A 144,179-nucleotide genomic window follows, 5' to 3' on the forward strand; every position below is an offset into this window, starting at 1 on the left:
GCGCACAACCCGCTCAGCGGGGGTGAAAATATTACTTGTACGTTTATATAGCGAGCCGCTTGCTCCAAGACGGACGCCCGCTTGCAGCCGCACCTAGAGGTGTACAGACGCTGCCGATGAGATCTCCCCCGGCTAGCCCTTAAACCGATTATGTCAGAGTGGCCTAGCCAGGTTGTCGCCTTCTCACATTAGCTCACCGCTAAACGGATATTTAGCGGCTACCCAGAGGATACTTTGCCGCAAGCGACCGGCAGTAGTGAGCTGCTTGAACCGCATGCAAAAGAATCGCTCTGGCCATTCCCAGGTGAATGGCGGTCAGAAGCTTTCCCCACTTTCGTGGACTTCTACACACGGCTCCACCCTCCAAATGTTTTTTGCTTCTGAAAATTTTTTAATTTGTTGGTTAGGGCCTGTGTGACTAAAACAAACGGTCGTCGTAGCGGTACTTTGTTGTGCTGGCGTCAATATAATGGTCGGCTTTTAGTGCGAGTTTAAACACTAGATAAAATTTAATAGAGTTTGGTTGTGTTCCAACCGCCAAATAATAACCGCAGTATTGTTGAAGTGCTACTTAGTTGATGAAATGTTTCTAATACTCAAGCTGATCAAATGCTGCAAAAGCGTAGTGAAAATAATACTATGAATGTTACACAAATTACAGGTAAGACTCTAGCGATCTTAAGTTTCTTACGGAGGGGAGGTTGAAATAACGTAAGAAGGTTTGACGTGGTCATATTGGGATTCAAGGGGTTGTGTAGCGCAATATATAGCTTCTCCAACCCAATTGTCAACCTCACCTTCGAGCGGCGAATCCCGTTTCACTAACAGACGATTCTCTGGCGACCCCAAGCTCTGGAGGGATTGCCTGAAGGTTTATTATGGCCATATAAATCGTTCCCGAGATGGTTGGGCCAGCACCTTAATAGTGCTGTGTTACCGGAGCGTATCGGATCTGTATCCGGCAAAGGACCATCACATCGATAACACCCCCCTCCCATCCCTTGCTGACAGTACTTGGGGAAAAGACAAAGAAACGCTCATTACCACTTACAAAGCAATTGGCCAGCCGATTGCATGCTACACGTCCCCTATATGGCCGCCAAGCCTAAAAACTACTCACTGGAAGAAGCTACAGGCCTGCAAGAATACTGCTCTCTGAACCGCCACGGGCTGTCTCCTTATGTCCCCAGAACACAATCTACATAATGAGGCGAGAATAATCCCCATCAGGGAGAGAAATGAAATGCTAACCAAACAGTTCCTGTTGAATACCCAGAAACCTGGGCATCCCAACAGACGTCTGATTAATGAGCCAACACCGCCTAGGGGCTTAAGGAGTCATCTCCGTAAGCATTATGAGGAAATACGGCAACTGAGAACTCAGCCGTATGAACCAAAAAAACACAGCAGGTCCTCAGTGAACTCCACAAACAGGCGTAAAACCTTTACGACAGGAATTGCCCGGTGAATCCAGTACTCAAAGAACAGTACCCAAAACTTGCTGAAGAGGCATGCTTACTCCCCAAGGAAACGCGAGTCACTCTAGCCCAACTTCGTTCTGGATACTGTAATAGGCTAAACTCTTACCTATCCAGAATCAGCCCCGATATACAAAATGTATGCCCCGCTAGCAATGTGTCCCCACATGACTAAGCCCATTTAATTTGTTGCGCCCCCCTCCCCCCCTCACCATCAAAAATTCCACACGAACCGTCTCTTTAATTGGTAATGTGGAACCAACGCCTCTAACACCCCTTTCCTTATGGTCCACCCCTGTTGAAACAGCAAGTTTCCTTGGACTCCCGTTAGAGGATATTGATGACAATTTATGATCGGTCGCACCTATTGGTGGGGCGAAGCACTGCTACAACAACCCTCCAAAACCTTCGGGGAGTACCCTTAGAAGAACAAGATCGCTACATGCAGTTCCTAGAGATAACTGCTGCTACAATTTTACTACTTTAAGCTTTTGTCTGAGCCTTTGTCAGCTGGTTTGTAGGAATCTTGCTCTCCTTACGTGGTTATTTCGTCGCAATGAGTGCAATCGTCTACCCTATTATTTATAATAGATAATTTTTATAATTTAATATATTATACAGTTTATGCAAAAACCTTCAGACACAACTTTTCTAAATTTAATAAATAAATAAAATTTCTATGACTTATTTTTCAACAAGTTTCTCCAACATACGATAAAAACAATAGCGACTATCAAACTCCATGTCGTACCAAAAGTTTACGGCTATACACTTGTGACTCTGTTGAACATGATGAAACCAAAAATTGGGTAAAAATAATATATCGCCTGCATTCACCCGCACATGTAACTGTTTCGTGAGTGCATATTGTGGGTATTTGTCGTAATCTGGCGCTAATGGATCGATACTGATCCATTCTGTAAATGCACCCTCCTTTGCTCCGCCTTCCACTGAGGCACTCTCTTTCAAAACGGGTTCAATAAAAAACTGGCCTACTGAATTACGTCGATATTGTCCAACAGGATATTTTTTCCTAGGTATATTTACCATTTGGTGCGGTGGTAATAATATAAAATCCTTTTGCCCAGAAATAACACAATATAAATTATCAAATGGATCCTTATGCATTGAAGTAACCGCGCGTTTATCACCCATCCAAAAATTTATCAATGGCGGTTCATTTAAACATTGCTCAGCAAAGTTTAAATCCTTTACATTAATATCATTTGCTAATTCGGGAAAATCGGTTGTGAAATTGGAATTTTGCTTTTGTATATAATGTATCGCTGCAGCAGGATCATCTAATCTCTGCAAGAAATTCTGCATTGTCATTTTTTCATCTAGTGGCACAACGAAATACTCGGTATCATCTTGTTTTGCCAAGCCATCTGCATAACCATTGGGTGTTGTAGTTACATCCAACAATTTATCGCCAAGTACTTGCTCTAGGTATGCCGGTGTCCACTTTTGTACGGCCGGCCAATGCTTTATGGCATTACGTATCACTAACGGTTGGCATTTGGCATAGAAATTGCGTGCAAAATCAAGGGCGTCGGGAACCTTTAGTAGCTCTACCACATGCGTTCCAATAAATAGCTCATTAGCTTCTTTTAGGAGTTCATCTAATGCTGCGGCTATTCGTTCCATTTCTCATTGCGTCGTGCACATGCCAGTGGAAGTTTATTTGTTGCCCTTAAAGTAAAACTCAGATTTGATAACAATGATGTCTGGAACATGTTTTTTTTTTTGGGGTTTGGTTGAATGGCACGGACGCTAGTCCATAACGCCAGGTGGTTGAGCTGCAAGGAATTTCAGCGAACCGTTCACTACGAGATTGAAAACGCGAATCGAATTTATGATAATTCGTAATTTTTAAGTATTTCGGAGCCAATAAATATATTTTCTTTTAACTTTGCAGTGGCTGCTGAACTGTTTCTCAATGGTGCTGCCCATGGTACAATAACCAGGGCCCGTATTACCAAAGAGGATAGATATTGTCACGGATATTACCACCCCTAAGTTATCCCATCACTAAGGCGATGCTAAGGCCATGCCAAGCAGTATTTACGTTAGTAATCAAATCAAGTATACACATATATAAGGCAGCCCAGAGAGATGTCACACACAGATGCATTTACTTATACGGCTATGTGCGCGCGAGAGACTGTAAACTACAAACATTCACATCAATAATTCAATCTTTATGTGTTTACATAAACGAATAAATAATTGCGTCTACACATATGTACGTATACGAGCAGCGGAACGGCAATGCACAAACACATGCATATATCTTATCTCAGTGGTCACAAGAGAGGGCAATAATTTGTGCTCGTAGTTGTGGCTGGCGATTTTGTAGCCGAAACAACTAGTAACTTCTGGAAATCGAGGAGCCTAGAAGTATGCAGCGTAAACTATAAAAGCGGTGCAGGCGAGTAAGAAGTAATTCAGTTTGAGTTGAGCTATTAATCAGTTTGATTAGGCACGAGATCTGGCGGCCAATATGTAGAGTTTCATTTGAGTTATCAATCAGTTTGGTTATTAAGCCAGCGAGTAGCAAAGTATAAGTGTTATTGTGAAGTACTTAATAAAGGCCATTTTTCCATCATTCAATATTGGAGTTATTTATTCAACAGTTTAGTGATTCGAACTTAGCAGAGGATTGCAAATAAAAGGATTTGCAGCAACTTCGTTACAATTGGTGTCAGAAGAGGAATTGTTGAATAAATTCCAAAGGACAACAAGGACATGACAAAGTTCAGTGAATTGAAGATCCAGCAACTAAAGAAGGAGTTGGAGACCCGTGGATTGAATACAAGCGGCGTTAAACTTGAACTTTAGGCACGGCTACGAGAGGCAATGGAAGCAGAAGGAATTGATGTGGAAGAGCATGTCTTTCATCTTGATGGCGAGGAGACAACAAAAATTGAAGAGAAAAACGAAACATCGCAAACGGTTACCAGCACAGACTTGAACGTGATATTGGCTGCAATATCTGCACAAACGTCGACAGTAACATCGAAAATTGAAGCACAAGAAACGCGAATGTCAGAAATGTCGACACAGATTACATCCAAGATGGAAACGCAATTGGAAGAACAGAAGACATATATGGCATCCCAACTGGAATCGCAGGAGACACGCATAACATCAAAGATGGAAGAACAGAAGATATATATGGCATCCCAACTGGAATCGCAGGAGACACGCATAACATCAAAGATGGAAGAACAAGAAGAGCGCTTATCATTACAGGTGGCACAAATGTCTTCACAGTTAGAAGCACAGGAAGCAAGGGTAACATCAAAGCTGGAAGCGCAGGATGCAAAAATCGCTCAATTTCAGGCAGAAGTCGATGATTTGAAGGGTCGTATGGAGCAGTTACAATTAAATCGTCCAGCAGTTTCAGCGAGTAATCCAAAGGTAAAAACACTATCCTTTGACGGTTCTGTTCCTTTCCAGGTCTTTAAGCTACAGTTTGAGAAGACCGCAGCAGTGAACAACTGGAATGTGGAAGATAAAGTTGCCGCGCTCTTCGTAGCATTGAAAGGACCAGCTGCCGAAATCTTACAGACTATTCCAGAGTACGAACGGAACAGTTATGACGCATTGATGGCTGCTGTAGAACGACGATACGGAAGCGAACACAGGAAACAGATATTTCAAATAGAATTGCAAAACCGCTACCAAAAAGCTAACGAGACTTTGCAGGAGTTTGCTTCTGACATTGAAAGATTGGCTCATCTTGCAAATGCGGATGCACCCGTGGAATACACGGAAAGAGTGAAGATTCAGAGCTTCATAAATGGCATACGGGACGTCGAAACGAAGCGAGCCACATACGCGAACCCAAAGCAAACATTTTCTGAAACGGTATCCCATGCATTGACTCAGGAAACGGTGTCATTATTGAGTAAACCAGCATACAAAGCTCATCGTGTGGAAGTAGAAAGGCCAGAGTGGGTAGATACAATTTTGGAAGCTCTGAAGGGATCACAACAGAAAAATGCCGGAGTTATGAAATGTTTCAAGTGCGGTAACCCAGGTCACATTGCACGTCATTGCAGTAGCAATTCCAATAGTTCCAACAATGTGGGTGGCCGTAAACGCAGAGCTGAAGGAGACGAGCAAATCTCCAAATCCACTCAATCGTTAAACTAAAGCGAGTCAGCAGCAAGGGGCGACAGCTGACTCCCTCAATTGAATGCCCCATAATCTCTATCTCACAAATTGGAAGAAGGTCGAGCAATCTTACTGTCGGAGGACATGTGGATGGAAAGGAACGTTTACTGACTGTAGATACGGGTGCATCTCATTCCATCATTCGAGCGGATTTAGTCAACAAGAAGATAAGACCATTGCATGGAGCAATATTGCGTACAGCCACTGGAGAAGACACCCAGGTAATTGGAGAAGTAGAATGTGAAGTAGCAATTGGGAACATCACGGTACTACACAATTTTATAGTGGCAGGTATTGTTGATGAAATCATAATTGGAGTGGACTTCTTAATCAACCAAGGCATCAAAATCGATATGCAAAGCAAGACGATGCGATATAAGAACATGGATGTGCCACTTAATTTCGGCTACGAGAGAGGCTACAGCAGTAAACGAGTGCTGGTGGAAGAGAGTCAGCGAATACCACCAAAATCCGAAGCAGTCATCTGGGCAAAGGTTGATGGAGATTGTGGGACAAACAAATTGTGGGTTGTCGAAGCAGCAAACAAATCAGCACTGAACATACTTGTAGGAAAAACCCTGGCTATGACAAAACAAGATGGACGTGTTCCAGTAAGAGTACTCAATGAGTTCAATTCACCACTCAAACTGACTAAAGGAGCTATTTTGGGAAGATGCCAAGAGGCTGAAGTAGTTATTAACTGTGAACAGCTACAGGAACACGTTTCAGCTAGTAATACTAATCTTTCAAATGACATCACGGCATGGACGCAGGGGCTAAAGGAAGCATATCAGAGTAAGGCAAAACAACTGCTCCTAAAGTACGCGAACATATTTGACCAGGATGGTTCTAAACCAGGCCGCACCAACGTTGTGAAACATCAAATTGACACTGGAGATGCGAGGCCGATCCGTCAAGCTCCACGTAGTGTTCCACTGGCGAAGCGGCAAGTTGTGAGTCAAATTATACAAGAAATGAGCGACAGCGGCGTCATCGAACCATCAGCTAGTCCCTGGAGCTCACCGGTAGTACTTGTAAAGAAGAAGGATGGAAAAATGAGGTTTTGCGTGGACTACCGGAAGTTGAATGACGTTACGAAAAAGGATAGCTACCCATTGCCAAAAATTGACGACACTCTGGACTCGCTCTCTGGTACGAAATGGTTTTCCACACTGGACTTGAAAAGCGGCTACTGGCAAGTGGAGGTAAAGGAGGAAGACAAAGAGAAAACAGCCTTCAGCGTCGGAGATAGTCTTTGGCAATTTACAGTAATGCCCTTTGGACTATGTAATGCACCAGCTACTTTCGAGAGACTCATGGATCAGGTATTGAAAGGACTACATTGGAAAACATGCTTGGTGTACCTGGACGACATAATCGTATTGGGCAAGAATTTCGATGAACATCTTAAGAACTTGGAGGAAGTTTTCCAAAGAATAGCTGGCGCTGGTCTGAAGTTAAGTCCCAAAAAGTGTGCGCTGTTTAAAAAGGAAGTAAATTATTTGGGTCACAAGGTAACGACAGAGGGCATCTGCACTGCGAACGAAAAGATAGAGGCTGTAAAGGATTGGCCAAGACCCCAGAACCTATATGAATTAAGAAGTTTCCTTGGGCTGTGCACATATTACCGCCGATTTGTACAAAATTTTTCCAGCGTAGCCCATAGCCTCCATGAGCTTACAAGAAAAAATAAAGCTTTTGAATGGAAGAAGGAGCAAGAAGTGGCTTTCCAAACATTGAAGGAGCGTTTGTGCACTGCCCCAATGTTAGCATATCCGATTCCAGGAGCAACATTTATTCTAGATACAGATGCGAGTGGATATGCTATAGGAGGCGTTTTATCACAACTGATGGATGGACAGGAGAAGGTAGTTGCATATTACAGCCGTTCGATTGGAAAACCAGAGAGGAACTACTGCGTTACGCGGAGAGAGCTGTTGGCATTGGTAGAGTGCGTTAAACATTTTCACAAATACCTCTACGGCCAGCGATTCCGTGTCAGGACAGATCACGCAGCTTTAAAATGGCTACTGCAGTTCCGTAATCCGGAAGGACAATTGGCACGGTGGATCGAGCGACTACAAAGCTATGACTTTTCCATTGAGCATCGAAAAGGTAGTACCCATGGAAATGCCGATGCAATGTCACGAAGACCATGTAGTTTGGGATGCAAGCACTGTTCAAAAGCCGAGGCTAAAGAAGACATTATAGATGTCCGGCTAATGACTATAACATGTACAGAGGAATGGGACAAGGAACAGCTAAGAAAGTGCCAGCTAGAAGACGCAGATCTGTCACGTGTTATGCAAGGGCTCGAACGAAATGAAAGACCAAACAGAGAAGAGATGTCAGCAGAGAGTCCCATTGCGAAGTCATATTGGGCACAGTGGAACAGTTTGGAATTGATATCCGGTTGCCTTCATCGAGTATGGGAGAGTGAGGATGGTAAATACAAAAATAAACTGATAGTTGTTCCCAGAAAGAGGATTCCTGATGTGCTCAGCGAGCTGCATAATGGTCCAAGCGGAGGTCATCTTGGAATCACGAAGACGCTCGAGAAGATTAAACAGAGATTCTATTGGGTTGGTTGCCGTCAGTCGGTCACTGAGTGGATTGCGAACTGCGAGGTTTGCAGCAGAGCGAAAGGGCCCAGAACACGAAGTCATGGCCAGATGAAGCAATATAACTCAGCTGCGCCATTTGAAAGGATCGCTATGGATGTCGCCGGTCCATTTCCTACTAGCAACGGCGGAAACAAATATGTACTGGTAGTTATGGATTACTTCAGCAAATGGCCAGAGGTATACCCAATCCCAAATCAAGAAGCGGAAACGGTAGCAGAAGTTTTTATAAACAATTGGGTTGCAAGGTATGGTGTACCAATGGAGTTACATTCTGACCAAGGCGGGAATTTCGAATCAGCTGTGTTCCAGGAAATGTGTAAGTCATTGGGCATTCGAAAAACACGGACAACTGCATTGCATCCTCAATCCGATGGTATGGTAGAACGATTCAAAGGACATTGGAGGAGCACTTAAGGAAAGTAGTGGACAAGTACCATAAAGAATGGGATAGCCGCATACCATTATTCTTGATGGCTTACCGATCAGCAGTGCATGAGACAACGGGCCAAACCCCTGCAAAAGTAATTTTTGGCAATGACCTTAGACTGCCAGCTGATTTGAAGTTTGGGATAGATGCCAATGCGGAGAGAAATGGCAGGAAATCCACTAGTGATTTGGAAAAAGAGCTAAGAGAAATACATGATCTGATAAGGCAACGAACAAAGATTATGAGTGACAAGATGAAAGCCAGATACGATAAAGCAATTAATTCAGAAGGTTTTCAGGAAGGAGATTTGGTGCTGTTATACAATCCACAACGTAAAAAAGGTTTGTCCCCGAAATTGCAGTGTAATTGGGAAGGCCCATACAAAGTTGTAAAACGGATCAACGATGTAGTGTACCGCATACAAACCATCGGTAAACCACGAACCAAAATGAAAGTGGTCCATTTGGAAAGGCTGGCAACGTTTAGATCGAGAGATTTGTCTGATCGGGACGATCAGACTTAGGTGGAGGGCAGTGTCACGGATATTACCACCCCTAAGTTATCCCATCACTAAGGCGATGCTAAGGCCATGCCAAGCAGTATTTACGTTAATAATCAAATCAAGTATACACATATATAAGGCAGCCCAGAGAGATGTCACACACAGATGCATTTACTTATACGGCTATGTGCGCGCGAGAGACTGTAAACTACAAACATTCACATCAATAATTCAATCTTTATGTGTTTACATCAACGAATAAATAATTGCGTCTACACATATGTACGTATACGAGCAGCGGAGCGGCAATGCACAAACACATGCATATATCTTATCTCAGTGGTCACAAGAGAGGGCAATAATTTGTGCACGTAGTTGTGGCTGGCGATTTTGTAGCCGAAACAACTAGTAACTTCTGGAAATCGAAGAGCCTAGAAGTATGCAGCGTAAACTATAAAAGCGGTGCAGGCGAGTAAGAAGTAATTCAGTTTGAGTTGAGCTATTAATCAGTTTGATTAGGCACGAGATCTGGCGGCCAATATGTAGAGTTTCATTTGAGTTATCAATCAGTTTGGTTATTAAGCCAGCGAGTAGCAAAGTATAAGTGTTATTGTGAAGTACTTAATAAAGGCCATTTTTCCATCATTCAATATTGGAGTTATTTATTCAACAGTTTAGTGATTCGAACTTAGCAGAGGATTGCAAATAAAAGGATTTGCAGCAACTTCGTTACAATATATAAGAGACGTCAGTTCGGAAAAAGTAGCGAAATGCTCGCTGCAAACCGACGAGATGTCAAACGTAATGTTTGGTCGGGGTATCGCTGATTCCTTTTCTCCCAAATTCTGACAATTTGCTACTCATTTTTATGGTAAATTCGCTCCGCGCCATGTTGAGCTCTTTGCAGAATTTGAGTTTTTTTAAGTTGCAGATATTTTCTTATTTCTGGAAAGAGTAATTCTGTACAAACGAAAACAAATGCAACTTAATAGAAAATTACTTTTAATGATACATCACATTGGTTTAAAATTACTATCAGACCGATTCTAAATATTCTCGCGGAATTTTGTTCTCGCGGATTTTTTTATTCCCGCGGAAAAATTCCTCCAATTCTTTTCTCCTAGGGAGAAGAATAATTGGGGAATAGGAATTTCGAATTTTCGAAGTCAGCTGTTTTGTCAATTGAAATTTCGTTGCGCATTTCTTATTTTGTTTAAAAAATTGTAAAGTTTAATTATTGTTGCCAATTTGTTTGAAATTAAGAAATAAGGAATAAACAATGCACATTATTGCATTTCATGTGGTATTCACTGAAATGAGTAATGAATTGGTGCCACAGCAACATCAACAGAGGAGCATAAGAAGAAGACCGGCGGGATAACACGAATCCGCCGGAGTTGCCTGCATTCATTCTGTAAAGCAATTTTCTGGCGGCCAAGTCGAGTTGAGTTCGCCTTTCGCCATATGCCAAAATCTATTTAAGCCTTCTTAAAAAATCCTTGCGCAATTTCTGTATGGCTGAATCAAATATGCGAAGAGCTCTTCCGATGCTTATGATATATTTTTCGACTTAAAATAAGGAATATTGTGTATTAATGTTGTTGTATTAACAGTGAGAATATTGTGGTAGAATGTAAATACATATTTTAGGACAAATTTGTACAAATATGTGTTCTTTCTTAAAATAACCAATTTCCTTTAACGATTTTGATGCATTCCCTTTAATTTAACTAGTGAAAAAACTCCTATGAAATGGCAGAGAAATCTCCCTCTCCCTCACATTCATAATACCTACTTTTCTCCCATAACCGGTTTCCGCTTTTTCGAACATTGTTCAGAATAGGAGGAAAGGGAGAAGTGAAAAAACTCGAGGAATTTTTATTTAGAATACGAGGAATGGGAGAAGGGAAAAAACTCGCTCGGAATTATCGTTTAGAATTGGGCTGTATGTAAATCATCTCAACAGATTTTAATAATGAAATATTTGCAAATTGAGAAAAATTTCTGTACCAAATAAAAACGAGTTTTGCCGTCGGAAAAACGCGACAATGTTTTAGGTATAATTCTGGCCTTAATGCTGCAGGAAAAATCTACTTACATATACATATGTGAAATATAATATATGATTAGAGTAGATCAGGGTAATTGTTTTCCACATTGACAAGAACTTCTAAGCGATTTGAGAAAAAATTCATGAATATGTATACAGATAAAAACGTTTTTCCCGACGGCAAATCACCAAAAATATATGGACATGCATCATGTTAGATAGCTTAAAAAGACAAATATAATCAAATAAAGCGAATAACAAATGTGTAGTGACATTTGACTAAATATTGAAGAACGTTCATTTGGAATTTGGGTGGTTGGCTCTGTATGTGTGTTGCATAAACATCGAAAAATTCAACCCTATAATATTTGTAGGTAGGTATGTAAGTAAATAAGTATTTGATAAGAGGCAGTTTTGATTACCAAAAAACATACCTACATACATATCTCCACCTGCCGCAATCAAAACCAACCTCAAATTATTTAACCTTGTACACATATGTGCTTATCGATCAGCTGTTGATCATTGGATATAGATATATGTATGAAAACACAAACTCAATGCTACATAATGATACGACGAAGGGCATATACATACGTATTTACATATATATACATGGCACGAGCCAACAAACGACAGAATGTAGTTGACTCGAGCTCAATTTATGTGTCTTCGGTGGTTGAAAAGTGTTGCCGCTAACCGCGTTTAGCATCGGGCTCAAAAAAAAGGGAATTTATAGTTAATACTAAAGAACACAATTTCATTATATCTCTAAGAGAATCATAAATATATTGGCAAAACTATTTCACATAAATTAGAACCAATCTTGTTTTACTTTTCAGCTATGAAAATCTGAAAAAATTCGAACAAGTTATTGCTAAAGGTTTAATAATTCAGAATTTTCAATACGAAGTGTCAGTGTACATTGGTGCCAGAAAAGGCTAAAACAGCAACTTTTGTGTAAGAACTGCAACACAGTTGCTAAATGATGGCTGGTCGACTGCGCAAACTATTTTTTCGGCAGAACTTAATGAGGCTTTTCATGATTGAAAAAAAAATGATGTCAATTTGCATGAACTGATCAAATCAGAATCCTTGAAAATTTTTTATGATAATTTTTATACAAATTAAAAAAAAACTTTTGAATTTTTTTGATAGAAGTTAAAAAAAAAAAAAAAAATTATTGTTACATAGTTTTGCTTAAATTACAACAAGTAGGTATTTATACATAACAACAACTACTACCTGAAATTAAAGAGAAAACCTGAAACGAAAAAATAAAAGTTAGGTAGGTACATAGGTACCTGTATTTAATTTGGTTTTAATTTTAATAGATTCATTTAAATTACAGCAAACATTTACATAGCAACAACTACTTTCTGAAATTAAAAAGAAAACTTGAAACGAAAAATAGAATAATGTAGTTAATTTTTGTTTGCATACTTTTACACTGAATATTTGCATTAGAATTGCGAAATTGACACTACACGTAGTGACAGTTTCTCTCACAATTTAACCGGTTAAGGTTAAATATATATGTTTCACCTGTATTTGGAAATATTATTTTATTTTGTAATATTTTATAACATATTAGGGTGCTTTTCGTTATGGTAACATTTAGAAAATGCCCTGAATGTTTCCAAATACTAGGCTCGGATGCAACTTTAAAGGGGTAATCGTGATTTAGTAGCAAACAACTAGCTACAGGCTGAAAAGAAAAGAACTGGAGAAAAATTATTAGCATATGCAAATTTGTGTTTGCTTATAAAGCTTAAACATTATCTATTACCTCTCGCATCACTTAGCCCCAGAGTCGCAGAAATGTAAGGTTTTGAGCCAACTTGCCAATTTGTTCAATAGGACCCATCTTTTTATTTGCTAGAACCACTTTCCCTTGGGTCCTATTCTCCTAGAGGAATCAACAAATTTCTTCCCTCCTTTCACTTTTTTAATTTCTTTAACTCTCCTGTCCTAGCAGAATGCACCGATTTCTTACCCCCTTTCCGTTTTTGAGTTTTTTTTAGGAGGTAGATGACAAGCCTTTTCCCTACTCTCGGCGGCCTTCGCTATTTTAAAATTTTTTTCTTTTTCCGCATTTAACTTTTGCAATTTCGCAATAAGTCGTCGACGCCTTTGCTCTTGTTCCTCTGCTCTTGCTACCCACTTAGCATTTTTGTACAGCAGGACAGTTACCATGAAGTCTCACAATTTTAAACGATGCTCCGTGCATTCACCGGTGAACCACTCCGGGTACGATTCGTCAGACTTCTGCTTAATATACTCGATGATCGTTTTCTTCGGTGAAGGCTCGTGTGCGCAGACACGGAATATATCAATGTACCACCTCATATGATCTGCACTTATTTGAAAGAAATAGTCGGAAGGCTTGTAATTCTTGGAACGTATCAGGGCTTCCGAGCTATTTCTTTCTTCCACCGTAGACCTGCGCATAATATCCTCGCATTTATCACATTTCACCTTCTTTTGTGATGTTTGATAAAGGGAGTAGCCGCTTTAATATCTCTGTACCTGTATCTCCGCTGCGCGTTGAGCAACCCATGCTACTTCTATTTCAGGTCGTATAACCCTCTTTGGATCAGCGCCGCCCAAGAGGGTCTCATCGGCACTACCCTCCTCTTGGACTTCCGCATTGGTTCCTTGTGGTCGGGCCTCCTCCATGAGTCCATTTCCGGCTTACTGCAGTACGTGTGGTCATGTTGAACGAATTTAAACTGCTCCTTAGAGGCGTTAATCGTTTGTGGAACCTCCTCCTCCACATTCTCCTTCGCTATTTCATGAAGAATGCCATCAAGGCTTTTTGCGAACGAACATTCTTTTGCGTCCACTTCCTCAGCGGGTGCAGCTATCTCAACATCTGTGGAATGGTTCCAGTCTAGGAAGATGTCGTCATCATCCGCACAGTTGCTGCCTTTAGCCTCGAAATGATGTCGCAAAATCTTCATCGACATCAATCGGGCAACGATGTACTGCATTTCGTTGGCTGATGGATGCACATTGATGCCTTGGCTTGCCCGTATTTTATAAAACAAGTTCTCCAAGGCATCTTGGTTCATCTTACCAATCATAACAAAGTCTAACTCTCGATATTCCATAAATAAGTCCTCTGACAAATTAATCATTGATGTAATGGTTAAGATTAATCCTTTGACGCATAAAACCTTGTTGTTATTTTTAAATTTAAGGGTCTTCAAATACTCAATATGATCTAGAAGTCGATCTCTTTTGTCATTGCATTCTCTTCTAAATGGGCTTTTCAAGGGATTTTTGTGTGATAAATTTTATCGAGTCAAGTTCATCGAATAAATCGTTCATTCTCTTTATAAAAATTTGAGTTGGCTTTACTGATCTCAAAATGAATGGATCGGACCCAAATAGATGTAAATCCTCCATCATTTTGAGCCCAGCATAAACTGAATAGCTCAACAGCTGCGTAGCACGCGAAACACTCATTTTTTCAAAATTATTCGGATCTATGTGGGTCTTAGTGAGCTTTGGGCATATTTTAAAATTTTCATTGTCCCTGTCTACCTCATACAATTTCCTAACTACCCCCTTATTTACAGGTCCATCTCGCGTCTCAATAGTAAATTTACCTATAAACTGATTCCTAACATTCTTAATAAGATGGCAGTAGTCAAACATAAAATGGATGTCCTTTTCATTGTATGTTATCGAAGTGTTGGAAGCGCTTATGTTAAGGATGTTGAAAGCTTTTACGTTTTGTGATCCTTGGTCGCACAAAGCTACCTTAACGTCGAGTCCTATTTCGTGCGCTACATCTACGTTCTTCCATAAGAGCCTTAAAATGTCCTCCGTTGATACTCCATTTCTCGCTATATAATAGGATAATACATACTTCCAACTGCTGCATATTCCCTTAATCATAAAAAACAGGCATTTATCACCAATCAGTTTATCACGACAGCCATCGCCACTGTCGACATAACCATCTATGACATCAATTGTATTGTTGTATGTCAAGTCCTTTTTGATGCTTACTTCATCCCACATGATTTGACATATGCGATTGGTGCTTGGCATTGAGGTAATCATGGCCTTTAAATTTTCGATTACCTTTTCGTCAATGCCTGCACGAATATATCTGATTGGCCGATCTCTTAAAAGGGTACTTTGACTAGGTAAGTGGAAGCCGAGATCATTCTTCATAAAGTTATATGCTCTAAGTCGACATATAACTGTATTTTGGGCTAATTTTTTTTCGTTGGAGGAGTACCAGCTATCTTTTTAGCCAATTATCATCTTGGCAAACAATATAGCATCCTCCGTAGCTCCTGGATGTGGCACTATAGCATTATTCCTACAAATCTTTTTTTCCTCCCGCAGCTGCTGTACTTCTTCTAAGAGGTCTAAATTTCTTCTGTTTAGCTTATTAATCTCACTGTTAAGCTTGTCGATATGTTTTCTCCTTCCTTGGTCTATACGTTGATAGTCCTGATCTTTCTTCGCGAATAAGTGTCGCTCCTTATTGAACGCATCCTCCAAAGTAGTATCTAACCCCTCCTCGCTAAGAGAAACATCTAGACGCTTGTGATTTTCAACTATATCTCGGAAGATCTGAAACTCTTCGAATGTTAGATCAAGTGCAGGTACATTTGCGCACTTCGCTTGTGCAGCTTTCGGCTTTAACGAAGGAGCACTAAAGGTTTCTATTTCTACTTCTTCCCCCCCCAACCTTTGAAGTTTCGAAAATTTTTGGGACACAGTCATTTTTAATTTTCCTACCGATTTTTGCTTCCGCCGCAAAGTGGTTGCCACAAATAAAAAGCAATTTCCCTTCTACTTCCTCAATTGACAAGTTGCAGGCCAAAACCCAAGCATTTCTATCTGCTTCTACTCTAGGGAACGCATGTAAAACGACACCCTCTGTTGGTGTGCAACCCGACACGCAGCATACGCGTGACATCTTTGGGCTCTCCGAAAACGTATGAACTGGCTCCCCCTCGTAGCCTTAAAAAAATACGTTTGAAAAATTTTAACCTCTTTGAATTTCACAATAACCAAACTAAACACACAATTGGCCATATGCATAAAACTAGTAAAAGCTGTTTTCAAAAAAACAAAACCACTAGAAATTTCACTATAATTTTCAAGTGAGTACTACCAAAAATAGACTTAAATACTTTTAAACATATGGCACAATATGAACATACATATTTGAAATTAAAAAATGTATCTACATATACATATCGTAAGGTTAATTCACAAAGGGCCTAACCAACATATTTAAATATATGTGTACTGTGGTTTTAACACTTTAGAATTTTTCCTGGAAGTGTAATTTGGTACATAATTTTAAAATTTTCGAAAAAGCCAGTTTCGAAAATTCGAATGGTTGAGGCCTTTGTGAATTAAGCTAACGATACATTTATGTATGTACATATATACAATCAATATAAAGTACACTACACAAAAAGAAACACATACATATGTTACCGACAAAAAAAAATTAATTCATTTGGGCCGCCCTAATTTCAGTTTTTACCATCACAGCAGATTAGAATATCACTAGCACTGAGTATATGCAAAGAAATGTGCATACCTACAAACACATAATGTAGATATGCAAACCACCCTCTATTGCACTATATAATAATCACGTCAGGAAAAACTGAAAATAATATTAAAGACTACCCAGGACCTTAAACTAATAAGCCACACCTCGTACAGTCACTCATCTTCACATACATATACATACATACAACTACATGGATTGAAAATCACCCCGCCGATACCTACAAATTGGGATGTAATTGGAGCTTCCCATCCCTAATACATACCCTAAAGCAAGCACACGTTTATTAACATTATACACAGGTGTGGTATACCTTAACAATTTTCTACAACACAGGTTCCCTAAGCAAACACACTGTGCTATGCAAAAGACATATCATACACACACACGCATACGCAAACATAATACACACTTATGTAAATACCCTACGGCAAGCCCACTTTACACCCTTATTTGAATTTTCCTAAATATCAACCAACAATGTTTTGCCGACGGGGTTTATCACATGCACACTAATTCTAAACTCATTTTAAATTTACACAAATTTCACTTAAAAAAATTTATACTTACCCAATCTCAACGTTGGCACGGCATTGTCCTTCAGGCTATTATATCCCACTGCATTGGGAAGAAAGTGCAGTGCGCACACGTAGCTTCGCGACTTTGTGAATTCCTGAATCCTGAGGTTCTCCTTCCATTTAGAGGAGAGCTCAGGATTCGATGGAATGGAGAAAAATGATAAATTAGTTTTCGAACGCGAGTTGTTACTGCACCCGATAACACCACACTTCCGGAAAGCAGGCATTATTTTAATTGATTATTTAATTTTATTTTTATTATTTATTGAATATGGTTTTGAAAAAAACCTGTTTTTTTGTTTTTATGCAAAGAATTTGGTAAATTAATCGCTGAATTATTTCGCAAAATATCAAAAAGCTTGCTATCACGCCAAAATCTTTTTGATATTGAAGTTTTTGCCCCATTTTGGCGCAATTGCACGAGAAGATTAACTGTAATTTTGTCTCCTTTTGGTGTAACAGTTAAATTCATTGGCGCAATCCTCTCACTCAAAAACTTTTTTCTTTATGATGTAAACAAAACACATATACATCTATACATAATTGGATTGATTTTATAAACACAAATCCAATATATGTTTAGCAAATATATCAGTTTTGTTAAATTCTTTATCACAACCAACACTTTTCCTTATCACAGAGCACACATAATTTCTTTAACAACTTTTCCAATTGGAGCAGACAACCCACATACTTTCTCGACAACACAATGTTGTGGTCTTCTTTGTAGCTTTCAAACTATTTGTAATCCCTACACTTTACCAGCTACACCAAAAAATTCTATTCTGTAACCATTTACCCACTTTACCCTTATATTTATTAAATTTTCACGTTTTTAAAAATATTTTTACTTGTCTGCAAACTTTTTTCCTTTTGCAGACATCCACACATACTGCACAGAACAATGTGTTGGCTTTACTTGTGGCTTTTGCACTTTTTTAAGCACTACATTTCACGTAATTCTGAACGCAATAAATATTTGTTGGCATTTGATTCACTTCAGAATTATATTTATTTTAATATTTTCACAACATTTTGATGTCTGCAAAATTTTCGTATCTTTGAGCAGACATACACACACACTTCACAACACAATGTTATGGTTTTCCTTATGTATTTAACCTTTTTTAAACACTCCAATTTATTATCTTCTGCACAAATTAAACATTTTTTACACTTCACACTAATATTAATTGATTTATCACAATTTTCACAAAAAATTTCACAATTTGCAAACTTTTGTTTGCTTATTCTTCACAATTTTGACACTTTTCTTCTTTTTGTCTTCTATTTCAGCTTGCTGCTTCACTCAACTGTCACTCAACTTATTAAATTGTGAAGAATAAGCAAACAAAAGTTTGCAAATTGTGAAATTTTTTGTGAAAATTGTGATAAATCAATTAATATTAGTGTGAAGTGTAAAAAATGTTTAATTTGTGCAGAAGATAATAAATTGGAGTGTTTAAAAAAGGTTAAATACATAAGGAAAACCATAACATTGTGTTGTGAAGTGTGTGTGTATGTCTGCTCAAAGATACGAAAATTTTGCAGACATCAAAATGTTGTGAAAATATTAAAATAAATATAATTCTGAAGTGAATCAAATGCCAACAAATATTTATTGCGTTCAGAATTACGTGAAATGTAGTGCTTAAAAAAGTGCAAAAGCCACAAGTAAAGCCAACACATTGTTCTGTGCAGTATGTGTGGATGTCTGCAAAAGGAAAAAAGTTTGCAGACAAGTAAAAATATTTTTAAAAACGTGAAAATTTAATAAATATAAGGGTAAAGTGGGTAAATGGTTACAGAATAGAATTTTTTGGTGTAGCTGGTAAAGTGTAGGGATTACAAATAGTTTGAAAGCTACAAAGAAGACCACAACATTGTGTTGTCGAGAAAGTATGTGGGTTGTCTGCTCCAATTGGAAAAGTTGTTAAAGAAATTATGTGTGCTCTGTGATAAGGAAAAGTGTTGGTTGTGATAAAGAATTTAACAAAACTGATATATTTGCTAAACATATATTGGATTTGTGTTTATAAAATCAATCCAATTATGTATAGATGTATATGTGTTTTGTTTACATCATAAAGAAAAAAGTTTTTGAGTGAGAGGATTGCGCCAATGAATTTAACTGTTACACCAAAAGGAGACAAAATTACAGTTAATCTTCTCGTGCAATTGCGCCAAAATGGGGCAAAAACTTCAATATCAAAAAGATTTTGGCGTGATAGCAAGCTTTTTGATATTTTGCGAAATAATTCAGCGATTAATTTACCAAATTCTTTGCATAAAAACAAAAAAACAGGTTTTTTTCAAAACCATATTCAATAAATAATAAAAATAAAATTAAATAATCAATTAAAATAATGCCTGCTTTCCGGAAGTGTGGTGTTATCGGGTGCGGTAACAACTCGCGTTCGAAAACTAATTTATCATTTTTCTCCATTCCATCGAATCCTGAGCTCTCCTCTAAATGGAAGGAGAACCTCAGGATTCAGGAATTCACTAAGTAGCGAAGCTACGTGTGCGCACTGCACTTTCTTCCCAATGCAGTGGGATATAATAGCCTGAAGGACAATGCCGTGCCAACGTTGAGATTGGGTAAGTATAAATTTTTTTAAGTGAAATTTGTGTAAATTTAAAATGAGTTTAGAATTAGTGTGCATGTGATAAGCCCCGTCGGCAAAACATTGTTGGTTGATATTTAGGAAAATTCAAATAAGGGTGTAAAGTGGGCTTGCCGAAGGGTATTTACATAAGTGTGTATTATGTTTGCGTATGCGTGTGTGTGTATGATATGTCTTTTGCATAGCACAGTGTGTTTGCTTAGGGAACCTGTGTTGTAGAAAATTGTTAAGGTATACCACACCTGTGTATAATGTTAATAAACGTGTGCTTGCTTTAGGGTATGTATTAGGGATGGGAAGCTCCAATTACATCCCAATTTGTAGGTATCGGCGGGGTGATTTTCAATCCATGTAGTTGTATGTATGTATATGTATGTGAAGATGAGTGACTGTACGAGGTGTGGCTTATTAGTTTAAGGTCCTGGGTAGTCTTTAATATTATTTTCAGTTCTTCCTGACGTGATTATTATATAGTGCAATAGAGGGTGGTTTGCATATCTACATCATGTGTTTGTAGGTATGCACATTTCTTTGCATATACTCAGTGCTAGTGATATTCTAATCTGCTGTGATGGTAAAAACTGAAATTAGGGCGGCCCAAATGAATTAATTTTATTTGTCGGTAACATATGTATGTGTTTCTTTTTGTGTAGTGTACTTTATATTGATTGTATATATTTACATACATAAATGTATCGTTAGCTTAATTCACAAAGGCCTCAACCATTCGAATTTTCGAAACTGGCTTTTTCGAAAATTTTAAAATTATATACCAAATTACACTTCCAGGAAAAATTTTAAAGTGTTAAAACCACAGTACACATATATTTAAATATGTTGGTTAGGCCCTTTGTGAATTAACCTTACGATATGTATATGTAGATACATTTTTTAATTTCAAATATGTATGTTCATATTGTGCCATATGTTTAAAAGTAGTTAAGTCTATTTTTGGTAGTACTCACTTGAAAATTATAGTGAAATTTCTAGTGGTTTTGTTTTTTTGAAAACAGCTTTTACTAGTTTTATGCATATGGCCAATTGTGTGTTTAGTTTGGTTATTGTGAAATTCAAAGAGGTTAAAATTTTTCAAACGTATTTTTTTAAGGCTACGAGGGGGAGCCAGTTCATACGTTTTCGGAGAGCCCAAAGATGTCACGCGTATGCTGCGTGTCGGGTTGCACACCAACAGAGGGTGTCGTTTTACATGCGTTCCCTAGAGTAGAAGCAGATAGAAATGCTTGGGTTTTGGCCTGCAACTTGTCAATTGAGGAAGTAGAAGGGAAATTGCTTTTTATTTGTGGCAACCACTTTGCGGCGGAAGCAAAAATCGGTAGGAAAATTAAAAATGACTGTGTCCCAAAAATTTTCGAAACTTCAAAGGTTGGGGGGGAAGAAGTAGAAATAGAAACCTTTAGTGCTCCTTCGTTAAAGCCGAAAGCTGCACAAGCGAAGTGCGCAAATGGACCTGCACTTGATCTAACATTCGAAGAGTTTCAGATCTTCGGAGATATAGTTGAAAATCGCAAGCGTCTAGATGTTTCTCTTAGCGAGGAGGGGTTAGATACTACTTTGGAGGATGCGTTCAATAAGGAACGACACTTATTCGCGAAGAAAGATCAGGACTATCAACGTATAGACCAAGGAAGGAGAAAACATATCGACAAGCTTAACAGTGAGATTAATAAGCTAAACAGAAGAAATTTAGACCTCTTAGAAGAAGTACAGCAGCTGCGGGAGGAAAAAAAGATTTGTAGGAATAATGCTATAGTGCCACATCCAGGAGCAACGGAGGATGCTATATTGTTTGCCAAGATGATAATTGGCAAAAAAGATAGCTGGTACTCCTCCAACGAAAAAAAATTAGCCCAAAATACAGTTATATGTCGACTTAGAGCATATAACTTTATGAAGAATGATCTCGGCTTCCACTTACCTAGTCAAAGTACCCTTTTAAGAGATCGGCCAATCAGATATATTCGTGCAGGCATTGACGAAAAGGTAATCGAAAATTTAAAGGCCATGATTACCTCAATGCCAAGCATCCATCGCATATGTCAAATCATGTGGGATGAAGTAAGCATCAAAAAGGACTTGACATACAACAATACAATTGATGTCATAGATGGTTATGTCGACAGTGGCGATGGCTGTCGTGATAAACTGATTGGTGATAAATGCCTGTTTTTTATGATTAAGGGAATATGCAGCAGTTGGAAGTATGTATTATCCTATTATATAGCGAGAAATGGAGTATCAACGGAGGACATTTTAAGGCTCTTATGGAAGAACGTAGATGTAGCGCACGAAATAGGACTCGACGTTAATGTAGCTTTGTGCGACCAAGGATCACAAAACGTAAAAGCTTTCAACATCCTTAACATAAGCGCTTCCAACACTTCAATAACATACAATGAAAAGGACATCCATTTTATGTTTGGCTACTGCCATCTTATTAAGAATGTTAGGAATCAGTTTATAGCTAAATTTACTATTGAGACGCGAGATGGACCTGTAAATAAGGGGGTAGTTAGGAAATTGTATGAGGTAGACAGGGACAATGAAAATTTTAAAATATGCCCAAAGCTCACTAAGACCCACATAGATCCGAATAATTTTGAAAAAATGAGTGTTTCGCGTGCTACGCAGCTGTTGAGCTATTCAGTTTATGCTGGGCTCAAAATGATGGAGGATTTACATCTATTTGGGTCCGATCCATTCATTTTGAGATCAGTAAAGCCAACTCAAATTTTTATAAAGAGAATGAACGATTTATTCGATGAACTTGACTCGAAAAATTTATCACACAAAAATCCCTTGAAAAGCCCATTTAGAAGAGAATGCAATGACAAAAGAGATCGACTTCTAGATCATATTGAGTATTTGAAGACCCTTAAATTTAAAAATAACAACAAGGTTTTATGCGTCAAAGGATTAATCTTAACCATTACATCAATGATTAATTTGTCAGAGGACTTATTTATGGAATATCGAGAGTTAGACTTTGTTATGCTTGGTAAGATGAACCAAGATGCCTTGGAGAACTTGTTTTATAAAATACGGGCAAGCCAAGGCATCAATGTGCATCCATCAGCCAACGAAATGCAGTACATCGTTGCCCGATTGATGTCGATGAAGATTTTGCGACATCATTTCGAGGCTAAAGGCAGCGACTGTGCGGATGATGACGACATCTTCCTAGACTGGAACCATTCCACAGATGTTGAGATAGCTGCACCCGCTGAAGAAGTGGACGCAAAAGAATGTTCGTTCGCAAAAAGCCTTGATGGCATTCTTCATGAAATAGCGAAGGAGAATGTGGAGGAGGAGGTTCCACAAACGATTAACGCCTCTAAGGAGCAGTTTAAATTCGTTCAACATGACCACACATACTGCAGTAAGCCGGAAATGGACTCAATCGAAGGCATTGACTTCATGGAGGAGGCCTGACCACATGGAACCAATGCGGAAGTCCAAGAGGAGGGTAGTGCCGATGAGACCCTCTTGGGCGGCGCTGATCCAAAGAGGGTTATACGACCTGAAATAGAAGTAGCACGGGTTGCTCAACGCGCAGCGGAGATACAGGTACAGAGGTATTATAGCGGCTACTCCCTTTATCAAACATCACAAAAGAAGGTGAAATGTGATAAATGCGAGGATATTATGCGCAAGTCTACGGTGGAAGAAAGAAATAGCTCGGAAGCCCTGATACGTTCCAAGAATTACAAGCCTTACGAAGATTTAAGACTTGTAAATCCTTCCGACTATTTCTTTCAAATAAGTGCAGATCATATGAGGTGGTACATTGATATATTCCGTGTCTGCGCACACGAGCCTTCACCGAAGAAAACGATCATGGAGTATATTAAGCAGAAGTCTGACGAATCGTACCCGGAGTGGTTCACCGGTGAATGCACGGAGCATCGTTTAAAATTTTTAGACTTCATGGTAACTGTCCTGCTGTACAAAAATGCTAAGTGGGTAGCAAGAGCAGAGGAACAAGAGCAAAGGCGTCGACGACTTATTGCGAAATTGCAAAAGTTAAATGCGGAAAAAGAAAAAATGTTTAAAATAGCAAAGGCCGCCGAGAGTAGGGAAAAGGCTTGTCATCTACCTCCTAAAAAAACTCAAAAACGGAAAGGGGGTCGGTGCATTCTGCTAGGACAGGAGAGTTAAAGAAATTAAAAAAGTGAAAGGAGGGAAGAAATTTGTTGATTCCTCTAGGAGAATAGGACCCAAGGGAAAGTGGTTCTAGCAAATAAAAAGATGAAAGTCCTATTGAACAAATTGGCAAGTTGGCTCAAAACCTTACATTTCTGCGACTCTGGGGCTAAGTGATGCGAGAGGTAATAGATAATGTTTAAGCTTTATAAGCAAACACAAATTTGCATATGCTAATAATTTTTCTCCAGTTCTTTTCTTTTCAGCCTGTAGCTAGTTGTTTGCTACTAAATCACGATTACCCCTTTAAAGTTGCATCCGAGCCTAGTATTTGGAAACATTCAGGGCCTTTTCTAAATGTTACCATAAGGAAAAGCACCCTAATATGTTATAAAATATTACAAAATAAAATAATATTTCCAAATACAGGTGAAACATATACATATATTTAACCTTAACCGGTTAAATTGTGAGAGAAACTGTCACTACGTGTAGTGTCAATTTCGTAATTCTAATGCAAATATTCAGTGCAAAAGTATGCAAACAAAAACCAAATTAAATATAGGTACCTATGTACCTACCTAACTTTTATTTTTTCGTTTCAGGTTTTCTCTTTAATTTCAGGTAGTAGTTGTTGTTATGTATAAATACCTACTTGTTGTAATTTAAGCAAAACTATGTAACCATAATACCTATTTCTTTTAATTTAATTATACTGATTTCAAAACTTTAAACCTACTGCTTGTTATTTATTTAGTTATATGTAAGTATCTACAACACATCCCTAAACAAACTAAAATGCATTCCTATCCTACTTGTCCAAATTGCATTGATACATCACCTTCCTTAGTTTAATCAAACAAATTTGAGTACATTCACACGCCCTATACATATAAATATGTGTGTGCATACGCGCAACATTCATAACAAAACCTAACTTCCATATTTTCACAAAAATTATTTGCTGAAGAGTTGTGATGAAATGTCACAACAACGCTTTGAATTTCTTACAACTTCCCATTCATATATTGCTTCCTCTTCATTTCCCATTCATAAAAATGCTTCTTCTTCACGTTGTCCAACTTTGTGGAAAAATTTGGCAACTTAGCATTTTTACAAAATCATCAAAATACACAATTTTGTGATTTTATAAATTCCAGCTTCGATTCATATTAAGGGTTTTAATGCTCTCGCGCATGCCGCTGAAACATATTTTTCATGCATAAATATCATAGTTATATCTCTTTACAGAATTGACAATTTCGATTTAAAAATTAAAAGAAAAATAAAGAGTTATTTCCGAATAAATACACAGTAACTTCTATCAAAAAAATTCAAAAGTTTTTTTTTAATTTGTATAAAAATTATCATAAAAAATTTTCAAGGATTCTGATTTGATCAGTTCATGCAAATTGACATAATTTTTTTTTCAATCATGAAAAGCCTCATTAAGTTCTGCCGAAAAAATAGTTTGCGCAGTCGACCAGCCATCATTTTAGCAACTGTGTTGCAGTTCTTACACAAAAGTTGCTGTTTTAGCCTTTTTTGGCATCAATGTACACTGACACTTCGTATTGAAAATTCTGAATTATTAAACCTTTAGCAATAACTTGTTCGAATTTTTCCAGATTTTCATAGCTGAAAAGTAAAAAAAGATTGGTTCTAATTTATGTGAAATAGTTTTGCTAATATATTTATGATTCTCTTAGAGATATAATGAAATTGTGTTCTTTAGTATTAACTATAAATTCCCTTTTTTTTGAGACCAATGCTAAACGCGGTCAGCGGCAACACTTTTCAACCACCGAAGACACATAAATTGAGCTCGAGTCAACTACATTCTGTCGTTTGTTGGCTCGTGCCATGTATATATATGTAAATACGTATGTATATGCCCTTCGTCGTATCATTATGTAGCATTGAGTTTGTGTTTATGTTTTCAACATATATCTATATCCAATGATCAACAGCTGATCGATAAGCACATATGTGTACAAGGTTAAATAATTTGAGGTTGGTTTTGATTGCGGCAGGTGGAGATATGTATGTAGGTATGTTTTTTTGGTAATCAAAACTGCCTCTTATCAAATACTTATTTACTTACATACCTACCTACAAATATTATAGGGTTGAATTTTTCGATGTTTATGCAACACACATACAGAGCCAACCACCCAAATTCCAAATGAACGTTCTTCAATATTTATTCAAATGTCACTACACATTTGTTATTCGCTTTATTTGATTATATTTGTCTTTTTAAGCTATCTAACATGATGCATGTCCATATATTTTTGGTGATATGCCGTCGGGAAAAACGTTTTTATCTGTATACATATTCATGAATTTTTTCTCAAATCGCTTAGAGGTTCTTGTCAATGTGGAAAACAATTACCCTGATCTACTCTAATCATATATTATATTACACATATGTATATGTAAGTAGATTTTTCCTGCAGCATTAAGGCCAGAATTATACCTAAAACATTGTCGCGTTTTTCCGACGGCAAAACGCGTTTTTATTTGGTACAGAAATTTTTCTCAATTTGCAAATATTTCATTATTAAAATCTGTTGAGATGATTTACATAGTAATTTTAAACCAATGTGATGTATCATCAAAAGTAATTTTCTATTAAGTTGCATTTGTTTTCGTTTGTACAGAATTACTCTTTCCAGAAATAAGAAAATATCTGCAACTTAAAAAAACTCAAATTCTGCAAAGAGCTCAACATGGCGCGGAGCGAATTTACCATAAAAATGAGTAGCAAATTGTCAGAATTTGGGAGAAAAGGAATCACCGATACCCCGACCAAACATTACGTTTGACATCTCGTCGGTTTGCAGCGAGCATTTCGCTACTTTTTCCGAACTGACGTCTCTTATACGAAGAAAAAAGCATATGCAATAGCCGTGTTTTTTAACACGCGTATATCCGTTTACGCTTAAACTTTATATTGACTGCTAAGAGACAAACTATAAATACACCTCTGAAATTGCTGCGCATAAATTTTGTCCTACTAAATTTCAATACGCATTATACTCAGATGTAACTGAAATATGTGTCTTTGTTTCACCCTGTACACTAATTCTATGTATTATATGTGTGTCCACAATTCATCGCAACTGATTCAGCTATATGTTATACCCTATGGCCATCAGAGCGTTGCGTCTCCGCTTTTCGGTACACCCTGTTGCTGTAGCTAGTTGTTTTACCACAGCCGCTAGATGGGTCTCCTAAGCATTATCTAAGCGAAGATAGGCGTTTTTTAACACGCGCAAACGAAACGTATACGCGCGTGTTAAAAAACACGGCTAATATTTGCAGACATGCGTAAATATCAAAATCGTTTTGATTTTAGCGCAGTTCTCTGCGCAAATCGCGCAACCAGTGCATACACCGGGCAAATCCCTGTGCAAATTGGTAATTGGCACAAGGATACTTGAACCGTGTAATTGACGTATTACTGATTACTCAAAACTTAACTTGACTTAGAAGTCTGTTGAATTTTGATTTTCTATGTAAGTTCTAAGTGACGTTTACATTTTGAGATGCCATTTGTTTGTTTCCATTTAATTTTGACATTTTGTCATACAAATTGACATTTATTTAAAAATAAATTTCAACACTGATTATGATGCCAGATTTTATGCGCCAAGTGGAGTATAATCGTGGGTAAGTTGCCAAGTTTACGCCAAGTCAAGTCAAGTCTATGCTAAGTATCAGTAATGGGGGCTTTAGGCAAGGTGCACACGAGGCTACGCGTCATAGATATTTCATATAGCTACAATTTCTCTACGCTTCAAGATCTGCACACGAAGCTACTTTCCAGCGTCGCTAAAAAAAACAAACAATTATTGAAAAAAATAAAAAATTAAATTTCTTCAGCTATATCCGTCCCCCAAACCAAAGGAAAATAGGTATTAAACGTTGTTTGCATCCCCGTGCCTTTGTAAATTGTGAAAGGCAATTTTAAACCACCGCGGACTAGAGAAAAGGGTGATTTCTAGTTTCCAACACTTTTTAGCCTTTTAAACGCTTCAACAATGTCTAACCAAGCTGTTGTGGTGTTTAATACTCTTTTTCGCATAAGTAATATACCTTTCACGCCCTTTTATTAACTAAAGTAACATTTTTTAACTAATTACACAAATTTGCATACAAAAAATGTAAACAAACATCTTGTTCTTCCTTTTTTTCAAGCGTACGTACGCTCAGCGACCAACCTAGCTGTACGCTTAGCTACACGAAAATATCATGCTTTGTCGCTTTCATGCAGCTGACGCCTCGTATGCAGCTCTCCATTCAAATACATGTATTCGGCATCAACGTGCACAAATTTCGCCTGCAGTGTCTATGACGCGTAGCCTCGTGTGCACCTTGCCTTAGCCTTGCCAAGAAGTCGATATCTGCATATATAACTTTTTTTAAACTATCGATAGTACAGATGGTCCATCGATATTTTTTTAAGCTCCACAGTTGGACTGTCCTTGCTAGCATAGATGAATGGACATTGTAAACCATTCTTTACTATATAGTTTGGCAGCTTAAGTAGAGGTTATGTTGCGAATAGAGTGGAAGGCAGTGGACTAGGCAGTCGAATGTCATATAATGAAGGAATGGTGTTCGGAGTTTTTTCAAAGTTAAAAAAAAAAATGATAAAAGCTTTAATATAAATAAAACTATTGTTTTAATAACAACAAAAGCACCATATATATTCTGGATACATAAATTTATATGGATTATCTCACTTTAAAATTTGAATTAAATAAACTAAAGTTTTTTTTTGAAAGTGAGTCGAGAACTGTGCGTGTGAATGTGCGAATTTTCACCGATCAGCTGTTAGTTGCGCTACTTGGTAAAATTTACAATGTTGTAAACTTTACCAAGTAGCGCAACTAACAGCTGATCGCTCAAAATTTGCACACACACACAAACATCACTAATGGCCATATTACGGAAATCTTAGGGAAATTGAAGTTAAATTTTTAAACAGACATAAAATGCTATAATTATAGAATATATCATCTAGGACACCTTACTTGCAGTAATTGATAGAAAATGTTTGCTTATACTCAAGTATTTAATTATTTTTTCGAAATTTATCTTTAATATTGATGCAATGATTGATCCAATGCAACTCTGGTCTTCCTACTGTTCTTCATTCCACTCCATTCGAGTGCCTATTTTCACGGCCTGCGTTCCACTCTATTCGCAACATAACTTCGAATTAAGCTGCCAAACTATATAGTAAACAATGTGAATGGATTTGCAACTCTTTGTTTCGAGCATGGTTCAACTATATACAGGTTGGCTCATCTGTAAAGCAACAAAATATGTCTGTTCAAATTGTCAAAATCTGTGTATTGGCGATGGTGCGAATGGTATGGAATGGAAACATAAAACTTAGCAGTTTTTGTATGTGTAAGTAAAATGTTGCCAATGTGTTGGTTTCATTTTGAGTTTGCCATCTCCTTTTGACAATCCCTTCGACCATGCAATGACATAAATAAAATCAGCTGCTGAGATGAGCCAACCTGTACATAATTGAACCATGGTTTCGAGAGAGCGCTGTCAAAATGCACATTTTTTATAACATTTATCAATGATGCCACTCCAAACAAAAATGAACAGATCTGAAAATGGGGTTTTTTGTCATACATTTCGGCGATTATAGTTTCAACCATTTAATTAAATGATAGTCGAAAAATATTTATTTCCTTAAAGTTATTTTACAATAATACGACTAGTTAGAGTTAAATATAAACAAATCTAAGTAAAACTAACATTTCGATTAAATTAATTAGTCAAATATTTTAACGCATTTAACTCGCAGTGAAAACCATATATTCTTTTGAAATTTCAGGAAGCCGGACCTATGATATAATAGTTAACATTATTTAATGGATAGGGCTTATCCTACATGTGGGCGTTCCAGGTTCAAAATGGACTGGTTGTATCGGGAGTTCATATTTACAAAACCTGTTTTTAGTGATAACTTTTCAATGGGAAATAATATTTACCCTCCGCCTTCGAACTAATAATACTTACACTAAAGCAAGTATTTTTATCATTTTTCCCATAATTTTTGAACGCTATTCTACAGTTGTAGGTCAAACTAAAGTTTACCAAATTTTTTGGCACGTTTTTCGTTATGGCTGGCACATTTTTTGTTCTGGCACCCGCTTCAGCTGGCGCGAGGGATTTATCTGATTGTTGCCAGCATCAACTAGAAGATAAATCTCTCGTGAGCGAAAATATGAGAGCGTAAACAAAAGATTCGTATCAATCTAATCTATGCTTGCTAGATTGATATTATTTAAAGGAAGAAAATAATTTTGCTGAATAACAATGGCAGAAGCTGAACCGCTTTGATCACAGATTAGATTGATACGAGTCTTTTGGGATTTATCTTCTAGTTGTTGCTGGCAACAATCACAGATAAATCCCTCGCGCCAGCTGAAGCGGGTGCCAGAACAAAAAATGTGCCAGTCAAAACGAAAAACGGGCCAAAATTTCGGTAAACTTTAGTTTGACCTACAACTGTAGAATAGCGTTCAAAAATTATGGGTAAAGGATAAAAATACTTATTTTAGTCTAAATATTATTAGTTCGAAGGCGGAGGGTAAATATTATTTCCCATTCAAAAGTTATCACTAAAAACAGGTTTTGTAAATATGAACTCCCGATGCAACCAGTCCATTTTGATCACAGAACCTGGGACACCAGACATGTAGGATAAGCCCTATCCATTAAATAATGTTAACTGTTATATCATAGGTCCGATTTACTGAAATTTCGAAATTTCACTGCGAGTTAAATGCGTTACAATATTTGACTAAGTAATTTAATTGAAATGTAAATTTTACTTAGATTTGTTTATATTTAACTCTTAAAGGAATAAAAAATTTACAATCATCATTTTATTAGATGATTGAAACTATAATCGCCGAAATTTATGTCAAAAATCCCCATTTTCAGATCTATTCATTTTTGTTTGGAGTGGCATCATTGATAAATGCTATAAAAAATGTGAATTTTGACAGCGCTCTCTCGAAACAAAGAGTTGCAAATCCATTCATCTATGGCTTTGATAAACAAGGCACCTCTAAAACATTCTGACGTTACGGGTGCTAGTGCCGAAGGAAGAAATAATTTGCTTGCAAATTTTGGCTGTATTTAACGTCATGTCGGATTGGCTACACAATAAAAAAAGGTAAAAGTCTAGTTGAGGGGCCGACTGCTAATACGCGTCAAAAAATATCGAGAGAACTGTCAAAAGACGTGTATTAATCTCGAGAACAATAATCCGAAGGCGGAAAAGAAAAATTTTATCTCTGTCCGGAGATGTTTGCAGTTGAAGTTGGCGATTTTCATGTTGTTGTTGTGTTGTATCCACAAAAAAAAAGTGTGCATCACCGTAGCGGTAGCCGCGGTTATACCACACGCCCGGACTTGGCATGGCTTAGCCCAGTGTTATTTTTTATAAGCGCGGCCGAAGGTCTCCAACGCAGAAAGGTGTTCTGCGCAAAAATACTATGGATCCCACCCCCGGTTTCGGAGGTAGCCGTGGGTCTTTTTTCGGTTTTTCGTTAATATCTTTTGAACGAGTTAAAATTTTTATTTTCCGCCTTCAGATTATTAATACTGATGTCAAGACGCATCGTTTGATACCTCTCTCGATATTTGGTATCGTATTAGCAGTCGACCCCGTAACTAGACTATTACCAAAAAAAAATTAACTAAAGAACTTTAGTGGATTGTACAGATACACTAATATACTACAAGAACACAACTGAACGGTATGGGGAATATGAATACAAATTGTACATGAGCTAAGTGTTCTTTCTGTAATCACAGACAATGAGTATTGCACCAGATGATAACACTACCAGTACTCCTGAGTTTGACAATAACGACGAAGAAGTAATCAACTGGGAAGAGGAAGCAGCTGCTATTATACGAGATGTTAATCCACATGTTGCACTAATTGAGATATCACGTCAATTGCCGAGCAATGAAAATAAAGTGTACCTTAATGTGCGAACCATTGAGCGAAATGACTATTGCGTTCAAGTATCAGGTATTGGCTTTCGTATAGTCTCTAATGTATTCGACACAATCAATGCCGATAAAGGCGAAGCCAATGAAAATGTGGATGACGAAGTTTATGAAACACCCTATGCATTACTAGATAAAATTAGTCCCAGTTATGTTGAATCATTTGGTAATCAGCTTTGCAGACAACTATTATCTGTCCAACAAATGCGAACACAATTCAATGAAGAAGATGAGGACGGTGTTGAGGGGGAGGACGAAATAGAATATAATGCTGCAGGTGCATCCACAGCATAGTAAGTATGCGAGACTTATAATATTAAATATGTGATGGATAAAGAAAAAAAAACATGATATGATCTTGATATTAGAATTTTATTAGTTATAAGTAATATCAATTTTAATTCATTTCTGTGGATTAGTCCATTTTATTGGATGTACGTATGCATGTTTTAACTAAATTAATACCATAATATGCATTATTTATAAGCAATAAAATGTTTTTTTTTCATGTTCCATTATTGAATCAAATGGCTTTTATGTATATGATTGCATTTCGAACAATTTTCAAACGTGTATGTTTTTAAAATTTCAAACGTTTCAAGAATAAGGATTGCGCTTGCAATTCAAGTTCAGTTAGTTTGCGCACAACTGGGCCCAACTGCTGTACATGATCCTTGTAGCCGGTTCCAGTATTCAAATTCTTTTGACCATATACAACTTTGCCGTCGAAATCGTTTTGTGGTACAACTAAAGATTTGTCAACTTGCTGTATGGTAATATTTAGATGCTCCTCAATTTCCCCTAGCAACTGTTGGAAGAATTATTGTCATTTATTTAATTCATTTGAAATTGTATGGCATATTTACATTCTTTTCGTTGTACCAAATGCAGCAACCGCGTACATCAGTCAAGTTTGTATTTTGGCAATTGCGACCACGAGTTGGACACCACTCACCATGATACCAAACCTATCAAATATTATATAGATACAAATATTGTAATAAAGCATTTCTGTGTGGTATTTATCATGCTCACAACACTTCATAGAAAATCTCTGGCCTACCGAAAGAGTTCAAAAATAGGGTGTAAACCCCCGTGAGCTCCCGAAAAGTTTAATATGTTTTATCGTGTGACCTTATTGACAGAACTCTGCTGTCATATAATCTGATGACTATCTTAAGTTTTCTCGACAAGGTCACTAGAGCGGCAGAATTTGGGGGGAACGCGTTGTAGTTGTTGTTGTTGTTGTTATAGCGATAAGGTTGCTCCCCGAAGGCTTTGGGGAGTGTTATCGATGTGATGGTCCTTTGCCGGATACAGATCTGGTACGCTCCGGTAATACAGCACCATTAAGGTGCTAGCCCGACCATCTCGGGAACGATTTATATGGCCACATTAAACCTTCAGGCCATCCCTTCCTCCCCACCCCCAAGTTCCATGAGAAAGGGTTGCGCTACACACCCATTGAATCTGGTATTTTAGTCGCCTCTTACGACAGGCATACCTACCGCGGGTATATTCTGACCCCCTAACCCGCTGGGGGGTGTTTTTTTGCTTCATACGGCTGAGTTCTCAGGTGCCGTATTTCCTTATAATGCTTAGGGAGATGACTCCTTAAGCCCCTGGGCGGTGTTGGCACATCAATCAGATTTCTGTAGGGATGCCCAGGCTTCTGGGTATTCAACAGGAACTGTTTGGTTAGCATCTCAATTCTCTCCCTGATGGAGAGTATTCTCGCCTCATTATGTAGATGGTGTTCTGGGGACATAAGAAGACAGCCCGTGGCAGTTCTGAGAGCAGTATTTTGGGAGGCCTGTAGCTTCTTTCAGTGAGTAGTTTTTAGGCTTGGCGACCATATAGGGGACGCGTAGCATGCAATCGGCTGGCCAATTGCTTTGTAAGTGGTAATGAGCGCTTCTTTGTCTTTTCCCCAAGTACTGCCAGCAAGAGATTTGAGGATTTTATTACGGCTCTGGATTATCGGTACAATTGCGGCTGCATGCTTACCAAAATGTAGATCCTGATCAAACGTCACACCCAAGATTTTTGGGTGTAGGACAGTCGGTAGCGTGGTGCCATCGACGTGGATGTTCAAAATGGTCGACATTTGGGACGTCCATGTTGTAAATAAGGTCGCGGAGGATTTATTCGGTGATAATGCTAGGTTTCGCGAGGCGAAAAACTGGAGAGATCAGGGAGGTAGCCGTTTATTCTGTTGCAAAGCTCATCGATCTGTGGGCCTGGGCCTGTGGCTATAATTGTACAGTCATCGGCGCAGGAAACGATAGTAAATCCTTCTGGTGGCGAAGGTAGCTTTGATATGTAGAAGTTACAACAAAAGTGGGAATAGGACACAGCCCTGTGGAACCCCTTGTTTAATTCTTCTTGGTTTTGATGTTTCCTTTCTAAGTTGCACCGATGCCTGCCGACCTCAGAGATAATTTGCGGTCCATCTTTCAAGACATGGGGGAAGGGTAGACCCTTCCAGGTCTTGCTGTAACGTTCCATGGTTGACCGTATCAAAAGCTTTTGATAGGTCTAGCGCAACGAGTACTGTTCTATGGTGGGGGGTTTTATTTAAACCGCAATTTATCTGGGTGATAATGGCATTTAGCGCGGTGGTTGTGCTATGGAGTGTTCTAAAGCCATGCTGATGACAGGCTAGATAAAAAATTTGCTTTGAAGTGGGAGAGATATCGAGCGATATGACTCTCCTATGTTAGCTGGTTTCCCAGGCTTTAGTAGCGGGACCACCTTGGCCATTTTCCATTTTCCCGGAATGACAAATGTGGAGAGACAGGTTGAAGACATGTGCTAAATATTTGAAACCCTCTTTTTCCTAGGTTTTTAAGCATCGGCATGGCTATGCCGTCTGGGCCCACTGCTTTGGATGGTTTAGCATGACCGACGCGTCCTCAACCTCTTTGGTACAATAACTAAGATGTTACTAACATACCTCTCGTTTTTTGCGCTTATCTTAGGAATAAGAAGCGCCTTATTTCTACAGTGCTGCACTTTTTGCATTTACAAACTCACCTTCGTTTATCTTCTACTTCTTGTTTCCTGGATACAACTTGGGAGTATGTGTATATTTTAAGCATTTATGCTTACCTTCTCTGGCACTGTTGATACTAAGCTAATGGCCAAACCCATACGTTCTGCGCGACCAACACGACCAATACGATGTACATAATTTGACTTCTCATCGGGTAATGTAACGTTAATCACTAAAAAATATTTGAAATTTTAAATAAAATAGTTTTAATTTAGGTAGTTAACTAACTAAACGGTAGACCAGTTATATCCAAGCCCCTTGCTGCAACATCAGTACAAATAAGAAATTTCACTTGTTCACGCTTGAATGCTTCCAAGTTTTGTTTACGCTCTTGTGGACGACGATCACCATGTAGGCAAACGCATGAATAACGTTGGCCACCACGCGATTTAAAATATTTTTCCAAATTGTCACAATCTAATTTGGTGCGACAAAAGATAATGGCACGGTCCATTTTATGTTGGTCAATTGCAGATATGCAATATTCGCCTTTAAGTATTTTAACACCTTCTGATAATGTTTCTGGTGTGGGATTTTGTGGTTGTACATTATCACGAGCATGTACACCATCGGTGCGTATATGTTGTCTTAGATTATGCCAAATGGTATCTTGTTGGGGGTCGACCATACAAACAACGTGGTGTACAGTTTCTGGCACAGCATCTTCGCCCTTAAGATCAACCCATGTAGGAAAATGCATTAAACGATCAGCCATCTTTTTCACTTCAAATGCATGAAGTGTAGCCGAGCAGACAACCATTTGTAAACGACGTCCATCGGATGTAATTTTTGGTATTTGCTTATGAAGACGATCGATTAAATCGGTATAACCTTGTTTTAGCAATGCATCAGCTTCATCTAGAACAAAGAATCTGCAAATGTGGTAAAAAACAAATCTAAATTCTACTCAATATGCAGTGCGCTTTGAGTCTAACCTGCAATGTGTCAACGACACAAACCCACTACTAATCATCTCTTCAAGCCGTCCAGGTGTACCGACTACAATATGGACACCTTGTTGTAGTGAACTTTTCTGCGTTTCTAACTTAACACCACCAATCAGTAACAGCGAACGCACATCCGGATTGCTTAAATGTACTCTAAATTTTTCAATTTGATTATAAGTTTGTTCAGCTAATTCACGACTCGGCTCGATAATAATGGCCTGTGGTGCATTAGGTGCTGGCTTATTGGCTGCTGCATTTGTTGCAGGACTAGCAAGCGGATTTGCTTTAGAACGTTCAGCACCTGCTAGGCAAACCGCCACGAAACCATTCTTTGGTGGATACTTAAATTCGCTTTTACCAAAATTAAACAACATTTCAGCATTTTTCAACACAACAGCTGGATAAAATGTTTCATTACGTTGATTTTCAGGTATATGAAAAGCTACACCAAGACTTTTGCCATTCTTGGCAAACGCAATTTCATTGGCCTGCAAATCGAGAAAACAGCCAATCACGTCATTTTTACCAAATGCTTCCCCATAATCATCAAATTGACGATTATTGGATTTTTTTCCTGTACCACCAAAGCCATAACCATTACGACATGTACCAAGATCTAGATTGGCTTGCTCAGTAGACCAACCCACACGACAAAGGCCTTCGTCAGTGACAGTAGCTTCATAATAGAATTTTCCTTTGCCACGGACGCCGGTTGTTGCACGGCAACCATGCCATTCTTTAAACTCACGCGATTGACAGCGCATTCCATCCGGTGTCACGGCAAGTGCTGCCCCACGATCAAAGAACGACATTGTCCATGGTGCAATAGCGCCACCGGCAGCAGCAGTTTTGCTAACCTTTCCCTCCTCTAAATCGCGTAATGTTTCCCAAACTATTTGCAAAATAGGTAAACAGAAAGCTCCTGTTTTACCAGAACCAGTTTCGGCGGCCATAAGTACATCGCCACCTCCGAGAATGAGTGGTATGGCTTCAGCCTGTACATCGGTCGGCAAGGTCCATTCCATTTCTTCGATTGCCTTGGCAATTTCCGGTAAAACACCAAATTCTATATGGGGAGTAATGGAAATAAAGCATTTGACCAATCATATTTTTCATTTCTTACCTTCAAAGGCAGTCATTTTCGGAGATACAAAAATTTTCACTATGGTGCTAAAGCCGCTCTAGCAAAATGTTAAATATGTATGCCAGTAGAGTTCGCACCGGCACCGATTTCATAATCGAATAATCGATAGTATTTTGGTATTTTCTTAGTACCCTAACAGTTTTGATTTGTCCGAACAATGTTTGTTGCGGCAATGGACCGAAAGATGCCGCGATTTCCCTTAGCTGAATTGCTTAATGACCAACTGTCAAATACCCGTACAAGTAGATAATGGTTGTTTCTTGCATAGATAATCTATGGTTTCTTGTTTCGGCCAGCAATAAGACAATTGACTGAATTCCAAGTTAATAGTAAAATGTTCCAAAATAGCGCTGCTCGTCTCTTGGTTCCAGCCATCCGCAATGGATTGCAACGACGTAGCCAATCTGTTGTTTCTGGACCTCCAGCTAATAAAATTTCTAAAGCCGTGAGTAGCAACATTTTATTTTACACTACTAGAAATGGGTTACGTAAACTCGTGTTTAGTGAGATATATTCAGTTGAAGACTTTAATTGATCTTTAATTTTAGGAAAAATTCATCCTAGGAGGAGCAATGTGCGCATCCATGTTAATTGTACCGGCCTGGGTTTTGGTTCATATGAAAGAATACAAAGGCGAAAAGTAAATTCATCAGACAAGTTGGAAGCATTTCTTGCAGTATGCAGTTATTTAGATTTTTGTGAAGCACTAAAGTTAAACAATATATAGAAAAAATACTTCTTAAATCATGTAAATTTCTTATTATCATATTATTTTGTGACCGAAAATGGTAATAGTCTAGTTGAGGGGTCGACTGCTAATACGCTACCAAAAATATCGAGAGAGGTGTCAAACGACGCGTATTAATCTCGAGAACAATAATCCGATGAAAAAGAAAAATTTTATCTATATCCGCAGATATTTGCAGTTGAAGTTGGCGATTTTCATGTTGTTGTTGTTGTGTTGTATCCACAAAAAAAATTGTGCATCACCGTGGCGGTAGCCGCGGTTATACCACACACCCGGACTTAGCATGGCGTAGCCCAGGGTTATTTTTTATAAGCGCGGCCAAAGGCCGCCATCGCAGAAAGGTGTTCTGCGCAAAAATACTATGGATCCCACCCCCGGTTTCGGAGGTAGCCGCGGGTCTTTTTTCGGTTTTTCGTTAATATCTTTTGACCGAGCTAATATTTTTATTTTCCGCCTTCGGATTATTAATACGGATGTCAAGACGCGTCGTTTGACACCTCTCTCGATATTTGGAATCGTATTAGCAGTCGACCCCGCTACTAGACTTTTACCCAAATGAACTTTCATTTTATTGCATGCGAAAATAATTTATATAATAGGGGCTGATAAGCACAATTCACAATTTCCGCAATTCAATTGTCAACCCAGCCTCACAACGCGAGGTGAGTGCTGTTACAAATATCAATGTATCATACACATATTTATCAAGCGAGGCTCTGCTGATTCCAAGTTCCTGTTGTTGTTGTTGTAGCAATGCTCGCCCCACCTAATAGCCGCGACCGATCACAGATTGGGATTCAAGGGGTTGTGTAGCGCAATATATAGCTTCTCCTAATTGTCAACCTCACCTTCGAGCGGCGAATCCCGTTTCACTAACAGACGAGGCTCTGGCGACCCCAAGCTCCTCATGGAACTTGGGGGTGGGGAGGGAGGGATGGCCTGAAGGTTTAATGTGGCCATATAAATCGTTCCCGAGATGGTCGGGCCAGCACCTTAATGGTGCTGTGTTACCGGAGCGTATCGGATCTGTATCCGACAAAGAACCATCACATCGATAACACTCCCCAAAGCCTTCGGGGAGTAACCTAATCGCTACAACAACAACAACAACAGATTGTCATCAATATCCTCTAACGGGAGTCCAAGGAAACTTGCCGTTTCAACAGGGGTGGACCATAAGGAAAGGGGTGTTAGAGGCGTTGGTTCCACATTACAATTAAAGAGATGGTTGGTGTCATGTGGGGACAAATTGCAAGCGGGGCATACATTTTGTATGTCGGGGTTGATTCTGGATAGGTAAGAGTTTAACCTGTTACAGTATCCAGAACGAAGTTGAGCAAGAGTGACACGCGTTTCCCTGGGGAGTATGCGTTCCTCTTCCGCGAGTTCTGGATATTTTTCTTCAAGTACTGGATTCACCGGGCAATTCCCGACATAAAGGTCCGACGCCTGTCTATGGAGTTCACCAAGGACCTGCTTGTGTTTTTTCGCTTCATACGGCTGGGTTCTCAGGTGCCGTATTTCCACAAAATGCTTACGGAGATGACTCCTTAGGCCCCTAGGCGGTGCTGGTTCATCAATCAGATGTCTGTTGGGATGCCCAGGTTTCTGGGTATTCAACAGAAACTGTTTGGTCAGCATCTCATTTCTCTCCCTGATGGGGAGTATTCTCGCCTCATTATGCAGATGGTGTTCTGGGGACATAAGAAGACAGCCCGTGGCGATTCTGAGAGCAGTATTTTGGCAGGCCTGTAGTTTCTTCCAGTGGGTAGTTTTTAGGCTTGGCGACCATATGGGTGACGCTAATTGCTTTGTATGTGGTCATGAGCGTTTCTTTATCTTTTCCCCAGGTACTGCCAGCAAGGGATTTGAGGATTTTATTACGGCTCTGAATTCTCGGAACAATTGCGGTTGCGTGCGCACCAAAATGTAGATCCTGATCAAACGTTACACCCAAGATTTTGGGGTGTAGGACAGTCGGTAGCGTAGTGCCATCGACGTGGATGTTCAATATGGTCGACGTTTGGGGCGTCACTGTTGTAAATAAGGTCGCGGAAGATTTAGTCGGTGACAATGCCAGGTTTCGCGAGGCGAAAAAACTGGAGAGATCAGGGAGATAGCCGTTTATTTTATTGCATAGCTCATCGATCTCTGGGCCTGGGCCTGTGGCCATTATTGTGCAGTCATCGGCGTAGGAAACGATTGTGACTCCTTCCGGTGGTGAAGGTAGCTTAGATATGTAGAAATTAAACAAAAGTGGGGATAGGACACCACCCTGTGGCACCCCTTGTTTAATTCTCCTTGGTTTTGATGTTTCGTTTCTGAATTGCACCGATGCCTGCCGACCACCCAGATAATTTGCGGTCCACCTTTTAATACATGGGGGAAGGGTAGACCCTTCCAGGTCTTGCAGTAACGAGCCATGGTTGACCGTATCAAAGGCGTTTGATAGGTCGAGCGCTACGAGTACTGTTCTATGGTGGGGGTATTGATTCAAACCGCAATTTATCTGGGTGCTAATGACATTTAGCGCGGAGGTAGTGCTATGGAGTTTTCTGAAGCCATGCTGATGAGGGGCTAGCTGCAAATGTGCTTGGAAATAAGGGAGCAAAATGGCTTCAAGCTTCTTTGCCACTGGCGATAGGGGAGATATCGGACGATATGACTCACCTACGTTAGCTGGTTTCCCAGGTGTTAGTAGCGGGACCACCTTGGCCATTTTGCATTTCTCGGGTATGACAAAGGTGGAAAGAGACAGGTTTAAGACATGCGCTAAATATTTGAAACCCTCTTTCCCAAGGTTTTTAAGCATCGGCATGGCTATGCCGTCTGGGCCCACTGCTTTGGATGGTTTAGCGCGACCAATGGCGTCCTCAACCTCTCTAGCGGTGATGGTGATTGGTGACGCGCTGAATTTGTGTTTATGTGCGTGTCTATTGGCTCTCCGTCGTATCTTTGTCGACCGTAGGATGCATTATATATTGTCGGCAGAAAGCGCTCGCGCATTTTTTCGCATCCGACAGCACCTTATCGCCAAAGGCGATGGAAACTTTGTCTTTGTGCTTAGACGGATTCGATAGGGACTTTACGGTGGACCAAAGTTTACCTACACCGGTAGAGAGGTTACAACCTTAGGTGCTCTTCCAATTTCGCCCGCTTGTGTTCGTCCACAAGCAATCTGATTCGTTGGTTTATATCCCTTATTTGGGGGTCGCCTGGATCAAGCTGTCTTATAAGGTCGCGTTCCCTCGCTAAGCTCGCGGCCTCCGCCGGGAAGTGGGGCCGGATTTCGGGAATTCTCCCGGCGGGAATGAAATGTGCCGAGGCGGATTCAATGACCTTACGGAAGGCACGCTCCCCTTGGCGGGCATCAGTCGGGATAGGGAGGGCAGCAAAGCTGCTGTCTGTTGCAGATTTATATTCTTCCCACTTTCCTTTTTTGAAGTTTATGAAAGTGCGTAAGTGGCAGGTGGTCGGATGCCAATGTTACCATCGGCTGCCAGTTGACGCAGTTTACGAGTTCTGCGCTCACGATTGAGATATCTGGCGAGCTATGACAGCTTCCTACCATACGTGTGGGGGCGTCTCCGTTTATTGTGCAGAACGTCGTTTCGTCTATTTGATCCGCCAACATCTCACCCCTACTGTCCGCCCGCAAGTTTGAATGCCATAGGTCGTGATGGGCATTGAAATCGCCTAAGATAATGCGATTGTTGCCAGTGAGTAAGGCCTCGATATTAGGGCGGTATCCACTGGGGCAACAGGTGACAGGAGGGATGTAGATGTTGATGATTTCTAGATTTGCATCGCCTGACCGGACAGATAGGCCTTGACGTTCTAAGACATTGTCCCTGCGGTCGATGCCAGGATCAAATATATAATATTGCACAGAGTGGTGTATAATAAACGCGAGGCCGCCTCCATTTCCGCTCTCGCGGTCTTTCCTGTGGACATTATACCCAGAGCAGGTCTGCAATGCAGATCTTGCTGTGAGTTTAGCCTCTTGAAGCGCAGCAATGCGGATGTTGTGCCGCTTCATGAAATCGACTATCTCCGTAATCTTCCCAGTTAGTCCATTACAGTTTAACTGCAGAATTCTGAAGTGCATGAGGGATGACGCTGCCACTCTAGGGGTAAGTGACGGGTGACTACGCCTAGGTTGTGGAAGGCCAGGACGCAATTGCTGTTGTGGCCTTGGGACTGGCCGCCCTTGGGCAAGCATTGGGGTACCCGGGTGATTTGGGTTTGCGACCCGGCAACATGGCGCGATGAAACCCGTCGAGGGGTTGCCGTCGCGGAGACCAGAACATCTAGGAAAGTGGCACCACCCAAGGCAGGAGCTGCATTGAGCGGATGTCGCAAACCTATATATTCTGTGCTGGCAGACGGTGCAAACGGAGGTAGGGACTAAGAGTCTGTTTCCCTTACCTGCACGATTGCTGCCAGAAAAGAGGGGGGGAGAAGAAGACGGGGGCAGGGGCTGATGCTCAGCATTGCTACCAGCTCTACTACGAAGGTAGTAGTTATGAGTGGTATCAGCTGTTTGAGTTGTTGGCGCCATGGGGCGCGAGCAGCAGCGGGTACTTGTTGTGGCTTGCTGAGCAGCGAGGCTGCTGGAAAGTATAGGGGGGAGGGGGGGGGGGGGGGGAGGGCGCTTAGGCGTAGACTACGGGACGCCCTTGGGCGTGAGCAGTAAGGAGCCACAAAAGATTTATAAAAGTTACGTGGACGTCGGGTTTTGGGATCAAGCCCAGAACAACCTGTCCGATGCAACCATCCCTTGCACGAGACACACTGAACAGAGTATGACCGTCCTAAAAAGATTCTTTTCTGGCAAATGCAGCAAAACCATTTCTCAGGACCGGGGTCAGGAGACGGACCCGGATTGGGTTCGATACCTTCCCGGAGTAAGAGAATATGTAGCAGTCCTGCTGCAAGGAGCTGCTGGGAGGATGACAATTTGTGGGAGGGACGAAACAAATTAAATGGGGTCACACTGAAATGACAGTCCTTGGTCGGGAAAAATCCCGAGTCGATCCGGTACATAGAACCGCCTGCCTTGGGAAGCGATTCCAATTTCCTCATGGAACTTGGTTGGGTAATTCTATACGACAGCATGACACTGCTAATACGCGTCCAAAAATGTCGAGGGGTCATTCTATACGACAGAATGGGGGGTGTGATCCATAATATTTTTGCGCAGAACACCTTTCTGCATTGGCTACCTTCGGCCACGCTTATAACATATTACCATGGGTGGGTCCAACACCGGTTTTTAGACCAAAACTATATCCGCGCAAAACACTTATGTTTACAATTTTTTGTGGGTACCATAGAATCATCAAAATTACAACATGAAAATTTTCAATTTTTTTTCGCAAATACCTCTTGCAAAATTTTGGGCCTCCGCTTTCGGATCCGAGATCCTGGATCCAAATCGCGTCTTTTGATACCTCTCTTGTTATTTTTGGAGGTATATTAAGAGTGTCATGCTGTCATATAGAAATACCCTTAAATGTTCCCGAAATTGTTGCGTTATTACCTCAATAGTGCTTGTTACCGGAACGGATCTATATCCGGCAAAAGATATTGATAACACTTCCCAAGACCTTCGGACAGTGTCTTCATAGCTACAGCAGCGTGTGCATTCCAAGCCCTGCCCCATTAACTAGCAAGTTTGTGATATGGGGGGTTCTGAGATAGAGCGCTGTTAAAACTTATTTTGAAATAGGGCGTTATTAAAACGTTTTCGAAACGACAGCCGAAATAGGGTGATACTCCACGCCTCAGTCGAAGTAAGATATCAAATTTAGAAATTCTAAAACAAGTGCAAAAAAGAACATGTCACAAGTTTGGGGATTTGGTACCGACGACTCTCGACAGTTCTTCAAAACATCGAACGCCCACTGCCTGGGTGATGTGCTTCCTAGCTTAGTCTTTCAAACGAACAGCAGTATAATAGAAAATTTCCAATTATCCAAATCAAAAAAATTTGTAAGTGATACACATATATTTAGACCAATTTATTATAATAAAATAATCAATATGAAGCTCACATTTTTTGCGTTTAGTTTAATTTAGCTGAAAAATGCGGGATCGATTCAAAAAGTAAACAATTAATAGAAATAATTTTACTGTGCCTGATCGCCATCATCATTCTTCTTCTCCTTCTCTTTATCTTTACTAAGTGATCCAACTGCATCACGAACAGCTTCCGATTGAGGATCTACACCAGGCAGATTTTCCAATACACTCTGTAAATTTGATATGTTTACAATTTAACTAAGATGATCTATCTCAAGACTTTTTTCCAAACCGTTAATATAGTCTATTTCAAAGTCAGTATGAAAATTGACTTTCGAACAAACAGCCTAATCAGGCTTTCGTCTTTGTGCGTCATATGCGTACCTGTAAGAATGCGGGATCACCAATTACTTCGGAGTAATCTTCATCAACATCCATTGGTTGATTCTCATCAGTTTTAGGGCGTTTAGCTTGTTGAGTTACATTATCATCAGCTATTTGGGAAAAACAAAACAGATACATACACTTATTAAGATCAATGGTAATATGTATATCTTAATAAAAATTTACCTGCATCTTGCATTGACATTTGCATTGCAAAAGCTATTTGTTCCTCTTCAGTCATATTAGCGAAATCAGGTAAATTGTCTTCGGGCTTTGTACGGATTAAAGTTTTTAAATAAATGAGTATAAAAAAAAATAAATATTAGGACAATTTATAAAAAAAAAGTTAGCCTTACAAGCATATAAAGATCGTAAACTTGAACAAATATTTATAAAGGTTTATTCATTTAGACTAAAACTCTTGACTAAAAATTATACCGTTTCGGTTGATAAGGCTAAGGCGCGCTGCAGCATTGCTTCTTCCGAATTGGGTTCATCAACAGCAGCAGCAGCAACCGGAGGTGCACTTGTTTTATCGCCTGCTGTGTTAGTACCAGCGCCAGTGCTTGTTTCAGCGGTGCCACCACCTGTGGTGGTTGTATTAGATTCATTAAGTGCGCGACGTTGCTCTTCTTCTTGACGTTGACGCTGTTCCTCCATAGATACACGCAAGGCAAGTGCTAGTTCGGGATCTTCATTTGGATCAACACCAAATTCGAAACCAGCACCACTTAATCCAGCGCCTCCCAAACCATCTTCGCCTTGTATAATTGGCGATGAAAGCAGAGCATCTGATAATCCCGAACCGCGTGGCACACTAACTAAATGTGAACCGGTGCCATCTTTTCCATTTAATGCGTTTACGAATGCAGTTAGTATTTCATTATTGTTGCCGTGATCTCCAAAGCTAACAATGTCAACATTGACTTTTTCTTTCTTTAAACGTTTTGCTTGTTTAACTAATTCAGCTTCATCATTATTGATTGGTGAACCAACAAAAACAACAATTCGCATTTTATGATTTTTCCCTTGACGATGCTTAAGCACCAACTGTAAAATATAACACAACTGTTGTAATGTACATTTCATATAGCTCCTTTATAGAAACTTGCATGTGCTATACGAATGCCGGTTAATAAGTTGATTTCACCTTTAGGCTGAACTAAATGCATCTTCGAGAATATACGACCTACATCACTGGTTAGTGTAGCAAGTACCTCAACAGTGCTGTAGTAAAAGAATTGTATATGCAGATAATAATTATGTATGTACATTAGTATAACCAACTTATATTACTTACTTGGATATTGTCATTAGTCCAACATTGTTTTCAGGATTCGAGCGTACCTTTGTTAGACACACAAGATTAATTCCATCCTTTTGCACATTCAAACGTGTCGGAAAGTAATCACCATTTCTTTGGTAATCGCTATTGTCAAAACTAACAAATAAATAAATAAGAAAGCTAAATAAATTTTGTTAAGCCTACAGCAAAAAAAAAACTAAACGGCGTTTAATAACTCAGATGTGTTCATTCAAGGACACTATTTTGTTAAGTTCTTATATCCTACTTTAAGGACTCCAAGTTTTATACAGGAAATCAGTAAATGTGAAGTTTTTTATGCAAAAAATCGTAAGAATTGCTCACCATATCATTGTACTTTCCAAGACCATTTTGATAATTTTGCTTGTCACTTTCCCACTGAACTGTAATTGAAACTCATCCAGCTGAAGTTTATTCACTGCGTATGTTCAATGAGCTCCAACATTTGGTAGGTCCGTTCTCTCAGTCAGCAAACAGTCAGAAGCATGGCGGAACGGTACAAGGTGGCAGCATGAGACAGCTGATTATAAACTTTTTTTATTTGAATTGATACATCAACTTTCGGCGCAGTACGATTTTGACATTTGTCCATCGAATTTATAAAAACAACGTACATGGAACTTTTATTTATGTTTGTACGTATGGCACTATGCTGCCACCTTGTATCTTCCGCCATGGTCAGAATCTACAGGAACTTAGATGGCAAACAATGGATGAAATAAAGGCATATTTACATAACCTCTTTGGCCGCTTAAAAGGCCAATTAATGGTGATTTATAACCATAAAACCATAACCCGATAAAACAGCTGATCGAAACTACCTTATGGAAATCAATGTAATCGATTAATGGTGCCATACCATAGCCAACCAATTGGTTTTTGGTTTCACGCCATATCCACAACCTAAAAATATTTGAGTTGGTGAATTTAATAACTTTTTGTAGATTTTATTCATTGTTTTGGATACGTTATGACTAAGAGACTTATTTTTTGTGGAATATGTTTGTAATTTTCTGCGTTTTCTTCATTTTTATGAAATTTTCACGATTTTTAGGTTAAGGCACTATTAATCGATCATATTGGAGATGGTTATGGGTATGGGTATCGTTACGACTATGGCGTTAAGATTAAAGAAGTTTAATTCGCCCTTGAAAGCGGAGATAGTGACAAGGAGTTACGTTGTTAATTTATGGCGTTGTCAATGCGTCAGTCTCTCAGTTAGTCAGAGACCTTTTTTGTCTCATAGTGTCGTACCGCGTAATTTTTTACTTTAGCTCACAACTGCTAAAACTCGACCAAAAATATCGGGAGGGGTGTCAAAAGACGCGTTTTGATCCCAGAACTACGAATCCGAAAGCGGAAATTCAAAATTTTATTTATGTCAAAAGATATTTCGAAAAAACCGAAAAATGCCCCCGGAGCGCTCCGAAACCGGGGGTGGGATCCATAGTATTTTTGCGCAGAACACCTTTCCGCATTGGCGGCCTTCGGTCGCGCTAATAAAAAATTACCCCTGGGTGGGTCCAACACCTCTTTGGAAAACAAACCTATATCCGCGCAAGACACTTTTACCCACAGTTTTTCTTGTGGGTACCCCAAATCATCAAAATTACAAAAACCACAACCAAATTTTAAATTTTGTTTGCAAATATCTCCGAAAGAAATAAAATTTCCAATTTCCGGGTCCTGGGTCCAAAGCACGTCCATTGACACCTCTCCCGATATTTTTGGACGAGGTTTAGCAGTTGTGAGCTAAAGTAAAGAAGTGTGTCCTTAGCTATAGTCAGAAAAAGTTCGGAAGACTTGCGGTGGAATTTTCTAAAAAGTTGATGGAAGTTTAACGAATATCAATAAAAACTGAATAATGGATCCCACAATCGTTGTAGTTATGGATTGACCAATATAGCTAAATCGTTAAAAAGGTAGTGAAGTCCACTATCGATATATTTTAGCCTTGTTTCGTCTGACAAAGCAGTCGCACCTTTGTGTCACTGGACTAAGTTTTTGGAAAGTAAAGCGAAGCGAAAAGTTAAGAGATCATAAGCTTATGACACTTCTAAAGAGTCAAAGCCTAGAAATGAGGCAAAATTCCTGTATGAAATGATTTGGAAGTGCCAAAAGTTCGCCCATATAGTGCACTCATCTGTAAAATTCAAGCACGAGAAATGCGTTCTATGTACATCCCGTATTACTTAAAATAGGGACGGTTCACATTTAGCATAAGGTGAATTTTGACGTTTTGATAGCACTATACGATAAAAATTAAACACATTTAAGCTGTCTTATGGCTTTTGTTGACTTTAAAAGTGCGTGCACACTAAGAGACGCGACACGTAGTGACAAAATATTCTTTGCATGTATTCGTATGGAACCATGCACACATAGCGACAGTCGGACGACACGACACGATCTCAAATTGATCAATTAGGCAAAAATGCTGGTAATATTTTGTGGAACGTTTCGCGTCGCTTAAAGCCAAATTAAACTTCCTTAACCCTAACGCCATAGTCGTAACCATACCCATATCCATAACAATCTCAATGTGATCGATTAATGGTGCCTTAACCTAAAAATCGTGAAAATTTCATAAAAATGATGAAAACGCAAAAAATTACAAACATATTCCAAAAAGTTATTAAATTCACCAACTCAAATATTTTTAGGTTATGGATACGGCGGGAAACCAAAAACCAATTGATTGGCTATGGCGTTAGCGTTATGGTATGGCACCATTAATCGATTACATTCCTTTCCATAAGGTAGGTTCGATCAGCTGATTTATCTGGTTATGGCTTTATGGTTATAAGTCACCATTAATTCGCCCTTTAGTGTGCACGCACTTTAAAGCTGCCATGTCGTTACCTGTTATTGGAGAGCGTCGCAATCAAGATGTGTGCTTGCGAACTTCGTAATTCTGGTTGTGCATCGACCTTTAAGGTACGCGCACATTACGCTGCGCGACACGTAGCGGCAGCGGCGCCTCACAGAGCGACATATTTTGGCAATTCACATTAAACGGCAATCGAGCGACACATTGCGGCAAAAGTTTATGTTTATTTTTGTTTGCAAAATGGACGACACAGTTTTTCAAACTGTAGTTATTTCGTTTTTGTGCGAAGAGGAAAGGAAAAGAAAAAGGTCGTGGCTATAGGTCCAAGACATCTCATCCTCAAGATATGAGGAAGGAGAGTTCCACACCCTTTTGCCCAGATTGAAAAAAGATGGTGCAAAATTCTTTGCATGTATTCTTATGAAGCAATTCACACCTAGCGGCAGCAGCACTGCGCGACACTTCCCAACGCGGCTTTTTTGCCTAGTTGATCAAATTTGCCGCGCTGTGCCAGGTCGCGCAGTGCTGCTGACGCTAGGTGTGAATTGCCTCATAAGAATATATGCAAAGAATATTTTGTAGTGCAGTGCAGTGCTGCGTAGTGCAGCCTAATGTGGCCTTACCTTTACGGTACTGTCTACCTACAACCCTACAAGACAGGTATCCGTTCCCTAATCGATTACTTAATCGTCACCAATAACTTGTTCACCAATTATCGTCTTAATGACTTTTACATTGCTGTCGTGAAAAAGGTAACGCATGCGCTCTCTCAAAATAGTGTACGTGTGACTCGCTTTCTCGCTCTTACCTATTGTGTTTTCGACATTCCTTCTCGCTCGATGTTATTTACATTTTTAAGTTACTTCATCAGTTATGTTTTCGTTATCGCTAACCAAAACATATGCAACAACAACAACACGGGTAACTGACCTATCGGTTACCCGTATCGGTTACCTTCTGTCAATTCGCTTTTTATATGAATGAAACGCGTCCTTTTTGTTTAAATAATATTTAATTCATAAATAATGCATGTTTAAAATAGTTTTTACATTTAAAATCATGTCCTATTATTCTAGTAATATTTACATATTTGCATTTTTATATTCATAAACTATATAAATACACTATTCATGCGGTGGTGGTGTTGCTCATTATCAGTTTACAGAGTCATATTAGTTTGGTAGGTATAGTAAGATCAGACGTAGCGGAATATAGGCAGCATGTCAGGAGCATCACCAGAATCCAAATAAGCACTGTAATTCATTTCGTCATTATAAATAACTTGTAGATGCCACATAGGTGTAACCATACTCTGAGGATATTTCCGTTCAGATCTTGTAGTGTACAACGAGCAAACTTTTCATAAACATGCACACGTAAACTTGTATTTGTTCTAAATTCTTCACCACATTCGAAAAAAGATGTTCTTTCATCCATTGTTTTCTCATGTTCCTGTGTTTGCGTAGGTACCATTGTGATGCAAGTTCTTGATTACAATATGGACAAACAGTTAATTCTAGACTTTTCGTTGTTACATCAATTGTTTCAGCGTGTTGTGCATGTATACTAAAATTCATACTTGAATGTGCTTTAGTCCCAATGGCATAATTTACATTTTAAATACTGACTATTGGGCATATGAGAAATCTCATGGTCCAATAATTTGTTGAAGCTTCGTGTAGCTGTATGAAAATCCAACAATTTTTAAATTGTAAATGTTCTAGCTTCTCTAGACGATAATAATAATAATAATTTACATATAACGATGTACCAGTGGCTTTTTATGCAGCTGACGCTGGATGAAGCATTGGATTTTGTGTTGCAAAGTAGGCGACATATGTTGCTGTTGATGGATGCGCATATTGCGAATATGTTGGTGGTTCACTTGTCATTAATTGATTAGAAGTTTCAACTTGTTGCGATTCTTGTTGTTGCTGCTGGCTGCTGATGTGGTGTTAACGTCTGTTGTACAAAATTTATTGTTGGTGTTGTTATGGTGCTGGAAAGCCTTCCGATATTGAAAGTCGTTGATTAGTGTAATCTCCACGTAGTGAACTACTCCCACGGCCGCGTCCCCGGTAACTATTACATTTGAAGGCCCTTAAGTTACAGGCATAGTTGACATCGCTTACATAACCGGTTGACTCTAAAGTAAAAACCAAAACAAAATATTAGAATCAGTGTTAATGAATAACATGTTTAAAGTAAGCTCTTACAACAACGTGATTGGCGGCTACATCCTGGAGTGCAGGATAGTGGTTCACTAGTCATTAATTGATTAGAAGTTTCAACTTGTTGCGATTCTTGTTGTTGCTGCTGGCTGATGATGTGGTGTTAACGTTTGTTGTACAATTTATTCGGGTGATTGCACATATTGTTGGTGTGTTATGGTGCTGGAAAACCTTCCGATATTGAAAGTCCTTGATTAGTGTAATCCCCACGTAGTGAACTACTCCTGTGACCGCGTCCGCGGTAACTATTACATCTGAAGGCGCTTAAGTTACAGGCATAGCTGACATCGCTTATATAACAGGTTGACTCTAAAGTAAAAACCAAAACAAAATATTAGAATCAGTGTTTATGAATAACATATTTAAAATAAGCTCTTACAACAACGTTATCGGTGGCTACATCCCCGTGAAAGTAGTGTGGTGTTCCTCCTTGTATAAACGTAGATACTGGATGTGCTCAACCGTGCAGTTTTCTTCTAATTTGAGCAAATGTATGTTCTTACAGCCACAGCTGGAATATTTGGGATATTTCTATCCTCACATCGTCAAAATCAAATTACCTAGAATGAAAAAGAAACTCATATCAGTAAGAATAGATTAAAAGTTTTTAATATAAGCCGAAAAGTGTTCCATAAATAGGGCTCCACACATAGCTCTTTTCCAAAGACACAAGAGAAATTTCAGATAACTAGAATCAGGACCTGGTAAAGTAACTTCAAAGGCGATTTAGTCGCCACTACTTCGTATGCGCATTTCTCTGCGCTCCCTTTCGGCATGCATCATTAATTTCGTCATTACTATAAAGGCCATCTTGCTCACAGCAATCCAACAATCTATTTGTCCGCAAATTCGTGGAACTAAATTCCTAATGGAAGGTTCCTCTCCAAAAACTCTGTTTACAGACAGTCTTTCGCCGTGAAAACGAGGGCAGTGAAATATTACATGTTCTGCGCTTTCCAATTCGGACGGACAGCTTGGACAGAAAGGATCCTCCTCTATCCCACGCTTATGTAGATATTCCTTGAAGCCACCGTGCCCGCTCAATATCTGTGTGAGATGGTAATTTAGTTTGCCGTGTTTTCGCTCGTACCATTCCGCTATATTCCGGACTAGCATGAGAGTCTAGCGCTCTTTTCTCGAATCTTCCCACCGTTCTCGCCACCTAACTATTGTTCGTGACCTTGCGCTTTTCTTAGCATCTTCAGATGGTCGGCTGAATCCAATGGCATACAGATCGGCCATTTCACCTGAAAGTAGATCTACTGGGATTTTCCTGGATAAAACATGGATCGCGTCGTCGGAACAGCACATGCTATTCGTATAGCAGTAATGCGGTAGGCTGCTAGTATATCTTTTTGGTGGACCATTTTAGATCTGTGCCATACTGGTGCTGCATATAATATTATAGAGCTGGTTACGTTGGATAATAGCTGACGGGTAGCTTCGCTTGGGCCGCCGATGTTGGGCATTATTCGCGTTAGGGTTCCACTAACTCTAGAAACTTTGTCCCACACCGCCCTGAAGTGCTCCCTAAAAGTTAGTTTTGAGTCAATGATTACTCCTAGATATTTCAAGGAGGGCTTTGAATTTATTTGATAATCTCCTATGGTTAGGACCAACTCATCCACAGTCCGCTTTGAGCTCATCAGAACCACTTCTGTCTTATTGCTAGCCATCTCCAGCCCCGTGTTCGTCAACCACTCCTTTATTCCTCCCACGGCGTCATTACATAATGCTTGGAGCAGATCAAGTTTCTTGGCCACTGCTACTACGACAATATCATCTGCATAGCCGACAATTTCCGTGCCTCCGGGAAGGTCGATTTCTAGCACCCCGCCATACATCGCATTCCAAAGAGTTGGACCTAGAACAGATCCCTGAGGGACACCGCCCGTAGTGTTGTGCTTTCTTAGTCCCTCATCTGTATGAAAAGGGAGTACTTTGTCGCTTAAATAGCTACAAATTATTCGGAGCAGGTACGGAACTTGTCTTGGGACACCCAAAGTGCACTCACGCTTCTCATGGCTCCAGCGGGTTAGCGGCTTCCTAGAACTTAAGCCACTTGCTGCTTCTAGATCTGACATCTGTCAGCTGGAGTCTTAGCCCGGCAAGCACAAGGCACGAGCACAGAATGAAATCGATCGTTTCTTCCTCCAACCCGCACTTCCTACATCTGCTATCACTGACCAAGCCTAATTTAAAGGCATGTGACGCCAGAAGGCAGTGTCCAGTAAGAATACCCGTCATGAGTCTAGTCTACAATTTAATGATAATGAAAATATAAGAATCAGTGTTTATGAATAACATATTTTAATTAATCTCTTACAACAACCTGATCGGTGGCTACATCGCCATGTAGGTAGTGTGGTGTTCCGCAAATTGACATTAGCAGTAATATTATTTACATAAACATAGCTTGGTATTTGTGCAGGCCTCAATATAGCATACATTGGTTCAGTTCGGTGTGCACCAGCCACTGGTACAAACACTTTTGAATGCATAGCTTTCATATAGGATGGATGTCCAGCAGTGCTCCGGTTGTGCCAATATGTAATGGGCTGCTCCGTCTCTTGGTACGGCTGTATAGGTATAGGCGGGTGCAATGTATTACTAGGCTCAAGATCGTATGGTACATAGATGGCTCGAAGACGCCAGAGGGAATTGGCGCCAGAGTTTTCGGACCCAGAACCAAAATATCAGTAACTCTAAAAGCACATCCGAGCATTTTCGAGCGGAAGTATTCGCCATAAGTTAGTGCGCTAAGCTGAACCTTCAGCGCTGATACCCCAATGAAACAATTGCCATACTCAGTCAGGCCCCACTAAAGGCATTTGCGGCGTTCGAAATAAAGTCAGCACTGGTCCTTCAGTGCGCATAAAAGCTAAATCAATTAGGAGCACACAACGTAGTACTGTTGCCCTGGGTCCTATGCCACAGGGGAGTAGGGGGTAATGAGCAGGCGGACTCAGTGTTTAATTTATTGCGTCCCTCCCACAAATTGTCATCCTCCCAGCAGATCCTTGCAGCGGGTCTGCGCCATACTCTCCTCTTCCGGGAAGGTATCGACCCCAATCCGGGTCCTTCTCCTGACCCCAGTACTGAGAAATGGGTTTGCTGCGTTTGCCGGAAAAGAATCTTTTTAGGACGGTCATATATATAAGGGCCTGAAATATTTCAATGAACTTCCTAATCACAGAAAAAGTAATAATAACTTCAATACTTTAAAAAAAAAATTTATTGGAGCATTGTAAAACCCTTCCAATAAGATAAAGTTTTTGTCCTCTTATTTTTTACATGATATATCCGATACTGGAGCGCGAAAAGGGAATGGTAATATTAAAAATAAAATAAATGTAAGGCGCGATAACCTCCGAAGGGATCTAAGGCCGAGCTTCTCTTCCAATTTGCGTCGTGCTCCTCTTGATTTTTCCCTACAAATTGGCCGGACGGGACCTACATGTTTTATGCCGACTCCGAACGGCATCTGCAAGGCAGATGAGTTTTCACTGAGAGCTTTTCATGGCAGAAATACAATCGGAGCGCTTGCCAAACACTGCCAAGGGGCGACCCCGCTTAGAAAAATTTTCTTCTAATTGAAAAATCTTATTTCTAAAATTTTGATGTTGCTTTGCCCGGGATTTGAACCCAGGGGATACGGTGTGATAGGCGGAGCACGCTACCATCACACCACGGTGGCCGCCAGAATTCGGTATTTCCAGATGATATTTACTGTTGCTGATCGGCATCACTCGCATTCCGACAGCATTAATATAACAATAAAATTATATAATGTGTAACAAAAATAACGAAAATAAGGCCAAACAAAAGTTGGAGCAGGGGGGATTGGAAACACGCCCTTTTCAACCTCCCATTATATGTTGAGCTGTGCTGACCGGAATCTTCATGCATTCCGACAGCGTCTTTACTAAAAAAAGTTGAGGGGTGATTGGATACACGTCATTTTCAATTTCCAACATCGAAAGACATGTTTAGCTGTGTTGATCGGAGACTAATACATTCCGACAGCTTAAAATACAAATATAATTGAAAAATATAAGTTCCAAATTTTGTTGCCTTAAGCTGGGAGCACTGGAGGATTGGAAACGCGTCCTTTTCAACCTTCCTTTAATGAGTGGCTCCCAGACTCGTCCCTCTGTCACGCTAGTAAATATGCTGATCGGAATCACATGGCATTCCAACAGCATATTCAATAGAAATAAGTGATTATAACAATGAATTGTACTTAGTAGTTTAAGTTTTAGGCCTAAACAGCCGTAATAATAAATAAATTAAAATAAAAAAATTAATACTCTTGTCAGTGTTTCACGTGCAAGGGATGGTTGCATCGGACAGGTTGCTCTGGGCTAGATTCCAAAATCCAGCGTCCTCGTAACTTTTATAAATATTTGTGGCTCTTGCTGTTCACGGCCTCATTACATTATGAGGAAATACGGCACCTGAGAACACAGCCGTATGAAGCTAAAAAACACAAGCATGTCTTCAGTGAACTCCACAAACAGGCGTCGGACCTCTATGCCGGTGATTCCTGTACTCAAAGAACAAAACTAGCAGAGGAGGAACGCACTCTCCCTAGGGAAACGAGAGTAGTCACTCTAGCTTAACTTCGAGCTGGATAACGTAACAGGTTAAACTCTTACCTATCCAGAATCAACCCCGACATACAAAACATTGTCCTGCTTGTAATGTGTCCTCACATGTCACCAACCATCTCTTTAACTGTATTGTGGAACCAACGCCTCTAACACTCCTCTCATTATGGCCCACCCGTGTTCAAACAGAAAGTTTCTTTGGACTCCCGTTAGAGGACATTGATGACAATTTGTGATCGGTCGCACCTATTGGATGGGGCGAAGCACTGCTACTACTACAACAGCAGGCGGACAACACGGAGAGAGGCAGCAACTGCATGACCCATCGATCCCGAGCCGTTCCTGCAATTTGGCCCACAGGGGCATTTATTAGCAGAAGGGAGGGAAAAGAGAGAACACTGGCGCAATATGCCAGGCCTGAGTCAATCTAAGTTACTGTTAGGGGGTTACAGCACAACTCGATATAGGGCATTAATAGGCCTCTCAAAAAGATTACCTAAGAACCCCAACGTCTATTCTTACAAGACACTGTAGACTGAACAGTCACATGCAAAAGCTGGGTATAGTATCGAACAACACATACAGATGTGATAGATCAGCAGACGGTGGACCATATCCTTCTAGATTACGGCGCAATTTCAAGACGTAGGGCTAAGTTTATGGGCTCACCATGGCCAGAGCATTCCCACATTTAATCCCTCAAGCAAAGAACACTGCTGGGGTTCATCAAGGAAGTCGGCCAGGATGAGGTGCTGTGAAGGAGATGTGCAAGTCACTGTGCAATCCTCAATAAATGATCTATCTATCTACGTTCCGGTAACAAGCACCATTGTGGTACTAGCCCCACCATCTCGGGAACTATTGATATGACTACATTAAACCTTCTAGGGATTGAATATTAATAATGCCGGCAATGCGAAAGTCTGCTAAAATGTACCATTCTCAATGGAATGCTCGATATATAATTTTCCACGTTTTAAAACAGTGATGAAAAGAGCAAAATTTACAATAATTTTAACTGGATGTGGGTAGTAAGGTGTTGATGTCCTCTCTTAACGCAATGTAATGACAACTGCGATGCAGGGAAAATGACAAAAATCTTGCAAATCTACTGATTATAATGAATTTTTCCTCCCCTTCTATGCAGTTCTATGCATACATATATATGTATTGTTCTCTCCAAACGCTAATTAAAAAAATTAATTGGTTTTCACATGAACTTCGAACTCTGTCGTATCTGCATTCTTCAGTTGATTATCAACAAAAGCATGACAAATTATCACTAAAAAATTCATACATTTTGCTTATATATTTAATATGGTAGCCAATTCACTTACCCTTTCTGGTGCGATGATTCCTGGACAATCGGGCCTGACTAGACGCGATTTTTTTTGCCTTAAGAGAGCGTGCTTAACGCGAACCCTATCATGTTATGGCACACCTTTGGTGATGCAAAAAATCAAAGAAATTTCTGCTTCTAATGCTACTAGGATAGCAGAAGCAGCTCCCGGTGGCACCACATAAATAACAGTTGCATGCCGATCAGTTGCCTTTTTTGCTCCGGCTACCTATTCAGTTTTAATTCACATTACATTATCTACTATTGCAATTTTTAATCACTACAAATCAATATAAATTACCGAAGCAAATACTGGAAAACCAAGATGCGTAGTTCCACCCTTTTTTAGAGAAACACATCCAACCAGTTTGGTACCGTATTCCAAAGCATGTTGCTTGTAAAGTACCTTGTTTTTGTAGATTTCCTCTGATTTTGGCATATTCTGAGCTGAATCGCAACCCGGCGGAGATGCTATCTAATAGAATAATATAACTTTTTTTTTATTATTTGAAAATGCACATACGTATGAATGAAAATCAGAAAGTAAATAATGTTGTTGTTGTTGTAGCGGGTACGTTCCGGGAACCATTAAGGTACTAGCCCGACCATATCGGGAGCGATTTAGTTGACATAAAACCTTGTAGGCCATCCCGTCGATTCTATACAACCTAATATGGTAACGATTTAAAAGACGGTGCACAACCCAATTTTTATCAAAAATTATCAAACGTGGAATCAAAAGGCGCGCCTCGAGCTCCGTTTTTATTAATATTTTATATTTTTAAATTAGGTGGTGTACCGTCTTGTAAAACGTTACCCTTAATATTATTTTGGGCGCAGGCCGCCAACGCAAAAAGATGGTCTCTGCAGCAATATCTTTAATTTCCGTCACATGTCACAACTCAAATTAACTTAATGTTATTTTGGGCGAAGGTCGCCAACGCAAAAAGGTGTTCTCTGCAACAAAATTTTTAATTTCCGTCACATGTCACAACTAAAAGCACAACATATTTTTCGTTGTAAACAATTTATATTTTTTTGCGTTTCAATGTTTTCCGGAATAATTAATGAACTGTCATTTCGATGACAGCATGAAACGTCGATGTGTTAGTGGAGAGCGAAAAAAGCTTTGAATGTGTTGGTGAACTGGTTACCTCCGTCTTGTAGGGAAAGATGGCGTGAAAGGTTTGCTGTCATCCAATGAGTTTTACAGCTCCGGCTCACGCTCAATTCTCACGGGAATGCTCTGGATCATTAAGAGACTTGAGAAGCAGATGTCGTGATATTTTCGCACACGTGAAATGTGATAGGCAGATGTCGCCGCTGTTTTTCATTCAACTCATACGGCGAAAGGCTAAGCAGCGACATCTATTTTTGAAGGTAATAGTCTAGTTGAGGGGTCGACTGCTAATACGCCAGAGAGGTGTCAAACGACGCGTCTTGACATCAGTATTAATAATCCGAAGGCGGAAATTTTAACTCGTTCAAAAGATATTAACGAAAAACCGATGAAAGACCCGCGGGTACCTCCGAAACCGGGGGTGGAATCCATAGTATTTTTGCGCATAACACCTTTCTGCGTTGGCGGCCTTTGGCCGCCTTATAAAAAATAACCTTGGGCTACGCCATGCCAAGTCCGGGTGTGTGGTATAACTGTGGCTACCGCCACGGTGATGCACAATTTTTTTGGGGGGTACAAACACAACAACAACCACCAAAATCGCCAACTTCAACTGCAAATATCTCCAGACAGAGACAAAGTTTTTCTTTTCCGCCTTCGGATTATTGTTCTCGAGATTAATACGCGTCTTTTGACACCTCTCTCGATATTTTTGGTAGCGTATTAGCAGTCGACCCCTCAACTAGACTATTACCTTTTTGAAAAAGTAGGTTTATTAAAGGCAGTGTTGCCAAACTAAAGACAACCAATTAACGGTAATAGTGTACCAAATTTGCTTGATACTTCACAATAACACTCAAACTGTGCAACGAATAGCTTAATAACCAAACTGATAGCATAAATGAAACTGACTTTCAAAATAATACTGCTATTGCTCACTAGATATCGTCTTAGTCGTAACTGCTTGACAACTCAAATCAAACTGAATTACAGCGCCTCTACATCTGCGGCGTTTTATACTCTCTGGTTTCCTAGTTCGCATCTTCTAGAATCTACTAGCATTGTCCATGAGTTCTCAAACTTCTCAGCTATAACTAAAATTGTACAATTTTATACATCTTCTAGGCGCTTTCATAATCTACTAGTCCAGTAGCTCTCAAACTCCTCAGCTGTAACTACAATTGCACAATTTTATAGTTTTTCTCATTGCATACTTATAGGAGTATCTCAGATATATGCATGTGTTAGTTCATTGACTCTCCGCTGCTCGTATACGTACATGGTACATATGTGTAGACGCAGTTATTGTTTCGTTTATGTAGATACATAATGATTGAATTATTGATGTGCATTCACGTCACTGCTTAGCATCGGCTTAGAGACGGCAGCACTCCTTGGTTTTGCTAATATTCGTAACAATAGTTTAGTTAGTGGCTACCGCCACGGTGATGGACAAATTTTTTTGGGGGTACTAACACAACAACAACCACCTGAAAATCGCCAACTTCAACTGCAAATATCTCGGGACAGAGACAAAGTTTTTCTTTGCCGCCTTCGGATTATTGTTCTCGAGATTAATACGCGTCTTTTGACACCTCTCTTGATATTTTTGGTAGCGTATTAGCAGTCGACCCCTCAACTAGACTATTACCAAATTAACAAATTATCTGACTCACAAATTGAACCAGACTTCTATCTGGATTTATCTGGCTCAAATCGTTGATGTTGCATTTAGGCAAGGTGCACACGAGGCTACGCGTCATAGACGCGTACAAGATATTTCATATAGCTACAATTTCTCTACGCCTCAAGATCTGCACACGAAACTACTCTCGAGCGTCGCTACAAAAAGCAAACAATTATTGAAAAAAATAAAAAATTTAATTTCTTCAGCTATATCCGTCCCCGAAACCAAAGGAAAATAGGTATTAAACGCTGTTTGCATCCCCGTGCCTTTGTAAATTATAAAAGGCAATTTTAAACCACCGCGGACTAGAGAAAAGGGTGATTTCTAGTTTCCAACACTTTTTAGCCTTTTAAACGCTTCAACAATGTCTAACCAAGCTGTTGTGGTGTTTAATACTCTTTTTCGCTTTGTTAATATACCTTTCAGGCACTTTTATTAACTAAAGTAACATTTTTTAACTAATTACACAAATTTGCATACAAAAAAATGTAAACAAATATTTTGTTCTTCCTTTTTTACAAGCGTACGTACGCTCATCGACCAACATTGCTGTACGCTTAGCTACACGAAAATTTCATGCTTTGTCGCTTTCATGCAGCTGACGCCTCGTATGCAGCTCTCCATTCAAATACATGTGTTCGGCATCAAAGCGTACAAATTTCGCCTGCAGCGGCTATGACGCGTAGCCTCGTGTGCACCTCGCCTTACATGCAAAATTATTTATCTGGCTCAGGCTCTTTGCCACCGGATGATGGCTGCTAATTGAAGCAAAAATATTGAGATAGCGTGCTAATCCGGGAACGCGTTCTATGTAATGCGGCGGTTACTCACGAACGTACCAAAAACGTGTCAGCTGACACGACCTATCTTATGAGTGTGCAGTGTAATCGAAAACTCACCGACGTGCAACGCCCGTACGTACGTAGCCCGGAACTTAGAAATCAAAACAATTTTGATTTTTTCCGTAAGAACGTGTCAGCTGATCGCTCTCACTAGACAGAGTTGCCAAGTAAACTTTTGTGCGCTAATTTTGACCGTTTGCAGTTTTATGCAAAAATACCTAATTAAAGTGTGAAAATTTGTGAAAATAATTCGAAATAATTATGTAAAACTGCAGATTATAAATATGTAATCTGTTTATAGTTATTTAATATTAATTCCAGCATTTTACCACATTAAAAATTAAATTGGAAAATTTTGATCTTTCCATAAGCATGCATGCAAAATGGTTAATGGCAACAGTGCTTATCTTGGCAGCAATTTAGTTTAGCGCCCCCCGAGTTCGGGGTTTAACTTGGTATCAAATGAAAGAGGGAGTTCTCCCGATCACAAATATATATATTTTAAAGTGCGCAAACTTATAATTTAAAAGTTATTTGTTGTTAGTTTGCAAATTTCTATACAACTTTTATATGTGTATAAGTTAACACAAGCTAATGCTTCTCAATAATTCTGTCCGCGCATGGCCTGTGTCAGCGAATATCCATTCTCACGCTGACGGATAGCCACAACGATTGCGTAACATGAGCAGTGCTATGAAACAACAATTTGCGCGCATGGCCTGTATCAGCGAATATCAGTTAACACAAGCGAATGCTTCTCAATAATTCTGTCCGCGCATGGCCTGTGTCAGCGAATATCCATTCTCACGCTGACGGATAAGCCACAACGATTGTATAACATGAGCAGTACTATGAAACAGCAATTTGGCCTGTGTCAGCGAATATCCATTCTCACGCTAGCAGGTGCAGCTCAACGCTGGCAGCGATTAAGAACGCAAGCGTCTGTGTCGCTTTGGCTGCCTTCAAGACTAAGGTGCAGGGTTTTTAAGTAGGCACTTTAGAATGTAAGTTCAGTTAGTTTTTGGCATGACAATGAATAAAACGTATTATTATAATAAACTCTAAATTGCAAATGACTTTTAATGGATTACCATGAAACAGTAAAACTGGCGCTCAACAACGGGAGAAAAAACGGATAACACCAAGCAGCAGTATCAACAAACATTTTTATCATTTTTATTTTAAATTAAGTGGAGCAGAAAACAAAACCAAGCATAAGATGAAGAGAGTATTACCAATAGTTGTAAAACAGATGTAAGTAGAGTGTTGCCAAACAAAGAAATCTGTGTCAATGTTTATAGTGTTATCAATGTTTATAAACAAAAAACTTGTGTTTATTAAAATTTTTTTTTTAAATACGACCCTTTAAAAAAAAAAAAAAAAAAAAAAAAAAAAAAATGAAATTTTCTTTTAAAGCATCAAATTATCTGTAAATCTTTGCTCGGGTTGAGGTAGAATTAGATGTGTTGTGGACCAAATTTATTGGAATAAAATCAGGTAACCTGTTTCAGTTGTGCTGTAGGCCTATGAGTGACCAAGAATTAGATCGGCTATTTGAGAACATAGTGGTAAACAGAAGACAGCGTAACAGTGGTCAGGATAATTGGTGGACGAATAATAGGGTAACGACTGAGGACCGAAAAATGGCTATAGAAGCAGATCAATTGAAAGCTCTTGTCGACACTGCAGTGGCTCATGCACTTTCAGTGCAAAGAGAAAGTTTCGAACAGAGACTGGCGACCATAAACCAGCGTCTAAACGACGTTAGCATTAGTGCACCCACAATAGAAACATATTCTGAAGCACAAATTGTCCCAGGTTCCAAATGTGAGGAACCCCTTGACATCGTTAAATCTCTACCAGATTTCGATGGTAAACAAGAAAACTACGTATCATGGAGACAGGCAGCACACACCGCCTACAAAGTTTTTCAGGAATACGAAGGCAGCAGCAAACATTTCCAAGCTGTCGCCATCATTAGAAATAAAGTAAAGGGTCCAGCCGACATGGTTTTGTCCTCATTTAACACCGTTTTGAACTTCAAAGCGATAATTAACCGCCTTGACTTTAGTTATTCCGATAAACGACCAATTTACTTGATCGAGCAAGAAATGTCAACCCTCCGCCAGGGAAATTTATCTCTTCTCCAATACTACGACGAAGTAGAGAAGAAATTGACGCTTCTGACCAACAAAACCATAATGACTTACGAAAAGTCAATAGCTGCTTCACTTAATGAGAAATACAGATTGGACGCATTGCGCGTATTTATATCATGGACCCAGAAACCGCTTAGCGATGTACTATTCTCAGCCCGGCCTAAAGATCTGCCTTCGGCCTTAGCACTGGCACAGGAGGTTGAATCGAACCATGAGAGATACCGATTCGCAAGCACCTATGCCAGGAGCCTAGAAGATAAGACACAAAAGCTAGACTCAAAACCACAATCTGGGGAGAAAGTTACAGGGGGAAGATACCAAACAAACGATATGTATCACTCAAAAAACCCTTACTTTAACAGAACTCGGGACTTCAACAACAAGAGTCCCCAGAAACTGGATAAGGTAGAACCGATGGATGTCGACACGTCACAACGCTTCCGTCAACCTACTGCAAGGCAGGAAAACACTGGCTCTTATCGATACCAAAGTAATCCAAATCAAAAATATCCGCAGGCAGTGAAAAGGCCAAACAATGGCTCTGGAAAATTTACAGGACCAAAGCAACAACGAATAAACTGCCTTTCAAGCGGAAATTCCACTTCTAATCTGGAAGATTCCACCTATAGCGATGTGGCAAACGCGGAAACATCAGCAATCGAGGGCGACCTTAACGATCCCGACCAGATAAATTTTTTAGACAGAACTCCCTGCTACCGTTCATTGAAAGAATAGTTGCAGGGAAGAAAATAAAATTACTAATAGATACGGGTGCATCTAAAAATTATATAAAACGCTTAAAATTCCTTAGGCACATTACACCGGTCGAAAAGTCTTTCTTGGTAAAATCAATTCATGGTTTTACTAACATTAAAGAAAAATGCGCGATAAACCTTTTTAACATAAATAGTACCTTCTTTATTCTTCCTTCTCTTTCAACGTTCGACGGAATAATAGGTCTGGATTTGCTTACGCAGGCAGACACGACTATAGATTTAAAGTCAAAAAAAAATAATAACCAATGTTGGTTCAGAGGGTATAAAATTTTTAAAGTGTGCTAATGTAAATTTCACACGAGTAGAGGACATAGAGGTTCCTGAAATTGTGAGGGTGAAATTTCAAAGAATGGTAAAAAATTTATTGAAAGTTTTCTCTGACCCCAACGAGGCACTCCCATTTAACACAAACATAGTCGCCACTATTCGAACCGAGAGTGACGATCCGGTTTATTCCAAGCTATACCCCTATCCTATGGGCGTAGCAGAATTCGTGAATACTGAAATTCGCGATTTACTGAAGAACGGTATCATCAGACCGTCTCGGTCACCATATAACAACCCAATCTGGGTTGTTGATAAAAAAGGAACGGACGCACAAGGAAATGTAAAAAAACGACTTGTCATAGACTTCAGAAAACTGAACAAAAAAACTATCGACGACAAATATCCCATCCCGAACGTAACGGTTATACTATCAAATCTAGGAAAGGCCAGGTATTTTACAACGCTTGACCTAAAATCAGGATTTCATCAAATGACGTTGGCGGAATCCGATAGGGAAAAGACCGCTTTCTCAGTAAGTAATGGGAAATATGAGTTCTGCAGGCTTCCCTTCGGTCTGAAGAATGCACCCAGCATTTTTCAAAGGGCGATCGACGACGTACTAAGGGAACAAATAGGGAAATACTGCTACGTTTACGTCGATGACGTTATTATATTTTCAGAAACCGAGGAGGAGCATGTCGAACATATTGAGTGGGTCTTAAAAAGGTTACTTGAGGCTAATATGAGGGTTTCTCGCGAAAAATCGCAATTTTTTCAAGAGGACGTTGAATACTTGGGCTTCGTAGTATCTAGAGGAGGCATTAAAACAAGCCCTAGCAAGATAGATGCTATTCACAAATATGAGAAACCCTCCACTCTTTTCAACGTTAGATCATTTCTGGGTCTGGCAAGCTATTACCGTTGCTTTATAAAGGATTTCGCTTCAATAGCGAAACCACTAACGGATATGCTGAAAGGAGACAATGGCAAGGTTAGTGCCACTCAATCAAAAAAAATAAAAGTGGAATTAGACGAAAAACAATCACAAGCTTTTAATAAATTAAAAGAGGTCCTTACATCAGAGGACGTCATGTTACTCTACCCAGATTTCAGGAGGCCATTTGATCTAACGACGGATGCCTCGTCTTTGGGTTTGGGGGCAGTGCTCTCACAGGACGGTAAGCCAATTACCTTTATTTCACGAACTCTGAAAGATCGTGAACAAAACTTAGCAACTAACGAGCGCGAGCTACTCGCGATAGTCTGGGCCTTAAAAAGTCTTAGAAATTATCTCTATGGCGTAAAGAATTTAAATATTTTTACAGATCATCAGCCACTGACATTTGCGGTTTCAGACCGAAACCCAAATGCGAAAATTAAACGATGGAAAGCGTTTATCGACGAGCACAACGCTCAAATCTTTTACAAACCCGGTAGAGAAAACCATGTTGCCGATGCTCTGTCACGACAGAACATCCAAACTCTAGAAGAGGAAGGTCAATCAGATTTAGCTACAGTTCATAGCGAAATATCGCTATCTTATACGGTGGAAGCATCCGAAAAACCGCTAAATTGTTTCCGAAACCAAATTGTTTTGGAGGAAGCCAACTTGAACCTAAAACGGAATTTTATATATTTCGGCGAGAAAACTCGTCATGTTATTCAATTCATAAATAAAGATAATCTCATTGAAGAAATTAAAACAGCTGTGAACCCAAATGTGGTAAACGCCATACATTGCGCTTTGCCAATACTGGCCAGCATACAACATGAACTTATAAGGTGCTTTCCGGCAACAAAGTTCTGGCACTGTAAAAATATGGTGACCGACATTGTAAATAAAGACGAACAGAGGGAGATTGTTCTTGCCGAACATAATCGAGCTCACAGAGCTGCCCAGGAGAATGTCAAGCAAATCCTTCGTGATTATTACTTCCCAAAAATGACCAAACTGGCAAACGAAGTGGTCGCGAATTGTAAGATCTGCAGTAAGGCCAAATACGATAGGCACCCACGAAAGCAGGAGAATGGTGTAACACCGGTCCCATCCTATACCGGAGAAATTTTGCAAATTGACATATTCTCAACAGATAAAAAATACTTTTTGACATGTCTCGACAAGTTTTCGAAATTTGCTGTGGTACAGCCTATACCATATCGAACAATCTCAGATATAAAATACCCAATTATTCAACTAATGAATATATTCCCAGGGACAAAGACTGTTTATTGTGATAACAAGGCCTCTTTAAATTCTGAAACGATAACCTCGTTACTAAAAAATAGCTTCAATGTTGACATCGTCAACGCGCCACCTCTTCATAGCACCTCGAATGGGCAGGTTGAACGCCTCCATAGTACACTTTTGGAGATAGCCAGATGTCTGAAATTGGACAGAAAAATCTGCGAGACGACAGACCTTATATTACTGGCAACAATTGAATACAACCGAACGATTCATTCGAAAGGAGACAATGGCAAGGTTAGTGCCACTCAATCAAAAAAAATAAAAGTGGAATTAGACGAAAAACAATCACAAGCTTTTAATAAATTAAAAGAGGTCCTTACATCAGAGGACGTCATGTTACTCTACCCAGATTTCAGGAGGCCATTTGATCTAACGACGGATGCCTCGTCTTTGGGTTTGGGGGCAGTGCTCTCACAGGACGGTAAGCCAATTACCTTTATTTCACGAACTCTGAAAGATCGTGAACAAAACTTAGCAACTAACGAGCGCGAGCTACTCGCGATAGTCTGGGCCTTAAAAAGTCTTAGAAATTATCTCTATGGCGTAAAGAATTTAAATATTTTTACAGATCATCAGCCACTGACATTTGCGGTTTCAGACCGAAACCCAAATGCGAAAATTAAACGATGGAAAGCGTTTATCGACGAGCACAACGCTCAAATCTTTTACAAACCCGGTAGAGAAAACCATGTTGCCGATGCTCTGTCACGACAGAACATCCAAACTCTAGAAGAGGAAGGTCAATCAGATTTAGCTACAGTTCATAGCGAAATATCGCTATCTTATACGGTGGAAGCATCCGAAAAACCGCTAAATTGTTTCCGAAACCAAATTGTTTTGGAGGAAGCCAACTTGAACCTAAAACGGAATTTTATATATTTCGGCGAGAAAACTCGTCATGTTATTCAATTCATAAATAAAGATAATCTCATTGAAGAAATTAAAACAGCTGTGAACCCAAATGTGGTAAACGCCATACATTGCGCTTTGCCAATACTGGCCAGCATACAACATGAACTTATAAGGTGCTTTCCGGCAACAAAGTTCTGGCACTGTAAAAATATGGTGACCGACATTGTAAATAAAGACGAACAGAGGGAGATTGTTCTTGCCGAACATAATCGAGCTCACAGAGCTGCCCAGGAGAATGTCAAGCAAATCCTTCGTGATTATTACTTCCCAAAAATGACCAAACTGGCAAACGAAGTGGTCGCGAATTGTAAGATCTGCAGTAAGGCCAAATACGATAGGCACCCACGAAAGCAGGAGAATGGTGTAACACCGGTCCCATCCTATACCGGAGAAATTTTGCACATTGACATATTCTCAACAGATAAAAAATACTTTTTGACATGTCTCGACAAGTTTTCGAAATTTGCTGTGGTACAGCCTATACCATCTCGAACAATCTCAGATATAAAATACCCAATTATTCAACTAATGAATATATTCCCAGGGACAAAGACTGTTTATTGTGATAACGAGGCCTCTTTAAATTCTGAAACGATAACCTCGTTACTAAAAAATAGCTTCAATGTTGACATCGTCAACGCGCCACCTCTTCATAGCACCTCGAATGGGCAGGTTGAACGCCTCCATAGTACACTTTTGGAGATAGCCAGATGTCTGAAATTGGACAGAAAAATCTGCGAGACGACAGACCTTATATTACTGGCAACAATTGAATACAACCGAACGATTCATTCGGTGACCAATGAAAAACCGATTGATATAGTTCACGCTACACCAACCGACATGAAAAATGAGATAACCATGAAAATAACGAAAGCACAACAAGCACAATTGGAAAGAAATAATCCTTCCAGACAGAATAGGGTGTTCGACGTAGGGGAACGCGTACTAGTAAAGACGAATAGACGACTGGGAAATAAACTGTCCCCTTTATATGTCGAAGAAAGGGTTGAGGCAGATCTAGGAACCACGGTTCTCATAAAAGGGAGGGTGGTCCATAAGGACAACCTGAGATGAAAACCGTGGAATATCTTTCAATATTATAAGGTAAATTAAAAGAAGGTTATTTTCCCCCATCTTTCAGGATCCCCATTATGATGCTCTCCATCCAAACGGCAATAGCAAAATTGACGGACTACTCGACTTCCGATTATATACCGATCCAGGATGGCGACGTAATAGTTTGGACACACTTCGGCTATCTTAAGCATAGCACCAATCTTACGGTATATAAAGAAATAGCAGAAGAAACGAAAGGACTAACAACGCATTTCCCCTTATCCCATATGAGAATGCTACTCGACTCAGATATTTCACACATAAAAGTTCTTTTAACAACACTGGACATTCACCATAGACAGGCTAGGAGTATTAACATTTTAGGTACTGCTCTAAAGGTGATTGCAGGAACACCCGACTTCGAAGACTTTGAAAACTTAAAATTTCGGCAGCAAGAGCTAATAGAATCAGAGGGACATCAGATAGAAATAAACACAAGGATACAGGAAAAATTAAACCAGCTAACGGAAACAGTTAACAAAATTATTAAAAACGCAAAGGCTGTACAGATCGATACTCATCATTTGTACGAAACGCTGCTTGCACGAAATAGAATCCTTATAACCGAAATCGAGACTTTAATTTCAACCATAACCCTTGCAAAGATAGGAATCATAAATCCCCTGATGCTAAACTCGGAAGATGTAAAAAATATTTTTGAGGCACGCTCTACAAATACAACAATTACTGACCTAATGGAGGAATCATATATCAAAGCCCTTTTAGATGGGAGCCTTCTGCATTTCATAATAAAGTATCCTAAACCTACATTAGTTTGTAAGAAAATTATTATTTTCCCTGTTCAACACAATGGAACTATCCTGCACCTTGGGAACAACAACAACGTTGCTGACTGTGGGAATCAAAATTTGGCGATTGGGAACTGCAACACAACACTCACAACAACTTTTTGCAAAAGATTGCAGCATCCCACATGCGCACAACAGCTGTATTCGAATAATGTTGCTCACTGCAGTACTTGCCCTAGCAACCTTGAACCTATTACTGTGGTTGACGATGGCATTATCATTATAAACGATAACACCGCTTTGATTAAAACTGGCGAAGACTCCGAAAAAACAATAAGGGGAACTTATTTACTTTCCTTCGACGATGAAGTTTACGTTAACGGATCTAACTTTGTAAACCGAAACGGCATGTTAAAGAAATTACCAGGGCCAGCGGCGACCGTTCTCCTTAATATCACCAACCATCAAGAAGTATTGAGTCTTCCATACCTTCACAGGATAAGTATGGAAAATCTGCGCTTTATCGCAAAAATTGAATCAAGAACTATGACGGGGCCAACAATATCAGGCTTCGCTAGCATTATATTGATTATCGTTTGTTACACTCTAGTTAAAATATGGCAGAGGAGAAGGAAAAGACGCCAATGCCAAGACCTTCAGCATGTCATTGATAACTTTAAGAAGTCCGTGGACGGCCTTCACTTAGAAGGGGAGGAGTTAACACAAGCTAATGCTTCTCAATAATTCTGTCCGCGCATGGCCTGTGTCAGCGAATATCCATTCTCACGCTGACGGATAGCCACAACGATTGCGTAACATGAGCGGTGCTATGAAACAACAATTTGCGCGCATGGCCTGTATCAGCGAATATCAGTTAACACAAGCGAATGCTTCTCAATAATTCTGTCCGCGCATGGCCTGTGTCAGCGAATATCCATTCTCACGCTGACGGATAAGCCACAACGATTGTATAACATGAGCAGTACTATGAAACAGCAATTTGGCCTGTGTCAGCGAATATCCATTCTCACGCTAGCAGGTGCAGCTCAACGCTGCCAGCGATTAAGAACGCAAGCGTCTGTGTCGCTTTGGCTGCCTTCAAGACTAAGGTGCAGGGTTTTTAAGTAGGCACTTTAGAATATAAGTTCAGTTAGTTTTTGGCATGACAATGAATAAAACGTATTATTGTAATAAACTCTAAATTGCAAATGACTTTTAATGGATTACCATGAAACAGTAAAACTTATACGTATATATATTTTATGACATTACAAATCTGTGCTGCCACATCTAAAAAACGGAACAAGTGCAGAATCGAAAAATAACTTATAAAGGTTGTGGAATACTTCCTTTCGTGAAGACGTCACGCCGGTTGCGAACAACGCCCTGGAGGGCCACCAAAGGCTTAACTAACAGCCCCCTGCTAATAAATATTTCTCTTTGCTCTCTTCTAATCTATTCCTTCTCTGTCTTTTTCTCCACCTACAACATCACAAAATCATTAATTATGTTGTTAGCCAAATTCAGTGTAAATCATTCACTTAATTATTTTTATAATGTTGGTCTGCGATAATGAGTCCCCGAGTCCCAAAGACTGTCTATCTACTTTGTTGCGCATAGTCAGTAAAAAAGCCAACGGGCTGAAAGTTATTCATATCAATGCGCAAAGCCTTTATAAAAAGCTTGACGAGTTGAGGTTTCTGTCAGAAGGCTCCGATATTGATGTCATATGTGTTTCAGAAACATGGTTTTCTTCGTTTCATAGAAATGATATGGTGAAGATAAATGGCTACCAACTTTTCAGAGTTGATAGAAGTGGTCATGGTGGTGGTGTTGCGATATATGTAAAAAGTAGTGTGTCCTGTAAATTGTGTTGTTGTTCTAGTCCAGGTGATCCTGTGGAATATGTGTTTGTTCATATGTTTTCTGATAATAATAGTAGGCTTCTTATCGGCTGTGCATATAGACCGAATCGACTAATAGATTTTTCCGCGTTTATCGAATTTCTTCAATCGTTACTATTAGACTATGACAATATTATCATCGCTGGAGATTTTAATAGTAACCTACTGGTGGATGCCACTTTAAAACAAAACATGGAATCTCTGGGACTTTTTCCCACAAACTGTGCTATACCAACGAATTTCACAAATACTAACTCTTCTCTATTAGATTTATTTTTTGTCAATGATCTTCATAAAATGATTCACTACACGCAACTATCCGCCTCCTGCTTCTCAAAACACGACCTGATATTCCTAAACTACAACTTCCAAACATCATGTAGGCCAAGTTCGTTCGCGTATCGCGATTACAGAAGTATAGATTATTATTCCCTTGCTGAGTCCGTTGAGTCGGTTGAATGGAGCTTGATTCGTACGTTAACATCGGTTGATGACCAGACAAAGTTTCTGCAGGATAATATAAATAAGTTATTCGATGATCACGTTCCACTAAAAATAAAAACACTTAAATACAAGAATAGCCCTTGGTTCAATGCTACATTAAAACACCTTATCCACCTTCGTAACCAAGCCTACTCACGGTGGAAAAGGTACAAAACAGTCGAAGCGCATAGCTGATTTAAAACAGCTCGGCTTATTGCAAACAAAGCCATAAGGCTGGCCAAGGCAAATTATTTTAAGTTTAAGTTTAGTTCTGCTTTGAATACAAAGGAAAAGTGGAACAAAATCAAACAAATAGGAATTGGTAAGTCCAAAAGTGACCTGTCTCATCCCCCTGATGTCGACATCAACGAAATAAATAATACTTTTGTAAGACTACCAAACTCAGCCGACAATGTGTGTATTGATAACTACTCCGTGCGTGTTAATGTTGACACTAGCCCTTTCGAGTTTATTTGTGTCGATAATTGTGATGTTATCCAAGCCATACTTTCTGTGAAGTCTAACGCAATGGGGCTTGATGGTATATGTTCAAAGTTTTTAAAAGTCATTCTTCCCAAAATCCTTCCCCACATTACTTACTTGGTCAACTCAATTTTGACGACCGGTGTCTTCCCAATATACTGGAAAGCTGCAAAAGTTATTCCAATCCGTAAACAAAATAATGAGTATCGACCAATAGCCATACTCCCTTTCCTCTCTAAGGTCGTTGAACGTATTCTACATGGGCAAATCGTATCGTATGTACATGAATACAAGCTCCTGTCAGATAGTCAGTCCGGTTTCAGGTCAAAGCGGAGCTGTACAACGGCACTATTATCTGTGACAGAAGAAATTCGTGAGCGAGTGGATGAAAGTTACATTGCCTTCTTAACACTTCTTGACCACTCCAAAGCTTTCGATTCTGTAGACCACACTCTGCTCTGTAGGAAGCTGGAAAACCTATTTAACTTCTCTGGTCATGCAGTTGCCCTTATAAGATCATATCTTGGCGATAGGACTCAAGCAGTATGTATAGATGGTGAAAAGTCTGACTTCCTTCATGTCTTAAGAGGCGTCCCTCAAGGCTCTATCCTGGGTCCTCTGTTATTTGTTCTGTACATCAATGATTTACCCGATGTCCTTAAGTATTGTAATGTTCATATCTACGCTGATGATGTGCAGTTATTTACGTGTTGTCCTCGTGATCAAACTAGCTTGTGCATAAGTAACTTAAACCACGATTTGAATCAAATATTTTCATGGGCTGCTATGAATGGCTTATGTATAAACCCGAATAAGTCAAAATGTATTGTTATTCATAGAAGGTCTTTTCCCACTAATGATTTAGAGAATGTAGTGTTCGACAATTCCGTTATAGAATACGTAGATACGGCGAAAAACTTAGGTGTAATTTTTAACAAAACATTGACATGGAAAGACCATATTTTTAGAACGGTTGGGAAAGTGTATGGAATGCTTCGTACACTATGGTTAACACAGTATTTCACGCCTTTGCACATACGACTACTTCTGGCTAAAGCGTACTTAATACCTACGCTACTCCATGGTTGTGTGATTTACTCAAACTGTGACTATCTGTGCAAGAACAAACTAAATGTTGTTTACAACGACATTGCTAGATATGTTTATGGGTTGAAAAGATTTGACCACGTATCTCAACATGCTGAAAGGTTGCTAAACATTTCTTTCGAAAATCTTTTAAAAGTCAAAACACTGTCCTTCCTCCATAAATTGATACACACGAAGGAACCTGACTATCTATATCGTAAGCTTATTTTTCTGCAATCATCAAGATCGGTGCTTCTTCTTAAGCACATCAGATACCGCTCGCTAACCTCTGAGCGCCAATTCTTTGTTACTGCAATACGTCTTTGGAACTCGCTACCTACTAGTCTTCGACTCTTAAGTAATGCTCTGCACTTCAGAAAAGAGCTAACATCATTTTTTAACGACTCTTAAACTGGATCTCAAATTGTTGTTGTTAAAATGTTCATTTCTAAGTCCTTTTCCTTTCTCTGTGTCTTCTTTCTTTGTTTGTTAAATACTATTCAATCTATAACCAGCCAAAGATTATCATCACTACTGCTGTCTTTTAATATTTATTAACTACTTTTCTTTAGTTTTAAGATTTACATTTACATACATAAATATTTCACTATTGTCCGCTATATTTAATTTAATTTGATTAATCTAATTTATTATTATAAATGTTCAATTTTTATAGCTCATGCTATTCATGACTAGCACTGTTAAATAATTTGTCAAAATTGTTGTGCTAGGAACAAATTTTCAAATAAATACATACATACATACATACATAACCGTGGCTACCGCCACGGTGATGTCCTTCTGCGCAGAAGGGTGTACTATGCGGAAGAACATCACCATGGCGGTAGCCACGGTTACACCACACACCCGGACTTGGCATGGCGTAGCCCAGGGTTATTTTTTATAAGCGCGGCCGAAGGCCGCCTACTCGGAAGGTGTTCCAACTTTTCAAAAAGAGTAGTAAAAATATATATTTTCCTTTTTCTTTATTAACTGAAAGGTGGTAAGGTAATTTTTATATTTGCTTTTTTTTTGTTTATGTGGCAGCACAGCTTTGTAATGTCATCAATAAAATATATATATATAAATGTACATGTTGCTACAAAAGCGCGATTGATTTAAAAAAAACATTTATAATAAGTAAAAAAAAAAAACTGCAATTTAAGTTTATCCTTTCCAATTTATATAGATATGTATGTGGATTAAGGTTTTGAAAGATGTGTAAATTGTAATTAAAGTGCTATAGAAATTTGCTAAATTTGCAAACTTTAACAACAAATAACTTTTAAATTATAAGTTTGCGCACTTTAAAATATATATATTTGTGATCGGGACAACTCCCTCTTTCATTTGATACCAAGTTTTACCCCGAACTCGGGGGTGCTATTCTAAAATTATCCCCTTATCTGTAAACAATACACACACAAATATGTTATTTACATGTACACAGACGCACACATTGATTCCTACGGGCTTGATAGTTCGGTCAAACGTGTTTCGTACGACAAACGACCGTACGTACGGCACACTTCGGTGGGTAATTGCCGCTTAAGTCTGAACTAGTGATGAAACGATATTTCGCTATTGGTGATTGCATCGCCGCTATTGACAAATCGCTAATAGCTATAGCTATTGCAATCCAAAAATATCAGTGATTGGCGATTTTCCTTCATTCGATTCTTTTGAAAGGCAATCACCTCTGGCAGAATATCACCAATAGCGATTATAGCGATTGGCGATTTTCCTTTGGCATGAAATTATAATACTAATATTGATAGCGGGGATGCAATCATCGATCGTTTATCACTACTCATCTGTGTGCTTTGCTTTCCGACTGAGTAAAAAAGTTTATTAGCGACAAAAAGGAATAATTTTCTCGAAAATTGGAAAAAATATACTTTTACAAAAGTTTGCCAGCTATTATCGAAAAATGGGGATAGTTGTCTTAAGAACTGCACAACGAAAAAAATTTCTCGTCAACAGATAGTGGTAAATAAGGGCGAAAAAAGTAAGCTTTTTGTGCAGAGAAATTGTGGAAACGGCGAACGGAACAAAGCAAACTTGTGCAACAACAATTTCGACGACGAAGTGATGTGCAATAATTGCAAAAAATGGTTTTGCAATGGGCGTGGAAGCACATCTGGATCCCAAATTGTAAAACTTTCGGTGAGGGCTAAACATAGGGAAGTCACCCTACAATCTGAAGGTCCACTTCGAGAAACAGTACTAAAATTTTACTCGTGTGGCGTACGTAATGTATATGAATTGGGATCAAGAACAATGGAAGCCACTTATAACTGATCGTTCGTTTTTGCCGTGGTTGGTTAAGATGCCTACCGAGCAAGAGCAGTGGCGTGCACGACAAATATCATCAGCACAAATAAACAAATTAGAGGAATTATGGAAGGAAAATATCGATGCAACATTTCAGGATTTAGAGAAGCCAGGTATAGACACTGAACCATCACAAGTGCTATTGCGTTGTGGAGATGGTTATCAATACGAGATAGTTTTTGGTCCGCTTGTGCGCCTAGAAACAGAATACGATAAAAATTTAAAAGGATCGCAAACACGGGAGGTTAAGAAATAAGATGGGACGTTGGCCTAAACAAAGAAACAATAGCATTTTTTCGCTTGCTAAAACTGATTTGGACATGAAACTAATGCATATGGTATTCATAAGTTAATACTTCTAGGCTGTAGGCGTTAACAGTTTTATTAAATTTGTATTTTTGATGGAAAAATAAAAGAATTATAGAAACATATATCACTCGTCTTATTGTAAACAGATTAACTAAAAATTTAAGTTTTTTGGGAGAATGCAGTTCAAGCTTTGTCATAGGGTTTGTATATGGTTGAATTCTCCGGCTAATTTCTAGGGCACTGAAGTGGGTGGCTAATTTTCTGCTAAATAATATTTTTATAATAGTTTGAAGAATTTGATATATTTTTCCTCTGTATTTTTCATTAAAAATTGATTCACTTTACTATACAAATATTATGCAGCCAAATACAACTTTCAGAATAAATTCATACGGAGTATTTCTGAATACATCGGTGTAGTATAATATAGTAAATAAATCATGTTTTTATGGTGTTATATATACAGATTTATTTCGGGTTGATTCATCTTACATTTAAAAATCAAAGCATTTTCAATTAGGAAAATTTATAAAACAAAGATGCATAGACATCTATTTCAGCTAGTTTCGTCTCATTGAGTGTAATACGAGACTGAACATATTAGAATTTCACATTACATCAGTTTACTATAAAAGTTACATATTTTCGTCTTTTTATTCCAATTTTGGTTCATATATTCTGTATACTAAATTAAATTAATGTATAACATTCAATCTACTCCGGTAAACAAACTTAAACATTCAATTTTTATATCCAAGTATACAAATAATTTCAGATTCGCTTATCAAAGATAAATGAAAGCGATCGCCATAGCTGTAAAAAATAGCCATATCTATATTCACTGATAGCTCAAAATCGCTGTATCGCCCATCATATCTTCTGTATAGAATCGCTTGTTAAAATAAAGCGATCGCTATAGCTATAAAAAATAGCCGTGATTCAAAAATAGCCATATCTATTTTCACTGATAGCTCAAAATAGCCAAATCGTCCATCACTAGTCTGAACTAATTATGCTTTTGGATTTCTTGAAGTGCAGCACTGTAGCGCAATGAGTATTCAGCGCATTGTTTACTATATAGTTTGGCAGCTTAAGTAGAGGTTATGTTGCGAATAGAGTGGAAGGCAGTGGACTAGGCAGTCGAATGTCATATAATGAAGGAATGGTGTTCGGAGATTTTTCAAAGTTAAAAAAAAAAATGATAAAAGCTTTAATATAAATAAAAATATTGTTTTAATAACAACAAAAATGCCATATATATTCTGTATACATAAATTTGTAAGTATTATCTTACTTGAAAATTAGAATTAAATAATCTAAAGTTTTGTTTTGAAACTGAGTCGAGAACTGTGCGTGTGAATGTGCGAATTTTCACCGATCAGCTGTTAGTTGCGCTACTTGGTAAAATTTACAATGATTCAGCGTGCTGAATTAGCATCGTTAAAAAATCCCACGGCTGATCATGTGACATTTCGTACTGAAAATCATAATACACTACCTCAACCATTTTCATATTTTTGAGTAACGTAGTGCGTACTTTATTTTATTTCTGCCGGGTTATCTCGTGGAAATCTCTTTCAATTTAACAGTATTAAAATCTATACTATTGAACTATGGCGGAAGCTTGGGTTGCACCCGTTGTAATTACCTGCATTTGGGGATTCATTGGGATAATATGTCCGTTTTTCGCTCGTGGACCCAACAAAGGGTGAGAAGGGTTTTTTTGTCACACAGCCAGTATGCTATTTAATTAACATAACACCTTATATTTATATTTAATAGTGTCACTCAATGTTGTCTAATGTTAGTTGCGGCAACCTGTTGGTTGTTGTGAGTATGCAAGATTAGCTGACAAACTTCTTCAAATTGCTATTCATGTGTGATTTTATTTCTAGTTGGCTGTGCTGTTACATGACTCAGATGAATCCACTTATCGGCCCCAAACTATCCATGAACGAAATCATGATAGTTGCGCGTGAATGGGGTAATCCAATTGAAGACACTATCGACATTACATACTATTAGCTGCTTCAATTGAAGACACTTCGTAGTCAACATTGATGTTGAAGGTTATTTGCTGTTATGTATTTATTTTTTATTTTCTTAAGTCGATTTCGTTTTTCCAGAGTAAATGCACCTATATTTCTTCATCTATCTTTATGCGGTTACTTCACAGTCCCGAAACGGGCTACGGTTACATGTGGATATTTCTCACAACAATCGCAAATATGTAAACTAAAGTGCCTTTATATATAATATACAATCATTTTAAATTAGATGCGTAAAATAAACACCGAAAATTGACAGACCTTTGTTTTTCAACTGAATGCTTAATAACTCTGTGGAGTGTTACACCTAAATTACTGCAGTCTTATTTAGCTGACGATTATTCTACATCTTACAAAGGCAGAGTACAGGAATTGTGTAACATGTAAAATATATTATTTATTAAACCCAACATAGACAAAGCTGTCGCCTAATGGAAACAAAATACAATTGGGCACCTCACGAAACTCGTGTTCATTGTTAAGTTTTGCCATAGTTCCGATTATAAAATTCGATTGAAATAGAAATATTGCACATACGGCGATTAGGAGACCAGATACTGTAACAGGTTAAACTCTCATCTATCCAGAACAAACTCTTGTTGGCCTGGGTTCCTGGCCACAGGGGAGTGGAGGGCAATGAGCAAGTGGACAGCCTGGCAAGGAAGGCAGCAACGACACGACCTATTGGTCCTGAGCCGTTCCTGCCAGTAGGCCCGCAGGAAATCAGAGGGCATCTACTAGTAGAAGGGAAGAGGGAAGAACACTGGCGCAATATGCCAGGCCCGAGGCAATCTAAGTTACTGCTGGGGGGCTACAACACACCTCGATATAGGGCATTAATGGGCCTGTCGAAAGATAACCTGAGGATCCTAACAGCTATTCTTACAGGACATTGCAGACTGAACAGCCACATGCAGAAGCTGGGCATACTATCGAACAACACATGCCGATTTTGTGACGATCAGCGGAGACAGCGGAACATATACTCCTGGAATGTGACGCAATCTCAAGACGTAGGGCTAAGTTTTTGGGCTCACCATGGCCAGAGCATTCTCACATCAAATCCCTCAAGCCAGGTGAACTGCTGGGGTTCATCAGAGAAGTCGGCTTGGATGAGGTTGTTGTTGTTGTTGCAGCGATTAGGTTACTCCCCGAAGGCTTTGGGGAGTGCTATCGATGTGATGGTCCTTTGTCGGATACATATCCGATACGCTCCGGTAACACAGCACCATTAAGGTGCTGGCCCGACCATCGGGAACGATTTATATGGCCACGCTTCCCAAGGCAGTCGGTTCTATGTACCGGAGCGACTCGGGATTTTTCCCGACCAAGGACTGTCATTTCAGTGTGACCCCATTTAATTTGTTTCGTCCCTCCCACAAATTGTCATCCTCCCAGCAGCTCCTTGCAGCAGGACTGCTACATATTCTCTTACTCCGGGAAGGTATCGAACCCAATCCGTGTCCGTCTCCTAACCCCGGTCATGAGAAATGGTTTTGCTGCATTTCCCAGAAAAGAATCTTTTTAGGACGGTCATACTCTGTTCAGTGTGTCTCGTGCAAGGGATGGTTGCATCGGACAGGTTGTTCTGGGCTTGATCCCAAAACCCGACGTCCACGTAACTTTTATAAATCTTTTGTGGCTCCTTGCTGCTCACGCCCAAGGGCGTCCCGTAGTCTACGCCTAAGCGTATCCCCACTACTTTCCAGCAGCTTCGCTGCTCAGCAAGCCACAACAAGTACCCGCTGCTGCTCGCGCCCCACGGCGCCAACAACTCAAACAGCTGATACCACTCATAACTACTACCTTCGTAGTAGAGCTGGTTGCAATGCTGAGCATCAGCCCCTGCCCCCGTCTTCTTCTCCCCCGCTCTTTTTTGGCAGCAATCGTGCAGGTCAGGGAAACAGACTCTTAGTCCCTGCCTCCGTTTGCACCGTCTGCCAGCACAGAATATATAGGTTTGCGACATCCGCTCAATGCAGCTCCTGCCTTGGGTGGTGCCACTTTCCTAGATGTTCTGGTCTCCGCGACGGCAACCCCCCGACGGGTTTCATCACGCCATGTTGCCAGGTCGTAAACCCAAATCATTCGGGTACCCCAATGCTTGCCCAAGGGCGCCCAGTCCCAAGACCACAACAGCAATTGCGTCCTGGCCTTCCACAACCTAGGCGTATTCACCCCTCACTTACCCCTAGGGTGGCGGCGTCACCCCTCATGCACTTCAGAATTCTTCAGTTCAACTGTAATGGACTAACTGGGAAGATTACGGAGATAGTCGATTTCATGAAGCGGCACAACATCCGCATTGCTTCGATTCAAGAGACTAAACTCACAGCAAGATCTGCATTGCAGACCTGCTCTGGTTATAATGTCCACAGGAAAGACCGCGAGAGCAGAAATGGAGGCGGCCTCGCGTTTATTATACACCACTCTGTGCAATATCATATATTTGATCCTGGCATCGACCGCAGTGACAATGTCTTAGAACGTCAAGGCCTATCTGTCCGGTCAGGCGATGCAAATCTCGAAATCATCAACATCTACATCCCTCCTGTCACCTGTTGCCCCAGTGGATACCGCCCTAATATCGAGGCCTTACTCACTGGCAACAATCGCATTATCTTAGGCGATTTCAATGCCCATCACGACCTATGGCATTCAAACTTGCGGGCGGACAGTAGGGGTGAGATGTTGGCGGATCAAATAGACGAAACGACGTTCTGCACAATAAACGGAGACGCCCCCACACGTATGGTAGGAAGCTGTCATAGCTCGCCAGATATCTCAATCGTGAGCGCAGAACTCGTAAACTGCGTCAACTGGCAGCCGATGGTAACATTGGCATCCGACCACCTGCCCATACTTATTTCGTTCGAGCGTACCGCCGACTTCATCGTCACCGAAAAACGCACTTTCATAAACTTCAAAAAAGGAAAGTGGGAAGAATATAAATCTGCAACAGACAGCAGCTTTGCTGCCCTCCCTATCCCGACTGATGCCCGCCAAGGGGAGCGTGCCTTCCGTAAGGTCATTGAATCCGCCTCGGCACATTTCATTCCCGCCGGGAGAATTCCCGAAATCCGGCCCCACTTCCCGGCGGAGGCCGCGAGCTTAGCGAGGGAACGCGACCTTATAAGACAGCATGATCCAGGCGACCCCCAAATAAGGGATATAAACCAACGCATCAGATTGCTTGTGGACGAACACAAGCGGGCGAAATAGGAAGAGCACCTAAGAGGTTGTAACCTCTCTACCGGTGTAGGTAAACTTTGGTCCACCGTAAAGTCCCTATCGAATCCGACTAAGCACAAAGACAAAGTTTCCATCGCCTTTGGCGATAAGGTGCTGTCGGATGCGAAAAAATGCGCGAGCGCTTTCTGCCGACAATATATAATGCATCCTACGGTCGACAAAGATAGACGGAGAGCCAATAGACACGCACATAAACACAAACTCAGCGCGTCACCAATTACCATCACCGCTAGAGAGGTTGAGGACGCCATTGGTCGCGCTAAACCATCCAAAGCAGTGGGCCCAGACGGCATAGCCATGCCGATGCTTAAAAACCTAGGGAAAGAGGGTTTCAAATATTTAGCGCATGTCTTCAACCTGTCTCTTTCCACCTTTGTCATACCCGAGAAATGGAAAATGGCCAAGGTGGTCCCGCTACTAAAGCCTGGGAAACCAGCTAACGTAGGTGAGTCATATCGTCCGATATCTCTCCTATCGCCAGTGGCAAAGACGCTTGAAGCCATTTTGCTCCCTTATTTCCAAGCACATTTGCAGCTAGCCCCTCATCAGCATGGCTTCAGAAAACTCCATAGCACTACCTCCGCGCTAAATGTCATTAGCACCCAGATAAATTGCGGTTTGAATCAATATCCCCACCATAGAACAGTACTCGTAGCGTTAGACCTATCAAAAGCTTTTGATACGGTCAACCATGGCTCGTTACTGCAAGACCTGGAAGGGTCCACCCTTCCCCCATGTCTTAAAAGGTGGACCGCAAATTATCTGGGTGGTCGGCAGGCATCGGTGCAATTCAGAAACGAAACATCAAAACAAAGGAGAATTAAACAAGGGGTGCCACAGGGTGGTGTCCTATCCCCGCTTTTGTTTAATTTCTACATATCTAAGCTACCTTCACCACCGGAAGGAGTCACAATCGTTTCCTACGCCGATGACTGCACAATAATGGCCACATGCCCAGGCCCAAAGATCGATGAGCTATGCAATAAAATAAACGGCTATCTCCCTGATCTCTCCAGTTTTTTCGCCTCGCGAAACCTGGCATTGTCACCGACTAAATCTTCCGCGACCTTATTTACAACATGGACGCCCCAAATGTCGACCATATTGAACATCCACGTCGATGGCACTACGCTACCGACTGTCCTACACCCCAAAATCTTGGGTGTGACGTTTGATCAGGATCTACATTTTGGTTCGCACGCAACCGCAATTGTTCCAAGAATTCAGAGCCGTAATAAAATCCTCAAATCCCTTGCTGGCAGTACCTGGGGAAAAGATAAAGAAACGCTCTTGACCACATACAAAGCAATTAGCCAGCCGATTACGTGCTACGCGTCACCCATATGGTCGCCAAGCCTAAAAACCACCCACTGGAAGAAACTACAGGCCTGCCAAAATACTGCTCTCAGAATTGCCACGGGCTGTCTTCTTATGTCCCCAGAACACCATCTGCATAATGAGGCGAGAATACTCCCCATCAGGGAGAGAAATGAGATGCTGACCAAACAGTTTCTGTTGAATACCCAGAAACCTGGGCATCCCAACAGACATCTGATTGACGAACCAGCACCGCCTAGGGGCCTAAGGAGTCATCTCCGTAAGCATTTTGAGGAAATACGGCACCTGAGAACGCAGCCGTATGAAGCGGAAAAACACAAGCAGGTCCTTGGTGAACTCCATAGCCAGGCGTCGGACCTTTATGTCGGGAATTGCCCGGTGAATCCAGTACTTGAAGAAAAATATCCAGAACTCGCAGAAGAGGAACGCATACTCCCCAGGGAAACGCGTGTCACTCTTGCTCAACTTCGTTCTGGATACTGTAACAGGTTAAACTCTTACCTATCCAGAATCAACCCCGACATACAAAATGTATGCCCTGCTTGCAATGTGTCCCTACATGACACCAACCATCTCTTTAATTGTAATGTGGAACGAACGCCTCTAACACCCCTTTCCTTATGGTCCACCCCTGTTGAAACGGCAAGTTTCCTTGGACTCCCGTTAGAGGATATTGATGACAATTTGTGATCGGTCGCGGCTATTAGGTGGGGCGAGCATTGCTACAACAACAACAACAACAACAACAACAACAACAACAACATTTATATGGCCACATTGAACCTTCAGGCCATCCCTCCCTCCCCACCCCCAAGTTCCATGAGGAGCTTGGGGTTGCCAGAGCCTCGTCTGTTAGTGAAACGGGATTCGCCGTTCGAAGGTGAGGTTGACAATTGGGTTGGAGAAGCTATATATTGCGCTACACAACCCCTTGAATCCCGCTTGGATGAGGTGCTGTGAAGCAGTTGAGGGCACAATAGACCAATGGTCGCAGTGCGATCCTCAATTAATTATCTATCTATCTACCTATCCAGACAAAATGTATGCCCCGCTTGCGATGTGTCCCCACATGACACCAACCATCTGATGGAGTACTTAAAGATTGTATATCGTATACAGGATATTTCTACGCACAAATAATCAATAACAGCCTAGAAGAGGGTCGTGTACCAGAAAAGTGGAAAACGTCAACGGTGATACCAGTGGAAAAAGTTAAAAAGACAGTAAAACCTGAAGAACTTAGACCCATAAACACCCTGCCTAGTGATTGTAAAATACTTGAAGCTTATGTTAAGAACCAGTTAACGAAATACCTTGAAGATAATAATATACTAGCCCACCAGCAGTCAGGCTTTAGAAAGAAACATTCATGTGAGACAGCTCTTAATTTGGTGATACATGACTGGAAAGAAGAGTTAAATAAAAAAAAAGTGGTTGTTTCAGTCTTCCTAGACCTCAAACGAGCTTTTGAAACAGTGGATAGGGAGATCTTAATCAAAAAAATGGAACGTATTGGTATAACTGGTATAGAACTTGACTGGTTTCGCAGCTATTTGAAGCAGAGGAGACAGAAAACGGTTATAAATACCGTGATGTCTGATGAATTGGAAGTACCCATAGGGTTACCACAAGGCTCAGTTTTGGCACCGATACTGTTCTTAATTTATATTAATGATATAGTTAACGCTATTGAAGGTTGTGAAATCAAACTATTCGCTGATGATGCATTAATAATGATTAGTGAGAATAATATTAATTCTGCACTTTCTAAAATACAACATGAACTGAATAACCTGTATAAATGGTTGTGCGGAAATAGACTGAAACTTAATATAAATAAAACGAAATTTATGATAATAACAAGGAGGAACGTTAATGAGGATATAATTGGTTTAAAAATAAATGATGAAAGCATACAAAAAGTTGACAGTATAAAATATTTGGGAATTATAATTGATAACAAACTCAAGTTTGAAGAACATATAAACTATACAGTCCAGAAAGTTGCGAAAAAAATTGGGGTTATGCAGAGAACATCCAAATATATTCAAAAAAAGTACAAAATAATTATATATAAGTCCATTATAGAACCGCACTTTGTAAACTGCCCATCTATTCTATTCATTGTGTCAGACAAAGAAATAGATAAACTTCAAAAGATGCAAAACAGATGTATGAGATTTATTCTTAAAAAACCTAGAGATACTCGTACGGCTGATATGCTGAGAAGCATAGTGTACCTATACCAAGTGTGTTCACTAAGCGATAAACGTCAAAACTACAAACAGCCTCGCTCACCTGATGGAAATCTCAGGTCTAGAGTCGCATTTTTGGTCTCAACGACAACATTTTTAATTTTTCAATCATTCGGCGCACTCGGTAGATTGGTAGTCCAAAGTGTGTTGAGAAATGCGAGCTGTCTGAGATTTCCATCCAGGTGAGCGAGTGCCTGTCAGTAGTTGCGTTGACAGATTAGTCGAACACACTTGTACTTGTACACTATGCTGAGAAGTTTGAACTGGTTAAGTGTAAAGCAAAAGATTTTTTTTCACGCTATGAAGTTTATATTTAATATTAAAAGTGAAAATGTACCTGAATATCTAAGTAAAAACGTAGTATTAGTTAAGCAAACACATAACATTAATACAAGGAATAAACACAATTTCAAACTGCCTTTATTCAGAACTGAAATAGATCAGCAAAATATTTTTTATAAAGGTCTAAAAAGTTTCAATGAACTGCCTATAGATATAAAAAGTTGTAATGAAATCGGGGCTTTTAAAGCAAAACTTTATGAATATTGTAAAACCTTAGCAATAAGATAGTAAATTGTAATATAATTTAATTTATGAATTAGGCTTTTTTGCCGTAATAAATAAATGAAATGAAATGAAATGAAACCATCTCTTTAATTGTAATGTGGAACCAACGCCTGTAACACCCCTTTCCTTATGGTCCACCCCTGTTGAAACGGCAAGTTTCCTTCGACTCCCGTTAGATGGTATTGATGACAATTTGTGATCGGTCGCGGGCTGTTAGGTGGGGCGAAGCATTGCTACAACAACACCAACAACATTAGGAGACCAGCGGGTTAGTTAGAATATACCCGCGGTAGGTATGCCTGTCGTAAGTAATTGTCAACTTCACCTATCCTTGACGAATCCTGTTTCGTAAACAGCAGATGCTCTGGCGACCCCGAACTCCTGCTACACTGCTACAACAACAACCCCGAACTCCTCAAGGATTTAGGGGAGGGAGGGCGTATGACCTAGAAGGCCGCATGCGGTGATAACAAATCGTTCCCGAGATGGTCAGGCTTGGTACCCCATCTGTATCTGTAAATTGTGCTGTTAACATTTTGAACCCCGGTAAATTTGGTTGACACATACACACCTGCTCAAAATAATAGATACACAGCAGCCCTTCAATTTCAAAACAAAAAAAATCCATTTTATTAAATCAATATTATGAAAATAAAATACACTTTTATCCTTGTCCTATTTATTAATGAAAATAAGCAAACTTCACATTAAAGTAACGAAAAACATATTAGTTATTATTTAAAAACATTATTTGGCCGAAATTAAAATAGATACAATTTTGATCAGATAGTAATTATAAAAAAAATATATGAAACAAAACTTTTCTTTTACACATTTAACATTTCTTAGTTAATAACCAGTATATCCACTTTCATTCTGAACTACTTTATCCATTCTTTTGAGCATATTATTGATAAAAGTCTGGCAGGTTTCTACGGGTATCTCAAACCAAGTTTTTTGAACACATTCCCATAATTGGTTTTTGTTGGAGAAAGTTTCACCTGCCAATTTCTTTCTTAAATCTCCCAACAGGTTTTCAATCGGAATTAAGTCCGGGGATTGACTAGGCCACTTCAAAACACTAACATCATAGTCCTCAAAGGATTTCTTTTAAGACATTAAAGGTGATAGCAGCAGAAATAGGCAACGTAGTTAGTGCATAAACGGTTAGCAGCCGCTTACACAAGGCTAATCTACCCGGAAGTATAGCCAGAAAAGTTCCACTAATGCGAGGGAAAAATTTAAAAACAATGTTAACATTTGGAAACGAGCATTTGGATTGGTCAGGATCTGAAGGATCGAAAAAGTGGAGAAATATACTCTGGAACGACGAAACAAAATTAAATTTGTTTGGAAATGATGCGGAAAGAAATGTGAGTCGTCCAAAAGGTAACGAGTTCCACTTCCTTTTCACAAAAAAAAAACTGAATCATAGAGGTGGAAAGTTATGGTATGGGGGTGTTTTTCTTGATATGGGGTAGGTCCTATATGCAGAACAACCAATAAAACGACAGCTGTGGATTACAAGGACATACTAGAAAATATCATGCTACCCTATGCTGAGGAAAACATGCCATTACGTTGGGTGTATGAGGAAGATAACGACCCAAAACATACATCTAAGCTGGTCAAGAAATCCTTTTAGGACCATGATGTTAATGTTTTGAAGTTTTCTAGTCAATCCCCGGACATAAATCTAATTGAAAACCTGTTGGGAGATTTAAGAAAGAAATTGGTAGGACAAACTCTCCAACAAAGACCAATTATGGGAATGTGTTCAAAAGACTTGGTTTGAGATACCCGTAGAAACCTGCCAGACTTTTATCAATAATATGCTCAAAGAATGGGTAAAGTAGTTCAGAATGAAAGTGGATATACTGGTTAACTAAGAAATGTTAAATGTGTAAAACAAAAGTTTTGTTTCATATATTTTTTTTATAATTACTATCTGATCAAAATTGTACCTATTTTTATGAGCAGGTTAATTTCGGCCAAATAATGTTTTTAAATAATAACTAATATGTTTTTCGTTACTTTAATGTGAAGTTTGCTTATTTTCATTAATAAATAGGACAAGGATAAAAGTGTATTTTATTTTCATAATATTGATTTAATAACATTGATTTTTTTTGTTTTGAAATTGAAGGACTGCTGTGTACCTATTATTTTGAGCAGGTGTGTATATGTAATAGTCATATTGGCTAAGTACACTCAACAACCATCAGTTTGCTGTTTAAAATGTTTTTGAATCGAATGTACCTAAATTTAAATTTTTTCTTGTCAAACGTATGCTGTCCAATCGCAAAAGTTTTGCAGGCTGTCTTGTTTTGATTTCGAATTAAAAACTCATTGCATTTTCTATTAGCAAGAGTATTACATATATGGGTCATTACTAGCTCTTTTTTTTTAGAAATCATTAGAAGCAATTTAGATGGTGTCGCCTCGCATTGTCGTAATACAATTGCTTGTAAAAAATTCAAAAATGGCTTAAAAATCACTTATTATCCTTACGCATATTCTTGTAAAATAAACTAATAATTCATATGTAAATTACAACTTTATTCTTTTGTACAAATTCAGATTTTACTTAGAAAAAGATTCTAAAACGCACTCCTCTGAAGGTAACTTGCCATTGAGTTTGTCAAACCACGACAATAATTTACCGGTAACACACAAGTGCGCAACAAACCAGTGCATTCTACCACCGTCCAACTGGTTTTTAACCATCCATAAAACGTTTTGAAAAACCCGAATGATCGTACTTGAGAGAAAATCGTAATGCCAAATGTAAAAGCTTCTGCCCTGTCACAGCCCTTAGTCGAATAGACCAAAACCCATGTCGTCGTCTTCTTCAGATTCAGACTCTTCTTTCTTAGCTTCTTCCTTCTTTTCGGCAGCAGCGCTCGCGCCAGCCGCTGGTGTAACTGCAGCTGCGGCAGCAGCAAATTTGCTGGGATCTTTGATAAATTCTTTGATGGTAGCAGCTTCTTTGAATTCCACTTCGGTTGAAGCAGCAATTGCCAAAAGATTCTTGAAACCGTTGGCAATGCTGTGCGGTGCAGACGCAATGGTTGGATAACCAATCTCTAAACATACAGCTGCTAAATTGGCAACTCCCATTTGGAATTTGACGCGCAAATCCTCTGGTTTAATGTCCAAGATTTCAGGTGAGAAAATAGAACCAGAATCGTAGACTTGAGTGATGACCAAACCATATGAGAAGGGCGAGATGTTTAACATGTTCAGCAATGTTGCTTCGGAAGCACCGACCTTATCACCAGGTTTCAAAATAGGTACATCGTTGATGATTTCAATAGTACCCTTCGAAATCTTGGTGGGAATAGATAAAGCTTGGAAGAAAGATGTTTTCTCGGGACCCAAACCAGTATTTTGTGCTGGAATAACGACATGTAAAGGGGCAATAGCGCCAGCACGAGCAGGCGCACGCACTTTTGACTCGAGCAATTTATCACGTATTTCATTTAAGTCACCCTTGGTAAATACGAAGCCAACATTTCCTTTGATATGCGGCAACAATTTCTCCAACAAACCATTATTCTCCAAATGTCCTCGTATAGCTTTGCGCATCATTGTATTTTTACCCATGAGTACAACGCCCATGCCACGCAAGCTGGTACGGATATTTTGCATCTGTTTAGATCCAACATTGTCAGCGCCGACAATAAAACATTTGGGATATTCATCAAAAAGTTTCTGGAAAGTAAAAGCTCGAATTAGTAACGCACACTATACTTCAAAGCGTTATGATGGTCAAATACAATCAGACGTAAAGTATTCAAACTTAGCATGCACCAGGATGCCCGGGTTCAGCTTTTTCAAGCAAGGCATCCAGACGATACACATTCAGACGTAGAAAACATATCATCATTTTATGCAAACTTACGATAAACTAGCAATTATGCCATACTTACAACAACTTTCAGGAAATATTGAGCTTTCCAAGCAGCTTTGTTCTCCCTAACCATCTTGAATCAAGTAGTGTATTAGGGACTCGTAAATTGAATTTAAGAACTGTAATAAATAAGAAATACATGTTACAAAAGCTTTTTTAAACTTTGATCTTTAAATTAAAGAAATTAAGAGCTATTTGGGTAACTTGATGTTATAAGTTTTTAAAGATATAACTTACCAAAGCGCGAACGTGTGCGATCGACAGTGTCTTTGACCAAAATGGCCGAGCTAAGTTTTACCCATGTACTTGGCAACGCGAACCCGCTGAATACAGAGTTGTAATGTGAAACACAACAGTGTCATCTGAAGGTATGGAATATTTGCCGTCTTTCAGTGAGTTTTACAGCTCCGGCTCACGCTCAATTCTCACGGGAATGCTCTGGATCATTGAGAGACTTGAGAAGCAGATGTCGTGAAATTTTCGCACACGTGAAATGTGATAGGTAGATGTCACCGCTGTTTTTCATTTAACTCATACGGCGAAAGGCTAAGCAGCGACATCTATTTTTGAAAAAGTAGGTATATTAAAGGCCGCGTTGCCAACCTAAAAAGAAGTAATTAACAAATTATCTGACTCACAAATTAAACCAGACTTCAAGCCTTCCGCGATTTACAAAGAGATTGACTGAATTTTTGTGTGTGTGCGTGTCGGGTATTTGACGCTTGTTCCGCGACTATAAGCCTTCCGCGATTTACAACCAGATTGACTGAATTTTGTGTGTGTTAGTGCAGTCGGGTGGCTTCGTGACACACGTATTTGTTGTCGGCTACACGTTGATGAAAATCAAAAATTTTTGATTTTTTCATTTGACGCCAGCTTATTTGATAGTCGCGGGGTGTTATTGACAAAACGCAGTGTTGTATTTAGTTTGTGTCGACATTCAAAATGAACAAGTGCGCGGAAGAACAGCAATTCATATTAAAATTTATTGAAAATTATCAATGTTTAGCAGCTTTATGGAATGTAAAGCTTTTATTATTATTTAATTAAATTTTTTTATTATTTAATAAAACTGCTGTAGTTGCAAGTAAAAAAATTCATCATCCGATGACGGAATATTCACGTCCGAACGCTACGGTTTCTCAATGCAAATGTTGATTGATGGCTTTTTATTTGATAGTCGCGGGGCAAGCGTCAAATACCCGACACGCACACATACAAAAATTCAGTCAATCTGGTTGTAAATCGCGGAAGGCTTTAACAAATAAAAAGCCATCAATCAACATTTGCATTGAGAAACCGTAGCGTTCGGACGTGAATATGTCGTCATCGGATGATGACTTTTTTTTACTTGCAACTACAGCAGTTTTATTAAATAATAAAAAAATTAATAAAAATTTTATTAAATAATAATAAAGGCTTTACATTCCATAAAGCTGCTAAACATTGATAATTTTTAATAAATTGTAATATGAATTGCTGTTCTTCCGCGCACTTGTTCATTTTGAACATTGTACAGGTTTACAAGTATGATATGTATGAGAGGGAAACAATTTCTTTCCCTTTCTAACACACGGCAGTTTGACACTTCGGTCAGTGTCAAACTAGCGTGGAACCCAATGGAACCTGCGTGGAACATGAGTTTTGACACTGAACGAAGTGTCAAAATTACCGGGGTTGCTTCGTCGAAAGCGACACAGGGAAGCAAAAAAGGGATCGGAATATCAGATATGGGTTGCTGTGATGGTAAATTTCTTTTAACGAATTTAGTAGGAAATTTTAAGTGCACCCATGTGGGTCCTTCAGAAAATTATAAAAAAGTCTTCAATTGGGGTATCTGAGGACGCGTAGTTATTTCAGTATTAAGAATACAAACACGGGAGTTAAGTTTTTCTACCCGTTCAAAAGTTCTCCGCGAAAAACAGTTTGAAACCGAGGTCGACTGCAATAACCCGTCCAAAAAAGCGGAAAGAAAAATGAATAGACGCGTTTTGTCCTGTTGTCAATAGTCCGAAGAGAAAAAGTATTCGAATTATTGGAAGCGAGGCAAAAACGCGTCTATTAATACCTCCCCCGACGGTTTTGGTCGTGTTTTAGCAATCGTCCCCGTAAAAAAGTATCACAATTTGTTAATTAAAATTGTCCAAAATATATGGTTATTAAAGAGAGATGTAATTAAGTGCTCGTTTGAAAGTAAATAAGTATATTTCTTTGTAATATAAGAAAAAAAAATTTAAGCAGTTTTCGATAGCAGCTACTAAACTTTGTTTGGTCCTAAGAAGTACAACAGTGCCAAATAGCATCCACAAAAAAAACGAACAAGAACAAGCATTTTATCAGGTGAGCGTGGCTGTGTATGTGCGTGCTGCTACATATCCTACTTGTAGACCTGTACAATGATTTTGAATGTCGACACTAGTGATGAAACGATATTTCGCTATTGGTGATTGCATCGCCGCTATTGACAAATCGCTAATAGCTATAGCTATTGCAATCCAAAAATATCAGTGATTGGCGATTTTCCTTCATTCGATTCTTTTGAATGGCAATCACCTCTGGCAGAATATCGCCAATAGCGATTGGCGATTTTCCTTTGGCATGAAATTATAATACTAATATTGATAGCGGGGATGCAATCATCGATCGTTTATCACTACTCATCTGTGTGCTTTGCTTTCCGACTGAGTAAAAAAGTTTATTAGCGACAAAAAGGAATAATTTTCTCGAAAATTGGAAAAAATATACTTTTACAAAAGTTTGCCAGCTATTATCGAAAAATGGGGATAGTTGTCTTAAGAACTGCACAACGAAAAAAATTTCTCGTCAACAGATAGTGGTAAATAAGGGCGAAAAAAGTAAGCTTTTTGTGCAGAGAAATTGTGGAAACGGCGAACGGAACAAAGCAAACTTGTGCAACAACAATTTCGACGACGAAGTGATGTGCAATAATTGCAAAAAATGGTTTTGCAATGGACGTGGAAGCACATCTGGATCCCAAATTGTAAAACTTTCGGTGAGGGCTAAACATAGGGAAGTCACCCTACAATCTGAAGGTCCACTTCGAGAAACAGTACTAAAATTTTACTCGTGTGGCGTACGTAATGTATATGAATTGGGATCAAGAACAATGGAAGCCACTTATAACTGATCGTTCGTTTTTGCCGTGGTTGGTTAAGATGCCTACCGAGCAAGAGCAGTGGCGTGCACGACAAATATCATCAGCACAAATAAACAAATTAGAGGAATTATGGAAGGAAAATATCGATGCAACATTTCAGGATTTAGAGAAGCCAGGTATAGACACTGAACCATCACAAGTGCTATTGCGTTATGGAGATGGTTATCAATACGAGATAGTTTTTGGTCCACTTGTGCGCCTAGAAACAGAATACGATAAAAATTTAAAAGGATCGCAAACACGGGAGGTTAAGAAATAAGATGGGACGTTGGCCTAAACAAAGAAACAATAGCATTTTTTCGCTTGCTAAAACTGATTCGGACATGAAACTAATGCATATGGTATTCAAAAGTTAATACTTCTAGGCTGTAGGCGTTAACAGTTTTATAAAATTTGTATTTTTGATGGAAAAATAAAAGAATTATAGAAACATATATCACTCGTCTTATTGTAAACAGATTAACTAAAAATTTAAGTTTTTTGGGAGAATGCAATTCAAGCTTTGTCATAGGGTTTGTATATGGTTGAATTCTCCGGCTAATTTCTAGGGCACTGAAGTGGGTGGCTAATTTTCTGCTAAAGAATATTTTTATAATAGTTTGAAGAATTTGATATATTTTTCCTCTGTATTTTTCATTAAAAATTGATTCACTTTACTATACAAATATTATGCAGCCAAATACAACTTTCAGAATAAATTCATACGGAGTATTTCTGAATACATCGGTGTAGTATAATATAGTAAATAAATCATGTTTTTATGGTGTTATATATACAGATTTATTTCGGGTTGATTCATCTTACATTTAAAAATCAAAGCATTTTCAATTAGGAAAATTTATAAAACAAAGATGCATAGACATCTATTTCAGCTAGTTTCGTCTCATTGAGTGTAATACGAGACTGAACATATTAGAATTTCACATTACATCAGTTTACTATAAAAGGTACATATTTTCGTCTTTTTATTCCAATTTTGGTTCATATATTCTGTATACTAAATTAATTTAATGTATAACATTCAATCTACTCCGGTAAACAAACTTAAACATTCAATTTTTATATCCAAGTATACAAATAATTTCAGATTCGCTTATCAAAGATAAATGAAAGCGATCGCCATAGCTGTAAAAAATAGCCATATCTATATTCACTGATAGCTCAAAATCGCTGTATCGGCCATCATATCTTCTGTATAGAATCGCTTGTTAAAATAAAGCGATCGCTATAGCTATAAAAAATAGCCGTGATTCAAAAATAGCCATATCTATTTTCACTGATAGCTCAAAATAGCCAAATCGTCCATCACTAGTCGACACAAACTAAATACAACACTGCGTTTTGTCAATCACACCCCGCGACTATCAAATAAGCTAGCGTCAAATGAAAAAATCAAAAGTTTTTGATTTTCATCAACGTGTAGCCGACAACAAATACGTGTGTCACGAAGCCACCCGACTGCACTAACACACACAAAATTCAGTCAATCTGGTTCATAGCGGAACGATACAAGGTGGCAGCATGGTGACATACCTACAAACATAAATAAAAATTCCATGTACTTTGTTTTTGTAAATTCGATGGACAAATGTCAAAATCGTACTGAGCCGGAAGTTGATGTATCAAATCAAATAAAAAAAGTTTGTAATCAGCTGTTCCATGCTGCCACCTTGTATCGTTGCGCCATGATCTGGTTGTAAATCGCGGAAGGCTCTTCTATCTGGATTTATCTGGCTCAAATCGTTGTTGTTGCATTTACATGCAAAATTATTTATCTGGCTCAGGATTTTGCTACCGGATGATAGCTTTTATGTACGGTTTGTTAGGGCCGAATGCCAGTAAAGACCCCCAAAATTGTAATGACAAATAATTAATCTGGAAGCACAGCTATTTCTAGTTTTATCATGGTGCAATTACCAGGTAGAAGCGTTAGCGAAAATGCAACCCTCCCGTGTATTTTGTTGTTGCCGATTGTACATAAACTGTCAATCGTTCTTCCAGTTTCTTCTGTCAAAAGTGATGGAAGAAGAAAAACGTCACATGTAATTTTCGTCAACAAAGCCAAAACAAAAAAAGAAAAAAGTTGGTTTGCTGATGAAGCTGGAGGAAAAAGGCATTTTAAATGGAAAATAAAGGTAATTAGCTGATTTTTAAATAATATATATTTAGTTTAATTTTATTATTTATTTACATATAGCAGCTGAATCACTTCTTCAACGTTTCCAGCGTATCAAATCTTGGTAATTCTATACGACAGCATGACACTGATAATATGCGTCCATAAATATCGAGGGAGGTGTTAAAAGACGCGCATTGACCTCGACAACAATAATCAGAAGGCGGGGGTAAAATATTTTGTGTTGGACAAGAGATATTTGCAAAAGAAGTTGAAAATTTTCAATTGAAAATTTTCATGTGCGCGTTGTAATGTTGATGATATTTGGTACCCACAAAAAAAATTGTGGACATAAGTGTTTTGCGCAGATATAGTTTTGGTCTCCAAACCGGGGTTGGACCCACCCAGATTAGTTTTTTATAAGCGCGGCCGAAGGCCGCCAGCGCAAAAATACTATGGATCCACCCCGGTATCGAAGCACTCCGGGGTCATTTTTCGGTTTTTTGGGAATATCTTTTGAACGAGCTAAAATTTTTCTTTTCCGCCTTCGGATTATTGTTATTGGATTTGGTGCTGCATGATATCTTGCACTCAAAGAAATGGAATATGCTAAGAAATTTATAGATTTTCTGTAGAAACGTTTATATGATCGCATCACTTCAAGATTATCACATGGTATATGTAATGGTGATCCAGAGCAAAAGTATAGTGGTTTATTAAATTTATCATTACTTATGGCCTTAACAGATTTGGCGTTATCTAGTGCCTCAGCATGTACTTCTGCATCACTGAAACCTACGTGCGATTGGAACTGATGAGGATTTGGCACATAGTTCAATAAGGTATACGAGTTTACCGTACTGAATTGTTTAGTTAATTTGAAAGTAATTTGTTGTTAAATTTTTATAGATTTGGTATTGGTTGTTTTACCACCATTGAAGAGGTTGATTATATTACCGATACCTGCATCAAACATGTCGAACGTTTACGTGAAATGTCTCCATTATGGGAGATGGTGCTAGAACCAATTGATTTGAAAAATATCTAATGGTCGCAAGATTAATTTTGTTTACGATATACATATAAATAAGAGACCGTTTTGTATTGTATGCATCTTTTAGTGTATGTATTTATATTCCAAAGCAGTTTAATGTAAAGTGAGATACAACTTTTTTGGAATTATACTCTTCCTATTTTATCTGCCTGAGGTCGTTATTTTGTAGTATTAAAATTATATTGGGAAATGCTATTGCTAAATGGTTTTTGTAGTGGGCCTTATTTTCAATACATGTATGTATGAGTTACTGTCTCCAAGATATGTTGAAAATTTGGGATGAGATTGTATATAAAATGCTGAGTTAATAGTATGTTCATTAATAAGTACTGATTTATTTTTAAATTTCATGTATTTTGTAAAGTAAAAATTAAGTAATTTAGTAACCTAATAAATATCGAAGATACATATATACATAATAACGTTTAACGGTGGAAACTCGTCGTGTCGGTATTTGAGGTGCATATTTCTTTGAAGAATATGTACTCCATGTCTTTAAATGTAATCTTTTTTAATTAAAAAAAGCACGGTTGTGTTGGATACTAGTTCGGTTGTAGTACTGACTTCAATTACTGTTCCGGGTTTTCCTTCTGGCTCTAGCCAGGAGGCTTTTGTAGCAATTTCGGCTTAGGGTGGGATCTGGTATCGGTACCTGCTACGGTAAAAGTTCGGCTTGGAATATTTCCGATTTCAACTCCAGTATCGGTTATACTCCAGTTTTCTTCTTGTCATCATATGGGTGATATAAATAATCCAAAAGTAAATCTATAGCATGTAAAACATAATTGTCTAGCAATATTTTCTCGTCGCAAACTGTTTGTGGCCCTGATAAGGGCAGCTTTTCGTAGATATAATTGTTTAGCATTTTTTTTCTCTTTGTTGACTAGTGGTGGTCCTGATAAGGGCCGTTTTGAGTATACTTGTATAGCATATTTTCGCTCTTTGTAAACTAATGGTGACCCTGAAACTAGGGGAGGTTACTGCGTCTGGGTTTCACGGCTTATTCGTGGTACATCATGCATATCCATTTGTGTGCTGCAGCTGTTCCGTGCGAAGTACTGACCTCCAACGGTGTCACTTAAAAAAAATCGAACATGTAGAAGGGACTTTATTATTTATCCTTCGTACTTCCTTCACGTTGTAGCGGCGAAAGTATTGTCCGTTTTTACAAACTCTAGATTAGCACTGCTAAGTCATACATAAAATTATATAAAATTTTTTGTATCTTACAACAAGACGGTAAATATAGCGATGGAGTGGAGTTGGGCATCAAATTTACTCTCTGAGCTCCCACAATAAGGTCACAGGTCTGAAAATCGAGCGAAAAAGTGAATCCATTTTAGGGAAGCTAACGCCACCAGCTTTTTCCCAATTTTTCCTCTCCCTTGATCTTGCGGGGTATTTCTTTACTTTAGCTCACAACTGCAAAAACTCGTGCCAAAATATCGGGAGGTGTCAAAAAATGCATTTTGGACTCAGTACGACGAATCCGAAAGCGAGAATTAAAAATTTTATTTCTGTCAAAAAATATTCCCAAAAAACTGAAAAATGGCACAGGAGCGCTCCGAAACCGGGGGTGGAATCCATAGTATTTTTGCGCAGGTAATAGTCTAGTTGAGGGGTCGACTGTTAATACGCTACCAAAAATATCGAGAGAGGTGTCAAACGACGCGTCTTGACATCAGTATTAATAATCCGAAGGCGGAAAATAAAAATTTTAATTCGTTCACGGGTACCTCCGAAACCGGGGGTGGGATCCATAGTAATTTTGCGCAGAACACCTTTCTGCGTTGGCGGCCTTTGGCCGCGCTTATAAAAATTTTCCATGGGAGACCAAATCTATATCCACACAAAACACTTTTACCCACAGTTTTTTTTGTGGGTACCCAACACCATCAAACTTACAACAGCCACATGAAAATTTTCAACTTTGTAAATATATCTGGAAAGAAATAAAATTTTAAATTTCCGTTTTCGGATTCGTGGTCGTGGGTTCAAAGCGCGTCTTTTGACACCTCTCCCGATATTTTTGGACGAGTTTTAGTAGTTGTTAGCTAAAGTAAAGAATTACCTAATAAATTTTCACATCAAAAGTAAATAAACAAAAAATGTAAACATAAACAAAGTTTGACATTTTATGACCACCTTCGAATGAAAAAACATGTAAAATGCAACTCTGATGCTTTTACCTGGTTATTGTACCATGGTTAGGGCCGAATGCCAGTAGAGACCCCCAAACATTGTAAATTTTACCAAGTAGCGCAACTAACAGCTGATCGGTGAAAATTCGCACATTCGCACGCACAGTTCTCGACTCAGTTTCAAAAAAAAACTTTAGATTATTTAATTCAAATTTTAAAGTGAGATAATCCTTACAAATGTATGTATACAGAATATATATGGCGTTTTTGTTGTTATTAAAACAATAGTTTTATTTATATTAAAGCTTCTATCATTTTTTTTTTAACTTTGAAAATTCTCCGAACACCATTCCTTCATTATATGCCATTCGACTGCCTAGTCCACTGCCTTCCACTCTATTCGCAACATAACCTCTACTTAAGCTGCCAAACTATATACCCTACAAGAATACTGACTATCATATGACTATCATCTGATTGTCAGCAATGTCAACCTAACGATCAGCGCCTCATACAAACTTTCTATCACAAACTTAAGGGGACTTGCGCAAATGTGATGTAAACAACTGTGTACGTGTGAGTTTTTGTCTCCTTCTTATACACCAACATGGCCTATTGATTAAGTATATAGCCGTACTGCTCACTCTCATTCCTTTTCCTGGATCAGTGCTGACACTCTAACTATCAAAAAGTGTCATAAATGATAGTTTACTGTAGATATCAGGTTTGACTGTTATACTATCATAAATGACCATTATTATATTCCGCCAAAAATGAAACAATGCTTTTTGCTTTTTATTTACTTTATTTCATTACGTTTTTAATTTTGTACGTGATAAAAGCATACGTGTTTCTTATTTGTTTAAAATTAATAGTTTTATAAGAATTCGAGCTCAGATTGTTCAATTTAAATTCAGAAAATAACAAAACAAAAGAAGAGCGCTTTCCTCATGCGGAAACAAATTTAAAAATGAATCACCCGTTACCACTATTATTTCCGTGTATCAATTTTTTGAGTGCGCCCCACACATTCCGACAGCTTTTGGTATTTTTTAACATTATTTTCGATTTTTTTCTCTTAGCATGGAGCTTTGAAATGCTCTCTTTTTCATTTTTTAAACTTATTTTTTATATGGTTTTCGTCGGTTGAAAATGGCGGAATTTAAAAAATAACAAAACAACCGTGATAATCATTTGATTGTCATATGACAGTCAGTAGTGAGAACATGATTAAATCGGATAAACGGTTCTCGCATACATAAAATTGCGATGAGAATTATGTATCTGTCTCACATGCATAATGGTATCTTCTGTATGTTATTTTGTTCTGTACCAGGTGTCCGAAGCTTTCCCAGTTTGAGTCTTTTTTCATGATTATAGGCTGTCGTTGGGTACATGCGGACATGCGTGAGCGAAAAAAGGAACATACATAAATTTGAGTATCAATGTTTACGTCATCGCAGGATCAGCATTGTCAATTACAAGTGTGAGTGGATTAGTAAAACAATCAGCGTTTCTTGTAGGGATAGTAAACAATGCCCCCAAAATTGTAAAGACAAATAATTAATCTGGAAGCACAGCTATTTCTAGTTTTATTTAATTATTTGTTTAGATCCGGTAGCTCTACGTAAATGTCAGTGTCAGTTGAAACAGGAAAATTTTGCTGAGACGTTTTTTGGAAAATTGGCAAATTGTAAGGATTTTTAAACAAGAATTCGGAAAGATTGGATAATATTGGTTAAAGAAGGTGAAATGAATATATTAATCGTTGGTTTTCTAAAAAAAAGTGTTAAGCACAATGAAGTCGCAAGTATTGTGAAATTGACGTACGTAATACGTATGTATGTACATGGTGATGTGCTGTCTGGCAATTGCTGGACATGATCATGGAAGTCCCAAAAATATATTTATGTATATTTTAACAGTTGCACTTTTCTACCATCTGTCGACTGATGCAAAATAACTTAAATCTAGCGTTAGTGTCGTCATAAAGGGTAATAATTTACGGTAGGGTCGACTGCTTGTACCCCAGGCAAGTAAAATCCCAAAAGAAAATTAAAAAGTGAAAAAGGTCCTTATGCCGATGCTTGTTGTTTACAGCAAAATGCATTTTAGGCAAATGTAGTTTATTGAACAACATGTAAATGCGTTAAATTTTAACTAAACTATAGTTTGTTTTGTTCATGGCTACGAAAATATTTTCACGGCCAAATGTGTATTCTCTATATTTTTGCCTTCAATTTACTCCCTTAAGTTTAATACTTGGCAGCACTGAGGTAATGACAGCTTGCAATTACTCAAGGGTGATTTTTCCACAAGTGCGTCTTGTCGCTGCTTTCTGTCTTTTATGACTGGACATCTGGATTTTGGCGAAACTTTTAATTAAATTCTTCCCTCTGTTCTGGCTCAAACAATTTAGCAATACATTTACCTACAAATAACGTAGTTTTGATGCCTACACCATTCAAAGATAGTCACCTTGCTGTTGATCGTTACAGTGATATTTGCAAGGTCTTGATTTTTTTGTTGCAGGTAAACGTGGAGTAGAACAAAGCAACTAACAAACTATTGTGGTACGTCTTCTTATAGACGTCGAAGGAACACAAAAGAAGTGGTTGAAAGAACAAAGCTGATCGAAAACGGCTCATTATCATCAGCAGTTATAAAGAACACGAGAACGGTAGCTTTGATGCAAAAAACAAAATACATACTAATATAGAAAAAACAACACTAATTCAAAGTTGATTTGCCTCAGTTTGCGTGCGTGAACACTTGTGGTTGATTTACTTTACCGCCATTCAAGACAAAAGGATAAAACGTGCAGACAGAAGGTGAGATTTGGTACATCCTCATTAAGTATAATATACCGTAGTATTGTAAAAAAAGGGGTCGACCGCTAATACACGTCCAAAAATGTCCGGGGAGGTATTTTTTAAAAGGTGTTTACATAAAATAAATAAATACAATGCGCGATATATCTCCAATGGCAATTTATGCCGAGCTTCTCTTCCAATTTGCGTCGTGCTCCTTTTAAATTTTTCCAGAAATTGGCGGGACGACATACAGGTTTTACCTCGACTCCGAACCTTGCAGATGTATATGATTTTTCACTGTGAAGCTTTTCATGGCAGAAATACACTATGAGTGTTTGCAAAATCACTACCGAGGGAACTTAGAAAACTTTCTTTTAATTGAAAAAAATTGTTTCTAAATTTTTGATGATCAATTGTCGGGGACTTGAACACAGGATCTTCAGTCGGCCGCAATGGTGTTAAGAGAAACCCGAAAAATTACCCTAATTTCCTTCTTAACACGGATTGAGATCCATAAAATTTTAGTGTAAAGACATTTCGGTATTGGTGGCCTTCTACCGCGATTAGAAACAGATACACTGGGTGGCTCCACCACTGGTGTGATTTATAACTGTGCAGACCGCCTTCCTGCAAAATCATAAAGAAGTTTAGTTTTCGTCGGATTATTGATGTCGAGGCCACGATGCGTATTTTGACACTTATCTCGACATTTTTGGACGTGTATTTTCATTTAACCGCAGCTGTAGACTTATCTACTATACCATAAACCAAGCACATATAAAATTACATGTCTTTCCATAAGCACAGGTAGTAAAATAAGTAAAGATGAGTGGGTCAGCTACTTTCGCTCCTTTGGTTGGTAATGGCGGTGGTGGTGAAGTTGGCACCGGTGCTGGTACTGGCGCAACTGCATTGTCAAATATAATGTCCAATCTCAGTGTTGAAGAAGGTGGCGCCGCCCCCATTCCAAGAGCTCAAACTAATGTCCCAGCAAATTCTTCGGACATATGTCGTTTCTATCAACGTGGTATATGTCGTTTCGGGAGCATGTGCCGGTTTTCACACGACCTAACTGGTGGCGAAGTAATGAATAGTACAAGCATTAAAAATGAATCTATTAACCCCTCCACCTCCGCTCAAAGTAACAACAAAACTGCATTAACAGATGCATTGAATGCTCGACCTAGTACAAGTCGACAAAATTGGGCTAATGCACCCGTGTTTGTGCCGAAGAATTATCGGCCGATGCATACTAGCGGAGACATTTATGATGATACGACGAACGAAGACGGGGCAGCTGGCTTGTATCCAATAAACTATGACGCTCATAGATCATGGGCTGATGTCGTCGGTGGCGGTAATGAAGCTGCTAAACAATGTGTGGCCATGGCAGAAGGTGCCGATGCGGAAGCCATGCTGGAAATGTTATGCCCATATGAGGGTCCTTGTCCTTATGGTGTATATTGTGCATATGGCATACATTTGGAGCTTTGTAAAATGTGTGATCAATTTTGTTTGCATCCCAGCGATCAAACACAACGAAAAAAACATAATCAAGAATGTCTGCAACAACATGAACAAGCAATGGAATGGTCATTTGCAATAGCACGTTCTAAGGATAAAACCTGTGGTATTTGCTTTGACACAATAATGGAGAAGGCGGGACGAGAAAAACGTTTCGGTATTTTGCCAAACTGTAATCATATTTTCTGCCTAGAATGCATACGCAAGTGGCGCCAAGCCAAACAATTTGAGCATAAAATTACACGGTATTACATTTTTTCCTAATGCATTAAATATCTACAAACTACTGCATATGCTTTTATACAAAAACTTTTTTTCTTGTTTCTAAAGCTCGTGCCCTGAGTGTCGTGTATGTTCGGATTTTGTTTGTCCCAGTGAATTTTGGGTAGAAACTAAAGAAGAAAAAGATAAACTGCTTACTGATTATCGATTAGCGCTTGGTATAAAAGATTGTAAATACTTCAAAAAGGTATGTAAATTTGAATGAATGTACTCTAAACCTATTTAACGTTTCAAGTTATGGTTTTTAATGATTCGTTTAATTTATAAATATTAAATAAAAGGGTGACGGCAAGTGTCCATTTGGCAACAAATGTTTCTACAAACATGCACTCCCTAATGGCGATTTAGTCGATGTTGGTTGTCCTAAACGTGCACGTAAACTCCATCGTGGGTCAAACGATTTTATCGATTTGTTAGATGTAAGTAAAGCATTATATACTAAAAGCTAATAACTTAACTTTTCTTGGATGGTATGATTCCAACTCATCAGCTATTTATATATGCAGACTGGCATGGGTGAAGGTGTTATGTAGCCAAATAAAAATTTCTTAAAAATGAGTAAATTTTCATCAAAAGCTATCGATGTAAACTCAATTTTTATCTATGGCCATGAAATGTTCATATGCGTAAAAACTATGCATTACCATATGAATTATTGAGAAACAAAAACAGATTACTAGCTATATTTCCAGCTGAAGATCCAAACCTAAATCCCCAGTTTTTGAGTCGGAATTTGAACTGAGAATTCACTGACATACCAGACAATGTTGAAAAATATTATTAAATATACGTAAATTGTTTGTATAACATCTTCAATTTTTAGATCTATTTGTGGGAGTTTGTCGAACAACGGGACTACCATTGGCTTGACTTCCTTTCAGGTACAAGCGATGATAGTGATGATACTGATTTTTCAGAAGAGTAAACAAAATACTAAACTCACACAAAGTTAGTTGAACAGTTACAGGTTCGTGTATTTCACTTGATGTGCTACAAAAATGCGATTAAAATTCGACAGCAATCAATTAGAAGCAAACAGAAAAAAAAAAAAATAAGCGATGATACTATATTAGCTGAAGCCGAAACGTTCTAAAATATATTACAATTTGATTTGCAAAGTAATAAAAATACATAACTAAATGCACAGAAAAACTAGAAACATTGAAGGAAAGTAAAATCTAAAAGTAAATATGGATAGTAGGCGTAAGCGAGCGGGTCCCCAATTCTAGTTTAAAATGAATATTCCAAACTGTGAACCGAATACATAGGAATACAATGCAACGAACCTTTCTTTCAAGTACTATCTAGTAGATATAAAAAGTAAAAAAATTTTATGTATATATGACAAGCTTAGAGCAAGTAATTGTAACGGCAAAAACACTCCCCCATTTGATGGATGCCGGCGGGTACGGAAACGAACCATTTATGTGCTTTGATCCAAGGGGAATGGGAACGTGACTTAAAAAATTTGTTGTATTTGCTTTGAGCTCGACATATGCGCCAAAAAATGTACTGCTTCCGAGCATTTTGATAATTGTTATCTGATAAAGAAAATCAGCAAAATCGAAAAAGAAAAAAGAGCATATGCGGATTACCCACTTTACTTTAATGCACAAAGTTTTTAACCGACAATATTTTTTTTTCGAAACTGCGTTTTTCACACGTTTTGGTATGATATGTTAAAGTACACCGCGACTAAAAATTTTAAACCGTTTATACGAATAACAATAGAGTTATGTTCATCAGTCATATATGCATGTGAAAGAGAAATATTTTTTTTTGGTAATTTGTTGGTTAGGATCTCTGTGAAATAAGGTAACGAGCTATATGCATAGGTACACCCAATTGGTCACACTCGTTCCATGTTATAGAAAGCAAAATGTAAAGGTTTTACTTTGAAGAGTTTATAACGAAATCAATCTTAATAAAAAATGCCACATAAATAAATGGCACAAATAAAAACTTCAAGTAAATGAAAGGAAACATGCAGCACACACACATGCATAAATATACATATTCAATTCGATTGTGATTCAACTCGTATATATAGCACAGTTGGGATGTTTTTGAGAAACTTGCTTCAATGCTCAGCGTATTATAAAAAATATTTAAACTAAAAATTGGAAAATGGTTATGAAATATTGTCGGTTTAGAGTGAAAAGAGTTCAAAAATGTGTTTGATGCAAAAATTCAGCTCCATAGAGCAACAGCGAATGCAACCATAAAATTAACATCAAATACTGGTCACACACAAAGTAAATAAACTTTATGATGATTTGACTTCCCACGCTTTCAATGAAAAATTCAAATAGTTTTTTGCCTGCCATGTAAAATTTTGTATGTCGGTTAGAAGGTTTGCACTCTAAAAAATATTGGGTAAAAAATTTCCGAATTTTATTAATTGTCGAGGTGCTATCTTCTGCAGAGATACCTATATGTGATTTTGGAGCAATTTACTTTGAAATATTCTACTATGTGCTGCGCTGACCGTCATAGCGTCAGTTTTAATTTTAAAGATCTAAAAAAAAAATTATGAAAAAATATATACCTAAGTATGTACATCGTATCTTAACCTCATAAGCGCGTTTGGGCGTGCGCCTGCCTTAAATGTCCCCCCACCATTGCGCGCAACAAACGTGCTGCTGAATTAACAATATTAGTAGTAATATATTTTAAAGTTCATGTATGTATTAGTTTTTTATTTTTCAAACATTAGTAGAAAACGTGGATTGTGGTTTAATTAGTATTGAAACTAAATATCAAGCTTTGCTATTGCTGACCTACGGGATTGTTTTATGTTAAGAGTACATATTTCGAGAGCAAAATTTTCTAGACGTTTGTTTGCAATATAGTCGAAATGCCATCACTTGAGCGAAACGCCTCTTCGAAAATTAAACAACATATGCTATGCTGTAATTCCGATCAAAACTCAATCGTATGTACCTCCATTTTCGCCTTAAAACAATTCCGTTTTCGAATATTAAAAAAAAAAAGAAACAATCAATACCTCAATAAGGGAGTTTTATAAAATGCGCACATGAATACGAATCGAATAGTAATTCGTATAGAATTACTTCTTAAACGATTTCCAGAAATGTGCCGCAGCTATGCGCCAAGAGAGACAGCTTAATGTTTCCTAAATACTAAAAAATTAAATGCAAGGTGCGATAACCTTCAAAGAGTTTTTAGGCCAAGCTTCTCTTCAAATTTGCATCGTGCTCCTTTTTAATTTTTCCTACAAATTGGCGGGACGGGACCTAAATGTTTTATGCTGACTCCGAACGGACTCTGCAAGGCAGTTTTCGCTTTTTCCTAATTTAAAAAACTTGTTTCTTAATTTTTGATGTTGCTTTGTCAGGAGCTTTAACCTAGGATCTTTGCTGTGACAGACGGAGCCCGCTATCACCACATTACGGCTGCCGTCATTCAGGCTTATTTGGCATGTAAAAGAAAAAAATCCTACTTAATTGAACTTATTTTCTAAAGATCAAAAATGGAGCAAAACCTCGAAATATAGGTTTATTTTAAAACAAGCTTGGCCTCAAATTCCGATTAAGGAACCAAGTACACACAGGAAGTGAATCACAAGTTGTTGAGAGAGACCAAACTTCAGATTTTTTAATGGTTTAGGCCATTTCCTGATACTAATACTTGTTTCGGTTCTGATCACCATCTGTTTTTAAAGTTACATACCTTAGGTCAGTTTTCTTGTCGATTAGTGTTCTCAATGGTTTCATATGCATTAATTTTGTTCTATATGTCAGTTGAATTAAGTATTTTTGACTTTGTGGTAAATTCTTTAGGAAATTGATTAATACGCAGGCTCGAGAATAGTGAAACAAAAACTGAAAAAAATAACTATAACTAAACGATTTCGAATACATAATTTGTTTTTCTTTGCTTCCTGTTTTGGTATGGTGTTGACAATTTTCCGTTATTCATCTTTGCTTCAGTTGAAATCTGATCTTTACTTATGCACTTGAGAAAATCAGAATAACTTTTCAAATTGATGAAAACAAATATGACAGAGCTGTTTTTGAAGTCAAATACCTTGAAAATTAAAAATATTTTTGTTTGCCATTTTTCAAAATGTATCCGGTAAAAGAAATTAATTTTTTTTAATTTTGAAAAGAAAAAAAGGAAAAATTGCAAATAAAATGTTTACCGTTTATAAAAATACCCTCTCTAAAATTTTGTTTTCATTAAGGGTGGTCATTTTTTATGATAAAAAAAGAAAATTGAATTAATTAAAATTTTTTTAAATATGTTTTATAAAACGTAAACTTTATTCTGAATAAAAAGTGGCCACAAAATAATTTTTTTTTTGCAGAAGCCTGTCATATTTACCTATTGTTTAGCTCTTCTTTCTTATTTGTTTTCAAACACGATTTAAGACAACTTTCTTATTTTCAAATATATTGAACTTAAAAAACCAGATATTTTAACAATTTTTGTTTCACCCTTTGCGAAAACAGACATTACATATTTTCTTAGTTATTAAACAGTAAAATTAAAGAAACCGTTAGTAAATTTTTGAAACTTTGAAGAAATATTTTTTTTGTTTTCATACCTTAACTTTTTTGTAATGTAGTGGAACATTTCTGAAAGTTATTTCCAAAAAATTTTAATATTTTTGAACGTTTTATTCTACCTAAGCTCCCAAAGAAAAACATGTACAGAACAATTTACAACAATGTTAAAAATACTTGGAACATTTCATATGAAAGCGCTCTTAATGAAATTTGGTACATGCTTCAAATCTTACATACAAACATGCCTTTAAATAAGGAAACATCGGTCCAGCCCATAAATGCAGACAACTTTATGTTCTTCTCCTTTATGTTTATCTCCTAATTTTCCTTTAAAAATGCCTATAAATATATATTGTATATATCTAAAAAAAAGTCTAAAGTTTTAGTTACTTGAAAATTTTGAAGATTTTTTTGATTTGTTATTAATTTACACTAAAAGTTAAATTGGTCTTTACACCACTATACAATATTTTGTTTTTTGTTTTCTTTCAACTGTTGCTTGTTAAATGTATGAACAGAAAAAAATATTACAAATATATATGAAAAAAATTAAATCGGCTTTTTAGGAGTTTGTTATACATAAGCGTTAGTATTAACATTATTTTTATATAAAAAAAAATATATATAAAAATAAAAACTAAACACCCTCATAATATATTATAGTAATAACGCTAACAAAATAATTACATTGCGTTCAAACAAAAAATCAAAAAAATGCGTTATATAAATGTATGTATGGCCAATTAAAGTGACATCTCCTGTATCTATGTATGTAATGTATGTAAGCGCGAATTTTTGCTTTAATGCACCTACTACTAAACAAAAGAAATAAGCTGAACAAACTATTGTACTATAAAAAATTAAATATAAAATTCTATTGTAATTGTAACTAATTATTCAGTTACAAATAAAACTCACATATACATAAATAAAAACCTACCGTACACAAAAACATAAACATATACATATACATACATATTATAATATATGACATACATATAAACATTAAATAAAATTAATTACTTATTAAAAATGAAAACAGCAACAAACAATTAAATTCAAAATACCTCCAAAAATTTATCAGTAAAAATATGTTATGTTAAAACGAATGTAAAAAAAAAAAACAAAACCAAAACACAAATTAATGAAAAAAACAAAACAGCTGTAATTTACTACATTTAGTCGTATTTAGGCCATGGTCCTTTAGTCCTGTACCCTTTTTTGTCGTAAACAGCAAAAACAATAGTAATTAAAAATAAAGTTAAATCACAAAACTGCGTTCGAAGTCTAATGGAAAAGTCTAAATCAAACACAAAAAAATTTAATAAAGTATAAATTTGTAGGCAATAAGAAGCTAATCGCAACTCCGCATATATATATTTTGAATTATTTCTACATTACATGCAAAAGAAAGTGTGGTAAGTATTTCAAGTGATACATAATACTTTGATGCGAAAGATAGTGCTGTTGTTCAATAAGCTCGACCACTCAATAATTGTAGACATCCACTTTTATATTAATCCACAAATTGATATAAACTTCTATCATTAACCCTTCAGCGCAAAAGTGGAACTTATCGGTACACAAACGACCTAGCACCTAAACTGCCCTATATATTTTGAACCAAGCAGGATTTTCTAAAGTATATAGCTACCTGAAGCTTGAAGATCAATGCACAATTTGAATCGCGGTTCTATCATCAAGGGTTCCAGAGATATGCACAAAAGGACAGTAGTTATCGAAAAACCGATTCACCCGCGTAGCGCCTAACCCGATAACGGTGGCACCCAGCATCAAACTGTGCCTTTATCTGCAGATCGGTAGCTTTATAATGCAACAAACAAATTTTGGAAAATTTGCTTGTTTCAATATATGTATATATACAACAATCGGTTTAGTTAAATGTATAGGTACCACTTGTAAATTAACCCACAATTTGATATAAAGTTCCATCATTAACAATTCAAGGTTGAAATGGGTATTTATCGGTACAAAAGTGACCCAGCCCTGAAATCGGCCTATATCTCTTGAACCAAGCAAAATTAAAAAATTTGGTTACTGCATTATATAGCTATCTATTTTGAATCAAAGCAAGTGGTTAATGCCCCTATTACCGTTTACAACTCAACTTTGTTGCAATAAGACAACTCAACTCCCGTTTGGTATTACGAGTTACAACTTATTTCAGTTGAAGTTGAATTGAGTTGCCAACTTCAGAAAGTAATGATTTGACAGCTAAATGAACAGCTGATCAATTTGTGGCGGAAATTTAAGCATTTGCAAACGTGATTTTGTTATTAAAAGCAAAACGGATATTATATGAAATCTACATATTTTATAATGGCGAAAATGTTGGCGACTGCTATGTCGCGAATACGAAAAACATTCGCGTGATCTTTCCAATCCCTTAGAACTGCCAAGCACCAAGTAAGAAAATGTTTAAGTGACAAATGATGAGCTTCAAATGATCTTATTGAGGAACATATTTGTGCGAAGTCGATTAAACCCAAACAGCAAAAATTGTATTTTGCTATAAAACAGGACTCCCAGGAGTAGTGAGTAGTATCGATTGGACTCACGTTCGCATAATTTCATTTATTTTGGCTGCATCCGAACTGCGACCAGCCTCGTCCAACTTCGGAATGTCGCTCCATAAAGTTATTCAATGTAATCCTTCGTTTAAACGTTGTTTTTTCTATAAATCTGTACAAAATTGTTGATTATTGCTTGATTAAAAAAGGTTTAACTAACGGCTTTCAATTTTTTGTTTTTATTCGGTAATGTTTTATGAGACCGTGCACCATCTAACTTTTATAAAAGGTGGTATCAAAAGACACGTTTTGACCGCCGTTTTCAGGATCGCGGGAATCAAAAATTTCTGTCGACAAATATTTATAACAACCCACAAAATTGCCCGAGAGGGTCCGAAATATGAGGCCCGATCCACAGTTTTTTTGCACAGAACATCTTTCTGCGTTGGCGGTCTTTGGCCGCAATTTGTAAAAATAACCCTGAGTGGGTCCAACGCATTAGTATGTACAAAAAATCTGGCAAAATACAATCACATGAAAATTCGAACCGAAATGATGTGACAGAATTAAATTTTTAATTTTTGTTTTCGGATTCTTAAATCGGAGGTCGAAACGCGTCTTTTGATACCAACTTTGAAAATTTTTGTTAAAAATTATGTGGTGAACCGTCTTCTAAAACGTTGCATTTTTTCAAAACAACTGCAAAATTGTATGAGACAACTGCTAGTAATCAGTTGTAAGATTCTGACGCGTTTGACAACTACACTAACACAACGTTGTAAACGGTAATGCCACAAAAAGTTGTTAGACGAGACAACTCAACTGACATTTTTTTTGACAGGTTGAGTTGTAATCTGTGATACCAAATTGCGAAATTTCAACCCAACCAGAGTTGAGTTGTAAACGGTAATAGGGACATAAGATTTTGTTTTAGCAATTGTAGATTTATCCACAATTTCACAAAAACTTCTTTCGTTAACCCTTCAGTACGAAATGGGAACTTATCGGTACACAAATGACCCAGCACTTAAAATTACCCTATATCTCTTGAACCAAGCTAGATTTTCTAAACTTTTTTCTTGAATAATATACAGACCAATTCTAAATATTCTCGCGGAATTTTGTTCTCGCGGATTTTTTTATTCCCGCGGAAAAATTCCTCCAATTCTGTTCTCCTAGGGAGAATAATAATTGGGGAACAGGAATTTCGAATTTTCGAAGTCAGCTGTTTTGTCAATTGAAATTTCGTTGCACATTTCTTATTTTGTTTAAAAGATTGAAAAGTTTAATTATTGTTGCAAATTTGTTGGAAATTAAGAAATAAAATATAAACAATGCACAGTATTAATTGCATTTCATGTGGTATTCACTGAAATTAGTAATGAATTGGTGCCACAGCAACATCAACAGCGGAACATAAGAAGAAGACGGCCGCATAACACAAATCTGCCGGAGTTGCCTGCTTTCGTTCAGCAAAGCAATTTTCTGGCGGCCAAGTTGAGTTGAATTCCTACTTCTTCATATGCCAAAATCTATTTAAGCCTTATTAAAAAATCCTTGCACAATTTCTGGATGGCTGCATCAAATATGTATACCAAGAGCTCTACCGTTGCTTATGATATACTTTTCGACTTAAAATAAATATTGTGGTTGTTGTTGTTGTTGTATTAACATTGAGAATATTGGGGTAGAATGTAAATACATATTTTAGCACAAGTTTGTACAAATAAGTGTTCTTTCTTAAAAGAACCAATTTCCTTTAACTATTTTGATGCATTCCCTTTAATTTAACTAGTGAAAAAACTCCTATGAAATGGTAGAGAAATCTCCCTCTCTCTCACATTCATAATACCTACTTTTCTCCCATAACCGGTTTCCGCTTTTTCGAACATTGTTCAGAATAGGAGGAAAGGGAGAAGTGAAAAAACTCACAAGGAATTTTTATTTAGAATACGAGGAATGGGAGAAGGGAAAAAACTCGCACGGAATTTTCGTTTAGAATTGGGCTGATAACTACCTACATTGTGGATAAAACAAGTGTGATGTCTTATCCGTCAACTGCCTGACAGGATGTTCAATATGGCGGCGCATAGGATCGGCTATCTTCAGCGGGTGATAGAGAGAGATACAGAATGAGACGTCGATAGTCAATTACAAATCAGGTGATCCATTCTATTTGTAATTTTGACGTCGATGCAGAAGTTATCACACTTGTCTTATCCACAATGACTATCTACTTGAAGAGCGATGCACAATTTGATTCACGGTTCTATCATCAACGGCTTACAAAAGGACAATAGTTATCGAAAAACCGATTAGCCGCGTATCCCTCAACCGATAACGCCGGAACCTTGAATCAAACGGTGCCTTAATTTTGCAAATAACTTAAATTTAGACATAGCAGCATAAATGCAACATCTTTTGCGCTGTCAAAGGCTGCTTGGACATCGCCGAAAAGGTGGTGAGTGGTGATTCTCCTATTTATTTATTTATTTATGAGTCTACAATTTAGAAATATTCAATTTACTTAAAATATGTAGTATATGCGATATAAATAACATATTTATTCTACAAATTTATAGAAGGATAGATTGTTGTGCATCAATTCTTATACGTATGCCCAAGCAGGCAGTCGTCGTGAGGATCTCTGAAGGACGAGAATTGCTCCGAAAGGAGCTGTGTGCCCATTACGGAGCCGACGTGAAGCGCTCATGAAGGAGCCAATGTTTGCCCAGTAGGGGGCTCTCGTGAGATGTAATGTATGTTGTAGATGACGCAGTGACCAGTACGTTTTTGTAATGTATTTATTAGGCGTATGATCTTATCACACTTTTATGTGTTTTGATTTGCCTGTGCTTGCATTAGATAAGCATTTTCTAATTTAGGTTAAATATTATCCTTTTGACTTTGCCGGTGCTCGAAACATGGTCATATCCAGCACGAGGTTCATGCATAAAAAGATACATCAAGCTACATGGCTGTCTCCTGCTCGAAATACTCGCAATCAGATCGATCACGTTGTAATAGACGGACGGCATGCCTCCAGTGTTTTAGATGTGCGCACGATCCGAGGACCTAACATCGACTCGGACCATTATCTCGTTGCAGCCAAAATACGCATCCGCCTCAACGCGGCTAAAACCAAGGAACAAAAAACACAATGATTTCGCAACTCGACTCTCACACCTGCTCTCTGAGAGCACAACTCATCCTGAAGGAATACAGCAGCAGTGGGAGCATATCTCCAAAGCACTTCGTACTGCCGCCGAGGAAAAAATTGGTTACCGGCGGACACGAAAAAACAACTGGTACGATGAAGAATGCCGCGTTGCAACCGAAAGAAAAGACGCTGCCTACAATTGATGATGATGGAATATATGTCCCCCCGCCCGATTATGACGAAGTTAGAATAGTAATAACCAGATTGAAAAACAACAAGGCCGTGGGGGCTGATGGATTGCCTGCGGAGCTATTCAAGTACGGCGGCGAAGAGTTGGTAAGGCGCATGCAGCAGCTTCTTAGCAAAATATGGGCGGACGAGTGCATGCCCGACGGTTGGAATCTAAGTATTCTTTGCCCAGTCCACAAGAAGGGGGATACTGCAAAATGCACCAACTATCGTGGAATCAGCCTTCTTAATATCGCATATAAGGTCCTTTCAAGTGTATTGTGCGAAAGATTGAAGCCCACTGTGAACCGGCTGATTGGACCTTATGAGTGCGGCTTCAGACCTGGTAAATCTACCATCGACCAGATTTTCACAATGCGCCAAAAGGAGTTGCCTATATGCCGCTATGTCTGAATTTGGTTTCCCCGCAAAACTTATACGGCTGTGCAAAATGACGTTGAGCAACACCATCAGCTCAGTCAGAATTGGGAAGGACCTCTCCGAGCCGTTAGAAACTAAACGAGGTTTCAGACAGGGTGACCCCCTATCGTGCGAATTCTTTAATTTGATGCTGGAGAAAATTATACTAGCTGCAGAACTTAACCGCACTTGAATAATATACTATAAAAGCGTGAAATTACTGGCATATGCTGATGACATTGATACCATCGGCCTAAACACCCGCGCTGTTAGTTCTGCTTACTCCAAACTGGAAAAAGAAGCGGTAAAGATGGGTTTGACGGTGAATGAGGACAAAACGAAGTACCTGCTGTCATCGAGAAAAGAGTCAGCGCATACGCGCCTTGGCAACCACGCTACTGTTGGTAGCCATAATTTCGAAATAGTAAAAGACTTCGTTTATTTGGGAACCAGCATCAACACTAGCAACAACATCAGCACTGAAATCCAGCAAAGAATCAATCTTGCCAATAAATGCTACTTTGGAATAGGTAGGCAATTGAAAAGTAAAGTCCTCTCTCGGCGAACGAAAATCATACTCTACAAGTCACTTATCGTACCCGTCCTGCTATATGGGGCAGAAGCATGGACCATGACAACAGCAGATGAAGCGGCTTTGGGAGTGTTCGAGAGAAAAGTTCTTCGAAAGATTTATGGACCTCTACGAGTTGGCGATGGCGAGTACCGAAGAAGATTTAATGATGAGCTGTACGAGCTATACGCAGACATCAATATAGTCCAGCGAATTAAAACGCAGCGGCTGCGCTGGCTAGGCAATGTTATGCGAATGAATGATGATGCTCCGGCCAAGAAAGTGTTTCTATCGGAACCCGCCTATGGAAGCAGAGGTATAGGGCGGCCCCACTCTGTTGGAAGGACCAGGTGGAAAGCGATTTAAACTCCCTTGGTGTGACCAATTGGCGTCGATTGGCGGAGCGACTGGCGCGCCTTGTTGGACCGCCATAACCGTTAAGCGCCAATTAGTTAAGAAAAGCGAGTCTGAAATATCGAAATTGATGTAGTTCTTGTTGAAATCCAGACACAAACAACGAAAAGCTTCGTGCATTTCAAAATTAGATCTACATGTACTCAGGAAGAGTGGTTGAAAATGCCTTGGTGGCCTCATAGGGACATTAATCTTTATATCACTAAGTAAAAATGGGCTATTCACAATCCCTCCCAATAATTTCACCATGAACAATACACCCAAAATTTCCCTGCGGCTCTCAAGGGAAGGAAGGTTAATAAGCTTCAACCGGCTATTATAGGATGGCAGATTCCTTGTTGGATCCCACGATAAGTGACTTAACGCAAAAAGTAGGATCTGTTTTTGAACCGATTCCAACTTGTCACGATATATCTGATACCGTGGGTTCCAAACAATTGACGCGTATTCTAGTATCGGTCGAACTAAGGCAGTAAAGAGTGCTTTTGTGATGTAAGGGTCCATAAATTCTTTTGACCATCGTTTAATGAGAGCTAACACACCTCTAGATCGAGTCACACAAGTTTCAATATGATATTTGAAGTCTAGTTTGGGGTCAATTGTCACACCGAGATCGATGAAGCTAGTAACTTGCTCAAGCTGGTAGTCACCTATCGAATAATTATGTACCTGATATGATTTTCTAGTAAAACTCATGAATTTGCATTTGTTTAGGTTAAGGGCCATTTCGTAGGCGCTTGCATAATTGAACTAAGTTATCCAAATAGTTATGAAAAAGTAGTCTGTCTCTAGGGCTTTGAATGGGTCTAAAGAACTTTACATCATCGGCGTACATTAAAATCTCGGCGCTAGTTAACATACTTGGAAGATTATTGATAAATAATAAAAACAATATCGGCCCAAGATGGCTTCCTTGAGGCACGCCAGATGTAATTTTGATGAATTGTGATGAGGCGTCTTTAAAGATCACTTTTTGCTTCCTTCCTGTTAAATAAGTGGAGATCCATCCTAGAAACGTCAATGAGAACCCCATACAGTCAAGTTTGTTAATAAGAATTGTATGAGAAACTTTATCAAAAGCCTTGCTAAAGTCTATGTAAATTACATCTGTTTTATCGTGAGTTTTCTCCACAATTTGGCACCTCGTGAAGATCTGGTCGATAGATAGATCTACTAGGTCTGAAGCCGCACTGATAAGGGTCAATTAGTTCGTTGACTATGGGCTTCACCCTTTTGCACAGTATGCTAAAGAGAACCTTGTGCGCGATTACGCGGCTGATTCAGCGGTAATTAGAGCAGGTTCGCCTTTCCTGTGGACTCGGCAAAGCACACTTAAATTCCTGTCTGGAGGCTCCGATTATTCGTTTAACTCATATTGTTCTAATATGGCGTCTTAATATCCTTTTTGAAATAAGAACACAGATGATATTTTTTGTTAAAAGTTTTATTTGTAACTTTATTTTATTAACTTTTTTTTTTTTTTTGTTTTACTCTTCTTATTTTTTTGTGTGGTTTCGGGGCTCTTTTTATCTTCATTTAGGTTTTGTTAAATGTCTATAAAGTATATATAATATATATTTTGTGTTTTTCTTAATTTTGTGTAAGTTTTTTTGTGGAATATTTTTTTTCAAATTTTTATTTTTATTTCTTATTTTAATACATTTTTTGAATATTTTTTTTGGATTTTCTGTTTTTTTTAATTATTATTTATGCTTACCATCTCTTCCAACGATTTCAGCAATCCGCGTTATTATTATCATAATCAAGATTATTATTATTTTTTTGTATAGTACTAAATATATTGTAATTTATTTTTTAATGTATAATGTATGTATATATATTTTTTTCATGTTTAATTATGCAATAATTCATAATAAGTCATTAAATAATTAATAACTGTGTTAATAATGATAATAATAATATGTAATAATAGTCATGATAAGTAATGCAATAGGTTTTAGCTTATTATTGTATATATATAATCATAATTAAATGGATGTGTAATAAGTTGCATCTTAATTGTGTAGCCGGGTTTTAAATATATTTTAAATTATTTCTTTAAGTGTATGCAAGTTTAATTGTTTTAGCATTTTTTGTTTTTATTATCAGCGCTAAGTAACTCACATAGCTGCTGCGTAAGAGATTCTAAAGGGAGAGCAGGAAAATTGGAGAATTTTGGTATAGCACAGGTAGGATGTGGGACAATGTGTATTTGTGTATGTGTTGCTGTGTGCAGTTTTAAAGGAATTAACAAATATTATGGAGATGGTTACCAAAAACTAATTTGTTTTTGACGAGAAATGGGCAAGAATTTCGTTTTGTATAAAGCAACCCGAAATATGACATCTTATTTTTAATACTAAGATGGTTTACATTGCCTTCTGCTATATCTAGCAATGACACACACTTTTTTGTTTGCGTGTTATAAGACGCATAAGAAAGGGGCGTTAAAAACTCTAAACATGTTTACAGAAAGTCGAAAGACCACTGCGAACCATCTTAAAATTAAGTTAAGTTCTAATTAATATTTTTTTTCATACAAAAACGAAATTTTTAAAATTTTTTGACGCAAAACTTGTTCTCCTTTGAATGACCTTTATATTTATGTAGCATGTTGGATAATCGTTATTTACGATAAAAAAAAAAATATGTTATTATTTACTTTATAATACAACGCTTGCTAAATTCTGCAGGTAATTATAATCAGTAATACTTAATAATAGATATATATAGTTATGCAATAATTATCATAATAAGGGTATTCAGCTAAACGCGTAAACCAGCTGTAAAAGCGCAAACCATACAAAAGGTTAGTTTAAATAAAAATGTGTCATGTTTAAGAAACATTTACGCATTTAGATGAATTTCCCTAAAATGTTTGTATATATATTTATATATTTTTTTTGTATATCAATAATAAATTTTCACTGCCCTAAAACGTTTTACACGCTGAAAATTCTCTAACAATTCAGCAAAAAAATTGCGAATTGCAAATTCCGCAACTACTGCCTATATTTATTTATATACTTTAATTTAATTTAAAATTTATGCTTTTAATGTAATACAGTTTAATTAACTTAATTAATTATGATATTTTTTAATATTTGTAATATTTTATTTTATTATCTTTAATCTATAGTTTAGCTGTGTTTTCTATTTTTGGTTTTGTTTTCTATACAACTCGGATTTTTATTTTTATTTTGTAAATTTTCTTTTACATGTCGGTGTATGCTTTCATCCTTTTTGGCTTGTCGCATTTTCACTGGCGAACGAAGCTGCTCATAACTTAAATTTATATATATATATAACATACTATATAAATTTATATGTATATAGTAATTGTTTATCATATATTTATGCACGAGTAAATGGTACATTTTTTCGCTTTTTTGTAATATATCATACATATTAAATTTTTTTATATTAAATATTTTTTTTTTAATTTTCCCTTGTTTTTTTTTGTTTGCTAAGTATGTATTTATGATTTAAAATTACTAAAATTCATAATTATATTATTATGTCGGACTTTTTATGGCTCTATTATTTTATTACTACTATTACATTCCCTATGAGAGTGTGTTTTTTTCTTTTTTTTTTTAAGTTAAATAAAGTATAAAACTATGTTCAATAATAACATCCACCTTAATAAAATTTTGTTTAAAGTGAAAATTAGTGTATAATAGCACGCTTTTACGAAAAAATGCTGTTTGAAAAGCACCTTTGTAATGTGTTAAAAAACGTTTGAGGGTATTCACTAAATTGGGCAAAATTGCATAAATAGGCGAAGCGGCTTAAGTGCTTAATTTAAGTGTAACCTAATTCTTAGATTTTGTTTAATAAATGATTTAAAAAAAATTGTTACAAAAAATACTCAAAACTAAAGTTCAGCCATTTTTGCGACATATATATTCTATATGGAACTAGCAGCTATGAATACCAAAAAAAAAAAAAAATGGACTTTAGGTTTTAGCTGAACTTCCGTTCATTATCATGTTTATTTCGGTTTATCGCGCTAAAGGATACTTGCAAATATATTAATGTTAGCGGTAAATAATAAGATATATTGTCATATCACAACGTACTTAACTTTAAGCTCACGAACATAACTTTAAGCTCACGAACTTAACATTAAGCTCATATGGTATCTTCTACAGGATGAAACAAAAACAAAATATTTGAAAAAATCATTGAAAACGGAAAAAATATATAAATTGACTTAAAGGTATTAAATATATATCGAGTACATCAAAGTACGGAATTAATTTAAAGCGAAAATGTGTTCGCTTACTTAAGCTTAAAAATTTATAAATTCTTCTTTTCAACTTTTGTTTAAATTTTTCATATTTATTCTACTATTTAGGTTGTCGAAACTAAGTGCTGAATGCATTACGTGTTTATCTTTTTAAAGTTTTGGCAATAAACGCATTCAGTCATTATTTGTATTCATTATTTTCCCATAGTAAGTGTGTATGTTGGTATGTACAAACGAGTCGTTTTATATTTTGCAAGATTGATTATTATTATTTTTTTAATATTTAGTACTAATACAAATATTAAAATTAAAAAAAAAAATTGATATGGCCAAAAAATAGTCGCAGAGGAACATATGTGATTTTATTTAAAATAGTATGTATATGCATTTGGAATTTTAGAAACAAAAAGAAAAAAATTTAATAAATATTTTTTAGAGTTTTTGAAAATATATATTTTACATTAAAAGCGACATCACGGCTGCGGTCAATGTGGATAAACAAAGTGTGCTATCTAAAGCATATACAATAAAAAAAAAATTACAATCAGCTGTAATCATATGTTCTTTAAAGTGACTGGTGCATAGTCATAATCAAAATAAAATAGGTTCTCAATTTAGTTGCAGCTTTTTGACATAATTTCCTATGAGTTGTATGTCAAAAATTATGCAACTAAATTTAAAACCCTGTTTTTTTTGACTGACTATGTGAAACTAAACTTGGTCTAATCCTGTGTCTAATTCTAACCCTAGTTAAAGATACCCAGAAAACATAACACACTCGTTTTTGTACGCACTGGTTGCAGGTATAAAAACCCAGTTTCAGAAATTTTATGATGAACAATCCAATATGAACCATTCCACAATGCCATATGAAAACTAGACTTTTTACAAAGAAATTCTGCGTAAATAATTTTGAAAGTGTTACTTTTCGTATGGCACGTCGATATATTGAATACATTTTCAGGTGTTATATGCAGTAGCGGATCGTGAGCTTGGCTGTGGGGGAGGGGGGAAATGGTATCAAAAAGTTTCATATATTTTGTTTTATTTTTATAAAAGCGGTATTCATGTATAAATTGCCGTGCATCGTGAAATGCCAAAATTAAGTATTGAACATTTGAATATTTGTTTTCTTTGGATATTTAATTTTTGTTCTGTAAAGTACTTGAAAAATAACATTTCTCGACCTTTTTGGAGGGGGAGGGGATGTCCCCTATTTCCCCCCGTAGATCCGCGCCTGATTATATGGAGTTTTGGAAACAGATATTGCGAGGGCGAGCTCCAAGCATTACAGTACATTCAAAAACAATATTTATTATACTAACAGTAGTCTGCAAGAAGTTCAGTGGTGCAGAAAACGATGTTTTGCATTACCCATTCATGTTTTCTCCAGTAGTTCATTTCACTTGAGTTTCATATTGGAACATCCCTAAAAGAATAAACTTAAAACTAAAATCGAATAAAACAAAATCTCGCTAAAGGCTTGGTTTCCTCCAAAACGCCGCTTTATTACGACCGCTAAAGAGCAGCCGGTATTCTCCCGTTTTCTGCGGTACCGTTTTGTTGGAAACTACGAATACTTACGGCAGGTGACAGCAAATGCGTATGTGCAAAAAAAAAAAACATATTCAGAAGAAATCAGCTTCAAAAATGATCTTTATTTTATAAATAATTTCAAATATTTGAAAATATGTTCACCGCTTCGAGTATAGCGGTGGGAAAAAACGTTGATGAACGAGTTTGTGCCGTCTTGACGGCCGTTATATTTTTTGCCCCGCCGCATGGTGAAATAACCAGGTGAAGTAAGCTGTCAATTGTCTCGCTCTAAATTCTTCTTTGTTCTGTCAATCGGCTATCTGAAAAATTTTTCACCCATGTTGTCACCGAAAAAGTGTTGCTTTTTGCATTTTACAGGAGTAAAATATGCCACTTTTAGTACTTTTTTCACATAAACTATTAGATGAATATCGATGGACCTTTACTGGATTTAATTACAGAAATTCATCATTTAGGGTATCTTTGGTGTTAGCTCCCATAAGTAAGGCCGTGCTAAACTAATACTTCCATATTTTTGATATTATCATTATATACAGATGTTTAATTTGTTCTCAAAAAAATTTAAACAGGTCTTTGTTAAAATAAACTCTATTTGCATTCACGTCATATTCAACCAAGGAGCTTCCCCTGTACAGTACTACTGAAGAATGTTTTTCTCATTCCTTCAAGAACCCCAAAATTGTCGTATTATACCTTATTTTGAAAAAACTTCGCCCAAACAGAGGTATTATAAATATACAAAAAATTGTAACTCACTGTTGCTGTTTGGTCCCAAAAATCAGAACACTATGATGAGAGGAATGTTACACTTAAGGATTGTAATTTAGAATATATGAATCTAGCTCACTTCGGATCAGCAATATGGTTCTAGCCCAAATGTCGCTGGGCTATCTCCTGATATATTTTTTTTCCTTTTTTCCTTTATTAATTGGATATACGTATACAATAATACATATGCATTCTCAAAAAAATTTAATTTTTGTGTGAGAATTTAGCTCAGATAATTAACAATTTCTACGCATACCGTCATGCAGTTGCTATTCAATTATATGTAGAGAAAAAAATAAAAATAAAAGATATTTAATGGTATATAAAAATACAACACAAATTGATAAATACAGTAGAGTTAGTATAAAATATAAGGTTTTGGTTTCTTTTAATGTTTGATTAAAAGATAAAAGAGAAAGAAAGGATTTTTTAGCACAGTTAATTAAATGCCTTGTATCATGAATATTGGTCGATACTGAAATCGTGTCTTTGAAGTAACAACAGAATCACTTCACGTTTAAAAGTGATAATGTTGTGAGATGTTTTAACATACTCTGGTAGTTTGTTGAACAGTTTCACACCATAATTGCGTAATGAATTTGCACTTTTTCCTGTTCGAAAGAACGTGGTTCTGATACTCATTACCTGACGCAGACTATATACTGAACGATCTATTGTATTGAGCTTGAGGTTATGCTTTATAAGATTATTTTTGATCTTGAAAACCACTAATAGTGTTTGTAGAATACATATTTGTTTAATATCAAGCCTATTTTCATACAGACTTGTAGTGGAAGTTCGTATTGGAAGCGAGAGAATATTCTTTATTACTTTATTTTGCAAACGCTGAAGTTCATTTATTTTATGTTTTGCACACCGACTCAAAATTGGATTTAAATAACTGATCTTGGACATAAAATATGCATTATATAAGAGCCACAATTGCTTACGTGGAATGATGCCCCTATTTCTGTATAGAGCAAAGTTAAAAGGAATCAATTTCAGTTTAATGTTATTTATTTGTTCGCTCCAATTTAAATTGGAGTCGAACCAGATACCTAGATACTTTAGCTTTTCTACTCTAGAAATCTTTACATTATTAAACATTATTCCAGAAAACTCATTAATGTCCGGAAGAGGTTTGTAATTTTTGAAAACAATAAAATTGGTCTTCGAAAGGTTAATTTTCAGCATCTTTTTGTCAAACCACTGACTAATTTTTTCCAAGTCTAGTTTTATGTTTGTAATTAAATTTTCGAATGATTCTTCTGCATACATAAAGCTACCGTCATCCGCATAGAACTGCGGAGTCCCGTGAAGATTGAGTTTTAGCGCGTTGTTTATATATATGAGAAACAAGGGGGCTGCTAATTTAGAACCTTGGGGAACTCCCGTCTTTACCTGCCTTTTCGCACTTTTAACGTTGTTTAACTCAACATATTGCTCTCTATCTAATAAAAAACTTTCAAAGATTTTGAGTTCCTTATCGTTTAAACCTAACTCAGCCAGTTTTCTAATCATTATATATAAGTTTACCGAGTCAAATGCTTTTGAAAGATCGATTGCCAGTAATGCTACATATTTCTTCCTGTCTAAGTTTTCATAAATATATTCAGTACACGATATGCAAGCAGACAGCGTGTTCGAATTTTCCATGAAACCAAATTGATTTTTGTCAATGGTTTTATTTTCAAGGAGAAAGGATTTCAACCTATTGAGCAAAACACTTTCAAAAATCTTGTCGATCGTGCTTAATTTTGTGATGGGTCTGTAGTTTGCACACATTTCTTTACTTCCAGATTTGTGCACTGGCACAACTGCGCCTATTTTCAATTCTTTAGGATACTCTCCTTTTCGGAAGCACTCATTAATAATTTGGCATAAGGTTTGGCTAAAATACTCTCTATATTTATTCGTAAGATGCGCTGAAATGCCATCAGGCCCGTTCGCAGATCTTACGTTTAAGTTTCTTATGACTAACTCGATTTCTAATGGATCACATTCATTTAGGGTAAAAGGTGTATTGATATTCGTTGGTAAATAATAACTTGGTAACATTAGTAATACATCATGAATTCAATTGTCAAGAATTTTTGGGGGATCTTCTGATTAAGTTTGTTATTATATATTAAAAGAGCATATGTTTTAATCCCGACTCTCAACGACAAATCAATAAAGCAGATGAACATTTCAATGAATTTTAAGCGACGGAAACACATTTAAGACTATCACGATCACTTCCAAGTGTGACTGTAAAACTTTTCATCGAACCTGAAACCCATTTAAGTTCCGTCAGAAAAGTTCAAAGCAATTTCTGTAATGGCTTTCGTAGCAAGGTATTAATTTTCCTATTCCTATTTTTTCAAAGGGGGTAAAAATTCTTCTGACCGTCGAAAATACATCACTACCGTTTCAGATAACGCACATCTTCTGTCCTTTTTTATTTACTTCACCTGGTGATTCCACCATGGCCCCGCCGCTATTTTACCTTACGGTGAATTTCACCGTCTTCTTACTTTCCACATAATGACCTCTACATTGAAACATTTTTGACAACGTACTCTACCGTTACGTAACGGGCGCTATATAGCGCCACCGCTTTCGAGGAAACCAAGCCTTAAGAAAAAAGGCGCTGTAAAAATTTGATGACTTTAAATGTTGTATTTTATTTTATGGTGCGTAGCTCTAATGCTAAATAAATCCCTGTGACGTTTATATTTTGCTAAGTTGATTAATTTGCTCCTCTACTACATTTACTTCATTAGAGTTTCGCTTGAATTTATAGTCTCTTTGTTTGAACAGTGGTAATATTGTTATAATAATAAGTTTGTTACCACTTACTTTAGGTATGTATTTTTTAGTATGATTTTCAACTAACACATCCGGTTTTATAATAATGTTTTGTGAAGGTCCGCATCTTACTTTATTTAATTAGTTTATTTGAAACCATTTTGCAATAAAAATACTTTTTCGTTTGCTACATTTTGTCTTCGAATTTTTTAATGCCCTTTTCATTGTCTTACAAATAACTTTAAGCAAGTGTTTTAGAATTTTTTTTTCAATTTTTTCCATTTTTTTTCAATATTATAGTGTTTTTGCGCATGTTTTTCCTATGTGCTTTTGTAAATTGTAATTTACTTAAAATAATATATAAAGAAATACGAAATGGAGAAAGATTGAAAAGTATTTTGTTTTAATTGTCGGTATTTTATTTTGCATGTTCGAAGAATTTTACTTAAATATTTTTTATTTTAATTTTTCCTCTAACAATTCATGCAATATTGCACTTAAAATGCTTGTTCACGGTTTCATCTATATATTTTCTTTGTTATTTACTATTTTCTGCGAATTTGCTCTCTAAAAATTTTATTGTTCATTTAAAGGTGCTCTTTAAATCTAAAACTTTCCTTTTTGTTTTGTTTACTAAATTAAATAGTTAACAATTTGTAATTTTTGTGTGGCTGCTTTGCATGTATGTATGTATATCTTAAGTATTTTTGCGAATATGGACATATTTGTCAAAAGTATGTGCTTTGAAAAGAAAAAAAGGAGCGAAGCAGAGCGCAATAATCTCTTTAAACCTTACATATATTAGATTAGATGGAATAAATATTAAAAAAGTGATGGCAAATGCTTTTAAGCTTTAAAGCTTTTGAAAGCTCGCAAATGTTGGACACAGGGAAAAGGTATGAGAAAACTATTTGTGCAATATACAAAAAAACTTTAACCAAAAGTAACGAAAATTGAAAGTATCTGCCGTGGTGTTATGGTAGCGTACTAGCCTACCCTACGGGTTCACGCCCCAGGCAGAGCAACATCAAAATTTTAGAAACAAGTTTTTTCAATTAGAAGAGGAGGTGTCACCCCTTTACATTTAAAAAAAGCTTGAAAAAAACTAAGTAAACGTTACAAATATTGATACGCATAAATGCTTCAATAGGCTAGACGGAAGGATTAAAGCTTTAAAAACTTTGAAATAATGAAAAAATAATAAAATATAATAAAAAATATGCAAGAAAAAACATTTAAGACATATATATGGACTCATTTTACTTGACAATGTATTAAAATAAATAGAGGCATTTTAATTTTCTAGAAGCTTTGTTTAACGAAAATGCTAAGAAGATTTGAGAGCATAAATTTATAAGAACAGTTCCTGAAAGCTTGCAAAGCCCATCGTATGCACCCCGAAAACATATGTGAAAAATCGTTTAATTCCCATGGCAATTCAAAGATCAAATGAGTTGTCATATAAAAATACTCAAAAGAAGTTTAGAAAAAGTACAAAAAAGAGGTACTCTTTGCATTAAAACAAGTATGGAAGAGTAAAATTTTGAATGTCGAAAGATGCACCTTTCAAATCTGTCTAAGCACAGAAAAAGTCTTAATAAATTCGGCGTCAGATGTAACTTTAAGTACAAATTAAACATGTAAAAAAAGGTTGGGCAACTTCTAACTTTTGTTAACTTTGAAATATACCGTATTTTTCTTACTATTGCAAGAATTGTGCTTTGGCGCTTGATTGTGGCATAATTTTGTGCGTCTCGCTTTGAAGCACTCAGTTGCCAAAGTTAAAGTATGTCGTTAAGTTCTATCTGACACGGCGCTGAGAGCTACAAAAATTTGATATGAAAATAAAAAAAACGTCAAGGAAGTCCTTGCAAAGCAGAACTATTTTTAGCTTCAAAAGCGATGAAAAAATCGAAGTTAATTTCAAAAGCTTTGAAAAAGCTCTAAAAGCGATAGCAGAAGTTATCTTTTAAAGATGCTTGTATCCGATTTGAAAAGAAAAGTTTCTAGTGAGATGCTGTTTTAGCTTTTAAGATGTAGCTAAATAAAATAATTAAAAAAAAAAATGTTTAAGTTAAACGGTTTTATAGAAAAAAAGACTTACATGAAGTAATAAAAATACTAAAAGCTAGAAAATAATTAGGTAGCTCCTAGGTACTAGTCATCACACTCCTCATAAATCTAGGGCGGTGATCAGACAAATAAAAGCGTTGGGCTCGTGAAATTTCTACAAATGTGAGGCGTAGCATAACCTTATTAAGGTTCAGTTGGTCTTATATATGACTGTCAATAGAAATTTGACGCGTCCAACGCTTTTATTTAATGTAAGTCATGTAAGTCTTGTTTTCTATAATTTGTTTAACTTAAACATATTATTTTTAATTATTTTATTTTCAAGTTTTTAGTCTTTATTTAATTCTATTTAGTTCATTTAGTGACTCATTATTACAAGGACTCTTTCCTGAAATTTTGTTGCAATCTATGTCCTCAATACATAATCCTTCCAAAGACTTTACTCGACTCTGCGCCACGTATGCTTGTCCCTCCTCGAACTCGAAAATATTTTGACGTCACTTCTACCGGACTGTATGTAATATTTGTTCCAAATATCGACCAAAAATACGATTTTTTTGAATATCTCGATCCTTGCACCACCCGGCGGCGGTTTTTGTTCACAAGCCGCTTTCTATTCATGTATGTATTCATGAATGTATTATTTGTTCCAAATATGAGCCAAATCGGGACACAAATACGATTTTTTAAATATCTCGATCCTTGCGCCACCTAGCGGAGTTTTTTTTCTTATTATTGCATTGTCATCGGGTTCTGAACTATATTCCAAGTTTCAAGCTTGTAGCTTTTCGGGAAGTTACCTAAATTTCAATTAAAAAATTCGTGCCGGTCAGCCTGTCAAGTCAAGCTAAATAAAACCGTTTAAAAAATCAGTAAAGTTCAGTATTAAATTACACACATATTTTGTTCACTGATAATGCAAATGAGGCCATGCGCTCGGGAAAATATAGTTTACTATTTGAAATTGGGTGCCCATGAAAAATTGTTTACTAGAAATGAAAAATGTAGGGAAAAATTCAGATTTGAACTGCTACGTGTAAACATATATGAGAGTGTGAGTTTGTTTGTATGAATACGTGTGTTTATTAACATGCGGACGGAATTTTCTGAATCCAACTTGAAATAAATTGCACATTAAAAGTAAGTATTTACACACACATATTTATACATATACGAAGCAAAAAGGGCAACAAGCTAAATGAAGAAGAAGAAAAAGGCAGTATAATTTCAATGCTAGTATATTTTAAAATTAACAAGTAAAATATGGTATGTTGTATGGTAATGGTATGTTGCATCGATTTTGTTTGTTTTACTAATAACTTCATTTTAAATTTATAATGATTATTTTCAAAAAATTATCAGTATAATTTTCATTTTAGCTTTAATAGCGGCACTCAATTCTGCTTAGCTTTTTTGCAAAATGCCACTCTGATATCGTTTCTTATTATTTATACAAGTATTAATGTAAGTGGCTTACGGCGCTGCTGTGCTTAAAGTTAAAACTGATGTCTACTTTTTTATTTATATTTTATAAAATTAATTATCAGCAATTTTTTTTTGTTTTACTGCTAAAGTTTTTTTTAATAACCTTTCTTTTCTATTCTTTTACCTTATGTATTTTTTATTGTGTATAATTTTTCTTTGTATTTTTTTTAGCTATAACTATTTTTAAACTTATGTACAATATAAATTCGCTTAATGTTTGTCTTGCATAGATTTTCTGCGTGTGAAATATTTGATAAAACACGTGTGTGAGTGATTTGGGAATGGTGTGTTATGTGCATGTGTAGAATAAAAATTAAGTATATATGTACTTATAAAGTTTTTTGTTTTCCATTTAAAAAAAAAAAAAATATATATATATATACATATGTATGTTCAATGGATTACCTTATATTAGGGTGTAACAAAAAAAAAATTGCAAAAGTAAAAACTTTTGAATATTTTTTATATTCATTATTCAAAGGTATTGACTTTAAAAAGTAATAATAATTAAAATGCTTTGGTTCCAGGGATATTGTTTCGAGTAAATAAATACAGTTTAAGTCAGAATATTTAGATAAGGGCTATTTCTATCGACAGGTATTAACAAACTTTTGCCTTTAACCGTATTAAGTTTTAAATATAAAATCCCTCACAAAGCTTTAAGCTTCTAAGCCACATAAATTTATAAAATGAGCATGGAGAAAAGCTTCGAAAGCTTAGTGGTTGAAAATTGAAGCTTTTTAACTTAAATATCAACGGATCAAGCACTGAAAGCTAAAAACCCTTCAAGCAACTCAATTTGCTGTGCATGAGCTTTTGTGATCTCTATGTGATACTTTATGTGACAAAGCTCGGCCAAGCTCGCATGTATGGAATCAAAATATACATACTAATTACCAGTAAATTAAAACAAATCTTATTATATTTTTTGGGGAGGCATGGCATTTCTTTTAAAACATATCGCCTTTGAGTTCTTTCTTTAAAGCTCGTGCTCATAGTCCTATACTCTGAGCTGTATCGTGTTATACGATCACGATTGAAAAACCGATTGCAATTAAATGATAATTATAAATCTGTCAAACTATTTATAAAAATTGTATTAAAACTTGAGTCTAATGAGTACGTATGGTTACTAGCAAACATATGCCATTCAAAGGATTCACCATTGCAGAGCTATTGTGATTTAAAAAATTGATTTTGATCACGGATCATATATATCACGATACGGGCGCTGCTATGGAAGATACGACTTTTATAATTTCAGGCTAAGTTTTCCAAATTTGTCACATACAGATTATAATTAAAGCAGTGGTCCACAAAATTTAAACTGTCGCTGTGTTGGTAAGAGTAAAATGATCGTAGTTGAGATGGTTAAGTCGTTGATTAACGAGCAACGAGTCAAGACGTATGTACGCACGTTTGAAACACTCAAAAATTAATTCGTATATTTGCGCGGAAAAAATATGATTTGTTGCTGGAGTCTAACAAAAAAGTTCTCTATAAAAAGTTCAAAAAACTTGTTTGTGTTAAATAAGCGATTTTGTTTATTTATAAACTGTGAATATAGGAAAGAGAATCAAGTTTTTTTTTTATTTTCGTTCTACCCCAATATACATATATGTTATGTTTGAAAATAACACTGCTCAGAATAAAGTGCTTGAAAATTTTAGTTAAAGTGGAAAAAATGAATATATTAGAAATGCACAATGGATATAACGAAAGCTTACACGAAGAAAAAGAAAAGAGTCGTAGGTTAAAAGCTCCAAAAGTGGAAAGACATGAGTTTAAAACTTAACATTATAAAATTGTGCTAACTCTAGGTGAGCTTTGTAAGTTTGTGTTTAAAAATCTGCACGTTGATATTTGATTAATATTATTATAATTTGATGTTTTAATGTATGCATATGTATTTTATAAGCTGTTTTGTATTTCTGATTAAGTTTTCAATTGTTTTTGTTTTTTTCATTTATAATACTAATAATAATTGCATGACGTACCCTGTATCCTATGTGTTTATTTTCATTTCACTTTATACTTAAGCAATACGTTTTAAGTTTATAAATTACTTTGGATAATAAAAGCTTTGCAAATTTCTTCAAGCTTATATTTATTGTGCATGAAAAAGCTTATTAAAAAAACGTTATTTTTGCCTTCAGATTTAAGCATTCATTATTTTTTGCAGTTTAAAGGCATACTGTTTTCTGTTAAATTTTTGTGTTTGCAAAATTTTCAAAGTTTTTTAAAATTTAACTGAAAACGATGCTTGCTTCAAAATGAAAAGAACGCGAACTTTTGACTCAAAACTTTAAAAAATTTTAAGAAAAAAATGATTTGAAATTATACAAGCGTATATATGCAAAATAACTTGTTTACGTGTTAAAGCTTTTGTTTTATGCATTATAATTTTCAAACACTTTAATTGCCTATGAATAAATTAAGTTAAATACGCCAATAAGAGAATTTGCGCAATTTTTAAATTACATTGTAAGGTTTTTTGATGTACATATTTTCTTAAAGCTGCAATGCTGCGAGCTTTTACCCAACAAGTTTCCTGCAATTAATATACGTAATTGATATTTTCTAAAACCTATAAGGAATAATGCATGTGCCTTTTTGTGGACTGAAAGCTTTTGCTTCCACTTAAAAATCAAATAATTTTATTACTCTTAATCTATAATCGCCTATTAGAAAAACTACCTCCTTTCGTTAAGCCTCATAGTACTTACAATTATTCTTCATATCAACATTCTATAAGAATGCTTTCATAACTTCACCTTTTTAGCACAATAAATTACTTAGATGTTCTATGTATTTGACTACTAAATGTTAAAAGTTTCAAACATTTAATTTTACTTATTCGTTAATTTTATTTATTTACTTAGTTAAACGCTTAAGATCAGTTCTATTCTTTTTAAATTTAAAATTACGATTAACTATAAATTTAATATTTTATTATTTTTAAATATATGTATGTATGTGTATATAATTTCCTTTCTATGTACAGTAATAAGGAACGTTTTTCGATAAGAGATTCATTATCTGTATTTACTTTAGATAATAAAAGTTAAACAAAGTTTGAAAATTTTATATAAATACACATAAATAATAATAAAAAAGGATAAGCTTGTTTCGGCAAAACTTAAGTTGGAAATTATTTAAGATTTTAACAAAAGCTTTGTTTTATAAAGCTACAAATTCTTTCCGCCAGCAACGAGTCCAGTTCCAGTTGAACGAGTCTAAGAGTACTTACGGCATAGTTTAGAACAGGGCTCTTCAAAACTGAAGCTATGATTGTATTGATAGGAATATCACGATAATAGTCCTAGTGGTTTAGTCGCTGATCCATGAGCAACGAATCAAAACGAATGCGTGCATTGTTTGCTAGCATTCAAAAAATATTTCCCAAATATATGCTATGAAAATATTATTTCATTATATGAGATTACCAAATATAATGCTAATATTGAAAAGCTTAGATATTCCGCGTTCGAACTGTGGAATAGTCTCCTCTTATCATATTGTTACTCCGTTTGTTCGGCGACGACTAACACCTCCAATAAATAAAAGAGCGAAGCTAGCTGTGTGAATCGAATTCGCATAATTGTGCTACGAAATGGCGACCCTTGGTTTACAAACAACCAAGAGCTATTATTGAAAAAAAAAAAACTCTAAGCTGTGCTTATCACAGATACCCTATAAAGAAAAGAAATGTATCCAAGCAAGCAAAGCCAAACGATTCTAAAAAACTTTAAATCTTGCTTTCAAGCTAGAAGGCGGCGAGTAATTGCAAAAATAAGTATGCAAGGTCTTAAACTGACTTAAACCATAAATCAAACATAATTGTGTTGAACAAAGGCCATTCGGTTTTTGATATCCAAATACTATTTTGATCATCTAAAACTCTATTGATATACATTTTTTTTTAGAAATGGAAGCTTTTTCAAATGTTTAGAGCTCTTCATTAAAAAATAATTTTTCTAAACATTCCGAAAAACCCTATGCATATATGCAAAATTTGCGTTCATCTGGATTTCGGAAACATATGAGTTTTGTAAATACGCCCTTCCAAACAAACCTCCATGTAAATAACATTGCGCAATTTCAGCAGCTACTCTCATTTGATTATTTTGAACAATTTTTTTTTTTAACTTCAAGAAAGAGATTTTGTCAGAAAGCTTTCCATTGTAATAAAAAATTATTTGCAAAAAAATGTATGTAAATATAAAATATAAATACAAATGAAGAAAATATATTTCGCAAGTTATGATTAAAAGCTCTTAATGTGTTTAATTTTGCTGTAACTCGCACTTCTACAATGCTTTTATCAATATGCTAAATCTAATGCTAATTGATGCTAGATAATAATAATATTAATAAGAATATGTCAAATACATACTTAACTACCCACTAACTGGGACATTTTCGGACGCATTTTACTTTGTGTGCTTAACAAGGTTAAGGATTTTACTATGTGTGTAGGACTAAGGGCTTTTTGGTATGTATATGTGTACGTAAATGTTGTGTGTACGTGTGTGATTTTTAAGATACTGCACTCCGCATGCAATTTTTTTAAATGTAAATTTTTTATTGATATGATTAAAAATCTATTTTTTTACCGCATTATATTCAGCTCGACTCATGCTAGCTTTATATAAGCAAGTCCTATCTTGTTTTAATTCGAATTCATTTTTGCATTTTATTCAAATTTTGAAAAACTGAATTTGGCAAAATCCTGCATTTTTTGTTGTAGTGTAATGCTCGTGTTAAAGCTTGTGGAATTTGTAAAGAAATAAATTAAAAAATAGCGAAACCTTGTAAAAGTTAGTTGTGACCATTTATTAGTTTTTTTTATACGCCTGATATTTTTTTGAAATTTCTTTACATTTGTTTGATTTATGTACATACATATGTTTTTCATTCGTTTGCGTCAAGGTACATTTTCAAATGTTTTTGTCTTGCATATATGTTTAATATATTTAAAATTTTTTTTCTTTTATTTTGCACAGTTTTCTGCATATGCGCAACAATCACAATTTTTGTGAAATTTATTATTTTGTTATGTTTTTAAATTACTATTATATTTTTTTGTTATAAAATTTGCAGAAATTTTGATTTTTGGCTTCATTTATATTGTGTTCATTTGTTTCCATTTATAACCATCTGAATGAGTTTCGCTTAATTGTTAAAGTTTTCACGATTTCAAATTTTTATTTTTTTCTTACGGTTTTCGCGCGTCTATTTATGTGTGTGTGTATGAATTTGTAATTTTCAAATAAAAGTTGTTGCTGAAATATTGTTAACACACCTATGTAACTTGGACAAGGATCGAGTAGACGGTAGGCAATCAAATTTGATTTGTGGCATTTTTTGTTAATTATTACTATAATAGTTTTTTATTTTTTATTTGTGTTTTTAGCAATTCACAGCCCATTTTTGTATGTTTGTGATCTGTGATAATGAAATTTTCGTGTAACAAAAAAGTGCAGGTAGATTACAAGCACAATTACATTATGCGGTCAATACTAGTTCAGATTGTACTGGCCGTTCAATAAAGTGTGCAAAGTCTTTTAGTTATTACCAAAAGTTAAAAGTTCTTGTAATCTGTCCGAAAGTTACCGCACCGAATAAAATGAAGCTAGTAAAATCAACAAATCAGGTTTGTTTCTCTTCAATTATTAGTGGTCTAATAAAATTGTTCGCACTATGGTTTTGTAAAGAAAACTAATTTGTTTAGTTATTTCAACAGAGGAAAACTGTTGGTCCCAATTTAACAATATTCTGAAAATGACAGATTCTCAATCAATCTAACTTTTCTGGGAAAAGAACTGATTTAATTAGTCATTTCAACAGTGAACAACTGTCAATGTTAGGCAAATGCATCAGCTAATTTTAAAGAGAAACTAAAGCTCACGGTGCTCACAACTTTGTTCTTATGGCACAGAAATCTCTGTCATATTAACTGCCACTGTTATCCTCAGTTGACGGAAATCAGTTGTTTTAACAGTTCTCATTGGTATTTTTAGGGTGACATTAATAATTGTTAGTTAACATAGCAATGCTTGGCAGCCACAATGGTATGTTGGTAGCGTGCTACGCCTACCATACCGGAAATTCTGGTCTGAAAAAAACAAAATCTTTAGGAGAGTTTTTTAATAAGAAAAAAATAATAATTCTGAGCAGTGTCGCCCCGAAAATGTGTATTTTTAACAGAACCTGCGGCTTACATTTGATAAAATTGTTTTTGTTGATTTTACTGTTGAAACAATCAATTCAGAATCAAAACTTTGAGCGGAGTTGCTTCGTTGCTCCGTAATTTGGTTGATTTTACCAACTTTTTTCTTTCAGTGTAATTTAATACTTTGCAGCTATTGTAATTGTAATTGTTGTGACTACCCAACTCCCTTTTTATATGGTGAGATGTGTAAGTGTTTTTGAAAGAAAAAGTTTAAACAATTTTATATCAATTTCAATTTTAAAAAATTATGATTTAGAAATAATATTTTTAAACAAATTAATTATTAACAAAAAATTAAAATTTTGAAAAAGTAAAAAAAAAAATAATAATGTAGAACAAAAAAAAAACAATAAAAATTAAAATAACAAAAATATTTTTCAAAAAAAGTTTTTCTATGTTTAAAATGAAACAAAAGAATATTTCTATCTTTTTCATATTAGAAAAATAATAAAATAAGAAAAGTACAATTATTTTTTTCAAATTATTAATTTACGAAAAATCAAGACTTAAAAAAAATATTAAAATTAAGAAGAATTAAAAAAAAATATTTTGCACGAAAATAAAAAAATTTCAAAATTAAATAAATCAATATTTCAAATTTTTCGACAAAATACTGACACCTTCCGTCAACCAATTACTAGTTTTCGAATTATTAAAATAAAAAGACAAATTTATTTTTATGTACGTAATAAATTTTTATTATTTTTCTCGAATTTCAGTTTAGCGTTTTCCTATAATGGTGCAAACAATAATTAATAATTACAATATTAATATAATGTTTTGTTAATAATGACTTAGCTTTACAATCAATAATTTTACTTAATATTAATCATGTAAATTCCTAATGCATAACATGTTTTGCATGCATTTAAAAGCGTTTCATTTTTATTTAAATACATTTTTTTCTTCATTCCAAATTTATGTTTATAGTGGTCATATATATTTTTTAATATTGATATCTTACGATATCATCTATAAGAATTTTGCAAAAACCAGTTATTCTTATTTTTAAAAAATTTATGAATTGCAAAAAATTATTTTGATACTGATAGATTTAATTCAAAAACGATACTGTTTCAATAATTTTAACAGAAAATCACAAAATTTCACTAAGTAACGTTCTTTCTTAAATGAAGCTGATTATTTGATAATAATAAATATTCACATATGATTTGACTAGAAATGTGTTACATAGAAATGCATAATTTTCGAAAATCGCAACAAAAAAAGTAATAAGCTGGATTGTTTAAAACATGAAGTTATTGCTGATGTTTCACTAAAGCTTTCAAGCCGACATGCCTGTTTTAAAAACTTTGACATCTAAACACCAAGTTTAAAGCTAAAAGAGCAGACAATCAATTTGTTTCTGTCACTGTGCTTTGAAGCTTTTAAAAGCTAAATTTAAGGTTTGAGATCTTATATGCTATTTACTTTGATATTCCAGTTTCTATGTGAGCTGCAAAATTTACAAAACCTTAAGATTTCATTAACTGAAAGCTTTGTCAAGCTTCAATAAAGTTTTCAACCTGGAATCTTAAATTTGCAATAATTGGAACGCGCATTGAGTTACATAGATTCCCATTCAGCAACCGTTGTTTCCTTTCCCTTTTTACAATCGTTTAAAAGCTTACCTGGCAATGACTCACACTAGCAATATCAAATGTAAAACGAGCAAATTTCCCAAGCACTTTTGATGTGCAGATGCTGTTTTTATCGTTTTTGATTTGTTGCGATGTCTTGTATGAAAGCTTTATCCTTTAGAAGTTGTAATAGAGCTTTTGGAAGCTTTCATTTTTTAACCGAAGATCTTTAGAGCTACACATGAAGGCTTTAGACCGTTTCGCTCAGATTCAATAATATTCAAATTGCGCATCGTATGTGTTTTTTTTAGCGCTTTGGAGCATTTGTGTCGGCTTAAAAAATCTGTAATAGAGTTTAAGCTTGAAAGCTTTTGTGTCAATACTTTTTCCCACTTTTATAACTTTTCATATAATACTTTAGTTGAAAAATAGATTTTAGGCATAGATGTGATAGTAAATATACTTTTTGTTTATACATAACATATGTATGTTTGAATGTATGTATGTGTAAGTATAGTATAGTAGCTGCTTTCTTAGCAACTGTTTTGAGTTGGTTGTCCATAATTGTATTATAATTATTATATTTTTTCGATTTTCTAGTATTTATGCATGTATGTAAGTACATATATTTGTAAGTAATTATTCATGAAATGTTTACTTCTTTATTTTGTATTAATTTTTTCATACCACTATTTTTTACTTAAACTTAATAAATAGTAAAATTTACATTTTAATTAATTTAAGATTATTTTAGCTTAATTGATTATGGGTGGTTCTTACTGTTTCAGCTTTACACTTGTATATATGTATTTTAAGCTTCTATTTCCTTTTTGGGGGGACTTTCATCCGCCTTTCACGTGTTCACCTATATTTACAATGTGAGTTTATCAACTAATTAAGTACAATAACATGATGCTAAAGTTTACTATGATCTTGCACTACATACCCGTACAAACTTAGATATTTGCAATAATCTACATACAAAGGAACTTAATTAAAAAAAACTAATGTGAAATCATTAACATAAAAAATTGTTTGAATAATTCATATTTGAAAAAAAGTAGTATATATACACAAAATTGAAAGCCACTAAGAGAAAGCCTGTGTTTTGGCTTCGGCACGTTATAACAGGAATTAAAGGTAATTCAGCGCTAGCTGAACACAATTCATTTCAGAGGAAAGTATTAAAATTCAAAAATTATGCTAGTGAAATGTAAAATTTTGTACATGCCCGCGCTCCTACTAGTAAAACCGATTCAACACCCGCTGAATACCCTAGATTTACACAATTTGTAGTCAAATCTCTAAAAAATACCTGTAAAAATTTACCTGAGCTTTAAAAATTATGTTCAGCTAACGAAAATCATAATCATTTGAGAAAAGTTTTCAAATTTTGCTAGCATTTCCGCTGTAAAAATACGTGCACGGCTTTGAAAAGCTCAAAGATCGTTTGAAGCTATTCACCGCTTGTCCCATATAAATATTTGAATTGGCTCCATCCGAATTTTTTTTTTAAATTAAAATGGATATATTAAGAAAGGTGTTAAAAAAATACATTTAAAAACCAGCAAAGCTCAACAAATTTTTTTCTCATTATATTTGAAATTATGGAAATTGATGAAATGAAATTAAATACGCATGTTGAAAGCGTTTTAATTTCAGCTATTGAACGACTTTTTTTATTTAGCAAGTGCTGGATTGGTTTTTGTTAATATGTTCGCCCGATATTTTGCGCATAAAGTGATTTTTTATTGTTTTCGAATGAATCTCGCAGCTGTATGTGGTATTCAGCAAGCGCTGAATTGAAATTATTAACATCGGCATTTTTTTATGACAATAAAATTCTGAGTGAATCTTGCCTGATATATGCATGTACGTACCTCATTTTATTGAAATCACAATAAATTTAAGCTAAGTGTGCATGAAATTGACTTAATGGCCATAAATGCGCCTCAAGCATGTTGAATAACTTAAGGTTTCAGCTCTTAAAAGCCTTTATTTAACAAAAAATATAAAATTTTTTATTCGGAAAGTACTGAATTAAATATTAATATTATGTTCGCATGATATTTTGCGCATAAAATGATTTTTTATTATTTCCCAATGATTCTCACAGCAAAATACATACATATGTGTAAAATGATATTCAGCAAGCGCTGAATTGAAACAGTTAAGATTGAATTTTTTACGGAATTGATTTTATGTGCAAATCCTTTTAATGAACGACAACTGCACTTCTAATACTGAAAATTGAATATGAGATGCGTAAGTTTGTTAGCTATTTATAAAATTTTTATCATATTTTATATAAAACTTACGAAAATAATAGCGAAATATTTAGAAAAATGTAATACGGCAACAATAAAATTTAAAAATTGAATTTTTAACGAACTCTGAACAGAAATTTTTTTACTACAAGGAAAATTAATTCCTTTAGGAGATTTTTTTAAATTCGATTGCACACTGAATGCATTATGCTTATTTGAATTTGAATGCACAATGAAATAAATTTTGCATAGTTTTATTAGCTGTAAATTATATAAATAAAACTTTTTTTGCACACAAATTTTGAAGCATAAATATGCTTAAATTCTTAGCTGCACAGACTATATAGATATTCTGATTAAAGCCTAAAATAATTCTTTAAACCATATGCAACTTAAAAAAAATTAACTGCAGTTTACTTAATATACAATTTCGCTATACAAAGAGTGTATTTATTTCGTTTCAAAAACTCTTCACTTAAATAGATTACTAATCAATAAAAATTAGTCATTTTTTTGGCTTACTTAGCTGTAGAATTGTTTGCATGTTTTCTATTTACCGTTAAGTATGTATGTGTGTAGATATAGTAATTTAATTCATTACATAGTTATGTCATCAATGTAAAATTATTTATTTGAATTATTAAATATATGAATGTATGTAGGTATAAATTTTTTTTTAGTAAGTTTGAGTATGTAATCACATAGGTGTACAATTTATATGCTATCAACTGATAAGTAAATGCTTTTGCATTTATATAATGCGAAATTTGTTGATCTCAAATTTGTACATATTTCTTGGATTTTTAATTGCGCAATAAAAATACATACGCAATAAATAAATTTTCTGCACAACAATTTTATTTAATATTGCGCAACAAATTGAAGTTATTCATTTTGTTTTTATACTTTTTACTTTTAGTTTTTTTATATTGTTTTATTTTAAATGCAAATGCTGTATGTATGTGTATATATGTTAAGATGTTGGGTTTGAAGAGCTTGTAAATGTGTGCATAGGATGAATGGGAGGGGGCAGGCGATTAAAAGAATCAATAGGACTAGCGGCTGAAAACACACTGAAAAGCGCCAAACTGCAATTAATATTATCTTTAATTTTAATTTTTCTAATTATCATTGTTATTTTTTTTTATTGACAAATTATTTAAAACAAAAATCAACGTTGCCAGGCATATTTATTTTTTTTTGTTCATGCAAAAGTTGTTCAAATTGAAATTTAGTTATTCCTTAATTTATTTACTACACAATTGCAGTTGATTTATTATATTTATTTTTTTATTGTTTAGTTTCTCTACTATTATTTGTAATTATAGTTTCTTTTTTTTGTCTCTTCACTAAGTACATTAATTATATCCTTTTCTTTCGAGATTATAAAAAATACTAAATTTTAGTTTTAAGTTTTTTGCTTGGTATGTGTTTATTTACTCATTTGATATAATATTTTTTTATATCTTTTGCTTTTTGTTTTTTCTAATAATTAATATTAATAATATTTTTTAATAGATTTGTATATAATATGTGTATATATGTGTGTATATAAATATTTTTGGGGGACTATAAGTGTAGTTGTTTGTTTATTATACCTATTAATTTTTTTACATTATTTTTCTATTCTTTTTAAAAATTAAAAAATGTTCTAGTTGCAGTTGATTATATGAATATGATTTAATAAGCAAAGGAAATTTTTAATACTATTTTTTGAAAACAAAAAAAAAAAAAATAATAATAAAATTGATGAATAACAAAATAGCTTTGGTTAATTTTTAATATATTTGAAAATGTTGTAATAAGCATAAGTTTGTTTTTTTTCGTTAAGAAATTACCTGTATTTGAGTGCTTACTAGTTTAAATAGTTTTCTGCTGCCTGCTGTATATTTTTTCTTGATCATTTTTTTATTTAACAGCAACTAATTTTGTATTTAACTGATTTTGCTAAAATATGCAAAAATATATTTTGCATTATGTAGCTATTTGCTTAGTTATAAGTATTAGTTGAAAGCCTCGTTTTTTATATAATAAAAAAGAATCAAAGAACGCAAAATAATAAAAAATCTAAATAAAAAAAAATTGCAAAATTGCAAAATTGCACACAAATATAAAAAATAATAATAAATGTTTTGGTGACTGATAACAAAAACAAAATATTTACTAACAACGAAAAATTTGATTATTGCGCAATAAGTATATATATATATATATATATATATGCATTTATTGCACAATGTATAAAACAATATATTGTATATTTCTGCATAAAATTCCAAATTAAAAGACAAAAAATATTTATATTGCACAATAGCAATATGTAGCTAATGTTTAAGTAAGTAAGCAAAATATTAATTGTTAGTCAATTAGCAATAAGCATAATTAATGAAAAAATAATTTCATTCAACAAACAAAATTTAAAAAATGCATTTTTATACCACAAAAATTTTTTATTTTTAGTTTTAAATAGAAAAAATACCTTCCAAATACATAAAGCAAATTTCTAAAAACTGATTAACTTTAAATACCCCTATATTTAAGTAAACAAAAGTAAGCATAAATTATTGCCATAACCTCAAAATTGATTGCACATTATTATTAACTTATTTTTCAATTGTTTATTTGTGTTGTTAATAAATAAACCTCTTTATACTTTCCTTCCTCTATATTTCTTTTTCGACTAAGCTATGTATGTATCTTTGTTAATTTTTTAACCTACCATTCTAAATATTTCTCCCAGCTACCAGCATCACTGTATTGTTTTTGTTTTATTTATTTTTTTTAAATATATATATGTATATATATATTTTCAAGTTTATTTTATTTATTGATTTATTTGTTTTTTGCTTAAATATTAATTAAATTCGAATTTTTGTGTTAGATTTTCAATAATTCTTCGCTTATTTTTTTCTTTCTTCTTCTTGCTTAAAAGCTAAAATGCTAAAAAGTTTTTCATTTTCCACACCACCACCTGCAATAATATGTAGTACCGTTTACCGCATTGGGTCTCATTTTGGGCTTCTTTACCAGTTTTACGAGCTTCTAGTCCGCTTCGCTAACATGTATGTTTCTAAATGTTAATATTGTATGTGTATATCAATGTAAGTGTTAATGTGTGGTATTGTTTTAATATGTACACATGTATGTATATGTTGTACAATTTCAACAAGTTTTTATTTAAATTTCTAATTGTTAATAATTTCTAAACCCACATATCGGCCACATAACCGTCTACTTTCAGACCACTCTATTATGTATGTAATACTTAATATGTATACATGCTCGTATGCAGGGCTTTTGTATTCCTGTGTGTATGAGTGTATATGTATAAGTATTCATGTATGTAATTATGCATGTATTTCGTGAAAGTACCAAAAAGCGCTTTTGTATGCCTATACACTTAAAAGCTTTCTATTCGTATGTATTTATGTGTGAGTATGCATAAATTCTACTGCAGGGCTGCCAAGTAACTCTTAACCATATAACCGTCCCGTCCCAGGAGTAAAGAACCAGTACTATTAAACACTTATTTGAAGAGCACAAGCCACCAAGCGCAAGAGTCAGAAATATATGATAGAGAATTTAATTCAACTACAGTTGTTGAATACACAAAGGAGCGACACGATGAATACGACATTTGACTACAAAAAAATTCGAAAAAAAAAACATCGTATATTAAGTCCTATTGAATAAAAATGTACCTATCACTAAAAAATTGAATTATTTTTAAACATCATAAGCTTTATGCAATATTTTTCTTAAATTGCTTCCCTTATTTGAAACCTATACGCAATCGGAAGCCTTGCTGCCTTTAAATCCATCTATTACGTAATATAATAACTTCTTATTCGTTATTGTCCAAATTTTTTGGAGCAAATTAGTAATACCTTTAAACAAACCTTAAATTGAAAAAAAAATATTCTAAAATATGTAGCTTTTACTTTATACTTCGGCTTCTATTCTCACGCTTGTGAAGCGACTTGCCCTCTCCTAACCAGCAGCAGTGTTGCCAACTCTAGTACTTTTATTATAAATCTATCCAATATACAAATCTGTCGCTTTTGTGAGCTGAAGAATGAAACGTTGGTTCACACTCTCGAGTCGCTCTGCCAAGGCAAAGACTTTTAATCCCTTTGTGATATGGTGTAAAAAGCCTGAAGAGGTACTTAAGCACATTAAATAATAATATTATTATAATATCTCTACTTAAGTGTTTTTGATTTCAGCTCTATATTCAGTTCGAGCATGAAAATTTAAAATTTTTCTTTTATCAATTTTTCATTTTGTTGGCAATCCTGACTGTCTTTCACAATTTCTCTTTCGCTGTAACGCAATATTTTTTGTTCTCACTCCTTTTCCTAGTTTTCTATCGCTTTATCTCCAGGCCTACTCTCTTCCTCACCTTTGACTTTCTTCTTCCTCTTCTTTTCCAGCTCTCTCTCTTCCTCCACCTCTCTGTTTGCTTCTCAGCTCTGCTTTTGTAAAATACAAAAACAAATATTACTATATGCTTGGTATTTGGGTGTATTCTTCATCTCATTCTTCTTGTACTACCTCTCTACGTCTACCCTTCTGTGCATTTTTTAATTGATATTGTGGAACTTTAAGGCTTGTAATCTCAACGTTTTTTTGGAACTTTTATTTTTTTATTACTCAAACTGTGGAAAAAATATTTTCCAGTTTTTCATGCGTTTAATGTTTTTTACTTTTTTTCGCTTCGCTTTACGGCTTAGCGCTTGTTATTATGTATGTATGTATGTATGTATATTATGTTCACTACTTACTGCGCATAATTTATTTTTTTTTTAACTATCTGTATTTGATAATACATTTTTTAATAATTTTATTTGTGTATTTAGTTATTTTTTTGCACCTGTTGTCTGCACTAAATTTATAAATATTTTTTTTAATTAAATTTTTTATTTTGCATGTTTACTAAATTTTTTTTGTTCTCTAATTTTAATAAATTCCCATTATGATTCTTCTGCTTACTAATAATGTATTTATATGCATTGAATTTGTTTTTGTTTTTTGTATGCATTAATTTGCATTATTTAGATGAAGTATATAATTGTGTGTATTTTTTTTTCAATTTTAAATTTTGTAAAAAAGTTTTATAATTTTTTTTTGCTTTATGTACTTCAGTTAATCGCAACTTTTTTCTATTTGCTCTCTTACTTTATTGATGCAAATATTTTCTTTGTCTATATATTTTTTCTTGTATTTGTATTTTGAAAACCCAGTACAGTTCATTTTTTTATGGTTTTTAAGACGCATTTTCCAGTCAGCTTTTCTTGTTGTTGTAAGTAGTTGTCAGTTCAATGTGATAATATTAATTATATTTGGTAATAATATTCATTAATTAATCAATTAATTAGTTTAATAATTTAATTATTTAACTATTGTTGTAGTTATGTATGTATGTATGTATGTAATATATATCTAAGTATGCAAAGTGTATTTGTATTTGAATGATATATCAAACTTCAAAGGGGTGATTGTGTGCCTCAAAAAAATATCTAACAAACTTCTTTATCAATTTTCAAAGAAATACGCTGGTAATAAGAGTCATAATTACATGATTTCATTTACGGTTTTTTTCATTTTAGCTTCCGTTAAAGTTAATGAATAAATATGTCATACTAAATACATATATATATATATATATATATATATATAGCAGGGCGGGTCGATTTGAAAATCACTCATTGCTCTGTGAAAATCGTATTCTAGGGATCAAAATAAGAAACTTTGCCGAAGGAACCATACCTCTAAAACGAATTCTGAGGTCCCCCCCTTTGGGTCGAACTTTTGGGTAGGGGCAATTTCAATTCTACCTGCTGTGTCTTGTGGTGGCTTAAAAAAAACAACACAAGCAATTTTACGATCTGCAATTGTGTCACAGTGATGCCTTCATTTTTTAAAACGGTTCAATAAAAAACTCACACAACTATGTTTACGACATGCAAATGCATCACAGTGATGCCTTGGTTTTAAAAGGAGGTTGTAAAAACGCTAATTTCTAATAATTTTTTTTAATTTCTTTTCTACTACTAAGTTAAATTCATTTTTTCATTTACATACATATGTTCTGACTAAATAAATTTCTAAAGAGAAAAATAAACTCCAAAAAGAAAAAACATAGGCATTTCAAAGTGGGATTTTTCAAATTTGCCCCTACGACCCAAAGGGGGGACATCAGAATTCGTTTTAGAGGTATGGTTCCTTCGGCAAAGTTTCTTATTTTGATCCCTAGAATACGATTTTCACAGAGCAATGGGCGATTTTTTTGCCTCCCCACAAATCGACCGGCCCAATATATAGATATGATATATAAATATGTACGTGTATGTATATACATATGCAATATGTATATATTCATACATATATAAGTATTCGTATTGTATATATAACTAAGATATTTCTTGTTGTATTCAAGATTTTGTTTTTTATTTTTGTTTTATTTTTTTTGGCAAAAATTGTTCTTCAACTTCTCTTAGACATCCTTTACACGCCAATTTCGTTAGCGGTAATTCAGTTCTAAATTGTGTGTTAATAATTTTATTTTTAATTTTTGTATATACGTAAATGTTTATATGTACATATGTATATATAATATTTTTAACAATTTTATGTTATTTTTTTGCATTTGTTTGACGTGTTGTTGTAGCTCATTGACGTTTCGAAGAAAAAATGATTTCCTTTTTACTGTTATTTGTTTGCTTGTGTTTTTGTGTAGATGTGTTTGCAACCAATTGTTTGATTAAAAAGCTTAATTGAAAGCTCATTTTCGGTTTGGAATCTATGTATCGCTCATTTGTATTATTAGGAAGCTGGATTTGCATAATCGGGTAAGACTCGGCTAGTTTGCTTGAATGTTTCACGTACTTGTTTTTGTAAACTAATAGCAGACCTAATGATGATAAAAAATAAAATATATGTATATAGATGAATAAGTTATTATTGAAGAAGCTTTGAAATTAAATTGTGAATGCCTATGTGTGAGCGTGAAAGCTTGGGCACGCTACTAAAACTTTCGGATGTGTAATTAAACAATGAATATGCTTATTACTCTAAAATTTATTTACTTTTTAATGTGAATATATAATCATTTAAACGAAATTATTAATTTTCCGGTTAACCTAATTTCATTATATCACAATACAATTAGTTTTGTTCTTCGAAAAACCGAGTAAGCTGAGTTATTGTGTTCGGTTATATACGTACTTAGACGTATCGCCTACAAGATGGTGATGGTTATATTCCCGAAGCATGGAGAAGTGTACGGGTAGTGTTCATTCCTCAAGCAATGAAACTAAATATTGTGGAAGCCAAGGACTACAGGCCAATAAACTGCTCTTATTTTATCCTTAAACGACTGGGGACACTTATCGACTTGCATATAAGACACAATGCAAATTTTTGCAAGATTTACGCAGCTCAGCACGCATACCGAAAAGCAAATCAGCTGAAAACG

General features: G+C 36.6%; 8 protein-coding genes and 1 long non-coding RNA gene across 17 annotated transcripts; 4 read left to right on the forward strand and 5 right to left on the reverse strand.

Moving 5' to 3' along the window:
- Positions 1 to 2,073: 2,073 nt before the first annotated feature.
- JMJD7 (Jumonji domain containing 7) lies at positions 2,074 to 3,439 on the reverse strand. The gene has a single exon (XM_067792497.1). It carries the CDS (start codon positions 3,123 to 3,125, stop codon positions 2,163 to 2,165), a length of 963 nt encoding a protein of 320 aa, XP_067648598.1. The 5' UTR covers positions 3,126 to 3,439; the 3' UTR covers positions 2,074 to 2,162.
- Positions 3,440 to 31,270: 27,831 nt separating this feature from the next.
- LOC137253752 (GSK3-beta interaction protein-like) lies at positions 31,271 to 33,243 on the forward strand. 2 transcript variants are annotated; one of them, XM_067791180.1, is made up of 4 exons: positions 31,271 to 31,399; positions 31,940 to 31,985; positions 32,044 to 32,537; positions 32,847 to 33,243. In XM_067791180.1, coding segments are annotated over exons 3-4 (492 nt in total). In that variant the 5' UTR covers positions 31,271 to 31,399; positions 31,940 to 31,985; positions 32,044 to 32,046; the 3' UTR covers positions 32,848 to 33,243. The 2 variants fall into 2 exon arrangements, with proteins under 2 accessions (XP_067647281.1, XP_067647280.1); XM_067791179.1 differs by lacking the exon at positions 32,847 to 33,243 and having other exon boundaries at positions 32,044 to 32,772.
- On the reverse strand, positions 32,640 to 37,476 carry Ddx1 (ATP-dependent RNA helicase Ddx1). Its single transcript, XM_067791177.1, has 6 exons — positions 37,370 to 37,476; positions 36,235 to 37,312; positions 35,528 to 36,171; positions 35,356 to 35,471; positions 33,111 to 33,212; positions 32,640 to 33,052 (listed from the first exon to the last, which is right to left on the reverse strand). The coding sequence occupies exons 1-6, from the start codon at positions 37,383 to 37,385 to the stop codon at positions 32,825 to 32,827; spliced, it is 2,184 nt and encodes a 727-aa protein (XP_067647278.1). The 5' UTR covers positions 37,386 to 37,476; the 3' UTR covers positions 32,640 to 32,824.
- Positions 37,477 to 37,644: 168 nt separating this feature from the next.
- COX8 (Cytochrome c oxidase subunit 8) lies at positions 37,645 to 38,143 on the forward strand. The gene is made up of 2 exons (XM_067791181.1): positions 37,645 to 37,835; positions 37,939 to 38,143. The coding sequence occupies exons 1-2, from the start codon at positions 37,725 to 37,727 to the stop codon at positions 38,032 to 38,034; spliced, it is 207 nt and encodes a 68-aa protein (XP_067647282.1). The 5' UTR covers positions 37,645 to 37,724; the 3' UTR covers positions 38,035 to 38,143.
- Positions 38,144 to 44,129: 5,986 nt separating this feature from the next.
- Rpn10 (regulatory particle non-ATPase 10) lies at positions 44,130 to 46,318 on the reverse strand. The gene is made up of 7 exons (XM_067791714.1): positions 46,195 to 46,318; positions 45,847 to 45,987; positions 45,659 to 45,773; positions 44,985 to 45,596; positions 44,733 to 44,817; positions 44,547 to 44,656; positions 44,130 to 44,392 (listed from the first exon to the last, which is right to left on the reverse strand). The coding sequence occupies exons 1-7, from the start codon at positions 46,218 to 46,220 to the stop codon at positions 44,270 to 44,272; spliced, it is 1,212 nt and encodes a 403-aa protein (XP_067647815.1). The 5' UTR covers positions 46,221 to 46,318; the 3' UTR covers positions 44,130 to 44,269.
- A 3,375-nt stretch (positions 46,319 to 49,693) lies between these two features.
- Positions 49,694 to 58,028, reverse strand: LOC137253911 (uncharacterized). 2 transcript variants are annotated; one of them, XR_010953920.1, is made up of 6 exons: positions 57,698 to 58,028; positions 57,182 to 57,355; positions 56,879 to 57,109; positions 51,311 to 51,491; positions 50,917 to 51,240; positions 49,694 to 50,846 (listed from the first exon to the last, which is right to left on the reverse strand). It is a non-coding gene; the product is annotated as an uncharacterized lncRNA (long non-coding RNA). The 2 variants fall into 2 exon arrangements; XR_010953921.1 differs by having other exon boundaries at positions 57,518 to 58,028.
- Positions 58,029 to 76,784: 18,756 nt separating this feature from the next.
- On the forward strand, positions 76,785 to 77,664 carry VhaM9.7-b (Vacuolar H[+] ATPase M9.7 subunit b). Its single transcript, XM_067756676.1, has 4 exons — positions 76,785 to 77,066; positions 77,141 to 77,188; positions 77,254 to 77,427; positions 77,485 to 77,664. The coding sequence occupies exons 1-3, from the start codon at positions 76,972 to 76,974 to the stop codon at positions 77,381 to 77,383; spliced, it is 273 nt and encodes a 90-aa protein (XP_067612777.1). The 5' UTR covers positions 76,785 to 76,971; the 3' UTR covers positions 77,384 to 77,427; positions 77,485 to 77,664.
- Positions 77,665 to 87,356: 9,692 nt separating this feature from the next.
- LOC137254100 (large ribosomal subunit protein uL10) lies at positions 87,357 to 89,056 on the reverse strand. The gene is made up of 3 exons (XM_067791812.1): positions 88,969 to 89,056; positions 88,751 to 88,850; positions 87,357 to 88,532 (listed from the first exon to the last, which is right to left on the reverse strand). The coding sequence occupies exons 2-3, from the start codon at positions 88,802 to 88,804 to the stop codon at positions 87,633 to 87,635; spliced, it is 954 nt and encodes a 317-aa protein (XP_067647913.1). The 5' UTR covers positions 88,805 to 88,850; positions 88,969 to 89,056; the 3' UTR covers positions 87,357 to 87,632.
- Positions 89,057 to 98,835: 9,779 nt separating this feature from the next.
- On the forward strand, positions 98,836 to 107,744 carry Mkrn1 (Makorin 1). 7 transcript variants are annotated; one of them, XM_067790062.1, is made up of 6 exons: positions 98,836 to 98,967; positions 99,719 to 100,051; positions 100,841 to 101,802; positions 101,888 to 102,026; positions 102,121 to 102,258; positions 102,663 to 107,744. In XM_067790062.1, the coding sequence occupies exons 3-6, from the start codon at positions 100,859 to 100,861 to the stop codon at positions 102,762 to 102,764; spliced, it is 1,323 nt and encodes a 440-aa protein (XP_067646163.1). In that variant the 5' UTR covers positions 98,836 to 98,967; positions 99,719 to 100,051; positions 100,841 to 100,858; the 3' UTR covers positions 102,765 to 107,744. The 7 variants fall into 7 exon arrangements, with proteins under 7 accessions (XP_067646163.1, XP_067646161.1, XP_067646166.1 ...); XM_067790060.1 differs by having other exon boundaries at positions 99,753 to 100,051; XM_067790065.1 differs by having other exon boundaries at positions 98,838 to 98,913; positions 99,753 to 100,051.
- The last annotated feature ends 36,435 nt before the right edge of the window (positions 107,745 to 144,179 follow it).

Source organism: Eurosta solidaginis, chromosome 5 (assembly GCF_040869045.1).
Source record: "Eurosta solidaginis isolate ZX-2024a chromosome 5, ASM4086904v1, whole genome shotgun sequence".
Lineage (NCBI taxonomy): Eukaryota > Metazoa > Arthropoda > Insecta > Diptera > Tephritidae > Eurosta > Eurosta solidaginis.

Excerpts from the sequence above, each read along its gene's own strand:
- JMJD7 (XM_067792497.1), bottom strand. The coding sequence starts at position 3,125 with ATGGAACGAATAGCCGCAGCATTAGATGAACTCCTAAAAGAAGCTAAT.
- LOC137253752 (XM_067791180.1), top strand. The coding sequence starts at position 32,047 with ATGAGTATTGCACCAGATGATAACACTACCAGTACTCCTGAGTTTGAC.
- Ddx1 (XM_067791177.1), bottom strand. Across the intron at positions 35,472-35,527 it reads TATAACTGGTCTACCGTTTA|TGATTAACGTTACATTACCC; the intron begins GTTAGTTAACTA and ends AATATTTTTTAG. Across the intron at positions 33,213-35,355 it reads TATCAACAGTGCCAGAGAAG|GTTTGGTATCATGGTGAGTG; the intron begins GTAAGCATAAAT and ends AATATTTGATAG.
- COX8 (XM_067791181.1), top strand. The coding sequence starts at position 37,725 with ATGTTCCAAAATAGCGCTGCTCGTCTCTTGGTTCCAGCCATCCGCAAT. Across the intron at positions 37,836-37,938 it reads CTAATAAAATTTCTAAAGCC|GAAAAATTCATCCTAGGAGG; the intron begins GTGAGTAGCAAC and ends CTTTAATTTTAG.
- Rpn10 (XM_067791714.1), bottom strand. The coding sequence starts at position 46,220 with ATGGTCTTGGAAAGTACAATGATATG. Across the intron at positions 45,988-46,194 it reads TTGGAAAGTACAATGATATG|TTTTGACAATAGCGATTACC; the intron begins GTGAGCAATTCT and ends TTTATTTGTTAG. Across the intron at positions 45,774-45,846 it reads GGACTAATGACAATATCCAA|CACTGTTGAGGTACTTGCTA; the intron begins GTAAGTAATATA and ends CTTTTACTACAG.
- VhaM9.7-b (XM_067756676.1), top strand. The coding sequence starts at position 76,972 with ATGGCGGAAGCTTGGGTTGCACCCGTTGTAATTACCTGCATTTGGGGA. Across the intron at positions 77,067-77,140 it reads GCTCGTGGACCCAACAAAGG|TGTCACTCAATGTTGTCTAA; the intron begins GTGAGAAGGGTT and ends TATATTTAATAG. Across the intron at positions 77,189-77,253 it reads GCGGCAACCTGTTGGTTGTT|TTGGCTGTGCTGTTACATGA; the intron begins GTGAGTATGCAA and ends TTTTATTTCTAG.
- LOC137254100 (XM_067791812.1), bottom strand. The coding sequence starts at position 88,804 with ATGGTTAGGGAGAACAAAGCTGCTTGGAAAGCTCAATATTTCCTGAAA. Across the intron at positions 88,533-88,750 it reads AATATTTCCTGAAAGTTGTT|AAACTTTTTGATGAATATCC; the intron begins GTAAGTATGGCA and ends TTTACTTTCCAG.
- Mkrn1 (XM_067790062.1), top strand. The coding sequence starts at position 100,859 with ATGAGTGGGTCAGCTACTTTCGCTCCTTTGGTTGGTAATGGCGGTGGT. Across the intron at positions 102,027-102,120 it reads ATTGTAAATACTTCAAAAAG|GGTGACGGCAAGTGTCCATT; the intron begins GTATGTAAATTT and ends ATTAAATAAAAG. Across the intron at positions 102,259-102,662 it reads ATTTTATCGATTTGTTAGAT|ATCTATTTGTGGGAGTTTGT; the intron begins GTAAGTAAAGCA and ends TTCAATTTTTAG.